This window comes from Ziziphus jujuba, chromosome 8, assembly GCF_031755915.1.
Source record: "Ziziphus jujuba cultivar Dongzao chromosome 8, ASM3175591v1".
Classification (NCBI taxonomy): Eukaryota; Viridiplantae; Streptophyta; class Magnoliopsida; order Rosales; family Rhamnaceae; genus Ziziphus; species Ziziphus jujuba.
In genome coordinates this window covers 14,810,376-14,954,554 of record NC_083386.1, presented here as the reverse complement: position 1 = coordinate 14,954,554, position 144,179 = coordinate 14,810,376, and the positions used below count along the sequence as shown (strand labels likewise).

General features: G+C 31.5%; 8 protein-coding genes, 1 long non-coding RNA gene and 1 pseudogene across 23 annotated transcripts; 4 read left to right on the top strand and 6 right to left on the bottom strand.

The window, feature by feature from the left end:
* Nucleotides 1-25,271: 25,271 nt before the first annotated feature.
* On the bottom strand, nt 25,272-26,526 carry LOC107413638 (chlorophyll a-b binding protein 6, chloroplastic). The gene is made up of 4 exons (XM_016021648.4): nt 26,243-26,526; nt 26,051-26,153; nt 25,673-25,961; nt 25,272-25,535 (listed from the first exon to the last, which is right to left on the bottom strand). Exons 1-4 carry the CDS (start codon nt 26,437-26,439, stop codon nt 25,381-25,383), a joined length of 744 nt encoding a protein of 247 aa, XP_015877134.3. The 5' UTR covers nt 26,440-26,526; the 3' UTR covers nt 25,272-25,380.
* A 40,211-nt stretch (nt 26,527-66,737) lies between these two features.
* Nucleotides 66,738-68,347, bottom strand: LOC107413639 (uncharacterized). The gene is made up of 2 exons (XM_048470469.2): nt 68,192-68,347; nt 66,738-68,046 (listed from the first exon to the last, which is right to left on the bottom strand). Exon 2 carries the CDS (start codon nt 68,014-68,016, stop codon nt 66,976-66,978), a length of 1,041 nt encoding a protein of 346 aa, XP_048326426.2. The 5' UTR covers nt 68,017-68,046; nt 68,192-68,347; the 3' UTR covers nt 66,738-66,975.
* Nucleotides 68,348-68,464: 117 nt separating this feature from the next.
* Nucleotides 68,465-73,492, top strand: LOC112490954 (uncharacterized; annotated as a pseudogene).
* A 2,971-nt stretch (nt 73,493-76,463) lies between these two features.
* LOC125421558 (uncharacterized) lies at nt 76,464-85,476 on the bottom strand. Of its 6 annotated transcripts, none has more exons than XR_009640364.1 (3): nt 85,361-85,476; nt 79,370-85,100; nt 76,464-77,098 (listed from the first exon to the last, which is right to left on the bottom strand). It is a non-coding gene; the product is annotated as an uncharacterized LOC125421558 (long non-coding RNA). The 6 variants fall into 6 exon arrangements; XR_009640366.1 differs by having other exon boundaries at nt 83,522-85,100; XR_009640361.1 differs by having other exon boundaries at nt 76,465-77,098; nt 78,483-85,100.
* LOC107413651 (uncharacterized) lies at nt 85,447-95,127 on the top strand. Its single transcript, XM_048469933.2, has 16 exons — nt 85,447-85,948; nt 86,741-86,916; nt 87,450-87,615; nt 87,763-87,815; nt 88,609-88,752; nt 88,888-88,992; nt 89,092-89,217; nt 89,423-89,623; nt 90,084-90,190; nt 90,300-90,462; nt 90,557-90,622; nt 91,474-91,567; nt 92,834-92,946; nt 93,287-93,357; nt 93,674-93,827; nt 94,297-95,127. Exons 1-16 carry the CDS (start codon nt 85,612-85,614, stop codon nt 94,735-94,737), a joined length of 2,517 nt encoding a protein of 838 aa, XP_048325890.2. The 5' UTR covers nt 85,447-85,611; the 3' UTR covers nt 94,738-95,127.
* Nucleotides 95,128-96,764: 1,637 nt separating this feature from the next.
* LOC107413654 (rhomboid-like protein 19) lies at nt 96,765-100,858 on the top strand. The gene is made up of 8 exons (XM_016021667.4): nt 96,765-97,082; nt 97,208-97,332; nt 98,435-98,495; nt 98,636-98,802; nt 99,186-99,291; nt 99,393-99,595; nt 99,678-99,815; nt 100,322-100,858. Exons 1-8 carry the CDS (start codon nt 97,059-97,061, stop codon nt 100,422-100,424), a joined length of 927 nt encoding a protein of 308 aa, XP_015877153.3. The 5' UTR covers nt 96,765-97,058; the 3' UTR covers nt 100,425-100,858.
* Nucleotides 100,859-105,365: 4,507 nt separating this feature from the next.
* Nucleotides 105,366-116,274, top strand: LOC107413668 (probable E3 ubiquitin-protein ligase ZFP1). Of its 9 annotated transcripts, none has more exons than XM_048469517.2 (9): nt 105,366-105,525; nt 109,410-109,716; nt 111,913-112,020; nt 112,258-112,296; nt 112,479-113,225; nt 113,299-113,708; nt 114,749-114,847; nt 114,929-115,066; nt 115,978-116,274. In XM_048469517.2, exons 3-9 carry the CDS (start codon nt 111,918-111,920, stop codon nt 116,125-116,127), a joined length of 1,686 nt encoding a protein of 561 aa, XP_048325474.1. In that variant the 5' UTR covers nt 105,366-105,525; nt 109,410-109,716; nt 111,913-111,917; the 3' UTR covers nt 116,128-116,274. The 9 variants fall into 9 exon arrangements, 7 of the variants coding, with proteins under 7 accessions (XP_048325474.1, XP_060675385.1, XP_048325475.1 ...); XM_060819402.1 differs by having other exon boundaries at nt 109,410-109,733; XR_007239478.2 differs by lacking the exons at nt 105,366-105,525; nt 109,410-109,716 and adding exons at nt 115,418-115,575; nt 115,692-115,798 and having other exon boundaries at nt 115,978-116,117.
* Nucleotides 116,275-117,245: 971 nt separating this feature from the next.
* LOC107413667 (uncharacterized) lies at nt 117,246-120,097 on the bottom strand. Of its 2 annotated transcripts, XM_016021678.4 has the most exons (6): nt 119,695-120,097; nt 119,494-119,521; nt 118,373-118,603; nt 117,891-117,954; nt 117,708-117,767; nt 117,246-117,620 (listed from the first exon to the last, which is right to left on the bottom strand). In XM_016021678.4, exons 1-6 carry the CDS (start codon nt 119,829-119,831, stop codon nt 117,565-117,567), a joined length of 576 nt encoding a protein of 191 aa, XP_015877164.3. In that variant the 5' UTR covers nt 119,832-120,097; the 3' UTR covers nt 117,246-117,564. The 2 variants fall into 2 exon arrangements, with proteins under 2 accessions (XP_015877164.3, XP_060676021.1); XM_060820038.1 differs by lacking the exon at nt 119,494-119,521 and having other exon boundaries at nt 119,695-119,829.
* Nucleotides 120,098-123,064: 2,967 nt separating this feature from the next.
* Nucleotides 123,065-127,665, bottom strand: LOC125418232 (MLO-like protein 6). The gene is made up of 15 exons (XM_048470067.2): nt 127,395-127,665; nt 127,039-127,096; nt 126,679-126,908; nt 126,396-126,512; nt 126,224-126,284; nt 125,600-125,688; nt 125,168-125,242; nt 124,958-125,052; nt 124,806-124,855; nt 124,572-124,612; nt 124,274-124,447; nt 124,141-124,176; nt 123,941-124,008; nt 123,781-123,841; nt 123,065-123,667 (listed from the first exon to the last, which is right to left on the bottom strand). The coding sequence occupies exons 1-15, from the start codon at nt 127,515-127,517 to the stop codon at nt 123,251-123,253; spliced, it is 1,695 nt and encodes a 564-aa protein (XP_048326024.2). The 5' UTR covers nt 127,518-127,665; the 3' UTR covers nt 123,065-123,250.
* Nucleotides 127,666-131,574: 3,909 nt separating this feature from the next.
* On the bottom strand, nt 131,575-136,576 carry LOC107413671 (MLO-like protein 6). Its single transcript, XM_048470066.2, has 15 exons — nt 136,319-136,576; nt 135,983-136,040; nt 135,623-135,852; nt 135,271-135,387; nt 135,111-135,171; nt 134,168-134,256; nt 133,734-133,808; nt 133,519-133,613; nt 133,366-133,415; nt 133,132-133,172; nt 132,834-133,007; nt 132,694-132,729; nt 132,512-132,582; nt 132,327-132,387; nt 131,575-132,213 (listed from the first exon to the last, which is right to left on the bottom strand). The coding sequence occupies exons 1-15, from the start codon at nt 136,439-136,441 to the stop codon at nt 131,797-131,799; spliced, it is 1,698 nt and encodes a 565-aa protein (XP_048326023.2). The 5' UTR covers nt 136,442-136,576; the 3' UTR covers nt 131,575-131,796.
* Nucleotides 136,577-144,179: the final 7,603 nt, after the last annotated feature.

The window sequence follows — 144,179 nt, the reverse complement described above, 5'->3', positions numbered from 1 at the left end:
ACTTTTTATGATTATGGAGCCAACACCCATTGAGAGTAACAAATAAAATGGTGAAATAGATGATGGATCTTAGCAAAACCGATTCTTGAAATTTCTTTCCATGCCATTACTAGTATGCAATACCTGTGAATCATGAGGTTAAAGGGGAAATTGTAGAATTTGCTAAGAATTGCCTTGTTTGATGGAGGTAGCAAGCACAATGTCATTAACCAGGCTGTGGTCTCGAAATTAGGCATACCAACTAACCAGGAAAGAAAATTTTAAGGTTACGATAGCGATTGGGGATCAGATAATGTGTTTAGGGAAGTGTATGAGTTTGATTTTATTTATTTAGAATTACTTAGTTCAAGTTGACTTCTATGACATTCCTGTGTGGCTTGTTAAATGGTACTAAGAATTCAGTGGTTGGAGACTTTTATTACAATTGAGACTAATTATGGAAATTTAATAATGACTTACAGATATAGAGTAAAGTCTAAAAAATTTAGGGGCTAGTAGAAAGCCCAATAGAAGCCTTGAGTGAGAAGGAACTCATTCATTAAAAGGGACTATTATCTTGCTCTAGATAACTACAATATCATCCATGTAGAACAACAACGAGATTCCAAAGGATTTAAAAGGCTTACTTAATGAGTTTCAAATAATTTTCTTTGAGCCAACTGAATTACCACCACTAAGAACACATGATTAAGCCGTTCCACTATAACCAAGTAGAGTTGTTAGGATCTACACAAGATTCTATACCGAAATCCTAGATGAGCCCTGACTGGGTAAACCCTACCGAACGTTTCTATGGAAAATCTAGTGGCATCTCTCCTAAGGGTTGGACATGCTCCAAAACTTTCCTGCATAAAAAACACACTTAATATTATATCACCTTACTCCTCTCACCTAATTATAAGATTTTTTATAAATTTTCAAGAATTTTATAACAATAGCACACAGATATGGACATAACAAAATATGACTAAATAAATATATGCATATATATATATATATATATATACGTATATATGAAAAAGATAGTTAATGCACCATAAAATATATTGGTGTCAGACAGTATTCAAGGTCCCAAACACTACTTTAGTAGGGAGGTTAAATAGAGAAATCTACAATCGGTCACCTGGGCATCCTGATATGCCGATTGGAAATAACATGCCATGGCTAAACCACTCGTCTTTTTGTCGAGGAGAGGGTGCCTAATGCTCACTGTGCAAAATACTTACCAATCCTCAGGCCTATAACTCCCATAGGATGGCTATATTACATGCGTGCTAATCCATAGTAGTCAGCGATCATGTGGCTAAAAGGGAAATGACTGATGCTAACTGTATAAAATACTTGCCAACTCTTTACTTACCACAGCTCACAAAGAACGACCATATATATAACCTATGTGCTAATCCATATAATAATCAATCATTCTGCTGCCAATGAGGGTGGTGACTGATGCTTATTGTACAAAATACTTGCCAATTCTTAGATCTATAGCTCCCACCAGATGACCATAATATAATAATCATCCATCCTGCAGCCAAGTAAAGAGGCGACTAATGCTCACTATGCAAAATACTTGCCAACCCTTAGGTTCATGACTCCCACAGGATGACTATAATATAATAACCAGTTATCTTATGGCCAAGAAAGGAGCGATTGATGCTCGCTATGCAAAATACTTGCCAACCCTCAAATCCATGGCTCCCACAAGATAACCATACATACTTGCACACTAAACAACAAATACAATATAGAACACTAGTATTATATGGTGCATCTAAAACCATAAAATTTTCCAATATCATAAATACCGGAATTTGATAAAATATAATCAAGTTTGATACACTTTTACTAAACCCATAAAATTCCATATTTCCTTTTAAACAACCCCATAGATTCAACAATTTTATAAAATATATTATTACCACAATAATTTCTTTAAAATCATAAATATAAATCTTAGATAACAATTATATTTAAATCACATAAGTTTTACACATAACAATTTTCTTAAATTTTAAAGCATACACAATAGTTTTTGGATTTTTAGATAACACAATATAAATATATATGTATGTATACATCTTTATGTACACAAGTATATATATTCATCTACATACATAACACAATCATAACACAATCTTTTTAACAAGCATATACATGCCCATATATATATGGTATACAAATATATACACCCACATATACAGTCCGTCTATGGTGCGGACGGTTTTTCATAGTATTTGTGACGATTTTCTACGAAACCGTCGTTAATACTATAAAAAACTGTCACTAATACTGCGGTCCTCATGCGGACCGTCCTCACCATAGAATTTCCGCCCACATATATATATAATCATATATGTTCACACACACAAGTATATTTATACACACACAATTCTTTAACAAGTATATAAACATATATTCAAATACTCAATATATACATCTATATACATACCAAAGGAGGAACACACACACACACATATATATATATACATATAAGAATACACATTTGTAAACATACATACATATCTATACAAGAACATGTACATATGTACACAATTTAACATAATTATCACATTAAATACAGAATTTACTCAAATAGCAACTTTTCAAATACACCACCATAATTCACAAATAAGGTACCAATAGAAAGCTAAAGACATAAGGAATGCACTACTGACTCTATTAGGCTTAACATTACCAGTGGCTGATACAAGCGTAAGCATTCCAACCTAGATTCATATAAACTAATACTTGATCGTCTAATTGATTCCGATTTTATGATTTTTAGGATTTTAATATCATTGTGTTTATTTGATTTTTAAGGTTTTAATATTATTATGTTTTAAGGAAGTTTTAGTTTTCTTATTCAATTGCAGTATCTTACTTTTAGTTTCTTTATGTTGTTAGGTGGTTTTATTATAAATAGGGGTCTTTGTAACTCTTTTAGACAAGTTGATTAATATTACAAGTATATTTCTGAGAGTTATTTATTTGGTTTTGTGTGATGCAAACCAAATTTAGGTGTGATGCTTAAGGATTTTAGAAGTGATTCCTAAAATTACTCTAGTGTGATACTAGAGCTTATCTTTTAATTAGGTTTTCTAAAATGGCATACTTAGCTTGTCATAAACAGATGATGCATCCCCATATTGTTAACTTGTTTTTCAAAAAAATTGTTAGATTGCATGGTAAACCAAGAACAATAGTTTCTGATAAAGATACTAAACTCCTAAGTTCTTTTTCATAGACTTTATGGGCTAAATTACGAATTAAGTTGTTGTTTTCTACTACTTGTCATTCTCAGACTGATGATAAAACAGAAGTAGTAAATAGGACTCTTTAAGTGTTTCCATGATGATCCTCATAAGTGGCAATCGAAAAACATCTGAGAAAATTCGACTAAAGTTCAACTCATCATATCTCCAAAACGGTAGGAAATTAAGCTGAATGGAGCTAAAATTGAATTGAGGAAGTCCAAAAATGATGGGAGGGGGGATCAATTGGCTGAAAGGTGATCGAATCACTAGAAAACCAACTTCGCCATCACCATCGATGGACGCCAAATCTAAGCATGTTTGACAATAAGTTGCCTTAACTTTCCGACTTCCGGTTGGAAATCTCATGGGCTCCATCCATGGCCAATGTATGCAGTGCATGGATGGTTGGAAAGCCCAAATCCGACGAGACCCCCAAGAAAGAGAGAGATAGTTTTTCCCTTTGTGATGGAAGAAAGAGAGGGAAGGAAAAAGAAAAAGAAAAAGAAAAAATTATTTTTTTATTCAAAGCTGACTCATGGCCCTCTACCATATTGACACATGGCAACTATCCAAACATGACACATGGCACCTTTCTAAGTGATGACATGTAGCGCAAATTGGAGACTCCTTTAAATATTTCATTACTAAATAAAGTCCGTCCTAAACAAATAGGTACAACTTTAAAGACCTGTAACGTTTTAACCGTAGGTCCAAATGATGACACATGACATAAATTAAACAGTCCTTTAATTATTCTACTACCCAGTAAAGTCGATTCCAGAAAAATAGGCACAACTTTATAGACCAATAACTTTTCAATCGTAGATCCAAATTAGGCATGCCACTAGTCTATGGAATCTTACCGACAAGCTCTATTACATAGTATATGAGTCAAAATCAAAATCCATATGGATAAAAAGTCAACTCTTGACTCATCGATTAATCCTGATCGCATATTGTTTTGACCATAACTTTTAATCTTAGCTCTGATTTTGGTGTACCACTAGTCTACAAACTTGTGTCGATGAGTATTTGCCATATTAACTCAATTAATGCAAAATTTCTCTCACAATAAAAAGTTAATTGTGGAACTTACTCGGTCAACTTTAGTCAAACTTGTTTAAAAATTCAAATTTGAGGCATTTTCTCATGTCGGAGTATTACAATCTACCCCCTTATAAAAATTTTATCCTCGGAAAAATTTAGCACACCTAACTAGGAGCAGAGTCAAGAATGACTTGCATCCATTGCTCGGACTATTTGATTACGTTATTCCTTGACTGACCATAGAGAATTCGTATCACTTTTGAGAATAATTATATGGTGATATGTAACCATTTGGATACACCACAATACCATATACCAAAAACTCCTAGGGGTAACGAAACCTAAAGCTCTAATACCACCCTGTCAAGATCCATATAAGATTTTCTACCAAAACCCTAAACGAGCCCTAACTGGATAACTTCTATTGGATATTCCTACGGAAAATCTAGCAGCATTTCCCCTAAGGGTTGGACATGCCTCAAAATTTTCCTACATAGAAAACACACTTCAATATCATACCACCTTGTTCTTCCCACCTTACAACAAGATTTTTCACAAATTTTGAGGACTTCTATAATAATAGCACATGGATATAAATGTAAGGAATAATTTAATAAAACATAAATACTTTATGACTTGAATCCACCCACACCACCCACTTAGTACAACTGTACATTATTATATCGTATCGTCAATATTTCAACCTCGTAACATAAATAGAAGATGATAAAAACAGCAACAACAATAACAATAATAATAATAAACACAATAATAATGACATTACAGCCTCTCAAAAGTTTGGATAATTGTCTGAAGGCTACAATGCATGCCCAAAGACTACAATACATGCCCGAATGTTATGATACTTGTTTGAAAACTATAATACATCCTCGAAAGCTACGATACTTGTTGGAAGGCTACAATACCTACCTGGTCGGACAAATATGATAAGTATGCAGTTGATACTAATAACGATAATAACAACAGTAACAAATAATAATATAAATATTGGTAATAACAATTATAATAATAATAGTGATGATAATATTAATAACAATAACAAATTAACAAATAATAATAATAGTAATAGTAAATAATGGTAATAATAATAATAATAATGGCTATATTAATAACAATAATAATAAGTATTATAATAAATAATAATAACAACTACAATAATAATTAACAATTGTAACAATAATAAAGAATAAAATAATAAGATATAGTAGTAATAATAATGATAACAAGTAATAATGATGATGATGATGATCCCATAATAATAATAAATAAATAAATAATAATAATAATAATAATTACATCAACAAATAATGATAATAATAGAAAATTATAATCATGAATAGATAAAATAAAATAAAATATTAAAATTTATAAATATACAATGAAATTTGCACACTTATAGTGGAAATACGTCCGATATACCATAAAACATGCTAATGCATGATATCAGCTGTCAAAAATATACTACCAATATGGTTTAGGGTGGTTGATAATACTGGCCGTCCAACCCACTGGTCATGTAAATAGTAGAGTTACAAGACTACATTATTCATGGACCGAATCGGGTCATAACCCCCGTACAGTGTGGTAGATACGGACATAATATAATATATATATATATATACATGAAACAGATACTTGATGCATCATATTATATACCAATGGTGTTAGACGCTAGTAGGCATCTTAAGCACTATTCTGACAGGGAGGTTAAAGAGAGAGAGACCCACAGTCGATCACCTTGATGTCCTAAGGCGTCGATTGCCAGTAACATGCCATGGAAAAACTAGTCGTCCTAAAGCCGATGAGAGGATGGCTAATGCTCATTGTACAAAATACTTGCCAATGTTTGGGCCCATAGCTCGTACAAGAAGGCCATATATATGTGCATGCTAATCCATAATAACCAGCCATCATGTAGCCAAATGGGAAGACGGTTGATGCTTAATGTGCATAATACTTGCCAACTCTTACTCGCCACAGCTTATAAAGGATGACCAGATATATAATCTGCGCACTAATCCATATACTTACCAGCCATCCTACGACCAAGGAGAAGGCGGCTATGGCTCACTATACAAAATACTTGCCAATCCCTAAGTTCAAAATGCTCACACGATGAGCATAATACAACCAGCCATCCTACGACCAAATAGGGTGGCGGTTGATGCTCATTGCACAAAACACTTACCAACCCACAAGTTCATGACCCCCATATGATGACCATAATATAATAACCAGTTATCTTTTGACCAATGGGGCGCGGTTGATGCTCACTATACAAAATACTTGTCAACTCTATAGTCCATGGCTCCCATGAGATAACCATATATACTTGCATGCTAAACAACAAATACAATATAGAACTCAAGTATTGTATGGTGCATCTAAAACCATAAAATTTTACAATGTCATAAATATTGAAATTTGATAAAGTACAATCGGATTTAATATACTTTTACTAAACCCATAAAATTTCATATTTCCTTTTAAACAATCCCATTAATTTAACAATTTTATAAAATTAACTATTACAACAATAATTTCTTTAAAATCATAAATATAAATTTTATATGACAATTATATTTAAATCACATAAGTTTTACACGATAAAATTAAATAACAATTTTTTTAAAATTTTCAAATGTACACAATTTTTAACAAGCACATACATGCTTAGATACATATTTGTACAGATATATGTATATATATATATATTCATATTAACTCATATATAAATATAATCACATATGTTCAGCATATATGCATATTCATATACATACAGTCCTTCAACAGGCATGTAAACATATATTCATATACTTAATATATATACATCTACACATATACCAAAGGAGCACACACACACACACACACACACACACACACACATATATATATATATATATATATATATGCATATATAAGAATACGCATTTACAAACATACATGCATATATCTATACATGAACATGTATATATGTACACAATTTAACATAATTATCATATCAAATACAGAATTTATTCAAAAATGATAAACTTTTAAATACATCACCATAATTCACAAACAATGTACCAATAGAAAGCTAAAGACATGAAGAATATGCTACTAACCGTTCAGTGGTAGTTGTAAAATGATGGAAAACTTGGCCGAAGTTTAACTCATCACATATCTAAATCGATAGGGAATTGAGCTGAATGGAGCTCAGAATCTAGCTCAAAAATTCCAACAATGGTTGGAAGGAGGATCAATTTAGCCGGTGGCTGGCCAGATCGTAAGAAAATTAGCTTTGCCATCGTTGGCTATAGACACCCAATCTGGGCTCATCTGGCGACAAGTCACCATGCCCTTTCAACTGGCAATCAAAAATCTCATGGGCTTCTTGCATGTCCACTGTATGTAGTACAAGATGGCCGGAAAGCCAAATCAAAATAGGCCCCAATAGAGATAAAAAGGGGGGTGAGAGAGAGAGAGAGAGAGTGTGTGTGTGTGTGTGTGTGTGTGTGTGTATGTGTGTTTTCCCATAAGGGAAGAGAGAGCGGTAACACTTGGCACAAATTGGAGACTCCTTTAAATATTCCACTAGCTGGTAAAGTCGGTCCTAGAAAAATAGGCACAACTTTACAGACCCATAACTATTCAATGGTAGCTCTAAGTGGTGATACGTCATACAAATTAAATACTCTTTTAAATATTTCACTACTTAGTAAAGCTGATCTAAGAAAAATAGGTACAACTTTACAAATCCATAACTTTTCAGCCATAGGTACAAATTAAGTGTGACACTAGTCTACGAATGTATATCAACGACCACTATTACATAGTACATAAGTCAACATCAAAATCCATATATGTGAAAAGTCAACTTTAAGCTCATGATTTTAACCTACTACTAGTCTATGAACTCATGTCGGTGAGTATTTTTCCATGGTAGTCAATGCGAAATTCCTCTCACGTAAAAAATTAACCATAGGATCTACTTGGTCAACCCTGACCAACCTCAATCAACTTTGGTTAAACTTGTCCAAAAATTCAAATTTAAGGCACTTTCTCATGTCGAGGTGTTACAAGAGGGCTAGTTAATGTCCAAATAGATTGTTACCCGTACTACCAAATAGTTGAATCAGAAAAAACTATGAAAGTATTTTCAACTTTCAGTTTCATTCGGTCAAAGCCATAGTTCTTTTTCTTCATCTGTTCTCTTAGTGAAAAAAGTATATGGTACTTGGCATTTATGTGTAGATTACAAGTATCTTAATAAGATCACATTCAAAGATAACTATCCAATTCCTATAATTGATGAGCTTTTAGATGAATTGTATGGATCCAAATATTTCACAAATTGGACTTATATTCTAGCTACCATCATATTAAGGTGCAAGAAGAAGATATTCATAAGATGACCTTTCGTACATATGAAAGACATTATGAGTTTATTGTTACACCTTTTGAGCTTACTAATACCCCTGCAACATTCTAAGGGCTTATGAATGATGATTTCAAATCCTATTCATAGAAATTTGTTTTGGTATTCTCAGATGATAAGCTAGGTTATCGTAAGGATTGGAAAGACCATTTATCGCACCTACGCATTGTTTTCCAAATAGCACGTACTCATCAATTATTTGCTAAGAAGTTTAAATGCCATTTTGTGGTCAACCAAATTGATTCATCTGATCTCTCAAAAAGGAGTAAGCGTTGATCCTGATCCTTCCAAAACTTAACCAATACAAGCATGGCCAACGTCAGCTACTACAAAAAGGATGCTAGGTTTTTAAGGCTTACTAGTTACTACCATAAATTTATAAATGGCTTTGTTGGGTTAGCATCTCCTTTCACTTGCCTACCATCTGAGGCAAGGTTTGAATGGACACCAGAGGTTGAAGAAGCTTTCAACTACTTTGAAAGTGATATGTGTGCTGAAAAAATTGGTGCCATACCAATTAAAAAAAGTCTTCCAATAGCTTATTTCAACGTGGTATTGAAGGACCAATCTTTGGCTTTATCTACATAAGAAAAAGGGATGCTCGCTTTCATTAACGCAGTTCATAAATAGGAACCTTATTTAGTAGGAAAACCTTACATCGTTAGAACCAATTAGAAAATTTTGAAGTTTCTCATGGAACCAAAAATCATTATACTAGCCCAATCTAGATGTTGTAAAAAATTATGGATTATTAGTATTCGATCTAGTATAAGAAAAGGAAGTATAATAATGGGGTCACTGTTATATAAAGGGCAGTAGAAATCCAGTGCTATGCAATAATTTGTGGAAGACACTACAATAGGAAGTCTTTAGGGAACTCTACTACTTTCAACTAATCAATAAAGAATCCTGATACTCTCAAACTTATGTCTTAAGTGACGGAGTTTGGTTCCCGTATGGGATGGAAAGAAAAATGATGTAACTCCTTTTGGTTAAATGAAATAGAACTCACCTAGCCTCAGATGTGCTCGATGTAAAAGACTATCTATGGAATTATACTGTGCGACAATGAAACAAATATGACTACCTCAAGCCAACAGGTCTCATTCAGCCTTTACCAATACTAGAAAGGTTTCGGTGTGATATCTCCGTGGACTTTATAGATAGCTTAACTTCCTCACACAGTTTCTTTGTTATCATTATGGTGGTTAACCATTTAACAAAGTACACACAGTTTGCTCCATTTAAGCATCCTTACACTACATCCACAGTAGCTAAAGCTTTTATAGAGAACATTATCAAGCTATATGGCATGCCAAATTCCATATTTAGTGATTAGGATAAAATTTTCATCAATACCTTCAGGAAAAATTTGTTCCAACTATAAGGTACTTCTATGAATATGAACTCACACTATCATCCACAATCCAATGGACAAACCAAAGTAGTTAATCAAACTTTAAGCAATACTTATGGTGCTTCATAAAAAAGCAACCATTGAAACGGGTGGTGAATTGGCTTTTGTGGGCCGAATATAGCTACAATACTTCTCTGCATTAAGCAATTAAGGTTTCACCCTTTGAAGCAATATATGGTGTGCCTCCTTCTCTTTTTCCCTATGTTCTTAGAACCACCAAAGTCCAAGCAGTTGACAATCATTTCCATGACCTTGATCTCATACTTAAGGATTTGCAAACAAGTTTTGTTTTAGCCCATAATTGCATGAAAACTTGCTTTGATACTCGTCGATGAAAGGTTCAATATTAGGTTGGACAATGTCTACTTGAGTTTCAACCTTACCACCAAAGTTCTATTATTCAACATCAATCATAAAAGCTCTCTTTTCAGTTTTACAAGCTTTTCCATATCATTGAATGAATAGGTCCTATTGCTTACCGACTTGAACTTTTTAAGGATGCTAAAATTTATAGTGTTTTCCATATTAGCTTACTCAAGAAGTTTAAAGGATCAATTCTAGAATTACCTCCCCATCTTCCTGCTAAAGCCAAATATACCACTGCTCTGCCCCAACATAATGAATTTTAGTCTCCAGGATCATTCGCACAAGACACTATCAACTAAAGATGGAAATCTTAATGAAATAGGCTAAAGTTGCATTGGAAGATACCATTTGGGAGAATGCGTGTTGTTTTCAAAAGTAGTGTCCAAGCTTTATACTTGAGGACAAGGATAATTCAAGGGGAAAAAACGATAAAGGCATTTAGCTATCTTATGTGCCTTTGCATGGGCCATGCATTGTGGGACCTTAATGTTTGATTGTTTAAGTAGTTAGGTTACTTTCTTTAAAATTGGTTATTTTCCATATGTAGTTACTAATTGTGAATAATGTGTAATCTATGTTGTCTACATGTGCCATGTAATGATCTATCCCAAGAAAATACATGGAATTTGAAATTTTGGACGGTTTGACAAAGATTGATCAAGCTTGATTAAATCAAATTTTTAAATGGGACTGAATTTGACTTTTCTTTCAAGATTGATTTTGTCTTTGACTTTTACACGATAAAATCAAGCTCGTCGATACAAGTTCATAGACTGATGACACGTTTAATTTTGAGTTACGGTTAGAAAGGTATTGCTCTATGAAGTTTTTAAACATCATGCTATATCAATGTCCAACCAAGTCTTGGATTTTTATCTGTTAGTAAATCAAGGCTCTATATATACATTGCAAACTATGCCTTTATTTAAAAGTTGAAAAATACCTAAAACATCTCAAGAACCCCTTCCTAAACCGGAGAAAGGCTTAACGGGTACACATAATCCATTTTCCTATCGAACCAGGTTAAGTTGATTTTGACCAAATTCTAGCAACAGCAAGCTACACGCCTTAGCAATGGTAAGATCCCACCCTGCCATGACCTTGGCTGTGAAATTTCATGGCCATTCGTTGTTGGATGTGTTGAGATTGACGGCCCAAAGTTTGTGATAGCGAGTGGGTTGCTTAAAATTCAGCCACCGGCAAGGCTTTTGGACCAAGGTGAGTATACCATTGCATTTCTTATCTTATATGCTTTCTGTTGATATAAGATTTGTAAATTTTGAATGTTGTTTGATGATTTTTTCCATTTTTGGATCAATTATTTTAAAATAGGATAAAATTAGATTGTATTTGGACACAATTCGACAAATTGGGTTAAATTAAATTTGGATTAGTATAATTAGGTGTTAATGGGAACCAATGGAAGCTTTAATTTTATTAAATTGGCTTCTAGATGAAAATTTCCAATTTTAGGTGTCAGGTATTTAGAGTTTACAATATAATTGGATTGTTCGATCTCTAATTTTAGAAATTTTGGAGTTATTAAAGTATTTTAAGATATTTGGTATACACAAATAAATTTTTTTTTTTTAATTATTGAAGCCTAAAGAATACTTTTGTTATATTACAGACACCACTACTAAGACTGAAGGTGATCCTATATAAGAGTAGGAGGGGACATCAACGGGATCCGCGAGTAAATTATGTTTTTAAATGAATTTGGGCATATTAGCGCACACACACATATATATGTATTGAATATATTATATATAGTTTGATTTCAATGTTTATCGTATAAATATATGAATAGCTGCTATTATATATATATGTATTATCATTTTATGTGAGTTTTGATAAGTATTTAAATGATTTTAAATTTTAACAAGTTTACAGTGAACTTGAAAATTTTGGTATTTAAATATCCTGGTAACTAAATTGATGTTTTAGTCTTGTTAAGAAATATTCGGTTTTAAGAAAGAAAATTGGAAATTATATATTTTTCACCGTTGGTGTTTATATTTTGGCGTAAAATGATGATTTGAAATATTCAAATGAATGGTTAGGTTTGAATATCAATTTCTGAATTTTCTTGATACTAGATTTATTTGGGAAAAATAAAAAAAAATTGATTTTGAAAGGTTGATTTTGATACTGGATTTGTTTGGGAAAAATATGATTTAAATGGATGGTCATGAAAGGATTTATTGTTTTTAAATGGTGTACAATTTAGTACCAATGGTTATGTTATATGTTATTAGTCGTATGAAAGTATAGTTATCATACCTATAGTCATGACATTAGAGAATTATAATGAGTTGTGTGTCATTATCTCAGAATAATAATGAGCTATGTGCCATTCCCTTGTGATTATAAAATGACATGTTGTCGTGAGTGATGAAAAGCTATGTGGTACTCTCTCTGGATGTTGGTTTCTTTGTATCTCTTTACTATCTAGTGGTGTTTTGTGATATTTTACTCCAATTGACAATATTGGATATATCTTATGGTACATTGTATGATTTCATGGCAAATTACGTATATTGAAGGCTTTACTAATTTTCTTTATCACTTCTATGATTATGAATATATTATTTATTGTCGAGAATTGAATTCATGTTTCAATTGGTTACTAATATTTAAAAAAAATTTAATTATTAAATGGTCATTTATGATACTAATTTGGGGTATAAATTGGGTTTTGTGAAAAGCTTTTGAATAAGATAAACTTTTTAAAAAAGTGGAAGTGAGGTCTTGAGTGAAAAGTTTTAAAAGTTTTTAAGCTTTTCATCTTTAAGGGTATTGTTTTGGAGGATATAAAAAGATTTTAAGAGGTAAGATTAATAGTTTTCAATAGTTTGAGGATCTAGCATTTAGTCTCTCAGTATTAGGTTATGATATTATAATTTAAATTTAAATTTCTTCATTGTTTAAGGAATAAATTATTGGAGTTTACTCAAAATCAAAAGAAAGTATGGTTTTCTTAAGATTGATATTTTGGATTTATGAGAGAGACTGGACTTGATCTTTTGGATGTTCGTTATCATTTGTATTATATTTTGGCGATGGTTCGTATCTTTCACTATTTATGGGTTGATACTTTTGAGGATTATATTCGGTTTAATATATTTGTAATATGGTTTTACTAGTTTGAGGTATTTTATTAGAGTAAATGCAAAAAACTTTTATTCATTGACTCCAGTAAAGCAATTAATAAGACTATGTTGGTTGAGGATTGGAGGACTAGAGAATTAATGAAGATTATACACAAGACAGGCTAGAAGTTGATAAGATGAAAGGAAAGATAAAAAAGAACGACCTTAGTTTTAATTTTGGGTCACTAGCATTTGGTTTGAGGAATTATACCAAAGTTATAAATTTTCTTTCGGGTGGCAAATGAATTGCTAAAGCTAATTATAACTTGTAAGATATGTGATTTCATAGGAATGATATTAATATTTTTAAGATATCTTTGGAATTGGTCACTGGAAGATATTAGAATTTGACTTTTTATGGATTTGTTGATAAAGTTATTAAAGTATTTTAAGACATTTGGTATTAATATATCTTAAGATATTTGGTATACACCAATATTGTGGCATTTGAATTTATGTTTTAGTCTTTTGAGAAAATATTTGAATTTAAGAAAGAAAATTGAAAATTGAAGATTTTGAGGTATATATAAGTGTTTTGTATTTCAAAATGCTTAAAGTGGTTTATGGTGTTATATTTTTCACTATTGGTACTTATGTTTTGGCATGAATTGATGATTGGGAATATTTAAACGAATGGTCAGGTTGAATATTAAATTCTGGATTATGCTATTGTATTTGCTTGAGTTAAAAATGAAAAGTATGATTTTGAAAGGTTAATTATGGACATTGAACTGTTCTTTTTAAAGGGTGCACCATATAGTACCAGAGGCTATGTTATATGTTATCAACCGTGCGCAAGCTTAGTCATCCTATATGTAGTCGCGATATAAAAAAATAATGATAAGTTGTATGCCATTCTTTTAGAGTGATGATAAGTTGTGTGTCACTTCTACATGATTATAGGATAACAAATTGGCATAATATGAGAGAATGATAATGAAATTGTATGTCATTCTCTCAAAGTGATGAAGAGTTGCGTGCCACTTGGGTTCTTTGTATCTCTTTACTGTCTAGTAGTATTTTGGGATGTCTTACACCAACTAACAATACTAGTTATATCATATGGTATATTGCATGATTTTCTAGCAAATATACATATATTGGTAGTTTTACTACGTTTTCCTTATTGATTTTATGATTATGACTGTATTATTTATTGCCTAGCATTAAATTTATGTTTTAATTTGGGGTGCAAGTTAGGTTTTGCGAAAAACATTTTAAAAATGAAAACTTTTCAAAAGAGCAAAAGTGAGATCTAAAGTGAAAAGTTTTGAAGTTTAATGACTATATTCATATTATTATTTTATTCCACTCACTGAGCTTGTCTTATAATTTTGTTTTTAAATTGTTCTCCTAGACCTTAGCTGACAGGTTACATCCATCATGTCCAGGCGTCTTTGTTGTCTACATAGCTTTCCTCTGCTAATGTATCGTTCTTTTCCTTTGACACTAATGATAATAAATATTATTTCTTTCAATGAATTCTTATGTATACTTTATATTGAGTATTTTCGATATTTTACTTTTCTTCATTTGTAATCTTTATATTACTCTGATGGATTGACTTAATATGTAGAATTATATAAAAAAATGTCTATATTATTTTATATATACCATTAGGTCATATCCAAATTATAGGGAAGTTTTACTGAATTTTTGATAGGACTTCTCTAGGTGGGACTATTTTCAGTATCTGCGAAAGACTCGGAAGTAATCTTATCATGCTAGTAATTATTGTAAGTGGGTCTTGTAAATAGCTTGTTATGAATGAAGCTATTAGGCAAGAAGTATTTTTTTTCAATCCTCTATTTTTCTGTCTGCTCTTTTTCTTTTTTTTCATTTTCTTCCTATATGATAGTTAGATTCGTAACATACACCACCATACATAATGGGCTATAAAATTCATTATAACTCAAATCTTTATTTAATTAAATTAACGGTATATAGCCTTAGGTGAGACTTCACAAGTTTGTCACTTTTATTTTATGCTCTAGACATCAGTCTTAACCCTTTCGAAGTTTGAATCACTAACCTTTCATTTAATGGTTTTGTTAAAGAATTCGCCAAAATAAGATTTGACCTCTCAAAGTCTAAGCTCACCATCCCAAACAAAAGCAATTGTTGCACAATACTATACCTCATATGAATGTGTTTGCTTTCACAATTCTACACTTTACTCTTTATTCTTACAATACCATCTTGACAATCACAACTAATGTACATAGAATAAGTTATTAACTAATGAAAAGATTTACTAAAAGCTTGTTCAACCACTCAGCCTCAAAATAAACCTTCTCTGAGGTGATCAACTTGAACTCCATAGTAGATCGAGCCATACATGCTTACTAGAATAATTTCCAACACATGACATCTTCATTAAAGGTAAATACTACTAACACCCGTTTGATTGTGTAAGAGTATTGAATAATTAGATAATCACATGCTGCATTATGTGGTTAAGCTAAGCAATATCATGTTGGGTATTGTAGAAAGAAATATTATCTTATCTATTGTTTCTTATGTATATCATAGTTAAGTATATTTGTTAGTGGTTTTGTATCAACGTTTGGTAGTGAGTTTTTTTAGGTAGACTTAAATCTGGCTATAGAAGAACTATTGACTTGACAAAGTGGTCCAGCTCTGACCTTGACTTTAAGGGCTGAGTAGCACTTTTCAAGGTGCCTCTTGCTCCAAGAATCCAAGATAACAACTCATTCATGCACCACACCTATGGTTCACTTCACTCACTGTAAAGAGAGATATTCCTAATAGTTACATTGTTCAAAGAAAGGGTAACCCACCTATCATTGTGAAATAAGAGCACTCGACCGAAGACAATGGTTCAAACGTCAAAAATTGGTGAGGTTTATTAATCATACTCTAAGAATAATGGTTGATCAACTAAATATTCAACTTCCTTAGAAGTTTGTCTGAGGAAAGGCAAAGAACGCCTCCTTCTGGGGGGCCCGAGCCATCAATGAGATACCACTTTGGAAGAGCTAGAATTTTAACATTGTGTTAGGACCTACAGGCCAAGGGACAGTACACATTCATATGAGCTTATGCTCAGAAGAAGCCACATGTTATACCATATTCTACTAAATAGAGATCCTTGCTATGACTCATAGAAAAAATTAATTAAAAAAAAAAGAACAAAGAAGAATTTATAACCCAAAATATCAGTTCTAACAAAAAAAAATGAGTTAGATGATAATTAGAATCGCTAAAAAATATTTGGCAGATATTAAAAGACGAAATGCTCGACTAATCTTAAATGTAGACCTCTACATAAAGACGTGTATAAAAGTAAACGTTGAAGATATTTCTATGTAATCTGTATATTATACTTACTCATCAACAACATTTACTTCGAGCCTATATTACTAAATATTACTAGTTTTCATGGTATTAGAGCCATAAACAAACATCATTGCAATTATTCCTTCAATTTCTTTTGAAATTCCTCAGCTTGGCACTATTAACCTGCCAAGTTTCCTTTTTCCTTTCACGCTTATGCTAGAAAACTTCTTGCTTCAGAAATTTCAGATTCCACCAGCTATAATCAAGAGTAACATATAAGGATTTATGACTAGTTCAATCAAAATTCCACCAAAAACTATTACCGAAATGTTCAAGGATATGGGTGGCAATTCAAAAATCATCGCTAAAAACTTCCTTGGGTGGAACAAATCATTAATTTGTATGAAAGTTCAAATCCCATTGACTAATACCGAAACTTGTCTGGAATTATAGAACTGTGTTAACAAGTTGTTTAGAAGCCACTCACATGCAAAACTCATGCAATTGAAGATATAGCTTCAATCTACAAAAAAGGAAGGTTTCACCATGACAGTATATTCAACCAAAATGAAAGATATAGCTGATAAAGTATCCATAGCTTATTATAAGGTGAGCAATGAATATTTTTCATGCATTTATCATGAGGCTTACCGATGGAATATGATATAATGGTAATAAACATCAATTTGCATAGTTTGCCACTATAAATTTAATATGAGTCCAAGAAATGTGCATATTGAATGTTACAACATCTATTCAACCCTTTACGAATGTGGCAAACTGAACTAAGAAGAAATAAGCCACTCACCTCTACATTGTGGAAAAGGACATGGCCAAGGAAGAGACAATGAATCTAAAAGTCAAGTTTTGTATTAATTGTGTCAACTTCAAAGCCATGTTGTTGCAGATTGCTATCACCATTTTGAGATTATTAGGTTTTAAATCGGAATAATAAAGCAATTGCTTATTACTCATCTCCAGAATTTGCTGCAATTCCAGAGTGATTGATGGACAGTGTAGCAACAAATCATGTCAGGCTAATACAACAAACTTGCAATGGTTAAGGTTTGAATATAAACCATTCTAGTTCATCTATTATTGTAACTTTTCGAAAAAAATACCAAGTTGAATCACATGTTCCTAAAATAAAAAAAAATATTTTAAGTATATAAAAACCGACTAAGGACAATATGTTATTGTTGAGTTTAATTCTCATTATGTGCTTATAAAAGAACAAGTTTCAAAGAAACTCCTACTAAAAGGAACAATTAAAGATGGATTCTATTAAATTTCATCATTTGTACTCAATAAATCACATGTTTCAGCATTTTTTGCCAACTTAAATAAAGATTTATTTTTTCTTTTTTTTATTTAGATTTTTCTAACAATAATTTGTGACGTTTACACTTTGGACATCCTTCTCTTCAAAACTATGAAAATTGTTGCCAATAATTGTAAACAATTCTCTATGACCAATAAGAATTTTGTGCTACGTGTCCTTTAGACAAATTTCATGCATTATTTGCTCCTCTATCAAACTCAAAAAAGTAATCAACCATTGAAATTAATGTTTTCTGATGTATGGGGTTTAGCCTCTTACCATCATTTAAAGGATACATATATTGCATATTTTTTTAAAATAATTTTTCAAAATTTTCTTGGATTTATCTTTTAAAATTAAAATTTGAAATATTAACAATTTTTCTGCAATTTAAAAAATTGGTAGAAAATATTTTCTAAACTAAAATAAAAATACTCCAATCAGATTGGGGAGGAGGGTGTAGATTTTTGTGTCTTAATTGAATTTGGTATTTTTTTTTTCAACATCCCTGTCCATACACACACAATCAAAATGTTTAAATAAAGTGTAAATATAGATATATTACTGAAACGACCTTATCAATTTTATCTCATAGTTCCTTACCATCAAAGGATTGGTGGAATGCTTGCTCCATAACAACCTTTTTAATAAACAAGCTACAAACTAAAGTTTTAAAAAATCAATCACCTATTTGAAAATCATTTTAGAAAAAATTTTAGTTTTTCTTTTCTTAAAAATTTTATGTGTGAATTCTTGTCATATTTAAGGTCATATCAATTCGAAAAATTTTGTAATCATTCTAAGAATTTTCTAATCATTCTGAGCTTTGTATTTTCATTAAACATAACTTAATTCATAAAAGATATGAATGTCGTGGTTTAAAAATCGGAAAGATTTTTATAGTCATAATGTCATTTTTAATGAATCTTGTTATCCCTGTAGTGAGTTACATACTCATCCTCATTCATGTGAAAATTTAATTTATACTTTTCTACCCATTAACTCTCTTGAAAATATTATTTTCTCTTGTAGTTACGTGTACAGGTAATCAACCTAATCCATCTTTAAGATTCAATGGTAAAGATCCTTCATAGTCTCCTTCTCATGCACAATTTAAGCTACCACTCAACCTTAACTTATCTCCATAGTCTTAATCAATACTGGAATTGTGACATCATGTGATAGAGCCCCTCAGATGCCTTCATGATGTAAAACCACAGACTTTAAATTTTTATCCCGAATACTATGGATTCACCTAATGCATCTACTTAGAATCCATTGATCGGTCAAGGTCTTCTCCATAAATAGAATAAACACACAACGGCACCTCCTCATGATTCTAAGACATATGTTCATCTAGTATGCAAACTACCTACAAGTCACAAACTTCTTGATGATCCATCTTTTAAGAGCCTAAATCTACCCATTGCATGCAAATTCGATCGAAGTGTAGCATATTCAAGAAAAAAGTGTTTCATGAACCATATAATCTGACCTTACCAATAATGAACCAGCTAATGTGAAGCAACCTCTCACTTATCCCATGTGAACATAAGCGATAATTGAAGAATTCTATGCTCTTTCGAAAAATTAAACCCAATTACTAATTTCATTTTATATATGAATGAATCTTATTAGGAGTAAATGAGTTTTAAGCATAAATGTAACCCAAATGGCACTATCAATTACCATGAAGCCTGATCGATTGCAAATGGATTTCCATTAGAAGCCAAGTTATAGAATATAAGGAGACTTTCAATTCTATAATCGAACCTGCAACTATGCAGATTATTTTATCTATTGTCGTAACAAGGGGATGGATCATTTGTTAAATTGATGTGCATAATACATTTTTAAATAGGTTGCTTCTTGAAGATGTGTTTTATGGCACAACTTGAAAGGTTTATTGATTCTTCCAAACTAGAGTATGTGTATAAGCTTCACAAATCAATTTATGGCTTGAAATAAGCTTTAAGAACTTGGTATGATGGCCTGCATAGCACCTCATGTCACTGGGGTTTTCGAATGTCTGCAATGGATACTTCCTTGTTTATTTGGTGCATTACTCTAGCTATTATTCGGGTTCTTATTTATGTGGATGGCATCATTATAACTGGTAAAAACCCAATCCTTATTTCTAGGTTCATTCACAAACTTAATATTAATTTTTCTTTGAAAAACCTTGGAAATTTATCTTTCTTTCCAGGCATTGAAATGTGTCGAACTACTTATGGACTATATCTTACTCAAACATGGTACATCACAAACTTATTTGTCAAAGCTTATAGGATTGAAATGTTAGTCCCACACCAACCTCTACATCTGTTTAGCTTGCCAAGCTTGTTGGTGCTTCATTCTCCAATGAGACTTTTTACAGAAGCACAATAAAAACATTGCAGTATCTTCTCCTTACCCGATCTGACCTTGCATTTATTATGAACAAGTTGAGCCAATTTATGTAACATCCAATGAAAGTTCATTGGTCAGCTTGTAAATGAGTCTTGCATTATCTTAAAGGAACTATGAATTTGAGGTTACATATTTGTCCATCTACTCATCTATCTTTTATGGTTACATTGACGCAAATTGGCTTCAAAGATTGATGATCGAATGTCTATCAGTGGGTATTGCATCTATGTAGATGCTAATATAATCCCTTGGTCTTCTAGAAAACAAATTATTATGGCTAGTTCAAGTACCGAGTTAAAATATCATGCCCTGGCGAATGGAGCTGCTAAATTTGCTTGGATACAATCCTTTTTAAGTGAGTTCAAAATCTTGTTGCCTAGAACACCTATCTTCTGGTGTGACAATACTGGTGCCAATTGCTTAGTTTCAAATCCTATTTTTCATGCCTACATAAAGAACATTGAAATTAATGTGCATTTTGTTCAAGACTGGGTAATTATGAAATGATTGCCTTGATAAACGGAAAGGATCTAAATTCTAAAAAAGAACCATGTAATCTAGTGGTTGACTTCCACCTTTTTTCTACCTTTTTTTTTTATTTTTTATTTTTTGGTGCTGAAAGATGACATCAACTTCTTATGTTATCCGATTATAGCCAATTACATATAATAAATGAAATGTTTAAGCAAAAATTGCATGCATATAATTATGCAGGAATCAAATAACATAACATAAGTTATTTGATATTATCCAATGGAATATTTCTCTCTCCCTCTCTCTCTCTCTCTTCTTTAAGAAAAAAAGCATATTTCTCTCTCTATATATATTGTAATATTAACTTGAATTTTCTTTTGGACATGCATAATGTATGTTCTTTTTTTTTTTTATGAAAAGATATCCAACATATATTAACATGATCTATCCCATTAATTTGTATATGAAGCTGTGATTTTTTGATGTCACATCGTTATAATAAAAAGTATCAAAATGAAATGGTATAAAGGGGAAATAAAGATAAAGAATATATAATTAATTTAGAATCTTTCTACATATAAAAGTAAATAGCCCTTTCTCCAAACGGTACAAATTGACATGTTAGCACAATCTTTCTATTAATTTATTATTTCGTAATTAGTCAAAAATTGAAATCTTTTTTTTCCTTTCTTTCTTTTTTGCTTCTTTGTCATCAATGGAAGGAAAAGCAATGAAGTTAATTAATGGAAAGACTGTGCCAACATTATTATTGACATGTTAGCAATGCTCTCATTATAATAAGGTAATTATTGCTGAATGTAGGAAAAATAATAATCAATTATGAGCATTCAACTATGGGTGTTGAAATTGTTTAAATGTAGGTAAAATAATAATCAAATTAATAATAATAAATACATAAATAATCATAATAAACACATTTCCTCCATGCATATTAAATGTAGGTTATAATCAAATTATATGTAATATTAAAATAAAATATATACAACGCATCATAAGTTATATATAGTTTGATGTCAATCTGTATTATAATGTACAAGCCGACACATATAATAGTGAAACTTTATATATATGGTATGTATATATATATATATATATATACTTTTTTTTTAAATCCAAATTATTGTTAATTAGGTTATAATAATAATAATAATAATAATAATAACAACAACAACAACAACAATAATAATAAATGTATTTAAATTATATTATAAGGATCTAATAAAGAAAAATTAATTATTTCCAAAGAATCAAAAAATACATTTGAATTTAAATTTCATAAATGGAAAATATTATATAAATGTATTTGATTTTGAATTAAATTATTTAAATAGATTTGAACTTAAATTTGAATTTCAATTTTATAGATGGAAAAAATCAAACAAGTTAATATTTTTCAATTTGAATTTCATAAATAATTTACCTTATAAAGTAAAAATGTGTTTATAGGATAAATAATAATAACAATAATAATAATAATAATTAAATTATATTATGAGTATTTAATATATGGAAATTAATTAATTATAAGGAATTAAAAAATACATTTGAATTTGAATTTGAATTCTATAGATGGAAAATATTATTTAAATATATTTAAATTTGAATTAAATTATATAAGTGCATTTAATTTGAATTTAAATTCTATAAATGAAAAAAATTATATAGGAAAATTCCATATATGGAAAAAATGATTTTGGTAAATATTTTTCAGTTTAAATTTCATAATTGTATAATACTATATGTAGAAATCAAATTTATTGTTCTTAACAAACTATTATGGTATAAAATAAAATAAAAATCAAAATATACTTATTAACAATAAAAATTTTAAATAAGTTTTTAATATAATTGATTATTATAGATTATTTTTAAAATCATTTATTATGGTTACACATACCATACAACATACATGGAAACAAATGGTATTTTGTATATGAAGCTGTGATTTTTTTATGTCATACGGTTATAATAAAAAGCATCAAAATAAAATGGTATAAAAGTAAAATAAAGATAACGCATCCGGTAATTAATTTAGAATCTTTTTACTTATAAAAGTAAATAGCCTTTTCTCCAAATGGCATAAATTGACATGTTAGCACAGTCTTTCCATTAATTTATTATTTCATAATAAGTCAGAAATTGGAGTATTTTTTTTTTTTCCCCTTTCTTTTTTCCATTTTGTCGTCAATGGTAGGAAGAGCAATGAAGTTGATGAGTCTGTTAGTTGCTTTGGTGATTTTTTCCTTCATGATCAGCAGGACCAAACTCTGTAAGGGAGTTGAAGTTGTCATTGAATGCTCTCAGCCAGACTGCACAAACAAGTGTAAAAAAGCTTATAAGGAAAAGCTCATCTCTGCAACATGCGAAGATGTACCATTTTTGCCAGGCAAGAAAATTTGTGTTTGTAGGCATCGAGATGGTACATCCATCTCTAAACAATTTCTGTAAACCAACCTGAACTTCACTTGGTTGGTTATCCACCAATATTTAAATAAATAAATACATAAAATATGAAATGCGATCCCCATATTTTATGATTTTTATTTTCTTATGATAAATGAGTCTTCTGTCTTTTGTACTTTCGGACATGCCCTTTGCTTGGCCTTTGGACTGAAATCTTAAATCTTTAACGAGTAATCTCTCTCTCTCACCCTCTATATATCAACTTCCTATCAAATCAATCCAGTGGTTTTACATGATGATTTTTTACATAAATTTTGAATTATTTCAATGATATAGAAATTAAAAATGGTTTCCTTAGTTCATCATTTTAATGATTCATGCATTTTACTAATCTTATATTAGTTCATTTTATATATTTTTAAATTTCAACTTTAAAAAAAAAAAAAATTTCTTTTTAGATGTCACATTATTATAGTATAATGACAATAATTATATTCTAATTCATGATTTGGATATATACAATTTTATTGGTTTCCATATACACAAATTGTAAAGATTTATCCCATATCTTTCAAATGTTTATGTGAATAACTTACCGATTAAGCCAAATTCATTTAATAATTTAAATGTATACAAATATAAATATTCATAAAAAAATACAATATACATATATATATATATATATACTATCATTAAAATATCAATAAGCTTTTAACTTACAGATACATCAACTTGACACTCTGTTCACACTGCATGTTGTTTGATATAACACACAGAAAAATTACACACACACGCGCGCGCACTCATATATATATATCCATAATGTAACATTTTTTATTATATTATAGTCTAACTAATTGAATTATTCACTAATTTACTATCATTAATTTTTTTTATTTCTCTATATATTTTTGGAGAAAATTTAAGTTCAATATTTTGATAATGATTTGGCATTATATATAAATTAATTACAAATTCATATATTTATATATTTCTTTGGAAATTAAACAACCAAAGTATATTAAATATTAGAGAAAAATAATATTTTTTTCACAAAAAAAAAAAAAAAAAACAATGTTCACATTTGCTTATGTAGCATGTTAGTTTTGTCAATCCACATTTTCATTTCAAACACTCTAGGTTTAAAAAGTTTGACTATTTATCATCAATTATGATGACCATTAATGGGGTAATTGCTAACATGATTATTATTATTTATTGATTGTATACAATTATATATTGATTTTTATTCTAAAATCTAATTTGAAAAAGTAGATATCTTTTCATAACCATTTAAATTGTCAAACAAACATATTAATGATGATAAATAGTATTTTTTAAGTTTAAAAAATAAAAAAGTTTGAATGCATATTTATCATTTTATGATATATAATCCCTTCAACTTACTCTTTCATGTTCACTAAAAATATTAAATACACATAAAAACTGCAAAGGCTGTTAATTATTTGTAAAACTATATCCTTTTTAAGTGAAAATGATACTGACTTAAGTGGTAACCATTCGCACCACACATGATAGAAAAGATTTATACAGGGCAAGAAATTATATGCAGAAACAATATATAATTTGATTTTAATTAACAGAATATTTTTAGGTAGGGATTAAAATATAAAGTCACACGCTAGAAATATACAATCACTACTAAAGAGAAACATGGAAATTTAATTATGATTCATACAGATTAATTTTGATACATGGAATTGTACAGTGGGTATAAATCAAAATTACATTTCCAAAATCAAATAAAATTTCTAATAAGGCGAAACGTTTCTGGGAATGATGATATCCCCAATGTTGTTGTGCCATGGGTCAGCAAGGTGAGTAGCCAAATTCTCCAATGGTCCAGTCCCTGGGTATGCTGATTGTTGAACCACGAACCCAACGAAAGCCAACAATGCCAGCCTCCCTGAAACAACAACAAAAAAACAAAACAAAACAAAAAAAAAAAGTATATACCAACAAAAAATTTAGACCACCAATTGTTAGAGAAAATGTCACATTCAAATTGAACTTATCATGGATAATTATATATGGCTTTCGCACCATTTTTGATCTCTTTGACTTTGTATTCCTCGAACTTCTTAGGGTCTTTGGAGTAACCCAATGGATCAAAAGCTCCACCAGGGTATTTCCTCTTCTCTGGGTCCTTTTCGATGCTGCGTTGGTGCTCTACAAAGGCAATGGCAACGAATTCAATGACCAAAATGGTAGGCAATGTGCCCCATGGAACTGGGTTTCCCAAATAGGTTGCTTGGCCACCCGGAACTGCTGCCCACTCTTGAGCTTTCACCCAGTTCCCTAATCCCAAAGCCTCTGGTACTAGGATCCCAGGCTGCAAATAAAAAAAAAAGAGTTTCGTTTTTGTTTAGTTTTTGAACCACATACAAAATCTGGCAAATTGGTTTGGGATGGATAACTTACAACAGCTAACATAGCCCATCTGCAGTGAATAAGTTCAGATTCCTTGTATCTCTCTAGGTTCTCGGGGACTTCTCCGAGCCGAAGTGGGTCGAAACCGAAGTCACTGAAACAAACAAAGCACGAAAATATAAATAACGGTCTCAAACTGTTAGGAAGTGGATTAACTTTATATATAATAAACGAGTTATGTACCCTGGTGCTGAGCCATCGAGGTAAGGAGGGCGGGGCTGTCCGGGCATCCAATCGGCGCCCGACATGGTGAATCGGGATGAGGCATTGGCACCGACACCGGGGAGCTGGACAGCAGCGGCAAATTTGGACTTAGAGGAAGAGAGGACTGAAGGAAAGGAGGTGGCGATGCCGCAGCTCATTAAGGTGTTTGTAGCCATTGTTTTTGAGGTGGAGTTCTGGGAATTTGAGAGTTGGAGAGAAAAAACAGAGTCGGATATGGAGGAGAAAAGAAGTGGAAAGGGAGAGTAGTAGTATTAGACAAGTATTTGCAATTGTTGGGATATAGGTGAATCCAATTGTGGATTGTTATTGGCTAATGTGGGTTGTTTGTGTTTTTTCATTGGGCCACGTGGATTCCTTCAATCCATTTTATGCTGACGTGTAATATCCAGTGATTCGATATGTTGAATCTTTCATTTTATGTATGGTGGAGAATGGAGCCTGTGGAAAGAAAAAATCAAAAGCTCTTTTATTTATTTATTATTATTATTTTTTTTTTTGGGGGAGAAATTATATGGTATACAAACAAAAATCAGGATGAAAACTGTTTGTAAGCCATTGGTTTGTAATTTTGATAAAGACAATGGCTTTTCTTTCATGATTATTGTGGGGCTACCGGGCAGCGTTACGAAGGTTGCTTTTTTTTCTTTTTTCTTTTTTTTCAATCATTTATAGTAAGTTGGTTTTTTTTTTTTTTTTAAATATATATGGATAAATAACTTATCTGTATCATCTTCATTTAATATGATACTTTTTTGTTTATTTATTTTTATTTTTTATTATTTTTATCTTTTAGAAAATAATAAGCCATTGGTTTATTTTACCACTCCTTGTCAAAAGGGAAAGGATGAAAGTAAAGTTTGATATTTTTCCATGTAATTTATATAAACCATTGGTCCCCATTGTGTCATTTTTGTAATATTATTTTCTAAATGGATATTCAACTTAAAAAACTTCAAAAGACATTTATTGAAAAGCAAATTACAAAAATAACAATGATTTTTTTATTAAGATTAATTGCATTAGGTGTTTTTTTAATTTGGGGTAGTTGTAGTACTTTCAAATTTTAAATTTGAAACATTGCAAATTAAACTTTCAATTTCCAATTTGTTGCAATTTAATATAATTGATTTTTTTGACGAATGACTGTTAATCAATTGAAGTATTGAAATATAGATCTCTAAAATTAGATAATCTAAATGGTAAAAAAAAAAAAAAAAATTAGAGAATGCAAATGACAATAAATTAAAACTAGAGGAGTAAGTTAAACCAAATTTCATGTACATATATATATATATAGAGAGAGAGAGAGATATATATTTTGGTAAAATTGAATTTTAATATTGGTTACTTTGTACGGAGTCCTCGATTAAGAGTTGGCCGTAAGAATTTAATCAAACCAAATTCCAAGAAAATTAAAACTGAAGGGAACATTTTAAATTTAAAAATTTAAAATGTAACTACTTCAAATTAAAGATGATAAAACAAAATCAATAATATTATAGGTATGCAAATTTTTATCAAAAACATTTATTTAATTACATGTGACATTGTATATATATATTTTTTAATTATGTCTTAGAAAAATTACGTAGTTAAGTAGTCACTTAGTTGAAAAATAACTAAAGAGTAGACACGCAACTTTCCTAGTAATTAAAAATATCTCAATAATATATTTAATTAGGACAACAATATGGGAAACTTAAGGGTGGCACGTGTTATTGAATTTTTATATTTTTCCACGTGTTATTGACTAGTTTGAGGAAAGGAAAGTGATATTCGCAAAATCGACCTTGTGGTAGAATACACACAATTTAGACTTTTCAAATAATTCTACGATAAGGCTTCTTTCCAGGTAAGATAGTTGAGAGTTGAGATTTTTTTTTGGTTATATTATTTGAGAGTTGAGATTTAATTGGGAAAGTAAAAAAAAAAAAAAAAAAAAAAAAAAGAAGCCAAAAAGTTCAAAATCTAACCAAATCCATCCAAAGAAAATGGTCCAAATTCAGCCTCAGTTGGAGCCCCCTAATCTTGTATTAGGTTAGGTTTGGGCTTTAAGTTTTAGTGTAAATTCAATCCTAATTTTGGTCCATTAGACTATTCATCAGCTTGATCTAAAGTCCAGCCCTCTGATCTAATTTTAAATTTTTTTTAATATTTTTATTCAAAATATTGTAAATATTTAATATATGTTAAATTATATTATTCACTATAAGGTAAAATAATTTATTAAAAATAATTTTAGATTCATCAAATTTATTTATTAAATATTTGATATTAAATAGCTTTATATTATTCATTAGATTTGTCTTCCATAATTTTAAAATATTTATTAATATATCAACTATTAAAAAAACAGTTCTATTATTTTTATAAAACTTTGATTAATTAATTTGGTATTTATAGCATTATCTATTTATTAATCCATTTTTTTTTATTTTTTTATTACAAAGATATTTTGAGCAAAAAAGAAAAAAGCTTTTGAATCAAATTTCAAAACTATTAACAATTAAAAAGTAAATTTTGGGCTCTAAATTTGCCCTTAAGCTAGACAAAATTTATGCCTACTACGTAGGGTGTGCATAAAACCCGTAGGGGTGTGCTATAGGAACATCGGCCCCAACTGCTAATGGCGCGAAACCGTGAACCTAAGCAACGTACTTGGCCTCTATTGCTGAGAACACTTTCTCAATATCCCCTAGCTCAAACCCACCATGATAATCCTTGTTATTCAAGAACCTGATCCCACAAATTCAAAACTCAATGGTGAGTTGGGAGGCTGCAACGGTAAGTTAGGTCTCATCTGCAACGGTAAGCTTTCTCTTTCTCTTTCTCTTGCCACTTTACTGAGTTTTGATTTTAACCAAAACCAACCTGTTGATACTTAATCAACATCAATCGGTTTTCCATAGCTAGAAAAACATTGTGGGTGAATTAACTGACTGATCGAATAAATTTGTTCACGATCGGAACCCGACTGAAACCAACCAGAACCGACCAAGGAACAGCCCTACTACTATGTAAGCCTAAAGTCCAGCTCATTAAACATAAGATTGAATAGCGGGCTTTAGATTTGGACTATTGGTTCTGTTCGAATTCTCTCTCTAGTTCTAGAAAAAAGCTCAATCCAAACCCACCTGAACTTGAATTTTTGGGTTGGACCGAGTTGGACAGTTCAAACTTACAACTCTGGATTTGACAGTGCGCCTTAGAATTTTTTTTTTCAAAAAAAAAAAAATTTGTACTTTAGATTGGTGTGAAAGGAGAGTCAAGCCAAATTTTTTTCTAAGAGAGAGAGGGGGAGAGAGAGAGAGAGAGAGAGAGAGAGAGAGAGAGAGAGAGACTAAGGTAAATAATTAATTACGTTATTTTCTATTTTGAAAAAAATTAGGTACTTATATCCTATTAATTATTAAATTTTAACATTTTAATTCCTAATTTATGTTGTGGTATTTTTAGTTCTTAAACTTCAAATTTGTAAAACGCTAGAAATAATAATAATAAACCTTTTAGGATATTGTTAATATACAACTAGAATATGCTAAACTAAAAAATTTTTAATTGACGAATCAATTAAATAATATTAAATTTCACAACTTCTATCCCATAGGCAGATTCTAACACTTAGCAATAAATCCAACTTTGCATGCAAGAGTAAAACATGTTGAAATTGATCTCCATTTTATGACAAATAAACTTATAGAGAAGTCTCTTAATGAGAGATACATTTGAACTAGAAATCAAGTTGCTATTATGTTTACTAATTCTTTGGGATTAGTAAAGTTTTTTTTTCTTCCTTACTTAAAGGTTGAATATTAAAGAAAGTAACAAAGCTAGGAAAAAAGAATAGTTTGCAGTTATTTTCTTTGTTGTTTCAAGTAAAAACCCCCAAAAAAAAAAAAAAAAAAGAAGTGACGTTTATAAAAAAGAAAATAAAAAATAACAACATTATTAACTATGCCATTTTGGACCACAAAGTGATAATTTTTTTCAATCTAAAACAAGATTAGTTTCTTCAATTTTTTTTAAAACATTAAACAAACATTTTTTTAAAACATTAAACAAATTATTTAAGTACAAAGTAAAGGAATCACTAAAAATTAAAAAATCATACTTAAATATTTTAATAATATCCTCTATATGTTATTAAATATTGCTATCATGTATCTTTGAAAGGTGGCAAGTGCATTATATGACCCTTGCCCTTACATAGATTAAACCTTTACACAAAGGTATTTATATCAATACTTTAGGACAGAAGGAACTTCGGTGAGAGTTTTTACAACCAGTAAAACAAGGAAAACGTTTTGCACAAAAAAAATTAAAACATTTTTCTTTGGACATAAAGAGAATTATAATTTTTTTTAAGGACAAAATATCAAGACCCAACCAAGTCCTATCGTGATGGTCTTTGTTACCATAATGCCATCAAGTGATCAAGCCCTCTAAAGAAAGAACCTAATATTCCATACTTTAATACCATAATGCCATAATACCATAATGCCTTCCCTTTGCACTAATTATCAAACCATCAAATTTCCATACTTTATCAAAAAATTTGATGATCCCACAATTCCATACACAACCAAAATAATACAACCCAATATTTAGATATTCAAAGTGAGCCACAAATTGAGAAATATACATAAAATTTTTACAAGTCCCAAATATAAATCAAATATATAAAAGTTTCAAGTACACCATTTCCTTTAATAAAATTTATAAGTTAACCTCAAGCCTAGGTCTCTATATTTCCCTTTCCAAACTTAGTTGCCCAACTAAACCACACTAAATACCTGTAGACATTGAGAATGAAAGACAGAGTACGTATACTCAGTGAATGAGTACTCACACCAAAATAACCATAATCCTAATATAACAAAATAATATATCAAATATATATATATATATATATATATATCTGTAGTTGTAACTATAGTATTGCTTGGCACATAGTATTATAAATCCACATCTCATATATATCCCATAACAAAAATTTCATTTCTTCCTTTTTTTAAATACCAAAACCCACACTTTCACCGTGAGCATATTAAAATTTGAAAACAATTAAAAACTTGCAAAAAATCATATGAAATGATAACTTTTATATATATATATATATATATATATATATATATATATATATATATATATTCACATGTATAAACATATATAATTATATAACTAAAAATTATATAAAATTTCATAAAACTTTAAAATCCATGAACCATTAATTCAACATGCCCTAAAAATATTTAGGAAAATAAATTCACTCATAAAGATATACAGCTCACTCCCAATATGCAGTCATATCGCCTCCAATCTCCACTGGCTTTATAACAAATAACGAATTCACCCGAATAACACTTCTTAAGCTTTCAAAAATTCAACCGAATACATTGGTGGGTATCAAATATCCAAAAATAGCTTTTACAACTTTAAGACTTCTAAAATTAGACACCAAGGGTTCAATTATACTACGAACTTTTCATTGAGTTCTATTAATATCTAATTACATAATTCCAACTTCAATTTGATCCACAATTGTCCAAGCACAGTTTAGTTTTACCCAATAATAAATTAATTGACCCAAAAACTAGAAAACTAATCAAACAACATTTAAAATTCACAAACTTTATATCGATAGAAAGCTCAAAAGATGAGGAATACAGTGATGTGCCTACCTTGATCCAAAAGTATCACCGATGAATCTATCAAATGGTAAGGAATCTTGGCAGATTGAGGTTAGAAATGGATTTAGAGGGTCCAAATTAGGAGGCAAAAACCTATGGCATAACTTGAAATGGCCAAAATTCGATGAGACCCAAGGTTGTTGGAAAATCATGCCACTGCTAAAAAATGGCTGATCAAGATGCATTCGACAGTGGTTTGGCAAGAAATTTTATAGTCCTAGTCAGAATTCCATGGGTAATTTGGATATATGGCATGTACTCCTTAATTTGGCTAGAAATGGGTTCGATTTCAGTGAAAACTCCAGTTGTACAATGAATGTACGAATTCCAACGGTCATTGGAAATCCTTTTGATCTCGGCACATAAATGGAAGATCTGGTTTGAATTTTGGCTGGTAAGGTTGCGAAGAGATGGGTCATAAGTTTAGCTGGTGCATGTAGCAAGAATCGAAGGGGGAAGAGGTCAATTTTGGTGAAACTCAATGAAGGATGGTGGTGGGTGATGGGTCTCCTATGGATAAGGTTTTGGTCAATCGTTTTTAAGGTTTTTTAAGTTTGGGCTTTAAGTTTTTAGTGTAAATTCAAGGGGACTTTGGCTCAATATCCCTTTCGGGATGAGCTTAATGATATTTGCCCCTTCATTTGCTATCATTTTTTTTCTACCCTTCTAATTTTTGTTAATCTCAAAATACCCTTATATTCAAATTAAATATTTTTACTTTTTTTTTTTTCTGTTATTTCTTTCTTTTCTTCACCCGTTCTCTCCTCTTTCATCATCCTTGTTCAAGAAGACCCCATTGTTGATAAGCTCAGAACCCATCTCCTCCATTGAATCAAAACATTGTCGGACTGTTCGTCTTCTTCTTCTTTGTTGGGGTTGCGTTTGATAAGCTTTGGACTTTCAAGAAGAAGAAGAACAAATCAGGGGTTGATGAAAATTGCTGGGAAGCTTGGCCACAGGTGCCCACGAGCTTTTCATTGTTTTTGGAGAAGGATTTGTAGAGGAAAGAGTCGATGGAATGGGTGAATATGGTGTTGGGGAAGTTATGGAAAGTGTATAGAGGTGGGATTGAGAATTGGATAATTGGGTTGCTTCAGCCCATCATTGAAAATTTGAAGAAGCCTGATTATGTTGAGAGTGTCAAAATTAAGCAATTCTCTTTGGGGGATGAGCTGTTGTGTGTTAGAAATGTTGAGAGATGGACTTCTCATCCTGCAAATGACCTGTAGTAAGTTTTAAATTTTTGCAGCTTGAATTCAAATCCAGTAGCAATTTTTGTTTTCATTTTTAGCTATTACTTGTTTTCCATTACCTTTATTATGTTTTCTTTTTGAGAAATTGGTGATTATTAGACCCCGGACTATGTATTCTTCTCTTTTGTGTCTATGTTGGTGAAGTGTGGGACCTAAGAGTTAAGTAGTATGCATAGTTTGGAGACAATAGTCTTTTGTGATATACGAGTGAAACCTGGAGCTTTTTCTTTGTTTGTATGTCAAATTGTGGTTTTCATTAGATGTTATCAGTAATTTAACATTGGCTGTGAAGAGATAATGAATAAATTTATATTTTTCTGGCAGTTTGAATTAATATTTGTTGAAGGCTGGCCATCTACTCAATGTATTGATTGAAATTGGGATTTTTTTTGCTGTTTTGGGGATTTGGGCATCCTTTAGTAAATCAGTCTATGAGATTGGATTTTGGCTCTATACAATTCATAGAGAGTAAGGGATATTACTAGGTATGAACTATTGCCTCAATTGTTAGATTTGAACCTTTATATTTCTTTATGGATACTCTAGATATTTAATTATTTTCTTTGAAACTTGTATGCTAAATATTGTAACTAACTGCAGATATTTCGTTTGATTTCATTCAAGTATCAAATCAGTCTCCGTTATAGTGGAGGTGCCCCGTATGCTTTTAATGCTATCACTAAAGTTTGGCATTATACCAATTGTGGTGCCAGTTGGTGTTCGAGATTTTGACATTGAGGGGGAACTTTGGGTCAAGTTAGGATTGATACCAACAGAACCTTTTGTAGGAGCTGTAATTTTCTCTAGTTTTTATTCATAAAACACTTGTACATTTTTCTCTTGTTAATTCAGATTTAGTTTTTAGTTTTTCTACATGATTCTCATGTCAAGATGAAGTGTAAGGACCCAATTTCATTATTAAATTCTCCATATTGTTTGAGATGTGGAAAAGCAAGAAATAAGAATGATGAGAATTTAAATGGATGGTAATTGAGTTCTCAAATATTGGCTGTCTAGTTTGGGACCATTTGAACTTGTTTGAATGGTATGCATTAAAATTTAGTTAGTTTTAGATTGGAGACTATTCCCAGCTTGAAAGCTTCTTCCAACCTCTTTTAAAATGCGACTGCATGGCAGTATGTCCAAAAGAGAGTAGTCAGGAGGGAATTAATTGTGCAATTGTGGAAAATATTTAAATAAATGGATATGAAAGTGTCGAATAAATGGAACCATCTCCCATTTCTCATCTACCCTCATTTCTAATTAACTGTCGAATAAAGTGGAAAATATTTAAACAAATTGTTTTACAATCTCCCATTTCTCATCTACCTTCATTAACTTCTATCCCTCTCTCTTCCTCTCCCTGCTACCACATTCAATGAATCATGTGTATCTCCCTCTCTCTTTCTCTTTTGTTGGTTATGTATCTTTCAGCCTTTCTTCACACTGACCAACCATTGCAGAAAATACAATACCACCTTCAGTTTAGTTCAGTCTCCCTGCATACCCCCAACCTTTTGTGATAACAAAAAGATTGAAAATCTTCATTGTGGAGCCCATAGACTTAAAAAATGTGTAATTAAAGTGTCTTTTATGCGAAGCAGAGTTAAAGATTTTCGGCATGTGTGTATATATATATATATGTACATATATGTATATATTTTTTCCTTATATTGGATTCATTGTTTGTCACTTTTTGACATGATATAAAAGTGCAAGTTCTATGTTGGTTTGATTTTATGTAAAACAATCCATAAATGGTTCAGAAATTTCCATTTGAAAATTACAACCTTTGTTTGTTGCATACGGTCCATCGGTAATTATGATAATGTTATTGTATATGAAGGACATGCTAAATGTAACTATATTTATGATCATGAACAAAATAATCCACAAAACACCACAATGTCAACATTGCATCCATTCAAGCTAATGTTATGTTATGATTTAGCACATGTGTCGTAAACTTGACATCTTATTCTACTTGATCCACTATATCTGTCAGGAGTTATTAGCTATTCTACTAGGTGTTAATATACAACATTTAAACATAATTGTTTGGCTTATTTTCTGTACTCATTTTTTGAAAATGTATTTGTATTTTTTCATTAATTTTTCTTTAGGATTATAGTTAAACCTTCCAGCAAAGATTCTACGATTGCAATTATTTTTAGTCATACGACCTCACGAATTACCACAAGCTTGTGACAAGGAAATACTTATTCTGTTTTGAATTGCTAAACCCTTTGTGCTCAATGTCACAAATTTCAGTTCTACTGTTCTATGATAGAACATGGAGTTTATGTTCTGAAGGTACTTGGAGATACCAACGTCAAAGAACGAAGATTATTCGTATCAAAAGGAATTGTACGTTGGCAGAATTGAAGATGTTGTCTACAATGCTCTCAACTTGGATTCTACACAACATCAATTAATCTTCAAGTTTATATACCATGTGTGTTTGTCATGCGAGCCATACGTTGTGGAAAATGAGGAAGACCTACGAAGTTTTATAGAAGAGATCTCCACTTATTGTTGATGTGTTATCTAGGGTTCCACAGAGTATTAATACTGCTGGATGTGTTGTGAATAGTATACCTACAAGTTCAGGATTTATGACTGTTGTCCCACTATCTGAAGTTACAGAGAAAACTATATGTACCTCTGATGCTGACATGCAGTCCCCAATGACCGAATTTCATATGCCGGAAACTCAACCTGGACTCTTCGAAAATTAAATTTGTGAAAACGATATTCAATCTATGGAACATAATCATGATAATGAGTGCTTCAACATTAATGATATGAATGAATATTGTGGCCATGATTATGATAAGATGAACAATTTGAGGTTGAGGTCAACACTGATTGTAGTGAAGATGGGTTATGTGACATTTGTTGGACCCAACATTCAGAACTTTCAGCTGGTGATAGTTGACATGGTGATTCTCCTTATGGTAATAGTACAATTGGTAATGTGAATGATGATGTGCTTGCTTCTCCTGATACCGAAAACCATTTGGATATTCATCAGGATTCTACCACATCCATGGCTGGACATAGGGTTAATCGTCGCTTCTCATCTGTCAATGACCATGAAATCATTCGAATGAACCAACCCTTTTCGAGTAAGAATGCACTACAGAAGAAGCTTAGTCTTTATGCACTAAAGAGAAATTTTGAATTCAAGGTCAAGAAGTCAGATAGGGTCCAATATGAGGTTGTATGTGTAAATGACAATTGCATGTGGTGATTGCGTGCTACCAAGCTACATGGTGAGAGTACAAAGGCCTTCATGATTAGGGCCTTCAAGGATGAGCATATTTTCTTTTTAAATATCATGAAAGGGATCATCGTCAAGCAACAAGTTCAGTTATCGGAGACATCATCTAGCCAAAGTTTGATGGGATTTCATGGCAATACAAACCCCGAGATATCGTGCATGACATTCACTTTAATTACGAAGTAAACATAAGCTACAATAAAGCATGGCCCGCTAAGGAAGTTGCACTATCAGGTTTGTGGGGCATGCCAGAAAAGTCATATGCAAAACTTCCTTTATGGAGTCATGTTTTGAAGAGCAAAAATCCGAGCACGTTTACTCGAATTGAAACTGATGATCAAAACATATTTTTATATTTTTTCATGGCACTTGGAGCTAGTATTAGAGGCTTTCAGCATATGCGGAGAGTCGTAGCTGTTGATGGAACTACGCTGAAGAATAGATACAGATGTTTGTTACATATTGCACACCAAAATAACCATAATCCTAATATAACAAAATAATATATTAAATATATATAAACATATATATATATATATATATATATATATATATATATATATATATATATATATATATATCTGTAGCTGTAACTATAGTATTGCTTGGCACATAGTATTATAAATCCACGTCTCATATATATCCCATAACAAAAATATCATTTCTTCCTCTTTTTAAATACCAAAATCCACACCGTAAGCATATTAAAATTTGAATACAATTAAAAACTTGCAATAAATTGTATAAAATGATAACTTTTATATATATATATATATATATATATATATATATTCACATATATAAACATATATAATTATATAACCAAAAATTATATAAAATTTCATAAAACTTTAAAATCCATGAACCATTAATTCAACATGCCCTAAAAATATGTAAGAAAATAAATTCACTCATAAAGATATACAGCTCACTCCCAATATGCAGTCATATCACCTCCAATCTGCACTGGCTTTATAACAAATAACGAATTCAACCGAATAACACTTCTTAAGCTTTCAAAAATTCAACCAAATACATTGGTGGGTATCAAATATCCAAAAATAGCTTTTACAACTTTAAGACTTCTAAAATTAGACACCAAGGGTCCAAACATACTAGGAACTTTTCATTGAGTTTTATTAATATCTAATTACATAATTCCAACTTCAATTTGATCCAAAATTGTCCAAGCATAGTTTAGTAATTAACTGACCCAAAAACTAGAAAACTAATCAAACAACATTTAAAATTCATAAACTTTATATCGATAGAAAGCTCCAAAAATAAGGAATACAGTGATGTGCCTACCTTGATCCAAAAGTATCACCAATGAATCTATTGAATGGTGAGGAATCTTGGCAAATTGAGTTTAGAAATGGATTTAGAGGGTCCAAATTAGGAGGCAAAAACCTATGGCATAACTTGAAATGGCCAAAATTCAGTGAGACCTAAGGTTGTTGGAAAATCATGCCACTGCCAAAAAATGGTTGATCTCGATGCGTTCGATAATGGTTTGGCAAGAAATTTTATAGTCCTGGTCAAAATTCCATGGGTAATCTAGATATATGGTGTGTGCTCCTTGATTTGGCTGGAAATGTGTTTGATTTCAATGAAAACTCCAACTGTACAATGAATGTACGAATTCCAATGGTCATTGAAAATCCTTCTGATCTCGTCACATAAATGGAAGATCTGGCTTGAATTTTAGCTAGTAAGGTTACAAAGAGATGGGTCATAAGTTTAGCTGGCGCATGTAGCAAGAATTGAAAGGGAAAGAGGTCAATTTTGGTGAAACTCAATGAAGGATGGTGGTGGGTGATGGGTCTCCGATGGATAAGGTTTTGGTCAATCGTTTTTAAGGTTTTTCAGAGGTTTTAGGGACTTATTGGGTATTTTTTGAGTTGTTTCCTCCATAGCATGTTTCATGAGATATATATAGACCTTTGGTTCCTACAAACAAAAACTTGGATTGGTTTGGGCACAAATAAAATTATCGATGTTAAAAATTTTCCAAAATCAGAACTTTTTAACCGCAGCTCAGAATTAAGCGTTCCACCATTCTATGAACTTATATCGGTGAGCTCTACACAAAGTTACAATAGCTAAATCCAAAATCCATCTCTAAAAAAAGTGAAACTTGATCCCACTTAAAAGTCTAATTTTGGTCAAATCGCTAAAAAATTTCAAATTATTAATGTTTTATTAGGATGAGTTATCACAATTATGCATATGTATATATCATATGATGTAATGATATGATACCACCTATTCTATACGAAATCTTCGCACATATATACATGCATTGTTCTAAAATTTCATAAGGCATCATAAGGCAGTGAAATCAAAACATAAGCCTTACAAGCCTAAGTGTGAAATGGTATTTCACTATGATATTATCATTTTAATTATTATAAGACTACTAAATAAACAAAATATTTCATATTTTGAATGTAAAATATATATAAGTCTACATCACTTTTATTTGTGCAGCAAATATGAATTAACATATAACGAATTATAATAACTTTATGGAAATTGATACTTTCCAAGTTTTTAACAAAAAGTTAGTTTCAAAAAATAAATACCACAAATCTACAATTACCTAATAATTCTTAGATTAATATATACTTTAGGCATTATTATAGTCTAACTCTTATCTGACTCTTTATCGGATTCTATTTTAATATCTACATTTTTATCCAACTCATCTTCCATGCCATCTAATAAAAAATCATTTTCCTTGGGCTCCCTAATTTCAACTTGAGCATTCCTAAATCCTTTTCCAGGTGTTAAGATATCATTCTTCAACTCATCATTATTTTCATCATCATCACAATCCCTAACAATCCATGATTTTCCATTACTAGCATCATTTACTAGTAAAGTCTCTAATTTATTATTCCTCCTTTTCTTGCTCATCAATCTTGAATTAAATTGAACATAGACTATATTGTTCATCTTTATGGTGTCTAATCTATTTATCTTCTTAATGTGCACCTACATAAAAAGAAGTTAGAAAATTTTAGGATACTATAATAATGATTAAACCAATACATCATAACTATAAACGAAGTAATAATTTAATATGCAGCAATATAATTAGTATTTACCCCTTCAAAGACACTCCAATTTCTTTCACACCCCAATAAACTAGTAGTTAAACCGAAGATCCTTTTTGCCATTATTTTCAAATTTGGTGTTTCATTTCCATAGAAATCCCACCAATTAACCTAGTATATATGTATATTAAAAAAAGAAGAAGAGAGAGTAAGAAAAGTTTTATATGATATATATATATACACACATGTGTGTGTGCACGCGCGCACACAAAAGAGAAAATAGAATAATGTTAACATACCCGGTATTTATCACATGATGTTGCATTTGAGCTTTAAGAAAGAACTTCTCTGCACATATTATCACATTTTTTGTTATCAATGGATCATCTTTGATGTGTGAGTTCTTGAAAAAGTAAAACGGATTCAAAATGTAAGCTGTTATGCTAAGTGAAATGGATTCAAAAAAGTAAGTTGTTGTATGAAGTGGACTATCAAGACGATCTTTGCGTTTTACCTTAATAATGTTAAAGATTGGTATATTGTCACGTTCCTTCTTCAATATCTTTTTAATGTCATCCTTTGCCTTTAGTAGCTCTCCATATATATATATATATATAAAGCCCATTGAAAGCTTTTCCTTTCCATCAACAAGTCTAAGCACTTAGTGAATACCTTCAAACACAATTCTAGTAAGTTTCAAAAATTAATGGGAACAACAATATTAAATGTTTCTTTTCTTTTTTCCTCCTTGACCATTTAGTGTTATCCAGTTCATTACTTGTCATCATATTTCTCTATTCTTGGTTTTTATTAAGCAAACTTTGCAACGTTAGGAAAGAAGTTGCAAACCTGATGACTTCTAGAAAAACAATTTCTTTTTTTCTTTTTTTTTGGGAAAACTTTCTCATCAATGCTAAAGTCTTATGATGTGCATAGATGAAAAGAGTGAAGGATTTTGCCTTATCATTTGAAGCAAGAAAAGTTAGACATTTCTTTAAGCATAAGGTTTAAGGTATGAGTAGCATATGATATCCAAAAGATGTTAGGCTTTTCCAATGCCAACAAATTTGTAGCGGCCATACTATTGGAAGCATTGTCGGTCATAATTTGAACCACATTTTCATGCCCAATATCTTTAATATTTTGATTGACATAGTCAAATATGTATTGATTAGTGTGAGCATTATCTGAAGCTTCCTTCAAAGAAAGAAATGTGGTTTACAATTTTACACACAAATTCATAGTGCTTATTCTTTTCCATCACTCCAAGCATCAATTGTGATATAGCAATCATTATTTATCCTCTCTTCTTCTTGTTTTTTGAGTATTTCATTTATTTTTTTCCATCTCTTCCTTCTAAACAGGTTCCCTTAGTTGATATAGAGAAGGAGGAGTGTAATTCGAACCATATTGATCAAGAGCTTTAATAAATTTTTTTGAAGCTATCATTGCCAATACATTAAAAAGAATCCAACTTCATATACTCATCTTACCAAATATTAATGAACTTCTAGTTAACTTTTCTTCGAATTTAACATTTTGTTGTTTCATTTTTTTACTTGCACTCATAGAAGCATCATCAACTTTGATTGACCTTGCAAATTGATTCATAAGACCTACATTAATTGGTCTTTTCTTTATCCTACACTTAATAATAGAAATTTCTTCTTTTTCTTCTTCTTCCTCACATGTAGACAAAGACATAATCACATGATCTGTTAACCTAGCATCATTCAATAGTTTCTCTACCATTTTAGACTTGTTCTCTTCAAGTACCTCACGACATTTGGCTTTTCGCTTTTCACTTGCTCAAAGGCATGTTTTCACACCCTTTCCTTTGATATCGGCTATGTGGATTTTGTGTCTATTAATTCTCGCTTTGGCTTTACCAGATATTATGCATTTTACATCATTAGCATTACTAGGACCTACAAGAACCATGATTTTCCATCCAAAATCGCTAGAGTATTTTTTTAGTTCATTGCCACTAGCATTAGATGCTACAAAAGAGTTATTTTGTTCCATTGATTCCTACAAAACTAAACAGTATATGCAATTTAAAAATTTAATTCAATAAAACAAACATTACTAAATACAAGTGTAAAATACGCATATGAAAAGGTAACTAATTATAATTGTAATAATCACAAGTGTTTTTTAAATCAAACAATGACTAAAAGATTTAAAGTACATAAATAATCTCTTATACGCAGTTTATCAAACACTTAGAAAGCAATAACACAAACTAAAAAAAAAAAAATACAACTAAACTAGCCTTTAAACCAATTATACATTCAAATAATACATAATAAAAATTGTTAGTTAATAATAATAATAAGAAGAGAAACAAGAACAAGAACAAGAACAAGAACAAGAGGATGAGAAATAAGATAAATAATAATAAGAAGAAGAAGAAAGAGAAAAGAAGAAAATAAATACCATGAATTTTGAAGCTTATGTTTCCAGGGGAGCATATATAATAGAAACTTTTGCTTTTTTATTTTGGTTTGTATTACAATATTTATTTATTATTTTTTGTTTATTTATTTGAAAATATGTTTTGTAAGTTGCAAGGAAGTGGAAACTGTCAAGCTTTTTTCTTTTTCACCCATTTGAAAATTGAAAACATAGGTTGTTGACACAAAAAGAAAGAAAAAGTGGGTGCAAGTGCAAGTGCAAGTGCAACAAATAGTATTAGTTTGTACGTCTATGGTGCCCATGCCTTTCGCTTAAAAGATGCATTATTTTATTTTCTTTTTTCCTTTTTTTCTCTCTAATTTCTTAATCCTTATGCATTATGTTTTTAGTTTATTGTCTTTCAAATTTTTTTTAAAAAAAAACTTAATCTTTAAAAAAAAAAAAAGTTTCCTTTTTTAACACTATTTTTTCATTGTTTTTTATTTTTATTTTTTTCCTTTCTACTTCTTTACCAATTATTTTTTACATTTTTTTAAAAAATAATCTTAAAAAATAAAAATAAAAATAAAAACTTTGAAAAAAAATGCTCATGTGTTTTGGCACCTAAGCGCACATTAAATAGTCAAGTTTTGTCGACCACCTGTGACAAGATCCGCCCTCAAACCATCCTAGGATCTCTCGGGTGGTCCCGCCTGGTGAAGTCCCACTAGACAATCTCTAAAGAACATCCAATGAAACCTCACCTTAAACATGGACAAACGTACATGTACATTATCAATAATACCTCAATATATATATATATATATATATATATATATATATATATATATATATAAAGCCACAACATCATAAAACTCCACAACTATGGTCCATAACCAGCCTATCCTACTACAGGCCATAACTATACATATATAAAATGGTCTTTAGTCAATAACTATATTAGAGCATTCTAAAAGTATTTATAAAATTTAGAAGAACAACTAATATAAATAAGTCTGACAAGATAAAGATAAATAGAAAAAGACAAGTACTGCTGCTGCAGTGGAAAGTATGCAATAACAAGCGAGGCGCGAGGTAGACTACCAGCTAACTGCCTGTATTTAGGAGAATATATTTAAAAACAATTAAAATATGAGTTAGAGAAATCTCAGTTAGTGATATAGTTTAAAATTTATTTCCGTAAAATTCTCTCAAAACCTCTCGTTCAACTTTTTTGAAATGTTTCTCTTTTTAAAATTATTTCACAAAAACCAAACTTATACCCCAATTCAATATCATAAATCCGATGCTCAAAGATATAAAGTGAATGATAATTATAAAAAAACTTTCTCCCAATACAACTCGTTCCACTCTTTTGAAAGGTTCCCTTTTTTAAAATCATTTCATAAAAATCCAAATTTATACCCCAATTCAATATCATAAACTTGATGCTCAAAAGTATAAAGTGAATGATCATTATAATATTATAAAATATCTTAATCAAGATATAAATATTGAGCATAAAATATTATAAACACAATTTCATAAAATAATTATGAAAGTTCAGTAATAACTACAATATTAGAAAACCAATCATATACTCGAAACACATACAATGTACCATACGATATACCAAACTGTAAACCATGGGATGCACTCACTTCACGACCTTTAATGTACGAAAGGTATCGTGGAAATAGTAAACTATTAGGATGTACCTAACCTCATGGCCCATGGCAATAATAAACTGTTGGGATGAACCCAACCTCAAGGCACGGGACAATGATAAACTGTTAGAATAAACCCAATCTCACGATCTATGGTAATAATAAACCATTGAGATGAACCCAACTTTACGGCATTGTGGCAAACTCATGCACTATAATATAATACTAATGCAAAATACTGGTATTATATGGTACATCAATTAAAAATAAACAATACAACATCCATAAAACAATCTTATGAGATCATACTTTTCCAAACAATACTGTATAATAAATTATAATTTAATATTCAAACTTAGCCGCTTATTTAAATATTTTAAAATTTTCAAACTCACCATTTTATGTTAAAACTAGAAATACCACAATGAAATATATATATCATCATAAACCAATTTTAAGCATATAAAATTATAAAATATTTGAACATGCTTAAAATCATATAATTTCCAATCTGCTTTCTTAAATCAATTATTTTCCAAAATGATTTAAAATCCTAATTCAAAATCCAAGATATTTAAATTCCACAAGTCCATTTATGAACTCATTAGAATTGGAAACCATTTAAACTATTGTCAAAATTCATATAAAATACTAACACATATATTTAGAAGCGGATATTTATATATGCATAAAACAAACATTTCAATCAAATGGTTACGCCTCCAAAAATCATATTTCTTGGAAAGTCAAGTTATCGTCAACAATATCAACCACTTTAGATCCATAAAACATCGTCAATATAAAGCCCAAAAGCATATGCCACAAAACCAACTTATGAAATTTACAGCTTAGTTTTCAATAAGTTGTCCCACACAAGATCACCAACATGCATTAACCAAACTTTGTCTATGCTAGATTCTAATATTAAGATTTTAATTTCCATGAAACAAAAATAACTACCCTTAAACATTTTACTAAATCAAATGAACCCTCTTGTGGATGCAGAAATTTCCAAGTGACATTCCAATGGAACTAAAGTCATCTGTGTAACATATTGATGTAAAACAAAAGAGCATGTGGTCCTTAAGCTAATAAAATATGTCCATCACTACCAAGCATAGATAACAACGTCCAAGTGGCTTGTGCCTCCTAACGGATCATAGCATATACCTTGTCTTTGGTAAGTGGTCATCCCCTTTAACCTCTACCTCTGGCTGCGGATGCAGACTGCTATCCATTGTTGATAAAACATCCTAAAGTTTAGCATGTCTATGTGTCCTGTACTTTGTACCCACTAGTCTACTGAAATTGTGCACCCAATCTTAATGCTCAAGCCTGACCATGTCCTCGATAGGGACAATCCTTTTTAAAGCATTCCAATTGCCTATAACGAAAGCATGATCCATTCCGCTGGAATGATCCATTATGAAACTTGCCATATGAGCTACATGCAGAGCAAAAACTACCTCAGCTTGCGGATCTCTATAAACAACCACTACCATTGCTCACTGTCCAAAGTCTTAAATCTTGAGTGTGTTATTTCTTTGGAATCTATTGTCCTTGAGGGTATGTCTGCCTCCTCTAAATCCTCTACCATCCAATGATCTTGAACTAAAGCTATTCCTTTTAGACAATCACTAGCCATGGATCTCCAAAGACATGCCATTATTTTATCGATGCTTATACCTGTGCATTGTGGTCTGCATATCTACCTTTAAGACAGCATCTCTCATAGATTGATACTTGGGGTCAACAGCACATGAGATACTCAGCATTGTAGGCTTGCTTAATTCATCAAATCTCGTTTTCTTACTAACCTCATCGACACCAAATTGGGGCAGAACTCTGATAGCTCCATGAATCTTTGTTTGTACTCAGAAACTATCATGCTACCCTAAATGAGCGTCTCAAACTTTAGTCTCTTAGTCTTAACAAATGTTGGAGGGCAGAACTCAGTATGAAAAGCAGTATTGAACTATGCCAAAGTGTGATGTCTCTTGGTCCTCTCATACGTCCACTACTTTCTTGCATTACCCTCCAGCATAAAGCCAGCAATCCTAACTCTATTCTCGTCCAAACATTGCATACCCTCATCTAATATATATATATATATATATTTTTTTTTTTTCCATGTCAACTAGCCAAGATAAAGCTGCAATAGGGTCCATGGAGCCATTAGAACCCATCGCTCCAATTTTACGAGCCTGATTAACAGAATACCTAGTAAACCAACTCTTCTCGAGTGATCAAGCTAGGCGCTCGACAAAATGCTCATCATAAGTGGACACATCTGTACTTCCAGCTGTAGGATACTAGCAACCACGTCTACCTCCTTGAGACATTAAGAAAAAGTTCTATATGAAAGAGTCAGTCAAAATATAATTAACATCAACAAAAGGGTAGGTATGGAAGGTGAAACACAAGATGAGTTGTACCGCAATGCACAACCTTGAAGAATTTAGAACCTAGAGTTCTAATACCAAGCTGATAGGACTTGCCCTCGAAACCCCTCCCAAGATCTCTCAAATGGTCTCACCTTGTGAAGTCCCACTAAACAGTCTCTAAAGAACTTCCAATGAAACCTCATCTTAAACGTGGACAAACGTACATGTGCATTGTCAATAACACCTTAATATATATATATATATATAACCACAACAGCATAAAAATTCACAACCATGGTCCACGACCAACCTATCGTATTACATGCCATAACTACATATATATAAAATGGTCACTATTATAGTCAATAACTAGATTAGAGCATTCTAAGAGTATTTGTAAAATTTAGAAGAAAAACTTATATAAATAAGTATCAAAAGATAAAGATAAATAGAGAAAGATAAGTACTATTGTTACGATGGAAAATACATAATAATAAGCGAGGCGCGATGTAGACTACCAGCTAACTGCCTAGACCTAGAGGAATGAATTTAAAAACAAATAAAACGTGAGATAAAGAAATCTCAGTGAGTGGCATAGTATAATAGAAAAGTGGAAATTTATTTCTGTAAAACTTTCTCTCAAAACCTCCCGTTCCACTCTTTTGAATAGTTTTCCTTTTTAAAATCATTTCACAAAAATCCAAACTTATATCTCAATTCAATATCATAAACCCGATGCTCAAAGATATAAAGTGAACGATCATTATAATATTATAAAATGTCTTCATCAATATATAAATATTGAGTATAAAATATTATAAACATAATTTCACAAAATAATTATGAAAGTGCAGTAATAACCACGATATGGGAGAACCAATAATATACTCAAAATATATACAATGTACCATACAATATACCAAACTGTAAACCGTGGGATCCATCCATCTCACGACCTTTAATGTACGAAAGGTATCATGGAAATAGTAAACCGTTAGGATGTACCCAACTTCACAGCCCGTGGCAATAACAAACCATTGGGATGAACCCAACCTCACAGCCCGTGGCGATAATAAATCGTTGGAATGAACCTAGCCTCATGGTCCGTGGCAATAATAAACCGTTGGGGTGAATCCAACCTCACGGTACCGTAGCAAAACCGCGCACTATAATATAATACTAATCTGAAACACTGGTACTATATGGTACATCAATTCAAAATAAACACTACCGCAATACAGCATCCGTAAAACAATCTTATGATATCATACTTTTGTAAACAATATTGTATCATAAATCATAATTTAATATTTAAACTCAGCTGCTTATTTAAATATTTTCAAATTTTCATATCATCATTTTATGCTAAAACCAGAAATACTACAGTGAAATATATATTACCATAAACTAATTTTAAATACAAAAAATTATAAAATATTTAAACATGCTTAAAATCATATAATTGTCAATCTGTTTTCTCAAATTAATTGTTTTCCAAAATGATTTAAAACCTCATTAAAATACCAAGATATTTAAATTCCACAAGTCCATTTATGAACACATTAGAATTGGAAACCATCTAAAATATTGTCAAAAGTCATATAAAATAATAACACGTTTATTTAGAAGCGGATATTTATATATGCATAAAACAAACATTTCAATCAAATGGTATATACATAAAATATTCAAATCACATGTATATTGTACTATATACCCAAAGCATTTTAGAATGATATAACCACTCACAGTACTGTAGATGCTAACTCCTGCTACCTTACAGGATTGCCTCCAAACTCAACACGAGTGCTTGTAATATAATAAAATATTTTTCATGCTTCAATAACTAAACCAAAGACATTGGTGTACACCAAATTTCTTAAAATGATTTGTACAACTATAAAATTAAGTAAATTGGACAATGACCGATCCAATTATATTGCGTACCCTTAGGACCCGGTATCTAAAATTGGGGCTTTTTATCCAAAGGCTAATTTTCGTAATTAAACCTTCTAATGGGTCCTAATAATATCGAATTTCACTAATCCAACTTCAATTTTGTCCAATTTAACCAATTTTGTTTAAACAAAATCCGAATTTATCTGATATTTAACTAATTGATCCAAAAATGGAAAATTTATCAAATAACGTTCGAAATTCAAAAATTCTATATCAACGAGAAGCCCAAGAGATAAGAAACACAATGTATACTCACCTCGATCCAAAAGTGTCACCGGTGGTTGGAAAACATGATGGAAATCTCGGTCAAAATGCCCGTTGATGTATTTATCAAACGGTGAGAAATCTTGGCAAATGGACCACGAAAATGAGTTCAGAGAATTGAAAAATGGGGGGAAGAGTGTATGGATTGGCCTGTAATGGCTGAAAAATGACCAAACGGCCGAAAAATACCAAACGATCGCAATCGGATGCAAACGGTCGATCTCGGCCAGTTGGTCAACGGTTTGTTGTGAAATTTGGCCGTTGAGGTCCTCCAAAGGTGGGTAATGGGTGGCTGGCATGTGCATCATGATGGTGGCCAGATTTGGACAAAATGGCGATGACCTGATTTGGGCGTAAAGCAGGTTCAAAACGACCCGGTTCGGATCTATGGGTCTGAAGAGAAATTTCTTGGGTTTGGGGGGGAAAATGGATATTTTAGGACTTGTTTCTTGTTGGACACACTTTCCAACATTTATATAGAGCCTTGGGTCACTAACAGATAAACATTTGGACTGGTTTGGACACTGATATAAAACTGATATTTGAAACTTTACAAAACCATAACTTTTTATCCATAACTCAAAATTTGGTGTGCTGCTAGTCTACGAACTCATATCAATGAGCTCTGCATAATAATATATTAATCAAACCAAAAATCTTAACCATAGAAAAAGTCAACTTTGGACCCACATACTATCCACTTGATCAAAACTGATCAAACTTGTACAACTGGGATATTTTGGTACAGGTTGTTATAACCTTTTCTTAAGCCTTGCTATTATGTGAAACATTATTCAAATGCATGAACTTGTTGTCGCCTTTTGATGTCTTTTAGAACATTGTATATATGTTACATCCATATAATTTAAACAATTATAAAAAACTGAATAATATGTAAGACCTAATCCATGGTTCCTAAAAAAATAAATTAGAAGCCCAACTTCATAATCTTGGTCTGTTATTCTTTCCTTTCTTCAAATATTGTATGTTTATGGGATTTAGGCCAAACTAAAACTAGTTTTCTAGGGTTTTAGGCCCAAATTACAAGACCTTAACTTGTTCGATTTTGAACCCCTCGAGTGAAAAATGTCACTGAATCACCACAACATTTACTGGCAAGTAAAGCACAATTAGAGGAAACTATTGCCAAATTTCATGACAATCCAATGGTCCACACACCTTCACATGCCCCATGAAAACAGGCGTGACATCCACTCACAGCAGTTTCTGGTGGCCCAAGCATGCACCCAGTGGCTTTTAAAAATTGTTCCATGGCTCATGGCTTCATCTCTTTATCTACTTTAAAGTCAAAGATGGTTTCCCATTGAACAGGTGTTAAGATCAGCATGAAACAGGATAAACAATGATGAATACATACTTTTTATCAAGTAAAATTAGACATATTTTACAAAAATCCAATTTTATTATAAAAATAAATTAATTGATTAAAGAGGAAAACCTAATCTTATTATTAGCCTCCTTGTTACATTGCTAATAAAAAATACAAGCATAAGTCTATCATAAATCATTTATTCATAATACCAAAATTATAAATAATATGAATATACATAAAAATAATTATGGATTCAGTCTATCATACATCGATTCAATCGATACTTTGATATCAACTACTAGAATTATATAACAACAGTCAGAATTGAACAGTTGAATAAAATATGTAATAGATATATTTGCATAACCAATTACTAATTTGGTAATAGTGCATAAAATATTTTCTTAAATCCATAGGACTTCCAAACTATTATTGTGTGACATATTTGCACATGGGCACACTTAATTGCAAAAGAAATAAGAAGTTTATCTAAGAAACCTCATGGTTTCTTTTTTTTTTTTGTTTTTTCTCTCAAGGTAGTTGATTTTCTTATTAAGATTCTAAATTTATGGAAAATAATATGTAAAACCTTATATGTGGTTGGAGACTAGAAAACAATATATTTAGAGATTGCTAACCCTAACTTTCTATGGTTTAATTAACACATTAGGCCCAATTAATGAGCTCATTCTTGTATCTAAATAAATAATTAAATGGATTCGTTCACTTATTAAGCTTGTCAGGAAATCTTATGGCCATTTTTAATAAAGATTCTGATCAATTGGTTAACTTACTTCAGGAGCATAAAGCCAACAATTATTATTTGCCTGTGGGTGAGGAATCAAGACGAAAGAATGATGATGCTAAGATTTTTCATCATTTGTAGGAGAATATTAATACCAACCTATTTGGTTGGGTGATTGGCTTTTTGATGAGAATCCGCTTGTATCCGTACAACTGACAACCTGCTGAAGTACTGATCCTATACAATTGAAGACCGGGCCAATCACTAAGGCATAAGCCAAGAGATTTAAGGACAACCTTAAGGACAACCTGACTGGCTTCATATAAGGAGTTATCAATTCTCAAAAGGGTTTGCCAATACCCGAATATTCAAAGCTTGTTTTAAGCATTCAAGTGGTGGAGGCTGATATAGACCCGGGTAGCTGTTCTAGTGCATTTGTGGACTCTAGACAGCAAGGAAGGGGTTCAACACTTCTTGAACTTAATTGATATCACTAAGAGGTCACGGAATCAAGTCAAGGCAGAAGCCAAAGCAACCAAAGAGGCCATTTACGCATGTAAGACATTTTTGGCTGAAAATGCATCTTTTGCTATTGGGATTGAAGTATCTTGATGATTAAGCTATTTCTCGTTGTTCCAATCAAGGAAAACATATGGGAATCATAATTAATCCTATTTAGAATCCTACATGGCATATTGGATCTGATTTGGAGTCTTTACAAGCTGAAAATTGGTCAAAGATAGCTTAATTATCAAACTACTCAACTAGTTTCCTAATTTGAATTTGACTTTTTGTTTTAGGAAACTATCTTTTATTTTGTTATTTAATTGTTTGCTGGACAAATTAACTTAGAAAATTTGATATTTTATTATTTTAATTGTAAATTAATTAATTCCTAATTAAAAAAAAGAAATTAATTCATCCAAATTAGTTTAGGAAAATCATGAAATTCGGCCACATCATGTTTCCTTCACTATGGCCAAATTTTACCTTTGTGTTTTAGAGTTTTTGTTTTATGACTTTAGCCTCTTTAAGAGCTTATTTTTCAATGAGAAAATGGCTTAAATATTATTCAGAAATTTATTTATGAGAAAGAATTCTCTTTGTTCTCTTTGAACACCTAAAACGCCATTAGAGAATGAGTATTTTAGTTTGACTAATCAATAGGACATCCATCACCTATTGTGGCGTCTTTGATATATCAAGGTTTCTAGTCATAGGTTGATTAGGGGTTGAGGTAACCATAAGAACTTGAACTTAATTTTTCGATCCGGACTAATATAATACAGGTTTTGGCACAAGTCGACCTAAGTTCGTATCGCTTTTACCTTGGCAATATTGTGAAAGCTCTGTTTAACTTGACTTTTGAACAATATCACCTTTAGGGTTAGTTCACTTTTGATACTCAAACTAGCATTCATCCCGTGTGATGCATGGCATGTATAACCATAATAGATAGATTTTAAAAATAATTTATAATAATTAATTATATTTAAAAACTTATTTAAAAGTTTTGTTGTTAATAAGTATATTTGGATTGTTCTTTTTCTTTTTCTTTTTTCTTTTTTCAATCTATACTATAAAGTTTTGTTAATAACTATAAATTTGATCTTTATATATAATACTATTGAATTATAGAATTCAAATTCAATAATATTTACCTATCTATTTTTTTTCCATCTATGAAATTTTCCTATCTAATTTTTTCTATCAGTGAAATTTAAATTCAATTCAAATGTATTTATATAATTTAATTTAAAGTCAAATGCTTTCTATTTATAGAATTCAAGTTCAAATTCAAATTCAAATATATTTTTTGATTCCTTGCAAATAATTAATTTCCATATATTAAATACTTATAATGTAATTTAATTATTTAATTATTTGTTTATTTATTATTTATCCTATAAACACATTTTTATCTTATAAGATAAATTATTTATGAAATTCAAATTATAAAATATTACCTATTTATTTTTTTCCATCTATAAAATTCAATATCAAATTCAAATGAATTAATAATTTGTTTTAGATATAAATCTTATTTTGCTATGTTTAACAACTATGTTTATTATATTATATTTTTTATATCCAAATAAAAATATATCTTTATTAACTTCCATATAACTGTATTTGTATATGTAAAAAAATTTAAAATATGCTTAATTAAAGAAACTATATATATGCAAATATATTTTACATATTTGACTTATTTGGTAAATAAAATATTTTGTTTATTTAAAATTTATTTTAAAACAAAAATTGATTTTATACATAATTGGGTACAAACATAAAAGGTAAGATATTAAATAAATAAATAAAATTGGTTAAATTAAAATAAAATATATAATTTTGGAGGGAATTTAGAAGAAGAGTATGTTGACACGTGACACATACTCTTCTTCTTTTATATATTATATAGATATAGATATATAAGTACATTTTAAACATTTTTTACAAAATACAGAAAAATACATTATTCATTTTAAATTTTTGATAAAAAGATCAATTTTATTATTAATTACCATATATTAGTCTTATTATTTTACAATAAAATTACATTTATTGCATATCCATATATAAATATGTATTACTATATAGAGTTTTTGTATAAAATATCTTTAATGATAAAAATATATGGATTCTAGTTTTGACACAAAAAAAAAAAAAAGGTTATAAAATTTAAAAATAATTAAAAAGTGTATGATAAAATGTATATTTTTTTAAAAGCAGGTTTACATATACCTTATATAGCACTCTACAGTTAGCTTTTAATAAACTATAAATTTGATCTCTATATATAATACTATTCAATTATAAAATTCAAATTCAAAAATATTTATTTATCTATTTTTTTTCATCTATGAAATTTTCCTATTCAATTTTTTTCCATTTGTGAAATTTAAATTTAAATTCAAATGTATTTATATAATTTAATTTTAATTTAAATGTTTTCCATTTATAGAATTCAAATTCAAATTCAAATTCAAATTTAAATTTATTTTTTAAGTCTTTACAAATAATTAATTTTCATATATTAAATAATCATAATGTAATTATTTGTTTATTTATTATTATTATTATTATTATTATTATTATTATTATTATAAATTATAGCCGACTTTGAGACAATTAAGTTTCATTGAACGGTCAAATGTATAATACGATAACTATAATTTTTCATAGAACGATAACTAATGAATCTATATAATGACCTAAAGATTTAAATTCAAACATTATTATTATTATAATGACCTCTTTTAAATTATATAATATAACATTATTATTATTATTATAATATAATACAATAATAATATATAATTTAAAAAGGGTAAAAATATATATTTGGTAAATAAGATAAAATCAAATATTTTATTTATTTCAAAATTATTAACATACGTAATTTTATCAATTGTTTGATATTTATGGATAGTTATATCAAAAATTAATTTTATATATATTTGGTTCTATCCATAACAGGTAAGATAATGAATAATAAATAATAAATAAAATAAAAATAAAAGCGCTTTTAGAGGAAATTTGGAAGAATGATATGCCAACATGTAGCACATATGCTTTTTCTTTTATATATTATATAGATTATCACTTCAGTGATTTTTCTGAAAACCCCCCTATTTGCTTTATTAATCCTTAAACAATAGATAATAGATACATGGAGACATTTTTAGACTTAAGCAATAGCTTATTAGTGATTAGTCATCAATTTTGTTTTATTTTTCTTTTCTTCAAGGTAGATAAATTTTATGATGCTTTATTTTACATCGTGGACATATGTGCATGCCATCTCAGTTTATCTTTGATAGTTGAGAGTTCTAGCTCCAGCTCAACATTTTAGTTAAAGGTTGTTAATGTCCTATCACGTGCTTGTAATTGTTTGTTAAAGAGTGAACAGTTTCTGATTTGGTTGTGTGGGGGTCCAGCTTTTCATCTTCTAAAACCCAAGCTCATTAGGGTTTCAAACCCAAGAAACCCTAAAGAGAGCATTATAAATAGATGCTCATTTTCAGTCTTGTAACATACAACACACACTATAGACTATACAAGTTTTTTAAAGAGGTTGAAAGAAGTTTTTTTGTGTATAAATTTTATAGTTATAATACATTTTTTTCTTCTCGATTTTAGTGCTTTTGTCTGTCTTTACTTTTCTGTATTAGTTTTGTGTATTTTTGGTGATCAAAGAATCACAACAAGTAGTATCACAGCCTGATTCAAGTATAGGGTTCACTGTCAAAGAGCTCAAACAAAAGATTTTAGGTAGATCTCTCTGAGACGAAGAGAACGAGCCTAACTGGACCTCCATTAGCCACCGCATGCACCTCCACTCACCGGTCAAAGTTTTGTGTAGGTTTTCATGAGACGGTCAACCAACACGCACCATCCACACGCCTTAACCGAGCCAAGCTGAGAGACGAGTAGCTAAGCCAAGCAAGCCGACATGGCATCCGCCAGCTATCTGCCATGTGGCACCACATCATCTGGTCTGCCACATCATCACCCACATCAACACCGATTTCAAATTTTTCTGGAATTGTAGAAATACCCCTATATTTTTTAGTATTTGCAGGTTTTCCCATATGTTTCAATATTTGCAGTTTGGCCCAAAACTTTTAGAAATTGCAGTTTGATCCTAAATTTTGAAGATTCAAATTTTGATCCAAAAATAGTCAAACCTAATGTTTTTTAACCGTTCCAGACGCATTGGTGAACTCTATTTTGCCAAATTCAGCTCTGATTTTTTGCAGGACAATATGTCAATGGACGAGTCATATTCTGGAGCTATGATCAAGCTTACTGCCACCAACTATGCACTTTGAAGACCTCAGATGGAAGATTTTCTGAATTGCAAGGGCTTGTTTGACCCCTTAGATGCCGAAGGAAGGAATCTCAATCCCACTAAAGAAGCAAAATGGAAGAAGATGAATAGGAAAATGATCAGTCAAATCTGACAATGGATCGACCACAGTGTCTTCTATCATATTGCATAGGAGACAGACGCATACACCCTCTGAAAGAAGCTGGAGGATATGTACAACGCCAAGACTGCTCAGAATAAAGCCTTATTGATGAGACATTTGATGAATTTGAAGTTAAAGAATGGAACTTCTATAGCTGAGCACACCAACATGTTTTAGAACTTGGTAAACCAATTGTCTGCAGTGGACTTACAACTAGAGGATGGGGATCAGGCACTTTTACTTTCTTAGCTTTCTTCCAGAAAGCTTGGAGACACTAGTCGTGATACGAACCTATGACGACCTGCTCCTAAACCCGTATTATATTAGCCCGGATCTTTAATTAAGTTCAAGTTCTAATGGAATGGACCTCAATCCCTAACCAACCTGTGGTTAGAAACCTTGGTATAATGTAGACGCCACAATAGGGGATGGAAAACCTATTGATAAGTTAAGCTAAAACAACCAATTCTCTAATGGTGTTTTAGGTGTTCTCAAAGAACAAAGAGATAATTAATCTCACAAGTATTTTCTTAATCAAATCAAAGTTGTATTAATATTGAAAAATAAGCCTTTAAATAGGCTACAAAACCATGAAATAAAACCCTAGAACATAAAGAAAACCGGCCACCACACATAAAGAAACCTAGTTGGCCGACACTATACTTCATTTCCTAATCTAAGTTTGATTAATTAATTCCTTTATATTAAATTAGGAATTAATTAATTTACAATGGAAAGAATAAAATAAAAACCTTCCTAAAGTTATTTTTCCAGAAAATAAATAAATAAAAGCCAAAAAGCAATGGTAGTTTCCTAAAACAAAAAGTATAAACAAATTAGGAAACTAAAAATGCTAATCTTTTGATCAAGTTGACTTTGATCAATCTTTGACCTCTTTGAGCTTCAAATCAGCTTCTAGATGCTTTTTAGGATGCCAAATAAGCTAAATATGAAGTCCCACACGTTGCCCATGCTTGGAAAAATAAGAAAAGGCTAATACAGTAAATACAGTAAAGCCACCAAGCAATACAGCAAATTCGGCCAAATTGTTGATGCTGTCCGTACAAGCCCTTTTTGATTGCATTTGAGGCTGCTTTAACTTGATTCCATGACCTCTTAGGCATATGTATTGAACCCATAAAGCATTGGAACCATTTCATGCTTCCCGGACTCCAAAAATGTACCAAAACTGTCACCCGGGTTCGTATCGGCTTCCACCACTTGGATGCTTAGAATAGGCTTTGTATCTTCAAGTATGGACAAGCTCTATTGAGATTGATTACCCCCTGTGTAAATACTCCCAGGTTGTCCTTAAATCTCTTAATTTAAGCTCTTGTGATTGGCCTAGTCTTCATCCGTGTCGAGTCAGCACCCCAGCGGGTTATTGGTTGAGAGGCCTCGGGCGGAATCACATCAAGTCGTCTCTGTCAGCAATTCAGTCCCGAATGGTGAACTTACCATGGCTATGGTAATGGATGCCTTATTTAATGTGGAGGCCAAGAGAAAAGACAGTGGCAATGATCAAACATATGCCCTTGTCACAGAGAAATGGGGGAGATAGCAAGAAGGCACTCATGACAGAGGGAGAGGCAGATCCACAGATGGAAGGAGGCCAACATACAAGTGTCATTATTGTGGCCAAGAAGGACACTTGAAGAAGTACTACAAGAAGATGTTGCGAGAGCAAGGGAAGAAAAGCAATCAACCGAAGAAGGATGGTGAAACTTTAGTCACTGTCAGAGGAGAAGTGGCATATTATTCCACACATGAAGAATCATACATTCACACTTCAAGCCAAGAAGTCGAGTGGGTAGTTGATACTGCAGCATCCTACCACGTTACTCCACACGTAGAGTTTTTCAAGACATACAAAGTATGAGACTTTGGCACAGTGAAGATGGAAAATAATAGTTTTGCTATGATCACTGGAACTGATGATATTCAGATAAAAACCAATGTTGGATATATGATTACTTTGAAGGAATCCGACATGTTCTAGACCTTCAGCTCAATCTGCTCTCAGGAATAGCCTTTGACCAGGAAGGCTTTGGTAACCATTTTTACGACAGCACATGAAAAATGACAAAAGGTGTTATAGTTGTCACTCAAGGATATATTTATGGAATACTTTACAAGACTCATGTGAAGATTTGTGTAGATAGCCTCAACATTACAGAAGGAGAGGTATCTCAAAATCTGTGGCACCAGAGACTCGGTCACATGAGTGAGAAATGATTGTCTACCTTGAAAAATAAGAAGTTTATTACTATTTTTGAGGATGCTGTGTTGGATCCTTATAATCATGTTTGTATGGTAAACAACACAAAGTCTCATTTAAATCCTCTTCAACGAGAAGATCAGAATTACTTCGTCTGGTGCATTCTGATGTTTGTGGACGTTTGAAAGAGGAATCTCTAGGTGGCAACAAATATTTTCTGACCTTTATAGATGATGCTTCTCAGAAGGTGTGGGTTTATTTTCTGAAGACGAAGGATCAATTTTTAGATCACTTCAAAGAGTTCCATGCCATAGTAGAGCGTAAGACAGGAAAGAAACTGAAGTGTCTTCACTCAAACAATGGAGGTGAGTATACTTCCTGAAAGTTTGATGCCTACTGTAGAGGATAGGGCATTCGGCATGAGAAAACGGTCCCTCACACCCCACAACATAATGGTGTAGCCGAGAAAATGAATCGGACGATTATGGAGAAGGTCATAGGTATGATTAGTATGGCTAAGCTGACAAAATCATTCTAGGAAGAAGCTATTCGTGCCACCTGCTATTTGATTAATAGTTCACCATCAGTACCACTGAACTTTGAAATTCCAAAGAAAGTGTGTTCTGGTAAGAATCCCTCATACTCTCATTTAAGAGTATTTGGATGTTTGGCCATTGCACATATATCCAATAAGCTTAGACAGAAGCTTGATGCAAAGACTAATCCATGCATCTATATCGAATATGGAGATGAAGAATTCGGATACAGATTATGGGACCCAAAAGCAAAGAAGGTTATCAAACGCAGGGATGTAGTATTCCAAGAAAATTAGACTATAAAAGACATTAAGGAGCCCATAAAGTCTTTAATACTAGTGCCCATGATTTTGCTCCTGATCCAGCACTAGCACAACCCGTTACAGATAATGATGAGGTGCATAGAGAATTATCAGAAACAAAACAAGAGAGAGAAGAGGATATTGAGCAGGGATATGCTCAAACACTAGAAGCTACAAGACCATTTCAATAGTCAAATGATGGTACACCTTTCTGAAGATCTGAACAAGTCCGTATTCCCTCAAAAAGATATCCAGAATCTCAATATATTTTGCTTGTTGAAGAAGGGGAGCCAGAGAATTTTTAGGAAGCTAACTCTCATCAAGACAAAGAAAATTGGCTGCATGCAATGCAAGATGAGATGGAGTCTTTGTAGAAGAACCATACGTATGAGTTGGTTGAGCTTCCAAAAGGAAAGAATGCATTGAAGAACAAATGGGCATTCAAGCTCAAGAAAGATGGCAACGAATGGGTGGTGAAACATAAAGCCCGATTGATCGTCACAGGTTTCCTTCAGAAGAAAAGAATTAATTTTGATGAGATTTTCTCATCAGTGGTGAAGATGACTTCGATACGACTTATTGTCGGTTTAATAGCCTATTTAGACCTAGAGCTTAAGCAGATGGATGTGAAAACAACATTCCTTCATGGTGATCTACATGAGGAGATTTATATGGAGCAGCCAAAAGGTTTTGAGGTTTTAGGGAAGGAGAACCTAGTTTGCAAATTAACGAAGAGCTTGTATGGCCTCAAGCAAGCACCTAGGCAGTGGTACAAGAAGTTTTACTCTTTTATGGTGAGTTAAGGATACAAGAAGACTGACGCAAACTAGTGTGTTTATATTCAAAGGTTTTCATATGGAAAGTTCATTGCACTTTTGCTGTATGTCGACAACATGCTGATCGTTAAACAAGATCAATGAAAATTAGTCAGCTGAAGAAGGAACTTTCCAAGTCATTTGATATGAAGGACTTGGGACCAGCTCAACAGATTTTAGGAATGCAAATAGCTCAAGATAGGAAAAATCATAAGTTATGGCTATCTCAAGAGAAGTATGTTGAAAGAATGATAAAGAGATTTGACATGGAGAAGGCCAAACCAATCAGCATTCCACTGGCCAACCATTTCAAGTTGAGCAAGAGTTCATGCCCTTTATCCAAAGTTGAGATAGAGGAGATGGCTTCAGAGCCTTATTCTTCAGCGGTGGGAAGTCTAATGTATGCAATGGTGTGTACTAGAATGGACATTACTCATGCAGTTGGTACCATGAGCAAATTTCTTTCAAATCCTAAAAAGGAACACTGGGAAGCAGTCAATTGGATTCTCAGGTATCTTAAGGGTACATCAAAAGTATGCTTATGTTACGAGGGACGTGATCCAGTTCTTCATGACTACACAGATGCAGATATGGCCGGAGATCTTGATAGTAGGAAATCTACTTCAAGTTATATTTACTTTTTTGCTGGAGGAGTTGTGTCATGGCAATCAAGATTGCAAAAGTGTGTAGCTTTATCCACGACAGAAGCAGAGTACATTCCCGCAGCGAAAGCCAGTAAAGAGATGATGTGGTTAAAGCGTTTACTCCATGAACTAGGCATCAAGCAGAAGGACTACAAGATACATTGTGACAGCCAGAGTGCTATAGATTTGAGCAAGAACTCAATGTATCATTCTCGGACAAAGCATATTGATATCCGCTATCATTGGATACGCGATGTAACTAAGCTGAATTGTTCAGATTGGTGAAGATTCACACAAAAAAGAATCCAGCAGATATGTTTACAAAAGTTGTCCTACCAGAGAAGTTGAAGCTGTGTAGAGACATAGCCGGTTTAGATGGTGAGTGACCATCAAGTTTTTTGAAATGTAGCTGAAGGGGGAGAATTGTGGGGGTCCAGCCTTTTATCTCCTAAAACCCAAGCCCATTAGGGTTTCAACCCTAGAAACCCTAGAGAGAATATTATAAATAGATGTTTATTTTTAGTCTTGTAACATACAACACACAGTATAAACAATACAGGTTTTTTAGAGAGGCTGAGAGAAGGTTTTTTGTGTATAAATTTTATAGTTATAATACATCTTTTTCTTCTTAATTTTTGTGCTTTTGTCTTTCTTTATTTTTCTATATTAGTTTTGTGTTTTTCTGTGATCAAAGAATCACAACAGGTTGGTGACATAAATTATGTTAGCAATAATTGCTGAGTTAATCAAAGAATCTTGCAGAAATTCTTTCTAAAATTTTCTCAGTTTCTTTCCTTTTATCTAGTTTTCTTCCATTTGTTTCTTTTTCTCGCATCTTTTTTTGCTTTCGTGGTATTAGAGCACGCCATTCATGGCTTCGCAGAAATACACACTTCTGGTTGTGTCAGTGTTCTCAAGCAATATGGTGAATCTCAAAGAAGATAACTTCATTCTTTGGATGTCACAGATTATTCTTACGCTTAAAGGTCATGATTATGATAAATTCATCCTTATTCAAAGATGAGCAACTAAGAGAGATCTCAATCTTGATGAGGATCACTCCGGATGCTCAAAGGTATTGGATGAAGAGCTTGATTATTGGGAAAAATAGGATTAGCTACTTCTCGGTTGGATTTGATATAGGTTTTTGCAACATTTGGTCGACCGGAAAACTACATTTGATGTTTGGCAAACACTTGAATCAAGATATGCCTCACATTCCTAATATTAGATTTTTCAATTTTGCACTTGATTACTAACTATTAAAAAAGGAGGCTTGAGTATTAATGAGTATCAGTTAAAGATGAAAACAACTGCTGATAATCATGAAGATATTGGTGACTATGTTCATGAAACAGACACGGCCTATTAAGAATGGTTTACCATATGAATTTGATTTTCTTTTTGAGAATCCAAATTCTTGATTAGATTCAAATAAATTGACTGAAATTCATTTCAGATTTCTTGCTTATGAAACTATACCTGAAGAGTATAACTTTGTGATCTTTATGAATATTGATGTCACTAATTATGCAAATTTGTTGAGTTCTATTAACAATATTGGGGTGAATTCTATGTCAAGTGTCAATTCTATCAATTTGCAACCAAGTCCAGTTGGTTTTTCTGTTTACTCTCTAGAACCATCAGCACCTTCTGTCTCTTGTTATGAATCCAATGACACACATGTTTTTCCTAGAACCGTTGTTCCTCTGCAATCAATCATCCATTTATTGGACATATAATGGTAGTGCTAATCATCAATATCCTCAAGAAGTTCAATTTGCTAGAGGCTATAGTAATGGCTTTCATGCACCCAATCATAACTATACTCCTCACGGAAGAGGCAATAATCGGTCTATTTGCCAAGTTTAAGGGACAATGGGGCATGCAAAAGATGCTTGTTGTTATAGTTATGCTTAGAATTTTCAACAACTAACTCAGTTTTCTCAACCAATTCAATAACTACAAGGATAAACTTCAAGAAACTTCTTTGCTAGCATACAATCTCCTTTGCAGCCAAGTATGTTCCATATTGAGTTGTATACTTAAAATATGCAATCCCCTGTATCACCAGCTATGACATTTAACTCAAATATGGGAACTTATCCTTTACAACGTTGTTTTTCAAATTCTTTTGGTTATGGCTCATCTCTCTTGCCTGGAAATCTTGTTATTGTACCACCCGTGTTTTATAATGGCCTTCAATGTCCTTCTCCTTTACTTTCTTAACAGGCTAATCTCTATACTCCACAAGGTCATAACAATGCTGGTGTGTTTGTGCCTTCCGTGTCAACTTCAATCGAGCAGCATGTTGGCAATTATACTATGGCCTCTCAATAGTCTACAAACATGAGTAATCTAAACATGAATCCAAATCTTGTTGCCAATGCAGTGTCAGCTACAATTGATCATATCCCCACTTGGTTTCTAGATAGTGGAGCTACTAATCATGTGGTAGCTGATAGTGATAGCCTTCTCAAACAAACTAAGTATCAAGGCAACAATAAGTTGGTTTTTGGTAATAGGCTGAAGGTAGACATCACTTATCTTGGTAATACTTTTATACCATCTTTGTCCATGTTGGTCAAACTCAACAATATACTTGTTGTACCTAGTATTGCTAAAAATCCTTCGAGAATCTCACAGCTCACTAAAGATAATTATTTACTTGCAGAGTTTACTAATCATTATTGTTTTATTAAGGAAAATATAGGTAAAATTCAGCTTATAGTCATTCCGGTTAATAGGGCCTTATAAGTTGGAAGTTCTTGTTTTTAAGAAGAATAAAGTTGCAGCAAAATAATGTTTTTCACAAGGCTTAGTAAAAATAAAGTGGGTTCATTTCCCAATAGTACTTTAAGATTCTGTAATAATTTTATTAGTCCTGGTGTTGTTTTGTCAGGTCCAAGTATTCTATCAGAGTATTCCTCTTTTTTCTGCCTGTGAGTCAGCTTTGGCTAGTGATGATTGTCACTACATTTACTTTGCTTCATAAGTGTTAAGGTCATCCAAAGTGACAAAGTATTACAAGAAGTTCTCAAACAATGTAGTAAACGCTTTCTAAATAAAGAACCGTTTTTTATGATGTTTGCCAGCTTGGTAAATATCATTTAAGTACTTTCATGCTTCAGTTTCTAGTACAATGCACCATTAGATATTGTTTACACTAATTTGTGAGGTCCTGCTCTAGTGAAATCCAAAGAGAGCTATAGATACCATATTTCAACGATTATTCTAATTTTTTTGGAGCTATCCTTTAACAAATAAGTCAGAAGCCTTGGCAATATTCACAAAATGGTGGAAAGACAATTTGACAGGAATGTTAAAGTGGCTCAAGATGATTAAGAAGGGGAGTTCTGGCCATTTCTTCTTTATATTTCAAAATTGCGCATAGTTTTTTGCCATCCTTGTCCATATATTCATTCTTAGAACGGTAAATTGGAGAGGAAACACAGACATCTTAACAGACATCTTGTTAAAGTGGGAATGTGCCTTTTGGCTCAAGCACATATGCTTTTGATGTTTTGGTGGGAAGCTATTCATAGTGTATCTTTTTTAATAAACAAGCTTACTACACAGGTTCTTCATCAACTCTAAACAAGCTTACTACACAGGTTCTTCATCAACTCTAACCTTATTAAAAACTTTTTCATAAAAAAACTGGTTATAATTTTTTGAGGGTGTTTGGTGATGCTTGTTTACCATATTGAGACCTTACAACAAGCATAAACTAGACTTTCACACTTCTATGTGTATTTCTAGGGGATATAGGTATTTACATTCCTCTAGAAGAATGTATATTTCCATTAGTGCAGTCTTCCATGAAACAGAATTTCCCTTTGGATAAGGATTTTCCCAAGATTTCTGTTTCTCAGGTTGATAAAAGTTCCTTTGATTGCTCTTTGGTTATAGTCCATAAATTAATTCCTTCTCAATCTAAAATTTCTGTTGTATCTTCGTTTCCTTCTTCCTTGAATCCAGTTTCTATTTCTAATTCTTATAGTTTTGCTTCCAAGTTATCAGTTTCATCTTCTTCAGTTCATGTTGATACCATAACAAACTATCATTCTTTTTCTTTGAATTCAGATTTGGTCAGTTATGTTCCTAGTATAAAATCGTTTGTTGATTTACGATAAAATGATTAAGACATTTAGTTAAAAAACTAGTTCTTAAAACAATTCAAATTGATCCAATGATCACTAGATCCAAAAATGGAATTATGAAACCCAATCTTTCAAAAGCTTTTCCAGCCACCAAACATCTTTTACTTCCTACTTCACTTACTTCTGCGGTTGAACCCAAAATAGTAAGAACAACTCTTCTTGCCCGTCCGTGGAACAATGCCATGACTTTAGAATATGACGGCGTTGTTAAAAAACAACACTCGGGACTTAGTTCCCCATATTCCAAATATGAATGTTGTTGATGACAAGTAGGTGTTTAGTGTTAAATATAATGCCATATGGAACTGTTGAACGACATAAAGATAGGCTGGGTGCAAAGGATTTTCCACAAACTCTTGACTTGGACTATTTTGAAACTTTAGCCCAATAGTGAAATCAGGTTAATATTGACTATTGCTCTCTCTAAGTATTGGCCAATTTGGCAATTAGACTTTAACAATGCCTTCTAAATAGTGAGCTACTGAGCTTCATGAAATAGTTTATATGTCCCAAACTGAGCGTTTTGTTTTAGCTCAGTTTCCAGGACATGTGTATAAACTAAAAAGGCGTTGTATAGCTTACATCAAACCCCATGAGCTTGGTTTGACAAGCTTAACGGAGTGTTGATTATAAGGGCTTTAAAAATTCATAAGCTGATACATCATTGTTTATATTCAACACAACCACAACTTGTGCTATGGTTTTGATATACGTTGATGACATCATAATGACAGGAGATCGCACATCTTTTATACAAAAGCTTATTAAAAATTTAAATTCAGAATTCTCCCTTAAGGATCTATGAGATTTGCATTTCTTTCTTGGAGTTGAAATGCATCGGTTTGGTGGTGTTATGAAGTTGACACACAACAAATATATTAGAGATTTATTGACCAAAAAGAAGATTGACTTCGCAAAAAGCTCTTAATACATATGGTGAGTGGTAAACAGTTATTTTTATATGAAGGTGATTTGTTTTAAAGCCCTAAGCTCTATAGAAGCATAGTTGGAGCTTTTCAATACTTGACACTAACTCAACTAGAAATTTCTTTTTCTGTTAATAAATTAAGTTAGTTTCTTCACTTACCTACTGCTGCTTACTGGGATGCTTGTAAAAGATTGTTCAGATATTTGAAGGCACAATATAGGTGGGACTTCAGCTTTAGGCCTCAGATCAGATGCCTTTGCTAACTCGAATTGGACTGGCAATACTGATGACAGGTAATTTACTAGTAGGTATTGCATTTTTCTGGGTGCTAGCTTTCGTTTCTTGGAGTTCCAAAAAGTAATATGTTATTGCTCAATTGAGTACAGAGGCAAAGTATTGAGCCTTGGCTCATGTTACTGCAGCTACCTGAGAATTGCAGTTTATGTTTCCAAGGCCTGTCATTTGAAGTGATAACATTGGAGCTGCATCATTAGCATTAAACCCAGTTCACCATGGTCGTGTCAAGCACATTGAAAAAGATCTACATTTTGTTTGTGATTAAGTGATCGAGAGAGAGATTGAAATATAATATGTGCGCTTTAAAGAGCAGATTGCTGACAAATTCACTAAGCCTTTAAGAACTTCAAGGTTCTAGTTTTTAAGAAACAAGTTGAAAGTGTGAGAAATTCCTTCAAACTTGAAGACTGCCTTGCTATGAGTTTTTGTTTCTGATTACTTATCAGAATTTCAAATTAAAGGTAGGAAAAAGACACGTTTAACTTCAGCGGGAGTGTTGTGGTATATTTGCTTGCCCCCTCTGCTTTTCTTTGACAGTTTATAGTTCTAACTCAGCATTTTAAGTTAGAGGTTGTGAAATCGTGTCACGTGCTAGTAATTGTTTGTTAAGGAGTGAACAATTTCCGGTTAGGCTGATCTTATAAATTCTGCTTAACGGTAATTGTTCTACTTGATTTTGGAAAGTTAATCAAAGAATCCTCCAGAAATTTTCTAAAATTTTTCAGACTTTCTTTCCTTTTCTCTCCCTTTTTTTTTTTTTTTTTCTTTTTGTCGCATATTTTTCCTTTCCTTTCATTTTATTTTTATTCTTTTTGGCTGGGCAGGTATTTTTTTTTGTATTGCTCTTACTCTCACAATGTTTCTCCAAAGTTAAAATCTATTGCATTTGTGTCAACTAACGCAGCGACTGATAATCCCGGGACTGAGTTAAAGCTAGGAATTTATCTTTTCAGGCCCGTTGATGAGATATTCTTTGATGTTTGTGACAGATATGAAACCAGTCAATGAACTTTCTTTGACAATTGCTTTAAACCAGCAATGACTTGTTTTTCAATTCTTAATGCTTTGCTTTCCTTGCCTTTATTTAACTGTTTTGCTGCTATGGTCGCACGTTTACCAACTTCCTTTTTGTTAGGTACAGAGTTATGATGCTACAACACACTTTTGAGTCCACCGTCTTGATTGTTCTCAGCATTCATACCCATATAAGTGGGAAGCTAAAGATTTTTAGTTTTGCTCAACCAAACTGATTCCTTTCCCTTTCAAGTCTTCGGCTCTTGTGCATCTCTACGTTCTTTGAAGTGTTTATAAAATATATTCTCTTTAAAGTTTAGAAGTAATGGACTGCCATTTTGAGGAGGTTCTTGACCTCAATCACCAATTGTTTAATACAATATAAATTGTATTAAATAGATATGTATATCAAATCAACATTACTTGAGAAAGTATTTGACATAAGTATCGTAGGCAAAACCAAGAAAACACAAATTTTTACTTATTGAAAACAAAAAAAAAAATTAAATAAAATAAAATAAATAAATAAATAAAAATCATCTTTATATATATATATATATATATATATATCAATGGAACAAATTCTTTCTTAACTGATCGCCAAAAGGACAAGGAAAAGGAAGCACATAAATGGGAAGAACAAGTAGTAAGAGAAATGGGAAGAACATGTGGTAACACCAAAATCTGATACAAGAGGTTTTTATAAATAACTAGCAAAAAGTTAATAGCGAAGGAGGTATGAAAGAAAATCCACAGCTGTAACTCTAAGCACCTGCACCTGCTTCTGAAGATTGAGTTTGTTTCCGCAACTCTCCCTCAGCATTCCTAAGAAATTGATCCCACCCACTTCCAGGGCTCGTATCCAAGTAATCATATGGAACCGCCGTTTTCAAGCCTGGCCTTACTCCACATTGGCTCTCCACAATCCTAAACTCCACACCACCTTCTTCTTCTTCTTCTTCTTCTTCACTCGTCACTTTCTTCTCCAATTCATCCCAACCAAACAATAATGGCAGGGTAAATCCACCCCATGGATTGAAATCCACTATCTTAACCCGCTCATCTCTCGTCACATATACATCAAATGTGTAATCTTGAGATTCAAACCTATGCTTCACGTGTTCCACAAAGAATTTCCGGATCAACACCCGAAGATTGCACTTGTTTTCAAGCAGAGGCGGATAGAAAGTTGTAACCTCACGTTGGCAAATCCCAACCAAATTCTGACCTTTGACAAAGCAGCGAAATTCCATGTCCGGTCGAAGAGATGGGTACCATTTGCGAAGTGCAAGGAAGAAACTTGGAGGTCTGGATGAAGTTTTGTCGGTGCAGGAATCATAGGCATGGCAGAGATCATGAGTGAGGGAGTCGGAGGATCGAAGCAAGAGCGCAATCTCAGTGAAGGAGGTGCATCGGAGGGTCCCAGTTGTACTCATCCAACACGAATCTTTGGGTGCGCTCCAATTGAGCTTTGGGAAAACAGCGCCTCCTAATTCTTTGATGGACTCCTTAATCTCCAATTCCAGTTCAGGGAAAGAAGGTGGTGGTAAAGATGGCTGTTCCGATTCATCTTCTGACCCTCCTTCTGAAACCTGATAGTCTTCTTCCTCATGTGGATTGTGAATTCTATTGGGTAGAGCATCTTCATTGAAGACGGAAACAGGAACAAGAAATGGCCCTGAATCATCGACGAGGTAGTGGACAAAGGATTCTGGAAGCCGATGAATTAGGGTTTTGATAGACACGGATTTGAACTTTGGGTACCATTCCTGAATCTGGCATCGGTTAACTTCTTCTTCCTTCATTTATGTTCTTCTTTATTTCTCAACTCTGGTCTACAAAAAGCAAAGTAAAAAAACATTAAAAAAAAAAAAAAAAAAAAACTTTAAAACAACCCAAACCAACCCAAAATCATGGCAACGAATTTGAAGAAATTGAAGTTCTAAGACCCGTAGCAGTGACCGGTAAGGATCAACTTACCTAAGATCCGGTGAAGAGCTTGGGTCTGGTGGGGTTCGGTGGCAATGGCTCTGGCTCTGTGTTTTCATTCAATAATAAGTTACGAAAGCAAGGAAGAAAGAAGAATCAAGGCTCTGTGGCTATGTAGTGATTTGAATACAAGTACTGTAGTGAAAGTGTATTCTTAAAAAAATTACTTTTATTTTATTATTTTTTTTTTTTAATTTCGTTTCATTTATTTTTAATTTCCCATATTTATTTATCTATATTTTTTTTTGCTAAATCCAGCAGGCAATGAAAACCCTAGACGACGCTTTGTGGCTTCGGAATTTGGAAGATCCTCATGCTCCTCCTTAACCACCTCCTCCTTGGCCTCAGCCTTGTCAACCAGGTCTTTGCTTATTAATTTCCACATTGCCTACTCATGAATTTCTAAGGATTTTGAGGTTTTTTTTATTTTTTATTTTTAAAAAGTGGAAATTTTTAGTTTAAGGTAATGGGTGTGTTGTTTATTATTGTATTAAATCATTTTTGTCATTGGGTAAGCGAATGTGGAATTAAAGTTGTTTGCTTGATTGTGGAATTTAGCTCTATTAACTGTATATGTGGAATTGAGAACAAAATTTGAGCTTTATCTGATTTACAAGGGATGTGAAATTGAGCTAGCCATGTGGAATTTTTTTTTTTTTTTTTTCATACTCAATCAGCATATATATGTGGGAATTAAAATGGCCTATGAAAATGTCTTCTTCTTTTTTTTAAATTATAAGCTCTGTGATTAGTTCCTAAATTTCTATAGGACTAGTAGCTAATACTTTCCCTGCCTACTTCGACGTTTAAACTATCATTTGCATTCCCCTTTCCTACCTTGGAAAGTTAATGAAAGTGGTTACTGTCATGATGGTTGGTGTAAATCGTCAGGTGGGCTTTTGTGGAAAACCCATTTTATCGATTTGTAAGAGATGAACTGCTGTAATAGGTCCAATTCATCGACAGTAAATGGCTTGGACGATACTCTTGAAAGATTGTCTGCATGTTGGTGTGGCTTAAATGTGTGATGACATATTCTTATATGATTCTAGTGAGAGTGCCTTTAATTGCCTTATCTTTTAGCCGGTATTCAAATTGAAAGTAACCTTCTGACAGATCCCTCCGCAATTGATCTGTTGATGGCTGATCTCAAAGCCTTGGAAGCATATGCTGCTTATTTTTATTATCTGTCAAAGATCTGGTCGAAGCCACTTCCTGAAGTCTATGATCCACAAAGTATTTCCGACTATTTTAATTGCATGCCTCATGTGGTGGCACTTAGACTTCTAGAGGTAGTTAAAACAATCTAATACATTCTCAAGTTATCATTAATAATACAATGCAATATCTTATAACTTTGCTTCTTGACTAACTAAAAGTGTTATGCTATCTAATCTCATATTTACTTTACTTGAAACTTTTCCATTAGAAACAAATTACTTTACTTGAAACTTTTCCATTATAAACAAAGTATTTGGGTTTGTCTGGTGGTGCTTGGACCGCAGTATGCCCCATCTGGTTGATTTTTTATGCAATTCCATACAACTACAATTCCCAAGGTGGCTTTTAGGCTGTAACTCTTTGCAATATTAATATTGTTTTTCTTCCTTTTCTTTTTCGTAATTCTAATCTAATATGGAAAAATTAGTTTGTGAATGGGTTAAAAATATATGCATATCTGATTTACTATATTTTTTTTCTGAAAGTGTATTTTTACTATGTTGTGTCCTGGAAGGTACTTTCCTTCTTTGCCTCTGCTGCAATCAGAATTCGAACATCAGCGATCAGAAAATCCTTAACACAAAGTACGGATAAGAATGTTGATGGGAACATATCACAATATGATTTTGGAATGGTGTTGAAAGAAACAATGCTTAACCTAGGTCCCATTTTTATTAAAGGTTAACAGTGTTATCTTATTTTACTCTGCTCTTTCCCTTTTCATTTTTGTCTATTGTTCTTTAAATTGTATACTAGAACTTTTATTTTTTTTCCACAGTCACAAGATTACCAATATGCTAGTTACATGCATTTGCTTGCTGATGCAGTTGATCAGTCCCTTGCCACAAGGCCAGACATTATTGGTACTGAAATTACCAAGGTTAGATAATAGATAATTCTCCTGATTATTTTGTAATATATTTTCATCGTTATATTTTCTGCTGGCATGGAGAGGCATAGTTTCAGTGCTAGAGCATTATATATCTTTTACACTGAAACCAAATTGCTTCTCATTTGTTCTTCTGATACTGGTACTACATATGTGGGAACCATTCAGTTCTGAAACTTATTTTCCACTGATTTTCAATAATCATATTGGTAGGAGATGAATACTATAATCCTTTGTAATGCTGTTGTGAAGCAATGTTATGGATCTATCTTCTGTTTTTCCTGTTATTTATAATTATTTTGATAATGCTTGAGACACTTGATGTGGCTTAGTGACTTTTTTGTCACCGCAAACCTCGGAAAGCTTGGTTTTTAGGGGGCAAATCCAACATTTATATCAAGACACAACACACATTTTAATACTCATGCTAATATGTGGAACTGTAACTAGGAACAAATTTGTGATTTACATGCATAATGCAACAGACAGTCTTGCCCTAATACCATGTTAAGTAACCCAACTTATCGTTAACTTTGAAAGCTTAAATTGCTCTGAAGTTGACGTAACAATGTAATCAATCCAATAGAAGGCATTTTTTTTTAAAACAGACCATAATTTTAATGACATTTTCCTTGATGCAAAGCATCTTGCATTTTATACCTGTCATGAAAGATCATGACAACTTTCTCATAAAATCAACTTCAAGATTATTTTACACTTTTCTTCTTTTGGTTTCAATTTATGATTGCAGGCATTGTCTGAGCTGCATGATCAAATTCCTCCTTTTCCCAGGGACATAGCTATGAAACTTATGGAGGAAGAATTAGGATCTCCTGTGGAATCATTCTTTAGTTGCATTTCTGAGGAACCAGTAGCTGCTGCATCTGTCGGTCAGATGGATCTTTATAGAGCTATTACAGGTGGTTTAAAATATTTTAATCTAGTATATACAAGCTTACTTATATACCTTATCTGTGTAAAATTTCTGGTCTGAAAGTAATTTCTTTTCCTCTTTTACGTGACACTCGTTCTAGGTATACCGTGGGAAGATACTTGATGGATTTAATGGCGCTGTTAAGGTTCAGCGGCCTAACATGCGCCATGTGGTTGTGCGCGATATATATATTCTTTGCCTTGGGGTTTGTTGGCTTCTATTAGCCTCGTGTCTATATATATATATATATATATGTGTGTGTGTGTGTGTATATATGGATCCAATGGATTCAATTCCTTTTTTACCTGTTTCAGCTTGGGCTATTGCAAGGATAGCAAAAAGAAAAAATGACCTGCACCTATATGCTGATGAGCTTGGGAAAGGTTTAGTTGGGAAATTAGACTATACTCTGGAGGCAGAAAATGCTTCCAAATTTCAGGTATTAATTGCAACTCTCATTGCATACTGTTCTCCTTTATTGATAAAAAATTGGCGTAGATGAATATGAGGCTTTCCTACTATTGGAATTAATATCATAAGATTTATTTTTTTCTTGCAAAGTTAATTTCCTAAATAATCTTTAGCAATAAAAGATTTCCTAAATAATGTGATTCTGCAAGTTAATAACTATTGATGTTTGTTCAGGAAGCTCATTCTTCCTTTACATTCCTGCATGTGCCAAAAGTATATCAACATTTAAGTCGAAAAAAAGGGTGCTGACATTGGAATGGATGGCTGGTGAAAGTCCAACTGATTTGCTCTCTCTGTCTACTGGAAGCTCCGTTGATTATGGCTCTGCATATTCTGAAAGGAAGAGATTTGATGCAAAAAAGGCGACTTCTTGATCTGGTATGTGACGATGTCAATCAGTAAATTTGGGATTAATAATCACATATGACAGTTATTGAAATTCTTTGATTTTACATGAATACAGAGCCAATAATGATTTTGGAGTAGGTTAGAACTGGCAAGTTTAACAATAAAAAGGATATCATTTATGTAACATGATTGTCAAAAATACAATCCTACTCATGATAACCCGATAATACCCCTTGATTATATAATAAGACAAGATCTTTGGATCCTACTTTCAATAGTGTACTTGAAGCTATGATTTCATGCTGAGTTCAATCTACAGTTAAATTTGATTCTTTGGTCAGTTAATGCTTTCAATGCCTTGATGTGCTAAATTGCTTTTATCAATGTCTGATTGTCTCAGTACTAAACTGTGATGCAGCCAGATTTTATATCATCATAAAATGTTTCTTAATTGATATTTTTTCTTTAATCTAGGTTAACAAAGGAGTGGAGGCGTCACTCGTCCAGCTCCTTAAAACAGGCTTATTGCATGCTGATCCACATCCTGGAAATCTGTGTTACACATCCTGAGGAGAAATAGGGTAGTTTTTTGCTTGCAGTTATTCTTGGATATATTTTTCCCTTTCTTTATCAGAACATCTGTCAATGTAATTGCATGTCTTTTAAATCGGGACTGGGAATCCCTTGTCCGTGCTCTGACTGAAATGGATGTTGTAAGGCCAGGAACTAACATTCTACATGTTACAATGGTATCATATATGCTCATCTAGTTTGAGTTTCGTAGCATTGTGCTAATATTGTGCAACTAAGAAAATAACTTATTTGAGCTGGAACTATAATATTTCAGGATCTGGAATCATCTTTGGGAGAAGTAGAATTCAGAGATGGGATTCCTGATGTGAAGTTCAGCAGGGTGATAAACACGTTTTTAGAATACTTGTTTTTATTTTTATGCCTGTCAGTTTCTTTTTATAATCGGTAAACTAGATTTATGCCTCTCAATTTCTATCGGGTGGGGAGATTTACTCTTCGAAGAGAAACAAATGTGCAATATAATAACAGACTCACTTTTAAGGACTCAATGGTAGTCTCTCACCCTTAAGGGTTTTTTGATACAATACATATATCTTCTCAGATGATCAGATGATCATCTTCTTAATGGAGCATCAAAAGATTATTATCATTTATCTTTCATTCTCAAAAGTGACGGTAAAATTTCTTCAGTGCTTCTCACATTATTATCATCTTCAAAATAATGCTATATGCAAGGCCGCATTTACTGTGGGGGTAGTTAAAATAATTGTCAAATAAGTATATGAAGATAGCTTTTACTGATTTATAAATTTACTAACTTCAAAGAATTATCAATAGCCATTATTCAGCTCATAGACTTAACAAGTAAATGTACTAACTTCATAGATTTTAAGAATAACCATTAAAAAAAGTAATGTGAAAATTACTATGTACTAATTTTAACTTGATTTGTATGGAAGAAACTTAGGAATAACTTTCCAAAGTTTTAAAATTAAAGTTCTTTTAATTGTCCCATTCCCCCCCTGCAAATCTACTCCTTAGCAAGCAGCTAGCCAACTGCTTCCATCTTGAGTAAATGTACAACAATGCAAAGATGATGTGAAAATCATTGTTTCATTCACTCAAAATAAATAAATAGTATTTAGGAATAAAAACTTGACATTGTCTAAACAATTTGGCATGGGCTTATGTTAACTTGTTATTGTATGCAATCACTTTTTTTCTTGTTATTTTTCTGTACCATTATGATCAAATATTTCTTTTTATAAACTTTTGGATGTTATTTTTTGAGTTGTATTGGTCAACATTTTAAAAGACATAAGACGTGATAAGGGAGTGATGCCGACGAAGTGGCCTAGCCTGGTGGTTGAGAAGCCACTATTTGCGCCAGAAATGCACAAGTTTGTGTCGCTGGGGTGGGGAGGTCAGGAAAAAAAAAAAAAAAAAAAAAAAAACAAAGATAAAGCAGTGATGCCAAACGTTAAGCTTTATAAGTCTAAACGTAATAAGGTGTTTTATTATTTTTATTATATAAAACCACTAAATTCATAAAATTATACTTATTTTAAAAGTCAAAATATATATACCACTGGATAAGAAAAATTAAAGATTGAGATGATTTGTTTAAAAGCGTTGCAAAATCCCAACCTTCTGTCTTAAAGCTAAAATCCATGTTTGACACTCAAAAATTTGGGCTTTGGATCCAACACTATCTTTAGAGAAGATACGCTCCTTTCTGTACTGGATTGTTTAACGTTCATTTCTCAGGATACAACGATTCTTCAGAAATTTTATATACAACTAAAAATTCCCACGAACTCTTTAGAAGCAAAATATATATATATATATATACCAAAAATATAGTTGATAGTAGTAAAAATTTATAATAATTTTGTAATTTGATAATAAAAATAATATAGAGGATTTGAGAGAAGAAGAAGGAATAGTTGTTTTTCAATGTTTTTGTGTGTTTCCAAATGGAAAAGAAGGCTTCTATTTATAGAGTTGTTGAACTACTTAGCAAAATTTTAGATAATAAGTTACACAATATTTGCAACCAATATAACAAGTAGACAGGTGCTAAAAGATAGGAAAATCAATTTGACTAACACTCTAACCACACTTACTATTGAATACGATTTATACGTTAATCTACGTTGCTTAAAAAGTGCAATCTAACCAAACAAGTAACTATTACCTAATTAATAGGAAAATAGTTTGACTACAACTACAATTCTTAGTCAAAAACCATCTAATGCCTAGCAAACTTTGAAGACCATCATTCACAATTACACTTGCTTCTTCATTAGTATTGCTTATCAATGACTTCTGAAGCAAGTTGAAATAGTTTAGCTCACTAGTCAACATTGAACTACACTATCCACTTATCTCAACACCTTGCTTATCGGTTATTATCTGTGATTTTGCACCTCTAGTCCACCTTTTCATGATATATTGATTTGGCAAGGAATGTTACCAAATAGTCGTAAGAATGCCAATATATGTCTATAGGGAAGTCCTTCACTCTCAAACTTTTTACATGTACAAGATGCAAAGTCCAATTCTTTATCATAAGCAATTTCCCACACTCTACCAACACCTTCTTTTGGACTACTCTTGACCACACACATTTTGTGTGTAGCATTTTCATGAACAAATTGTGGCATTGTTACTAAGCTATGCCACAACTCATCTTAAAACTTAAGAAAAATCTTGCGTGTGTAAATCTCAGCCATTTGCTTTTCCATTTCCAATGGCAATTTCCAAAATAGGCTTCTCATTAATATCAATGTGATCAGCCCCAAACTCTTCGTGACGTTGATGTGCAAGCGCCCTATTAAATTGAAGTATGAAAGCCATCAATAAGTTTCTCTTCGAAACATATTTCTTGAAAAATGCATGGGAGCTTTCCGCACGTTGGCTACTTGACATTCCAGCTGAGAATATATGGTTAATGTATGCAAGCACCCATCTTGAACGTAGCTCAAATATTGATTTTAACCAATCATTGTCATATAGGCTTGCCTTCTCGATGGTAGTCATCCATTTTCTTTAAAACTCTTTAGGGCATTCTAATTCCCAAATGCATTGTTGGAAGTCCTTATAAAAATCTCTATAGGTGATTGCATTTCAATACGTAGAAAACTTCTCAAGTATGTGCCAACTACAATACCTATGACACGTATTCGGTAAGCTCTAAGCTATAGCCTTTGTTATTGTAGGATCTTGATCGGTAATAATCATCTTTGGGTTTTAGTCGGCATGCTATCCTTTAATAACTCAAACAACCAAACAAATTATTCCATTCTTTCATCACTTAAAAAGGCACATGCAAAAAGCAGCGTCTGGGTTAAAATAATCTCCAACCCATTATGAATTTTGGCATCTTAGGTTGAAAGGCTATTTCATTTTAATAGATTAAAAAACATACTATTTTAATACATTTATATATATTCATTAGTTAAGAATGTTTAATTTTTTAAATTTTAATGACAATTAAATTTTTTTTTTTTTTAATGTGTTCAATGGATCTGGCATCTGTCTGATATTAAAAAAATAAAAAGGAAAATTTCTCATGTTTATGTTTGCACTACATAACAAAAATTAAATGCCTATTTGGAAATGATTTTGATCGGTGTTTTTTTAAAATTGTCAAATATATGATTTTTAGAGGTTTGTAATTGTGTGGCATATTTTTGAGAAGTTAAAAACAACGTTTAAAGCTTAAAAACTCCTTTCGAAAGTGTTTGACCAGGTTTTAAAAAGTATTTCAAAACTCTAAAATAAGCTTTTAATAAAAGTTAATAAGAATTGACTTTTCAAAAAAAAAAATCAGCTTTTAATAAAAGTTAATTCATTCCGCACCTTAGCTTCATGGTTATATATATCCTTCGTTGTACACCTAATATTCTTTATACCTCCAGCTTCAAATTCAAGAATGCTTATTTGTTGATGAGTTGGCACATTTCCTGCTGAAAACTACAAGGTTAGTGATTCCTTGGCTTCAGAAACACTACGATGTGACCTCGATAAATGCACTCTTCGAGGGGTTGATAATGGATGACTATGTTCTTCAACAAATATAGTGATGGAAAATTTCCCTATTTTTGACATAAACACGGCAAGTTTAACTTTACAATTTTCTCTTGTTATCCGCCAACACCTTTTTCTCTCACCATCCTTTATAGAAGATACTCCTTCCTTAAAAAACACAAATTCTTTCATGACAACTTCATTTGTACCTTTACATGTCTTAGTTGAACTGCTATGAATACTAAACCCCGCCTCTTTTGCATATTTAATGTAGAACTCATGTGCCCCATCTATCGATTCAAACTCTTGTCCAACCTTTGGTTTGTAGTTTTCGACCACTTGGGGAATGTAAATATCATCCACAGATTTTGAATGTGACAGCAAGGATATGTCTTCAACTTGTCTACAATCTGAATTTGCTTCCAACTGTTCTACACTCAAACCAGCTTCCTATTGATCAATTTGTAACCTAGTAGATAGCAAAGCAAAACCATCATGAGAGGTGGTAATCTATTGTATTTTAAGAAAGTTTAGTCTCTAAATAGAAGAGAAAAATGTTGCAAAAAATAAAGCACTTCAGCCAAAATCTGCTGAGTTTGCATTATGGTTGCTGATCCAGCACACTATATAATGAAAGAAACAAATATGCATGCATCAACAGAAAAAATAAATATATAAATCTGAATCATGGGGTTCGAAAAGGTTAATAGTACATATGAAAATGAAAAAATATAAGTTGCAAAACAATGAAATAATTACATCTTTGCTAGATAAAGGGAAAAAAAAATATTGATCCATAGCGCTTTAACCAATGAAAGGTTAACTAATCTACGCAAAGGCTATTAAAAGAATAAAAATAAAAAGCAATGACATCAATTTAATCTATTAACTCTATGTGTCATGCATATTAAGGGGATTATAATTATTCAAAATTCTTATTCTAAACTAAACTAAGCACTTTTGGAATGGAACACAACAGGATATATATACATATGTCTTTGTGTGTGTGTGTGTGTGTGTGTGTGTGTGTGGATATAGGAATTACAAAATAAAATTACTTGGTGTTCCAATTATAACAAACTTCTTTTCTCTTGTATAGCATGCATGGATTGGCCATTTGTATACCCCAAAAACAAGTGGTGCAAATATCCCTTTCGTCCATGAATGCATTGAAGTAATGGGATGCGCCTGGCCAATCCACCTTGCAGTAAAACATAGTAGTACTTCAGAAGGTTGAGTTGTCCATAAAATTCCTTTTCCATCACTTTAATTTCACTCAACTTCTTCTGGTACCCTTATTATTATTATTATTACATTTCTCAACATTTTATGTCTTTGTATTGATTTCTATACCCATGAAACCTGTATGTGAGTAAATAACACCAACACAAAATTTAGTGTATGATTCTTTATACTTGATCAAACCTTGAATCGAGTATTCAATGATTATAAACACCAGTGGTCATTACCATTTACGATGTTTCAGAGGGATAGTTGTGTATAATTATCTGGTGCTTGATGGTTAAGACTTTTTGCCTGCTATAAACTTAAAAAAGCTAGCTTCTAAATTAAACAAAAAAAAAAAACACAATCACAAAATTGAAAATGGTTCCAAACTTTCTGCGAAATGAAGAAAGGTATCATTTTCTGCAAAAATGGTTCCAAACTTTCTGCGAAAAGTATCATTTTCTAAATTTTAGAAAATCATCATGAAGATTGGCCTTCGTTCAAGTTATTTCTCAACCCAAATCACAATCCCACATTTAACAATTTCAACTATGCAAGACTACATAGAATCGCCAACATAAAAACAGAATGGAAAAACAAAAATTATAAAATATAAACTCACTCACTCACAGATATGAAGAGCTAGAATATAGACACGCATAGTAGAAGAGGTGCGAGCTGGTGGGTACAGAGAAAGGTGGCAATCGTGGTGCGAGCTGGTGCGTTTGCAAGGATGGCAATGTTGTGGCAATGGTGCTGTGATCTGGTGGGTTTGCAAGGATGACAATGTTGGTTGCTGCTGGTGTGATTGGGAATTTTGACAAAGTCCTTTCGAGTTGGTGAGAGCAGGAATGTGAGCTGCTGCGAGCAGGAAGGGCTTAGGGGAAATTTGGCCAGCCATTCTCATGTGAGAGTTGCAAAGAAGCTAAGCCATAGATGCCAGCTGTGCAAATCGAAGGGCTACCATTTTGATCACATTTTTTGTCCTCATATAACACATGCAGTCAGTCCTCAGGCTAGCCTCTATATATATATATAGATATATATTTTAAGCATTTTTTTACTATACAATGGGTGCAGGTACCTTCTAGATTTGATCTAACACTTAGCATTTATACGTTTCCATCTGAAAGAACCATAGTGAATTAAGTCTTGAACTAGCTTTTTTAACCAGATTTTTACTTACAATACACACAATATCGGTAATTCTTCTTGAGTTCTAGTCTGGTTTGCACTTTAATGGTCATGCACACATATCTTGTGTTATGAGTAATTTTAAGGAGCAGCTTGATTTCTCACGATAGCAACCACACTACGATACTCATTTAGGTGAAACCTCCAAGGGAAGTATGTGATCAACTCCCTGCAAAGGTACATACCTTGGTTTCATTCAGAGTTATACTCTTCCTATACCATCACAATTTTTAAGCATTATCACCATAGGAATGGAACTAGAAAATTCTCCTCAATTATAAAATAGTGCTTCATAGTCACATTCCTATTTCGTTCTTACCCATTGAACCTTTTTTCTTGGGATTTCCAATCACAAAGGTTGGATGTCCATTGTAATGACTATACTTATAGCCTTCAATCCCATTCTCCTTGATGATTCAATAACTCGCCCCCGCACTAAGCTTTTTGTAAGCAGGTCTACAATATTATTCTCAGATCTGAAAAATCAAGAGAAATAATACCATGTGTTAGTAATTTTTTAATAGTTTTATATATAATCCTTATATGTCTCCTCTTCTCATTATTATTTTTATTCTTTGCCTTTACAGTAGCTACTTGACTATCACAATGCAAAGGTACAGCATGACTTGGATGAGGCAAAATTGGTATGTCTGCTAGAAGACTTCTCAACTATTCAACTTCATGACTGGCAAAATCTAAACAATGAACTCAGCTTCCATGGTTGACCTTGAAATTACAATCTTCTTTGTTGACTTTTATGCTATTGCACCATCATCCAAAGTAAAAACATAACTAGTTGTGGCTTTAGTTTCATCTGAGTTTGATATCCAGTTAGCATTACAAAAATCTTCCAAGACTGCAGGAAAACCAGTATAGTTAATACCATAATCAATTGTAGCTTTAAGATATTTAAAGATCCTTTCTATAACAATCCAATGATTACTACTAGGATTACTAGTATACCTGCTTAATCTATTAACAGCATAAGAAACATCAGATTGATGCAGTTAGATAAATACATAAAGGAACCATTAATTTGAGAATATAAAAGCTGTGATACTACATCACCTTTATTTTTTGTTAATTTTAAATTAGGATAAAAAGGTGTAGACACAGGCTTCACATAAAAAAAGTTCAACTTTTTTAATAAATTTTTAGTATAATATTTGTGTGTAAAAGTAATATTTTTTAATAAATTTTCAGTATAATATTCATGTGTAAAAGTAATATCTGCATCGTACTTTATTAGTTTCATACCTAAAAAAACATTAGCAATGCCAAGATCCTTCATATCAAAATTCTTAGACAAAAACAATTTTGTATTATTAATAACATTTAAACTTGTACCGAAAATAAGAATATTATCTACATATAAACAAAGAACTACACATGCATTTTCTAACAATTTAATATAAACACATTTATCAGCATCACTAATAACAAAACCACTAGAAAGAATAATAGTATCAAACCTTTTATGCCGTTGCTTTAGTACTTATTTTAAACCATAAAGAGATTTACCTAATTTACAAACTTTCTTTTCTTGGCCAAGACTAACAAAACCTTTAGGCTAATCCATGTAAATCTTTTCATTTAATTCACCATTCAAAAAAGCAGTTTTGACATCCATTTAGTGAATTTCTAATTTATAAATGACAAACAAAGCAATTAAAACTCTAATAGTGGTGATTTTAGTAATAGGAGAATAAATATCAAAGAAATCAATACCTTCTTTTTGTTTAAAACCTCTTGCAACAAGTCTAGCTTTAAATTTTTCAATGGAGCCATCAGTTCTTAATTTTTTTTTCTAAAAATTCATTTGCACGCAATTGTTTTACAACCATGAAGAAGTTCAATTAAAATCCATGTATTATTGCTCATTATTGAATCTATTTCACTATTAATAGATTCTTTCCAAAAATGAGCATCTAGAGAACTCATGGCTTCATTAAAAGTTTTAGGATCATTTTCGATCAAAAAGGTTAAAAAAATCATTTCCAAAATTTTTCTCAACTTTATTTCTTTTACTCCTTTTAAGTTTAATTTGATCTTCGAAAGGAATAAAATTAGAAGTTGAGTTTTCTCTAACTTGTTTTGAAATTTTATCTTTCATTGGAAAAATATTTTCAAAAAAAGTAGCATCTCAAAATTCTATAATAGTATTCATAGAAAAATAAAAAATATAAGATTTTAATATAAAAAATCTATAAGTAATACTATTTAAAGAATAACCAATTAAAACACAGTCAGTAGTTTTAGAATCAAATTTTCTCTTGTTTACAGAAGTACTTACCTTTGCAAAACACCCTTACACTTTGAGAAATTTCAAATTAGGTTTCCTATTTTTCCAAAGCTCATAAGGAGTTTTATCAAAATTTTTATAAGGTATTCTATTAAGTATTAAATATGCAGAACTTCACCCCATAGACTATTAGGCAAACCAAAAGTAATAAGTATAGAATTTACCATATCAAGTAGTGTTCTATTTTTCCTTTCAGATGCATCATTTGATTGTGATAAATAAAGTACAGATACCTGATGACTAATGGCATGTGATTTACAAAATTCATTCAAATCATTAGAAGTACACTTACCACCTCTGTTAAATCTCAAAATCTTTATTTTCTTTTCAAACTAATTTTTTACTTCGGTCTTATAAACCTTGAACATATCAAATAATTTAATTTTATAATAAATTAAATAAACATAATAATATTTAGAGAAATCATCAATAAAAATAATAAAATAACATTTACCACCACAAGTCAAAATATTGTTGCAATCACATATATATATCACTATGAATTAATTGTAACAAAGTAGTTTCTTTTTCAATAGATTTAAAAAGTTTTCTAGGCTATTTTACTTGAGCACAAACATTACATTTTTCAAAAATAAAAGAAGATTTTGGAATAAGATCTAAATTCATCATTCTCTTAATAGAATGGAAATTAACATGCCCAAGCCCACCATATCAAAAAAATTAGAATATTCAACATTCGCAACAGAAGTATAAAAAATAAACAAATCATGCATATTGCAATTAATAATAGTTTAAACAAACCATCATACAAATAACCTTTATCAATGAAACAAACATTCTTCATAAATATAACTCCATTTGACTCAAATACAACTTTGTAACCATTTTGAACCAATAAAGAAATACTAACTAAATTTTTCCTAATACTTGGGACATGCTTAATACCATCTAGAATAATAAAATTGTCAGAAGAAAAGTTCAATTTTACTTGTCCTTCTCCTATTATTCGAGCTAAATTTCCATTTTCCATGCTTATGGCTTTTGCGTTTGATTCCTGATATGAAGCAAAATAATTTTTTATCAAAACAAACATGAACATTAACCCCTGAATCAATCCACCAATCATTGATTCAAAACTAAAATTTGTTTATGAGCTAGATATAAAATACGCATTAGCATGAGAGGAAGAATTTGTCAACAGGACATATGCTTGTGGTTTTGTGCCAAACGATCCATGAGTATTTTGTGTAACTCCTTTTTTGAAAAAAACAATCTTTGACCTTTTGATTTGTTTTGCCACAAACCCAACAAGAACCTATCTTTTTCTGAATAATAATTTTCTAAATTATTAGCATTTTGGTTTTTGTTAAAACTAATTTCCTTAAAATCTTTGGTTTTTGGTTTATGCAAATTTTCAATGGTATGGGCTTTGGTTTGAAATTCATTTTTGAAAGATTTTAAAGTGTCACGATGTTTGTCTTCTATCCTAAGACAAACAAACAATTTTCTAATTTTTGTTTTAGAATTCTTCAAAAATCGGACCAAGAAGAAGGAAAATTTTTAATCAAAGTTTTCATATCAAAAACAATATTTTTAAAATCATGAATTTGATCATAAATAGATTTACCATCAACCATATGAAAATCAAACCTTTTTTCAACAAAATATCTTTTAAAACTAAGCTCCTCAACCCCATATTTTTTGTTCCAATGCATCCTATAATTTAAAAGCAAATTTAGTAAAATACATTAAATATTTTCAAATAAAGCGCTCAAAATTCTACCATGGCATAGCATAGCTTTTCCATCATAATTATCAACAGTAGGAACAGTTTGAGAATTCTTACTGAAATCCTTACCAGAATCTAAAGATACAATAGATTTAGAAGAACCAATAGTTTTATAAACATTTTCTTTTGCTTTTGAAGATTTAAGAATAACATAATAAAGACCCAAAGTAGTGAGTCAAAATTTCATTTGTTATTGCCAACATTTGAAATTTTGACCATAAAAATTTCAGGTTTCCAAAAAACAGAATCAACAGATGCTATAGTAAAATAAAATGCTATGAAAACAAATATCCTAACCGAATATCTTCTCTAAGAATGTTGGAAATAAAGCAAATAGCAAAACTAAATTACACTTACAAAAACCAAATGCTAAACAACAATAATAAAATAACAAACAATTATTTAGAGTTTAGGATAACCTGTTTAGTTTGACCGAAGCAAGCAAATGTGTTGTCCATGGAGAATATACGCCTCATTCTGTATTGAGTTGTCTAACGTTTCTCTCTCAAGATAGAACGATTCTTCAGAAATCTTATGTGCAGTTAACAATTTCCACGAATGCTTAATATATATATATATATATATACCAAAAATATAGTTGATAGTAGTAAAAATTTATAATAATTTTGTAATTTGATAATAAAAAAAATGGAGGATTTAAGAGAAGAATATTTTGAGAGAAGAAGAAAGAATCGTTGTTTTTCAACGTTTTTTTGTGTTTTCAAATGGAAAAGAAGGCTTCTATTTATGGAGTTGTAAAAAATAGCCATTGAATTATTTAACAAAATTTTAAATAATAAGTCGCACAATATTTGCAACCAAATTAACTTTATATAAAAAGTAGATAGGTGCTACATGATAGGAGAATCAATTTGACCAAAACTCTAACCACATCTACTATTGAGATTTATACAGTCATCTATGTTGTTTAAAAAGTGCAACCCAAGCAAGCTAAGTAACTGTTACCTAATTAATCGGAAAATAATTTGACTACTATTACAACTCTTAATCAAAATCTAGAAGACATAAACAATATAATTTTATATAAATTCTAGCAATAATTTTTAAATCGATTATAACAATAGTTTTATAAAATTAGAGATTTACTTTTGTAAACATCAATCCCAAGTCGACTATTACCCATAATAATCAAATACATCAAAATGACCACTTAAATAGAATAGAAAAAATAAAAATAAAAAAAATTAGATCCCAGTAAAGAAACAGAAAAACCCGTCCAAAGCTTAAACATATCCGATTCCTAAGATTCTACACAAAAAAAACCAAAGAAAACAAAACCACGTATTAAATGGAAAAAGAAAAACAAAAAAATTAATTGTTCATAAATCCTCTTTTACATAAAAAAGAATTTTTTTTTATTTTCTACAACTGTGGATTTTGTGCATATGCTTTCCTTTGTTGTTTGGCTAAACAACATTAACTTGATTGAAGAAGCCATTAGCACCAGATCAACGGCCTCTTTTTTTTCTTTTTTCTTTTTTTTTTCTTTTTTTTTTTTTCTCTTCTCAAAAATGAAAGAGTTGTATTTTAAGAGGCAGCGCTCATATTTGATTGGAATATATGAATCAGCATCGAATTGTAGACGAGAAAGGGAAAGAAAAGAAAGAGGATACCAAAGGAGTAAAATTCCCCAAAAAAAGTAATAATAATAATTAAAAAGAATAATTAATTTTTTTAGAATAATGAAATATTTAATCTTATTTTATTTAGTTAAAGTACATTTAAATTTATTTATTTAGTTAAACTATATTTTCTTTTATATTCTTATTAATATATATTACATTGCACATTTTCTTATGTATATGGACAACAAATTCAGCTTTCCCCATTTTTATGGACGGTGAATTACACATTTTTCTTTTTTTGACTTTTTTAGTTAAATTTAACATAAATTGATTACTGTCATAGGTAAATTTGAAATATCTAGAATTTTTGGATATAATTTGAAATAAAGATAGTGTTTATATGAAATTAACCCTGCAAAAACAAGATAACATAATTGTTCAAAAAAAAAAAAACAAGATAACATAATAATTAATTAAAAAGGCCAAAACCGTTGGTTTGAGAGGCAATTAACGGTCAGCTTAATAACTGTCAACTGTAAAATAAATAAAATAAAAATAAAATCACGGTTAGCTCGTGAACACGTCCACACACTACCGGTTCGAAATGGCTGGATCAAACACAGCCTCACACACACACACAGCTTGTTAGAGCTCACGTACACATGAACTCACCTGATCCTCTCTCTCACTCTCTGTCTCTGCTTTTGCACTGATTCTGAGCCACCCATTGACGAAACCTTTCTCTCGCTCATTCACTCCTTCATCTTCTTCACCACCACCACACCATCACTGTCCGTAAAAAATAAAAATTTTAAAATAAAAAAAATTTTCAAATTTTTATTAATTCAAAAGTAATCTCCATTACCGTACTAAGTGGTTGCCATTTGCCATTTGCCATTTGCTATTTGCCAACACTCTCGCAGATGGCGATGGTAGCAGCGACGGCAGCATCTTTAACGACGTCGTCGTTGACGCGTGTGTCGGTTATGTGGACGGCGCGGACTTCCAAAACGACGACGTCGAAGGGAGAGCAGAAGCGGGGTTGGTCTATTGGGGATTTCGGGCATTTGGCTTGGGTGGTTCGTAAAGACGTAGAGTTTCTGAAGAAGGGGATTGGTAAAGGGATTGAGTGGGCCAACGATGCCCTTCGAATCCCGCAGGTAACGAAAACCCTAGACGACGCTTTGTGGCTTCGGAATTTGGAAGACCCTCATGCTCCTCCTGAACCACCTCCTTCTTGGCCTCAGCCTTGTTATCCAGGTCTTTGCTTATTAATTTCCACATTGCCTACTCTTGAATTTCTAAGGATTTTGAGAATTTTTTTTTCTTTTTTTTATCTTTAAAGTGCAATTTTTGGGAGTTTTAAGTTAATGGGTGTATTGTTTATTATAGTAATAAACCATTTTAGTCATTGGGTAAGCGAATGTGGAATTAAAGTTGTTCGTTTGATTGTGGAATATAGCTCTATTAACTGTATATGTGGAATTGACAACAGAATTTGAGCTCTATCTGATTTACAAGGATTTAAAATTGAGCTATCCATGTGAAATTTATTTTTTTTTCATACCCAATCAACATTTATACGTGGGAATTAAAATGGTCTACGAAAATGTCTAATTTTTTTTTTCTTTTTTTTTTCTGCTTCTTTTTTTTATTTTTATTTTTTTAAATTATAAGCTCTGTGATTAGTTCCTAAATTTCTATAGGACTAGTAGCAAATACTTTCCCTGCCTACTTCGAAGCTCCAACTATCATTTGCATTCCCCTTTCCTACCTTGGAAAGTTAATGAAAGTGGTTGCTGTCATGATAGTTGGTGTAAATCTTCAGGTGGGCTTTTGTGGAAAACCCATTTTATATATTTATAAGAGCTGGACTGCCGTAATAGGTCCAATTCATCGACAGCAAATGCTTGGATAATACTCTTGAAAGGTTGTCTGCATGTCGGTGTGGCTTAAATATGTAATAACATAATCTTATATGATTCTAGTGAGAGTATCTTTAATTGCCTTATCTTTTAGCTGGTATTCAAATTGAAAGTCACCTTCTGACAGATCTATCCGGAATCGACCTTTTGATGGCTGATCTCAAAGCCATGGAAGCATATGCTGCTTATTTTTATTATCTGTCTAAGATCTGGTCGAAGCCACTTCCTGAAGTCTATGATCCACAAAGTGTTTCCGACTATTTTAATTGCAGGCCTCATGTGGTGGCACTTAGACTTCTAGAGGTAGTTAAAACAATCTAATACATTCTCAAGTTATCATGAATAATACAATGCAATATCCTACAATTTTGCTTCTTGACTAACTAAAAGTGTTATGCTGTCTAATCTCATATTTACTTTACTTGAAACTTTTCCATTAGAAACAAATTGCTTACTTTACTTGAAACTTTTCCATTAGAAACAAAGTATTTCAATTTGTTTTGATGAAAGTCACCCTTAATGATGGCTGGTGGTGCTTAGACCACAGTCTGGGCCATCTGGTTGGTTTTTTATGCAGTTCCAAACAACTATAATTCCCAAGGCTTGTAGGCTGTAACTCTTTGCCCTTTTAACATTGTTTTCCTCCTTTTATTTTTCATAATTCTAATCTAAGGCTGTAACTCTTTGCTCTTTTAACATTGTTTTCCTCCTTTTACTTTTCCTAATTCTAATCTAACTTGGAAAAATTAGTTAGTGAATGACTTAAAAATATATGGATATCTGATTTACTATATTTTTTTCTGAAAGCGTATTTTTACTATGTTGTGTACTGGAAGGTACTGTCCTCCTTTGCCTCTGCTGCAATCAGAATTCGAACATCAGCGATCAGAAACTCCTTAACACAAAGTACTGATAAGAATGTTGATGGGAACATATCACAATATGATTTTGGAATGGTGTTGAAAGAAACAATGCTTAACCTAGGTCCCACTTTTATTAAAGGTTAACAGTGTTATCTTATTTTACTCTGCTCTTTCCCTTTTCATTTTTGTCTATTGTTCTTTAAATTGTATACTAGAGCTTTTATTTTTCTTCTGCAGTCACAAGATTACCAATATGCTAGTTACATGCATTTGCTTGCTGATGCAGTTGGTCAGTCCCTTGCCACAAGGCCAGACATTATTGGTACTGAAATTACCAAGGTTAGATAAATGATTATTCTCCTGATTATTTTGTAATATTTTTTCATCGATATATTTTCTGCTGGCATGGAGAGGCGTAGTTTCAGTGCTAGAGCATTATATATCTTTTATACTGAAACCAAATTGCTTCTCATTTGTTCTTCTAATACTGGTACTACATATGTGGGAACCATTCAGTTTTGAAACTTATTTTCCACTATTTTCAATAATTATATTGGGACGAGATGAATACTATAATCCTTTGTAATGTTGTTGTGAAGCAATATTATGGATCTATCTTCTGTTTTTCCTGTTATTTATAATTATTATCATAATGCTTGAGACACTTTATGTGGCTTAATGGCTTAGATAATAAGTTTTTGCTACCATGAACGTTGGAAAGCTTGGTTTTTAGGGGGCGAATCCAACATTTATATCAAGACACAAAACATATTTTAATAATCATGCTAATATGTGGAACTGTAACTAGGAACAAATTTGTGATTTACATGCATAATGCAACAAAGTAACAGGGAGAAAAAAAAAAAAAAAAAAAAAAAAAGCCAGACAGTCTTGCCCTAATACCATGTTAAGTAACGCAACTTATCGTTAACTTTGAAAGCTTAAATTACAATGTAATCAATCCAATAGAAGGCATTTTTTTAAAACAGACCATAATGTTAATGACAATTTCCTTGATGCAAAGCGTCTTGCATTTTATACCTGTCATGAAAGATCATGATGACTTTCTCATAAAGTCAACTTCAAGATTATTTTATATTTTTCTTCTCTTGGTTTCAATTTATGATTGCAGGCATTGTCTGAGCTGCATGATCAAATTCCTCCTTTTCCCAGGGACGTAGCTATGAAAATTATTGAGGAAGAATTAGGATATCCTGTGGAATCATTGTTTAGTTGCATTTCTGAGGAACCAGTAGCTGCTGCATCTTTTGGTCAGGTGGCTCTTTATACAGCTATTACTGGTGGTTGAAAATATTTTAATCTAGTATATACAAGCTTACTTATATACCTTATCTGTGTGCAAAATTTCTGGTCTGAAGTAATTTCTTTCGTTACGTGACACTCATTCTAGGTATACCGTGGGAAGACACTTGATGGATTTAATGTTGCTGTTAAGGTTCAGCGGCCTAAAATGCGCCATGTGGTTGTGCGCGACATATATATTCTTCGCCTTGGGGTTTGTGTTGGCTTCTATTAGCCTCGTGTCTATATATGCATGTGTATATATATATATATATGGATCCAGTGGATTCAATTCCTTTTTTACCTGTTTCAGCTTGGGCTATTACAAAAGATAGCAAAAAGAAAAAATGACCTGCGTTTATATGCTGATGAGCTTGGGAAAGGTTTAGTTGGGGAATTAGACTATACTCTGGAAGCAGAAAATGCTTCCAAATTTCAGGTATTAATTGCAACTCTCATTGCATACTGTTCTTCTTTATTGATAAAAAATTGGCATAGATGAATATGAGGCTTTCCTACTATTGGAATTAATATCATAAGATTTATTTTTTATTGCAAAGTTAATTTCCTTAAATAATCCTTAACAAAAAAGATTTCCTAAATAATGTGATCCTGCAATTTAATAACTATTGATGTTTGTTCAGGAAGCTCATTCTTCCTTTACATTCCTGCGTGTGCCAAAAGTATTTCACCATTTAAGTCGAAAAAGAGTTCTGACAATGGAATGGATGGCTGGTGAAAGTCCAACTGATTTACTCTCTCTGTCTACTGGAAGCTCCGTTGATTATGGCTCTGCATATTCTGAAAGGAAGAGATTTGATGCAAAAAGGCGACTTCTTGATCTGGTATGTGACGATGACAATCGCAATATTCTAGTAACTTTCGGATTAATAATCATATATGACAGTTGTTGAAGTTCTTTGATTTTACGTGAATACAGAGCCAATAATGAATTTGGAGTGTATTGGTTAGAACTGGCAAGTTTCAACAATAAAAAGGATATGGTTTATGTAATATGATTGTCAAAAATACAATCCTACTCATGATAACCCTGATGATACCCCTTGATTATATAATAAGACAAGATTTTTGGATCCTACTTTCAATAGTTTACTTGAAGCTATGATTTCATGTTGAGTTCATTCTACAGTTAAATTTGATTCTTTGGTCAGTTAATGCTTTCAATGCCTTTATGTGCTAAATTGCTTTTATAAATGTCTGATTGTCTCGGTACTAAACTGTGATGCAGCCAGACTTTATATCATCATAATATGTTTCTTAATTGATATTTCTTCTTTAATCTAGGTTAACAAAGGAGTGGAGGCGTCACTAGTCCAACTCCTTGAAACAGGCTTATTGCATGCTGATCCACATCCTGGAAATCTGCGTTACACATCCTCAGGAGAAATAGGGTAGCTTTTTGCTTGCAGTTATTCTTGGATACGTTTTTCCCTTTCTGTATCAGAACATCTGTCAATGCAATTGCATTTTTTTAAGTTCTCCTCATAATTTATGTTCCAGTTTTCTGGATTTTGGTTTGCTTTGTCGAATGGAAAAGAAACATCAGTTTGCCATGCTCGCATCCATAGTGCACATAGTAAATGGGGACTGGGAATCTCTTGTCCGTGCTCTGACTGAAATGGATGTTGTAAGGCCAGGAACTAACATTCTACGTGTTACAATGGTATCATATCAGCTCATCTGGTTTGAGTTTTGTAGCATTGTGCTAATATTGTGCAACTGAAAAATAACTTATTTGAGCTGAAACTATATTTCAGGATCTGGAATCATCTTTGGGAGAAGTAGAATTCAGAGATGGGATTCCTGATGTGAAGTTCAGCAGGGTGATAAACTCGTTTTTAGAATACTTGTTTTTATTTTTATGCGTGTCAGTTTCTTTTTATAATCGGTAAACTAGATTTATGCCTCTCAATTTCTATCTGGTGGGGAGATTTACTCTTCGAAGAGAAACGAATGTGCAATATAATAACTGACTCACTTTTAAGGACTCAATGGTAGTCTCTCACCCTTATGGATTTTTTAAAACTATACATATATCTTCTCAGATGATCAAATGATCATCTTCTTAATGGAGCATCAAAAGATTATTATCATTTATCTTTCATTCTCAAAAGTGACGGTAAAATTTCTTCAGTGCTTCTCACATTATTATCATCTTCAAAATAATGCTATATGCGAGGCCGCATTTACTGTGGGGGTAGTTAAAATAATTGTCAAATAAGTATATGAAGATAGCTTTTACTGATTTATAAATTTAATAACTTCAAAGAATTATCAATAGCCATTATTCAGTTCAAAGACTTAACAAGTAAATGTACTAACTTCATAGATTTTAAGAATAACCATTAAAAATGTAATGTGTTAAAATTACTATGTACGAGTGTTGATTTGTATAGAAGAAACTTAGGAGTAACTGTCCAAAGTTTTAAAATTAAAGTTCCTTTAATTGTCCCATTCCCCCCCTGCAAATCTACTCCTTAGCAAGCAGCTAGCCAAGTGTTTCCATCTTGAGTACATGTGCAACAATGCAAAGATGATGTGAAAATCATTGTTTCATTCACTCAAAATAAATAAATAGTATTTAGGAATTAAAACTTAACATTGTCTAAACAATTTGGCGTGGGCTTGTGTGAACTTGTTATTGGCTGATTATTTGTATGACTTTCTTTCAAAGGTATTGGGTAAAATCTGGTCTGTAGCCCTGAAGTATCATTTCCGCATGCCACCATACTATACGCTTCTCCTGCGTTCTCTTGCTTCATTGGAAGGTAAGTCTAGCATATTTTTCAAGTTTATAGGAGTTTTACATGTTATAAACATTGCCATGCATAGTTCTTGTATTGGTAAATACTAATATTTTATTGACTTTTTATTTTTCAATTATTTTTAGTAATGAAACCTTCTTTTGACTCTAAAATATGAAAGGTTATTTTGTACTTTCATTCTAAGATACAAAATTCAAATTTCATAGTTTGCTAAGAAAAAGCAGATTTTTTTGGAAAATAACAAGATGATCACCAGTTTTTTTCTTTCTTTAAAGTTATGCTTGTGATTTTTCTTAGTACTCTTGCTGGTCCAAATAGATGCATGTGGCATTTACTTTCGCCAGAAAATGAAATGTTTGACAGTTACATTAAGACTATCAGGGTCTCTCATTTAAATGGAAATATTGGAAAGTTTGAAATTAAAAAACATAATTGTAGTATTTTCTTTATTTTTCCCATTCATTTTCTTTTTTTTTTTTTTAATTCTTTTTACCCTTTTTTGCCAGACATATGTATGTGTACCTTTTTGTGACCCATAATGAGAGCTGGTGAAACTTTTCTGTAACATAGGAAGCTGCTGTTTTGGAATAAAATAAAAAATAGAAAATAAAAAAGAAAACTAAATTAGAAAAAGCTTCTGAAGTTTATATGATCTTATTATATGTTGGCATTCTAATTAAATATGTATATTAATCAGAGAACAATTACATTTTTCTGAACGGAAATCTTCTTTTAGTGGGAAAAGGACCTACTGAAGTTTGTAAATTTACAAAAGCAAGCAGAGGAAGGAAGTACTTTTTCTCAATGAATATTTGGCTCAAAAGTTTGATTTGTCATGCTATTAGAAATTACGCAAGACCAGAGATATCACACACGATTTATCTTTGTTGGGCCTCTGATTTGACAATTTAAAATTCATCAAAGCCCCAGCCGTTTCCTTTCTCCAGTTTCAAGGCCTTATCCTCCTTGCAGTTGCATTATGGTCATGAATTTATAGATCTGCATTTGCTTTTGGTCTCACTCTTGATGCATTAAAGGCCTAAAATGTTCCTCATTTCAGCTTTTAATGTTATTTTTAATTTTTGTTTTTTGTTCCTTTTCTCTTCTTTTTTTTTTTTTTTTTCTTACTAATTAGCTAATGAATATTTTTTATGGCACCATGCATTATATGTGGTTAGTCATTAATACCGTTATACTTCTTTTATCCAAAAAGTGCCTACTTATGACAATCTATTTAAATTACTAATTCTTTCCATTATGTTCTATCAGGTCTTGCATTAGCTGCAGATAAAAATTTCAAGACGTTTGAAGCTGCATACCCTTATGTTTGTCGGAAGCTTCTTACTGAAAATTCAGCCGAAACAAGAAAAATTCTACATTCGGTATAATTGTGTATCCATCAAGTTATTATAATGTTAAATGAGTCCTATGATGCATATTGTTGGTTATATTAGAAGTCTAAAATCCATAGCCTGTGGTTAAGATTTGGAGGATATTGGTAGCAGACAAGCATGAAATTTGAAATTCTGCTTGATGCTTGTATACCTCTTTTATAACATTAGGCAGGAATTATTATGACAATGGACATTTTTTTCACTATATTGACAAAGATTGAATTTTATTAATCACCATTCAATTCCTGAATTCTGCATGGAACATGTCTCCTGGTCCTCCTTAAGCTGATTATAATTATTTATTTGGAATATTTCTGCTCATGTTCAGGTGGTCTTAAACAAAAAGAAGGAGTTCCGGTGGCAAAGGCTTTCTCTATTCTTAAGAATAGGTGCAACCAGGTATGTTATTTTTTGTGATCTTCTTGCTCGACGATTCTTTTTCTTAAAAGAAAATTCCTCATAGAATAATAGTTCCATGTAAGTCAATGATGTGCACAAGAACACAAGGAAGTTTGGATTTGTAACTTTATGGCAATGTTGAAATTGAAAAGAAGGGAAAAAGTAATTTGTCCATCAATGTTTAACACCCTTCTATGTCTCAGCTAGCGTTGTCTACCATAAATGATCCATGCTGTTTAATGTTTTTTAATTTATAAGTCATAGCTATTTTTTTAGTGCTTTCTAGTTTAGTTTCTATTTCAACTCTTGCTTGCAGGAAAGGCTTGCTCCAGTTAACAGCACCAAAGGGTGAGAATTCCATTGATTACTTAACAAATGGGACCAGTGGTGTATATGATGTGGCAAACTTGATCTTGAGGCTTCTTCTGTCCCAAGATGGTGTTGTCCTGAGAAGACTCTTGATGACTGCTGTGAGTTTCATTTATGTGGACTTTTTCCTCCTGCATATATATCGCTTTCCTTTCCAGGATATGTTAAGTTTTATTCCAGTTTATGAATTACTGCATCTAATCCAGCTAGGACTGTGGCCTTTATTCTGCACCTTTCTTTTTTCTTCTCACCTGTCTAGAATTATTTTCTTGTGTAAATACTAGGTCCATCTCTTAATTGTGTTGAGAAAATTACTTATTACCTTAAATATTTATTTTTCATTGAGAATTATATATTTTTCTATGGCTTTGTTTGTCATCACTTCTTTCTTATCATTTATACCTGAATCAATTTGGACTTAGAATTTTCCATTAGTACCATCTCTATGAAAACAATGAGAAACACAAATGGAGGGTTAAAATTTGTGAAACTCGATGACTTTTTTACATCTCCGTTGACTATTACTCTCATTATTCGAAATTGATACTCATTTTTTATTTTAATTAACAGGATGGAGCCTCATTGGTTAAAGCAGTGGTATCCAAGGAGGCAAAATTCTTCCGCCAGCAACTTTGTGGGGTTATTGCTGACATATTATGCCAAGGGATTCTTAAAGCGTTTGGACAAGGTGTAAGAAGAACTCAATATAGTTCCCATGTGAAGTTGGAAAGTGGGACTGACACCAGAGATTTAGGTCCGTCTTCCAGATTATCGACACCAATATATGATTATCATTCCCTCTTAAGAGATCGACGGCTCAAAGTAATTTTCTCAAATATACTAAATTCTGCTAGGAGAGATCCAATGTTAATGCTGAGGTTCTTCTGGGTCTCTTTCATCATGTTTGTCACCGCATCAGCTTTAGCTTGTCATCGTGTTGTAGTATCTTTATCTGAAGCCTATTTGGGCCCAATATCCATTGCTCCCAAGCGATATGCAATAGGAGCGTGAAGTTTCAGATTGAATGCTGGCGGTGCCCCAGTCGAAGGAGATTGAACAAAGGCATCGAGTGCAAGTTTTTCTTGACAGAACATCCTAATCTAGCTAAATTTTTTAAGAGAATGTAGAATTTCCTGGGCAGATTGATACAGGATCAGATAAAGCTTCCGTTCTTGTACCCAGGATTCAGGGCCAAAACCAATTCTTCCTCAAATATTATGTAACCTCAACTACTAGGCTGCATCAACATTAGCAATCGAAATATGTTTGGGAAAAGGGTGGATTGAAGGTAAGAATTGGAAAGTTTTCAAATGTAAAGATATAGATGGCTATGTGCACTCTCAACATGTCTTACATGTATAGCTCTTTGCCTATTAAAAAACTGTCATATTTCTGAAGATATTTTTAGCATGTCCTTAATGTCCATGTCGAATTTTGTTCCATGCTTTCTAGAGAGGCAAATATAAGCTTATGTCATGAATTGGTAAAATTGCGATTTTTTGTTGGAAAATGGAGATATTTCCAAGTTGCACATAAAAGCAAATATATTTTTGGTATTTAATAATTGGTTGATAAGCCAAAAGTGATTAACTCCTTGTTGATTGATTGGGAAAAGCATTTGAATTCTGGTTCCATCTTCATCTTTCACATGCTGGGTTACATAAAATGTATTTTTCAGTTCATTTGTTGCTTATGGCATACTAGATCCATCTTGTATTTAAACATGGTATGGAAATAGGTATCCTCAATTTAATGTCTAATTACAGCATTGTTTGCTAAATTTTTGGCATGAAAGGTATTCTCAGCACGATTTTTCTCTGTGGTGTATCTCACAAAATGTTTGTGCCACATTTTCTGTTCTAGGGGAATGTTTATAATGTGAGTTGGGTAAGTAATAACTTTTAAAGCAAGTGCAGTGGGAACGTGAATTGCTATTTATGGGATACTAAAGTTGGAAGGGTTTGCAAAAAAATTAGTTTTCTAAATATCCTGTCTAAAACCAATTAATTAATAATATTGCCTATAATTTTCTTTTTTTTTTTTTTTTTTTTTTTTTGTCAGAGGATTCGTTTCTTGATAAAAGACTACCAACCTCACAATGTTATTATTATTATTATTATTTTTTTTTTTTTTTGGCACATCAGTCAAACAAAGCTCTTCCTTAAGCAATTGAATTGGAGAGTAATTTTGTAAATGGTTGTCTTTTGATGTGATTAAAAAAAAAAATTTAAAAAAAAAAAAAAAAGGTCTAGCAACCATAGTGGCATTGGAAGCATCTTCAATGAAATCTAGATTAATATATATATATATATATATATGTGTGTGTGTGTGTGTGTGTGTGTGTGATATACAGAAATTGAAATAATTTGTGGTTCTTTGCATTTGCAAAGTTAGCAGATTATATTGAAAATGTTCTTAGCATTTGCAACATTAGGATATTTTCAAGATAATGTGGAAACTATGTTTCCATCATGTATATTAAAATTAGAACAAATTTCATTAATACCTCTTTAGTTTTGTCATTATGTCATTACATTAAGTTTTTAAAAAATCATCACTAATCTTCTTTTAGTTTTCTATATCTAATAAAACAAATTTATTTATTTTTTTTCAGATTTAACTAAATAATTTTAATAGTGAAAAAACTAAAAAAAAATTAAAATTAATATTTTATGATTAAATAATATTATAAAAATATAATTTTTATTTTAAGTTGTTAAAATTAACAAGTAAAAACTAATAAAAATTGATAAATTAATCAATTTTTATAAATTTATTAAACTAATAAAGAGTACATGATAATTTTTGTGAAATAATAAAATTAAAAAAATATAAATGAAATTTTTCCATAAAATTATATCCAAAAATTGCCTTCAAAAGACATCCAAATATATATATATATATATATATATATATATATATATGTATACTAATTCTTCTATGAGTTCTATCAGAACACCTATACTTTTTTTTTCTTTTTCTTTTTTTTGAGAAAAAACACACTGAAATTTTCAATTAAGAAACCTGCAAAATAATTTGAATCTATTTATATACAGATGCCAAAAAAAAGCCCACTTCGCGTTCCAAAGCGAGGGAGACAAAAAAATAAAAATAAAAATAAAGAAAATATTTAACGAAACTCCGATCTGGTCCGAATCCACAAGCCACAGCCCACAGACTCTGGTGTCAGCTTCTCCAACCCACGACCGTACGGAAACCCCTCACTTCCAATTATATTTCTTCCTCCTGCAGAAAACTTCTCACTCCATTCTCAGATCACCGACCTTCGGATCCCCACAAATTCAACGCCCACTGTTGAATCCACCACCGCCATGAGCACTCCATCACTCTCAGGGGTAAGCCTGTTTCTGGGTTTTCTTCTTTGTTCTGAATGCCAATAGATCCACTTCCTTTCTGAGACTCACTAAGTCGGATCTTGGAAATTTTCCGTCAGAATTGACTTGGGTTTTTGTTGGCACAGGGCACCGGCGCCTTCTCTGGATTCACTAGGTTGTGCAAGGGCCTCGCTGTGGTACTCGTCGGAGGACACATTGTGGTTCAGGTTTTGCCTCAGGCCGTTGACTATCTTGCTCTCATTCCCGCCAGGTATTTTATTGTGTGAATTTGTTTAGAAATGAATGTCGGTATTGAGAGAAGATAGTAGCCCAGGATTTGAAGTTCGTGTTCGTTAATGTTAAACTTGTTGTATAAGGGGGATTAATGGGTAATTTGAATTTTGACTATAGCAGATGGTAGTTGTTGCATAGTTCTAGTTTTGCTTAATTTGTTGCAAGAAAAAATCATTTCGTGGGTTTCTTTGGAATATCTTTGTTGCATATAATTTGAAGATTTGGGAGATGGGTATATGACTTTAATTGACTGCATTTTTTTTTATCTGGAAGTGGAACGGTACAACTGATGGGATTTGATAAGAGCTCAACTCTGATTGCTGTGTATGGTTTAATGGCATTTGGGGGGATGCCATAGAGAAATTTTGTGAAATCTAAGTTCGTTTTCTGGTATTTTGTATATTGCTAATAGTATCTGTTGAGGAGACGTTTGATGTTCAATTTAGGATGTTTCTGGTTCATTTTTGCATGTATCTCTATTGTGATGCTATTGCATTTCTTTCTTTAAAAAACATAGGATATTCCAAAATCTTATATGAAGCATAATCAAGCTAAATGGAATACTTATACATATTCTGCCAGATCTGCTGTTCATTTCAACCCTGGGTGTGTTGGCATTCCCTCACAAATTTGGACAGTTGGATTTATGAAAATGGAATGCCATACACCTGTCATGGGGGGCCTCTTGAAAGTAAATAACTAACAGAATGCGGAGATTGCCCATAAAATGACTTCCTCAAAATTCATGTTGTTCAAAAACTAATGTAAAATGCTTTGTTTTAATTTTTTCATAGGTATTTAATATCGAAGCATGTGTAGTAAGACCTTTAATTTTATCCCAGGAAGTTCATTTGAAACTGAGTGCAATGTCTTTATCATGTATGGGATTCATGACTGTGTATTGGTCTGCATATTAGTATTCTTGTTCAGTGCCCTTTAATTGATGAGTGATAGTATCTAATGATTTTGAGTTTGACTTTGATTTGTTACTTAGATAACCAGGAAATTTGTTCTTTTGAGTTCAATTTGTTCCTAGATAACCAGGAAATTTGTTCTTAACTGAAACTACTATTTTGTAGGACGATTCCTTTCGGCTGGAACCTCATAACCGCTGGTTACATTGAGCAATCAGTATATGGGGTATAAACTTTTGCTCCATAATTTTTATATTTTTATTTTTTGTAATTTGTTTGGACATTTTGACTTTCATTGCCTGATTGTCTTGTTGCATGTTATTTCTAGCTTTTCTTGTATTTCTTACTTTTGCACCTGTTTGATAGGTCGTTGCCAGTACCCTTGGTCTTCTTTTCTTAGGGAAGCTTCTTGAGCCCATATGGGGTTCCAAGGAATTTTTGAAGTTCATCTTTGTCGTTAACTTTCTGACTTCTGTATGCGTTTTCATAACTGCTATTGCTTTGTACTACGTTACAAGGCAGGAAAACTACCTGTAAGTACTATGATTTTATTAAGCAATGTGCCCATGGCCTATCCCTTTTCTTTTCATTTTCTAACCAATTTCCATTGTTTTCCCCTTCTATATTCAGTTTTCGTTAGTATCAATCTTGTTTTGGGGTAAAAGGGATTGTCATCTGACATTGCTTTACTGCTTTTCTGTCAATTTGACTTTTTGGCAAGTGGCAAACATATGATGCAGTTTATAAATTTCAAATTAAGTAATAATAAATATTTGGCAAACAGCTTTCTTAGTACTTCTCTATGTTGGTGTATTTTATCATTTTAATGATTGTCGTATACATTTGACCTTGTTTGATCTTTTGTTTTTTCAAACTTTATTAAGTATAGAATTTCTCTCTGCTGTCTCTTTGCTAGTTATATGCCTCTTTCAGGCTTCCATGGGATCCTTTCAGGATTCTTGGTTGGCATCAAGCAAATCATACCTGATCAAGAATTGCCCTTAATCAAAATAAAAGCTAAGGTATGAATCTTTAATCTCAGCCTAAGAAATTTGTCAATAACAAATTCAGTGAGTTGAATAGTTTTCTCTGATGCCCTTGCAATGCGTCCAATTATTTGCAGTGGTTACCATCTCTCTCAGTGTTGCTGTCCATTGCCATAAGCTTCTTTACTGCAGAATCTGCAACATATCTTCCAACCATAATATTTGGTACGTATATGGGCTGGATTTATCTCAGATACTGGCAGAGGAAACAGGAAACAAAACTTAAGGGTGATCCAAGTGATGATTTTGCATTTTCAACATTCTTCCCTGAGTTTTTAAGGTAATTCACGGTTCTTTATTTGTTATTTTCTTATTTTTAAGGTTGTTCCATCTCTCTAAGTTTCTTGTTGATTGTTTAACAGACCAATAATTGATCCCATTGCAACTATATTCCATCGGATGCTCTGTGGAAGATCTGAAGATTCTACTGATGCCCAGGGATATACCCTTGGAGGTGCTCCATTGCCTGGTTCTGATCCTATTGAGGCTTCTAGAAGGAGGTAACCTTTTGGCTTCTGTCTGATCATGTTATTCTCATTCCATGTTCAGGTATTAGAAACTTATCCACTTTCTTTTTGCAAAATGGGTAGGAAAAAAAAAAAGCTAAAATTTTACAGCAAACTTATATAACACCAACTTCGAATATTCATTTCCTAGATGAGTGCTCTAAGTTTTAATGGTAGGAAGCTAATACAAGTTTTCATTTCATAATTGGTTATGGGGATTAAAAGAAGAGAAGAAATAGCTAATAAGAAATTTATTGAATGTGATAAACTAATGGGATTATTTATAGACAAGAACAAGCATATATGAGAACCATAGTAATAAAAGAAACTTTAAGAGTGGCAATGATTCTTGAAATAGGTCTCATATGGTCAACCCCAATCTTTTGGAGAAAGGCTTTGTTGACTAAAATGTAAGAGCAACGCTAACTAGTAAAACGGTCGAGGTACATATTGGGTGAGAAAAGTGATGGTTAGAATTCTGACTGAACTGCCCCTTGCAGGGAAAGGGGAGCTCGTGCACTGGAAGAAAGGCTGGCAGCTGACAGATTGGCTGCTGCACGGGGTGCAGAAGAGTTGGAAAGAGATGCCTCACAAAATGTTTGATTGCACAGAAAAAGTCTCATACCCAGCCATGAATCTACAGAAGTAAAGCATATTCCCCATGACAATTTAGAGCTTCTATGATATCTGGGAAAGAGCCTGTTTTTTTGCCAGTCTGGAAGATGGTGGATGGTTTTGTTTTACATTTTGCTGTGGATTATGATACTTATGATACAAAATGTCTTGTTTTCTTCTGGTTTCTTGCATGACAGATTCATCTGATTCTAGCTCAAGGTACAGACCAGTTTTTCTTTTTTCTTTTTCCTGTAAGAATTGTCACCACTGTGGTTTTCATTTACTATAATATTAGAAGTGGACATGCTCAGCTTGCAGCTTCATGTTCTTGTATAAAACATATACTTCGACACAGAATTTTTACCTTCATGGAGTAAACAGCTTTTGTAAATTACCTTCCATCAATTATTCTTTTTTTGTAATGTGCTTTCTATCCCTGTGAGAATGTAGTGTTTATGTGAGCAGATACTATCAGGTATTGTTATTATTATTATTATTTTTCACTTGCAGCTGGCAGGGATGCCTTTTGGGTGTTTTAGTTGTTCGATCTGCCCATGTTTAAATTGAAACCTACCTAAAATGTTCTGGGTGGATACCCTTCCATTGTATTTAGGCCTGCCTTCCATGTGAAGGTGATATGGTTACTCGCAGAGAGTTAATTTTCTTTTTAAGTGACCCATGTTTTAGTGCCTAGAGCTTGTTTATTTCTGAAAATTGATAATGGATTCGCTGTAGCAAACTTTGGGAGCTGGTTAGGCAAAAGGGAATGGAATCATCTCATATGGAAAATATGAATTGGAGATTTTTCTCTTCTTTTTCTGCATTGCTACATAAAGCGCGTTATAAAGTTATTGGTAGTTTTAAGATAATGAATCCTAACTCAAATCTTTTTGCTTTAAGACTTTAGGAGGGAGAGAAAGGCATGTCAAGCGAGCTGTCTTATAGAATAAAAAATTCAATAAAATTTTAAATAGTTAAATCAACCTGTAATAATAATTAATATTGGAGCTTATATAGATTTTATGAGTTGCTATTTCACAAATTAGATTTTATTTTTTATTTTATAAAATAAAATAAAATATTTAAGTAATATATCAGTGTTTAGATGGTGTATACATTGACACGTAAAAGCATCCTAAGAGACTTTTTATTTTAAAGAATTTACCTTTAAAAAGTATTTACAATACACTTTATATTATCTTCCCTACATAAAAAGGGGATTTAGTTTTTTAAATATGAAAATCAAATCTACTCTTTATTTCAAATAGCATATTCTCTACAACAATAAAAACATCTTTGACAATAGAAAGTGAAAATTTAAGAATTCTTTTATCTTAAACATTTATTGCTCCATTTATATTTTGTTTTTCTTTTTATCTAAATTCTCTTCTAAATATCATTACAATGATATGGAAATTTGTAATACATTAAATTAAAATAATATTATATTAAATCAAGAGTAAATTCGATTTTTTCAAATTTGAAAAGCTCTTTTTTCTTTTCATTTTTTTTTTTTATAAGGGTATGTATTATGTACAAAAAACCCCAAACAAAGGATTACAAAAGCTCTCTATTTGAAGAGTTAAACTCATTATTTATATTAAAAGGTTAACAAAAAAAAGCCCATTGAAGCCTTTTTTTCAAAGGTTTACTCTGTAAAATAAAAAATCTCCCTTAGGATGTTCTTATATTATATTAATTTAATACATTACAAGTTTCCATGTATTATAATATTTAAAAAAACTTATAATATTTGAAAGAAAAATTAAATATAAAAAAGAGAAAGTATAAATAGATATTTATAAATAAAAATACTAAAAAAAAGTATAAACAAAGAATATTGTTGGAACATTATTTAAATTTTCATTTTCTATTTTAAAAAATACTTTTTATTCTATAGAATATCTTTCAAAGATTCTATTAGGGATGGACATCTCTAAGAAAATTTTTAACCATCCTATATTTTTTATTTTAAAAAATGGACCTTTAAAAATGGTCTTGAAGAGGTTATTTATTTTAATATTTTAATATAAAAGAATTTTCAACTGTGCTTTTTATTTTAAAAAATATAATTTTTAAAATAAAAAGCATTTTGAAAAATCTTAAAACATAGAGTGTGCGATTTTTTTTAGTCAATCTCCAATAACCCTCTTTATAATTGCTCTTTATTTTGCATTTCATGTTAAACAATTATGATTTATATTTTCCCTCTTTTTTTCTTTTTAACTCCTCCCTATATCAAAGTTGCATTTACAAAAAATGAAATATGAAATATAATTAACGAATTTAATTGTAAGTGTGCATAGAAAATTGTATAATAATAAATGACTTTATTAAAAATTTTAAATAGAGAGTGGTTTGGCTTTCTATATTTGAAAAGTCAAGTCTAACTTTTTATTTTAATTTTTCAATTTAAAAAGTTCATTAAAATTATTAAAAAAATATATACGACTCTTTAAATTAAAGATTTTTTTTTTAAAAAAAAATCTATGGAAGATGACCTAAAAAATTGATTTCGTTTTTAAAATATAAATAGTAAAATCATTTCAATATTATATTATTTTAATTTATCGTGGTACAAGTTTACATGTTTTTACTATAGTACTTAAGATATAATTCATCAAAAAAAGATAATATAAGTAGAGTAACAAATGTTTATAAATTAAAAAAAATAAAAATAAAGAGCATAATTTTTTTACCAAGTTTTTACCATATAAAATATATGTATTAACAATTTGATATAATAAGGAAACCAATGTTTAAAATTTCAGTATCGATGGAAATATCGAATGTTCAAAATATGAAAATATTGGAAAATATCGAACATCAATAAAAATTCACAAAAAATGATAGAAATTTAATTTAAGAAATGAAAATTTTTGTTGAAACTTTAGTATTAGCTTATTTAAGCAATCAATTATCAAATTTATTATAAAAATTGAAAAAATATTGAATAGATATTAGATTCTTCTTAATCATTTTAATTTATAGTAAGCAATAATGATCATAAATAAACTATTATGGATAAAATTATGCAAAAAAAAGCATATATTTGATAAATTATTTATTAATTAAAATAAAATAATCATTAAAATTACTTGATTATATTTCATAAATATCATTTCAATATTTATACAACTCTTAGATAATTGTAAATTATTAATATCTTTCTCATTCTTATTTTAAGATATAAAATGTGAAAAGTAATTATTAAAAGATATATCTCCTTAATAATTTTTTATGTAATTATTAATATGTTAACCATAAGAATATTGTATTAAATATAGTTATCATTGATGTTCTGTATAATATATTATATCATCTTTTTATTTTTATTTGCTTTATGTTATTAATTTAAATGCTATCAATATCAGTTCTACATAATATTGTATTTTCATATTATTATTTTATGTTATTATTTTTCATTCTTATATAATCAATTATTAACTCCTAATTATGGGATTCTAATGAATCCATCTTATACAAAATGTATAGAAAGTATTTATATATATATATATATATTATCAATAAATAGTACTTATTAAGATTATTAAATTTAATTCATTTCATTTTATTTATATCATTAAATATTTAAAAAACAATTAAAATGTTAAAAAAAAAACTATCACTAAAATTAATTTGATAAAATAATTTACTAAACATCAATATTATTTTTTAATTTTTTATAAAAATTAAAAAATTTCATAGATATTTCTAAAATTTTCATGAAAATTTTTTAAATTTCAATGGATATTATGAATTTTTAAACCAAATTGTTAAATATTTGATATATATATATATTTTGACAAAAATTTCCTTGGAAAATTTTGCTGAAATTTCCTTGGAAAATTTTACTGAAATTTCCATGAATATTATGAAAATTCTACTAGTTTTTATTTGAAAATTAAATTTTATTTTAACCTCTTACAAAAATGGAAATTTTGAAATTTTTTTGAATATTTTAAACCTTGAAGGAAACCTTATAGTAAGATATTTTTATATAATAAACCATACAATTTAAATAATGACATAATATTTAAATATATTTTAATTTTTTAATGAAACACAAACAGGAAGTAACAAATCATAAGATTTGTATGAGATTGATCAAAACTTATTATGAGTGTTATTAGATATTTTTTAAAACAAAAATACTAGAGTTATCAAAAATATTTATGAATTTATTAATATAGCATATAAAATGACAGTTCGTCTATGGTGCGGACGATCTTCATGTAGACCACAGTATTGGTGACTGTTTTTCATAATATTGGTGACGATTTTCTAAAAACCTATCATTAATACTATGAAAAACTGTTACTAATACTGCGGTTCTCATACGGACCGTTTTCACCATAGAATTTTCATATAATGTGATAACTAATAAAAATAAAATAGATTGCTACGTAAAATGTCTTGTATCATGAAAATTTCTACATCATATAATTTTGTGAATCAAAAATTTCAATAAAAAATTTGTACAAGTTCAAGTTATCTACTAATAAAAAAAATTACTATTTATCATTATTTATAAAAATCAACAATAAAATTTATATATTGGATGATAATTTAAATGATTTTATTTTAAAAAATTTATTTAGCAAGACTTGCCAATAACTTGTATTGTTAGTGTATGTATGACTTTGAGTTATTGGCTGATATAAGTTGATAAGACGAATGAGTGTATGAAGAACATTAAAATGAATGGGAAGATAGAAGAAGGAAATCGGTACACGCAAACGCAGAACACAGCCAGCGTTTGTCGTTTTGATTGATGGGTTTCGGCGTTTTGTTAAGGTTTATGATATTGGCATAAGTTAAAGAGACGGTCTTTCCTTTTCTTCACCATCAAAAAAACGTTTTTCTTTATTTATTTATTTATTTTTTATATAAATTATATAATATATTTATTACATATATATATACACACACACACACACACACACACACACACACACAACACAAATACAATACTCCACCCACCCAAAATTCTCTCCTTGTATTGTAACCCACTTCTGATCTCTCTCCTTTCTCTTTGCCCTTGGATTCTTTGACCACACCGCAGTCAACATTCTATCGTACGCTTAAGGTTTGTCCTCCTTCTCCGGCTAACGCACTCTGCCGTTTTCTGATCATCCGAACCTTGTTGATAATCCTCCCTTTTTCTTTTTTTCTTCTCTGCACTTTTTTTTTCCCTTTTTTTTTTTTTTTTGTTTACTAATAGATTAATTAATCTCTTTTTATTTTTATTTTTTTGGGGGTTTGATTTTGTGCTAGGATTAAAGGTATGATGCTGATGAATTCTTATTGTTTGTACACGCTGCTGCTATATTTTTTTTATGATTTTTTTTTTTTTGATGTTTTGCTTTTTCCTGTTTGTTAAATGGATAAAATATTTCCAATATTTTGAATAAATTAATTGCTATTCAGGATATCCATTAGAGCAAAAAAATAATAAAAATGAAAAAAAAAAAAATGAAAACCATTATCTTGAAGGGGATGTGTTTTGGAGGCTGTTTTTGTTCAACCAGTTTGAGAATTTCTTTTGGGTTTATTTGGGTTTTGGTTGATTCTGATTTTTTGTTAATATTATTTTTTGGGTTTGACTAAAATGTTGCATATATGATCTTAAAGTAACTCTTCTTCAATTGTCTGAGATATATAGCTAAAGACGTTTTTTATATCCAAGATAATAGTTTGAAAAGAATTAAAAGATAATTGTGTTTTAAGATTTTATAGATATAAAAAACGTTTCTTAAACATGCCCATTTGGCCTTTTTTTTTTTTTTTTTTTTTTCCCCCTCTAAACAAAGATGATGTGTTTTTTTCATTGCTCATTTGGCTTTGGTTGTTAGCATCTACTTAAGAAAATTTATCACCTGGTTTAACTGTTTTGCATAAGACTGCTGTGCGTTTCAAGTATGACTCTCAATAAGAGGAAATAGAATCTGCTTGAGTTATGTGGTTAGGTTTTTTGAGACGACTATCATAAAGTGGTTACCATGTATAAGTTCGTTTTATTCTAACTTATTAGGTATAAATTGCTAACTTAGAATGAGAAAGTTATTAATAATTCCTGTTGCAAGTTATTTTGTTATAATAACATATAGGGGATGACAATGCTTAGAGGTTCAACTTTATGTTGGTTAAGTAATTTTTTTGCCCCCCTCCATAAGTTAGTTGATATCCTATCATAAGAAATTTATGGAAGTTTTAAGTTCATATTTTGCTGCTTCTTTTAAATTATACTTATTTTAATTTGCATTTTTCTATTCGGGAGATAACGGTCGATTCAGATGTTCAAGTACCTTTGCTATTAATTACCAAAAGACCAAAAAAAAAAAAAAAAAAGAAAAGAAGAAGCTTTTCTACTACTTATATTTTAAATTTATTTTGCTCTTTGTTTCTCTTCCAATTTCCAAGTACTTACTACTCCATTTTCTTCTAATCTCAGTCAGTCTCTCATTTTAATTATGTGAATTAATATTTTAACGTATGTGTGTATGAGTGTGTTCGTGGTGTTTATGTGTATGGAGTTTTACACAAATATAGTGCATGCAAAAGAGTCTAAAAATTTTAAATATGAATTTTCTTGGTTAAGGTTAAAATTTGAGCAATATTTTGACTTTGCCTAAATCAATTCTCTTCATGTTCTGTGAAAAATCAGAAGGCTATGTAGGAAGCAAGAGAACTGCCAAATATATCTCTGTGTGTGTGTGTGTGTGTGTGTGTGTGTGTAGATAGATAGATAGATAGAGAGAGAGAGAGAGAGAGAGAGAGAGCAAGAGTGTAAGGAATTATATTTAAAAAAGCAAAAGAAAAAAAACTGAAAGAGAGAGGAAAAGAATTAAAAGAGCTGGGGGGCACCATGGATCGTGGAAGGCTAAGGTTGTAAAGATGGAAAAGTCCCTGTAGGAAGACACTAGCTTATATATAAAGACTACTGAAAATCTTATCAAGTGCCTTGCTTATTTGGATTTTTAATTGCTAATTCGTACCTATAAAAGTTTGTCACAGGATTCTGTATACATGTAGGTACTAATTTAACAGAGGAAGTATAAATTCTTTACGCATGGATGTGCTTATTAAGATTGAGTAAAGTTGGAACTCATTCACATGTGAAGAAACAAGGGTCTTTAAATTTTTTCAATGAAGGCTCTGTTTTAGGGGAGAAAGATGAGCTTAAGAGTAAATGGGAAATTGTTCAGGGCAAACGATATTGTGTTGTACCAGTGTGGAAAAACCACTCACTTTTCCATTAAAAAGAAGCAAGGAAATGTAAAACGATGTCGAATATCAGTAATCAAAATGCCATGGTTAGGTGAGTCTAAGGAGTCAAATGAAAGGGCAGTACAGAAGGGTTTCACATTAGAAATTAATGGACTACTGTTGAAATGAGTTGGATTATGTACTTTGCAGACAGGAAGATGTTATTATAGACCAGTAAAAGTGTTATTGATGTTGTTTAGCTTGGTAACCCTTTTACTTGAATAAGCCTTGTCCTTGAAGAAAGGAATCAGCCATATCAATAAAGTAAAAAAATCATTTTATGTCTTTTTACCCCGATTGGAAGATTAGCTTGCCAGAAACAATGGTCCCATTGCTTTAACTTTGTTGGGAATTTGAATGCAAGGCTTTACTTATAATTGAATATTCATTGTTAAGATTGTAAAATGCAGAGTGCAGAGACATAGCTTTCTTATGGCTCTTGTGTTTTTGATGTTGAAAAAGGAAGACTTTTGTGCAACTTAGTTGCTAATCGTTTTGGTGAAAAAAAAAAAAAAAGGAAAAAAAGAAAAGAAAAAAACGTTGGAGGTTCTACTATTTTGATGAACAACCCAACTCTTAAAAGAAATAAATATGCCATGTCTGTGAGATGAATGATTAACACAACTTGACATTGAGTAAACAGCAGCCAGCATCAACACTAACCTCATGACTTCACTGTTATCGGAGGACTTTGAAATTACTTTTCATGGTGTATGAACTTTAGAAAGTGAACTAGGATTTAGTTATAAATTTTTGTTAGATGTTGAATATCATCCTTATGGTTTTTGACTTACACATGTCTTTGATTTAAAAGTGGGAAGTACTACTCAAAGCATTTGGTCTTTTGACTGTTAGCCTTCTTGGTTTGTTTATACAGAAGAGGAGAAGTGTCCATACAATTTTTACTTTTCTACAAGGAAAAGAAAAAAATTGTCACAGAAATTTACATTTTGGTTTTGGTTGGTAACTTGTTTATAATTTCATCGTTTGAAAAATGAAAAATCTTTGTAACAAGGTTTCTGATCTAAATGCCAATTACCCTCTCTTTTTAATGACTTCATAAAGCAGTAGCTGGAGCTAATCATGTATTGTACACTGTCAATTTCTCAATCTGTATTTAGTTTTAGATGATATCAATCATGCAGGTTTCATCAATTGATTTTTTGCTTTTTTTTTTTTTTTCCTCGCTTATGTCCATCTCCAACTAAAACAAACCAACTTTATAATTTGCTTTGGAATTGTAATTGTGTGATGTTGGCAGGAGTTGGTGGTGAGTGTAATTACTTTATGAGAATTGATGCTACTTAAGGAGCTCTCTCTCTCTCTCTCTCTCTCTCTCAAGCATCTGTATTTCATCAAGTAGTTCTTATTTTGAGAGAAATGTATGGATATTTCCTTGTTTCAGTACAGAATTTTCCTACTTTCAGTAAATGTAATTGATTATTGGCTCATTTTGATATTTCACCATTTACTCAAAAGGTCTGAAATCTCTTAAATTTAAATCAAATTTAATTAGGCCTGAGCCTTGGTCCCATTGGTGTTTTGTATCTATGCCGTCAATGGCCTATTGGTTTCAATTCATCTATGAATGTTCTCAATGGAATCTATTAGCCACTAGCATTTTAAGAGGATAGCCAAATTTAGAGCTGGTTAAATATCTCTTTATTAGCAATTGTCTGAATTTTAAATGATATTCCTTTACAGGCGCATCGTTGGTCTCACTGAGCAACAGGGGAAAGAACATTCAATTTAGAAATCCTGTGTTCTGATGAAGTCCCATTATATACGTACAGCTGCAATTCTGTGCTAGAAATCTATTGCTCTGCTGGAAGTACAAACTGTAGGATTCCTTAGACATCATATTATATGGTGTACAGGAAAGCCTTAGAATTCTCTATTGCTGAAAAAACAATCACAAATTAATGTTGCTCCAGGCTTGGATTTTCGACAATACTGCATTTATCTTGTGAAGTCCTGATGCTGCAGTTCATTCTGAGGATACCATAACCTTGTAGGATTCTGAATACAGTGAGAATTATAGGATTCTGTTAGAAATGTTGTGAAGTTTTGAACAAAATAGCATTGCCTTGTCCATGGCTATTGTTGATGTTCTAAGATGACTGGTCTCAAGTAAGATAATGTATTGTTTTGGCCTTTGCTCTGGACTTGTGCCTTTGATCACCTATGATGAAAAGTATTTATGTGGCTTTTACAAATATGGCAATTGAACTTTTTGTGCTCTTAGTTCTGATCTATTGAGAATCCTTCATACTCTTGCTGCAGAATGTTGTTTAAAGGCAGTTGCCAGTTTTTGTTTTATTGCTGTTCTGTTGTGTTGTCTATGAGTTTTGAGGATTTTTCATCCTCTATTACTCTATTGGCTTTTGTTTAAAAAAATAAATATATAAATTTCCGTTTTTATTTAAAAAAAAAAAAAAAAGTGTGAACTTTTACCAGTTGAATTAGTCAATTCATGATGCTGGCAAATGTGCTTGGTGTTTTCTGTTACATGAATATTTTAAATAAGGTTTTGAGCAATTTTTGTGGAAATTTTTATCATATGTTCTGATTGTCAAATGGCAAAGCTGTTTTGAGTCATTTTGGAAGGAGAGGAATTGTATCTATTAAAGTACAAAGTGAAACAGGTCATTGTGCTAATTATGTTGCCACTAATTAAGAGGAATTTTTTTCTTCTTAATGTTTTAAGGATTGAATATTTACATGTAAAGTGACTGATAAAATGAGTGGGATTAATGGCATTTTACTGTTGGTGAATTCATAAAAGGCTGATGCTTAACGTGACACTAGACTATGTTAGAAGTTGGGACATTTGAAGGGCGGAGCAAATGATATGTCTCTTCATGACAAGTCATTTTTTATCTCTCTAGCATAGCTGTTTTTCTGAATTCTGTTTTCTGTTACTTACCCTTAATCGGATATATATATTATCATTTACTCTTGAAGCATCATTATGCTGTAGTCACGAATTATGCTGTATGTACATTGTAGATTTGGTCCAAGAATACATCTTGATTTGTCTTTGACTTACACAAGCTCTCAATATTTACCAAAAAGCAAGCTCTCCAACTTGAACCAGTTTCATTAATATCTTGATATGTGCCAAACTGTTGCCTGGAATGTTATATTAGATACATGTTCTAATTCTCAAATAGAAGTTGGATGTAATGCTAGAAGGCAATTGACTTGATTGGAGCCTTGTACATAAGTCTTTTCTCTTAATTATACTGTGAAAAATAAAGTGGCCCTTTTGGCTTGCTGGGTGTTAAGGATCATTGGAGGAAAGTCCGTATAATAGATGGAACTAACAATATATGTTTTATATTTTTATAAAGTGTTGTCTCTATCCTGTAAAGATATAATTGTAGCAGAAGGCAATTGACTTGATTGGAGCCTTGTATATAAGTGAGGTTTGTTGTGGAATGACAATATTGGTTTACTTTTCTCTTAATTATACTGTGAAAAATAAAGTGGCCGTTATGGCATGCTGGGTGATAAGGATCATTGGAGGAAAATCCGTATAATAGATGAAACTAGCAATATATGTTTTATATTTTTAGAAAGTGTTGTCTCTATCCTTTAAAGATATTATTGTAGCAGTTATTTATTAAGTGAGGTCTTCATCTTCATCAATTTCCTCCTGTTTATGTAACTATATTTTCCTTTCAAGAAGATGCTTTCATGCTGTGAGCAAGAAAAACTTAGTCTTGGTTCAGATAAGAGGTGATAATTACTGAAATATCTTACTGTGGTAATAAAATGGTGGTTCCAAGGAAAATGATACATTAGAGAAGTGCCACTGGACATTTTCCAGCATTGTCCAAGTTAACTTTTACAGATGTAGGAATTTGCTGTCATTATTGTGAAGTATTCTACACTGTTATATTCCATCAACTACATGTAAGGTATTATTGGTATTTCTTTTCATTGTTTGGAGACAATTATTTTGCATGCTTCCTAATTTCACCAAATATGAAACCATCCCCAGTTTAAATGTTATACCGTTCAGTTCTAGGGCATTGATATATTGATTTCTATACTTGCATGGATCAATCATTCCTTTTCATTCACCTATCATATTTTTCTTTTCATCTATTATTTGTTGAATACTCTATTCTATTCTATATTGAATAGTAGAAGCTTGTTTCCTTTTTTCCCTTCTAAGTCTGGAATACATATATTTGTGTAGAGATTATGGGACATAGGCACCTGATGAATTCATCATTGCAAATGTTCGAGATGAACCAAGAACATTATGGAAGTCACGGAACTGCTGAACAGTCTCATATTCATATGGGTATTGGAGATTTGAATCTTCTTATATGCCAATGCTTTTTATGTTCTATCTATCAAATATCTATTTGATTCTGTTGACTATAAACTATGATGGTAAAAGTTGTGTATCATTGTTATGCTACAGACTTGCCGTGTACTAGAATTAACAAGGTTTGATGAAATTAGGATGAATTTTGATGGTTCAATTTAATTTTCCTTTTTCCAATTAAGGATTGATACTGAATTTTTTTTTTTTCAGATATCTTCTACGTAGAAATATCCGTCTTAATTTTTCAAAGTGAGACTAAAACCAAAATACAGGCCACCCTTGCACCCACTGTACTTGTTATTTTGTCAATAAATTGTTACTATTAACGTCCAAAAACAAATATATAAATAAATACTTGCTGTTCCATAAATATTCTATCTTCTTTTTAAGATTTTCGGATTGAGTTTCATCGCTCAAAAATTGTATTACAGGACGGGCTGTTGCTCCAGCTAATGGTTCTTTGTTTTATCCAATGGAGAATACACCAATGGGTGGAGCATACTCTGCCTCTCAGCAGGACTTAGGATCCAGGCCAGTTGAACATTCCTTATCAAATATCAGATTGGAAGGGCCTCCTCCCTCTCAGACAGTTGTGTCGGGCCCAACTTATGATCCTTCCCAGCAATTTCATTCTGTTGGAAGTTTTTATCCGGCTCCGGTGAATAACACTGATCATGCTCATACAAGCTACTACAACAGGAATTCTATCCATAATATTGATAATGGTTTAACAACTCATACATCAGGCAATGATAGAGGTCCATTTGAAAGAAAAAGGCCCAGAATTCCTGTAGCCAGTGAGATCAGTGGCAGCACAAGCACATTCAGTGCTGCTGGAAGTTCCTCAACTTCCTCTGGATATCAGCTGGAGAAACCTACTCCAGACCATCAAAATTATAGTTCAAGTTCTGTTGGCTTGCCTCACTACCATGCTGACAGCCTCCCAATTGGCGGTGAAGGTTTTCCAAGGAATGTCAGAAGCCGATTAAGACTTGATTTGGAACCTACCCCAAGGAGAACTTATATGCCAAACTGTTCTTCTCATTACTGCCACCCAAATGCATATTTAACGAACCATTCTGGGCCAGATGACATTCCTAATTCAAATGTTGGGACAACTGCCCATGAGCAGAACCATATTCCATTGTTTGCTGCAAATGGAAGGTCTTCAACCTCAGGTGAGTTGAAGATAGACTGTTTTCTATTCGTTCTTTTTTTACCATGCTAAGTTTGTGGTCCATTAAATTGCAGAAAACAATGGCATAAGCCATCAGATGAACCAGTTTCTCATTGAAGGAAGTACTGCTGAGAATAACGGGTATCGCCGTGATCCCATTTCAAGCAGAAACCCTATTTTGCCACCGCAACATCATCATAGGTTCCAAACTCACTTGGCAACAGATGGCCGCATTAGTTATCCTCAAAGGTCTATACCCCCATACCAAGCTAGTTCAAGTGCTCCCCGGTGGCGACATGAAGCAGGTCCCTTGGGAAATGGTCCAGAGTTCCTCTCTGAAACATATACCTCCAGATATATGAGGCCTCCATCTGCTGGAGGCAGGCGTCACAGTCACAGGGATGGAAGGTCGAGAACAACCATTGAGAGATCCGAGTCTTTTTACGATGCTGCTGCAGATAGCCATGATGGAATGAGTTCTGAGGTGCGTTATTGTAATTATGATGCTTTAACTGTGCTGATAAGAGGACAAGGTCTCATACATACGATTAATAACCTACAAAATTTGGGATGTTTTGCCCTATAACAGGTGCTACAATACGAATAGTAGATTGGTTTCTATCTTGTTAAGTAACATTCAATGCCAAGAGCTTAAACTATTTGGAAATGAACCCAATTAAGTATGTTAAGCTAGCAAAATAGACAGTTAACATTAGTATTTACTTGCTATGTTGATTAGAACAAAGCCATTTGATATGGCTTTGTCCTGTCTGTATCTTTGTCTTAGGGAATTTATTGACACTGTGACCTCCTTGTTATTTGATTGTTACCATGCTGACCATTATCTGAAATTAATATAAGTTGATGCATGTCAATGTGGCTTCGAAAAAGGGTATGGAAGACAAGTGTTTATCATATAAATTAAAAAGTAAGCTGAAGGGAAATAAGGGAAAAATTAAGTTATCAAGACTTATTTGATTCATTCTCTTTTTGTTGAATTTTTTTGGGGAAGCATTTAGATGACATTTCTGGATGACCCTTTAGGTATTTTTGATATTACCATATTTTATTTATTTATTTATTTTATTATTCTTGTTTTCCATTTGATAAAGCATATGCTTTAGTGTCTATGGATATAATTAAAGGAGTTGAAAAATATGAACTTCACTTCACTTAAAGCAATTTGAGAGTTTTGTTTCTAGAAATTGAAATGAAGGATTGGATATTATTGCCACCGCTTGTATTTCCTTAAGTATCCACTCAAACTAATGCTTATTATGGTTACGCGAGAACTTTTGCACCTGTTTTACTACTTCTTCCAGTTCTTTGGACCCATCTTGCTTGTATAAGTCCTTAAGGGGTTGGATTCAAACGGAACCAGTTATACTTCTAATGGCTTCTAGCACACTGACATCTTTTCTTGGCACTACAAGCTATATTAATTTTGCTAAAGTACTTGTCCTAAAGAAAACTGGTAGTAGCTCCATGCTATTCTATTAGCTGATTGAATTAATGTTTTTGCAGGCTTTCATGATGGTTGATCGCTCATCTTTCTATGGTTCCAGACATTTGTTTGATCACTATGGCGACATGAGGCTTGATGTAGACAACATGACTTATGAGGTTTGTTGCAATTTAATTGATCCTTGTGTGTTTTCATTTGGCCAGTTCCAGCTAAAGTTGACAGAAAATTTCTGTGTACAGGAACTACTTGCTTTAGGTGAAAGGATAGGAAATGTCAACACCGGTTTGTCTGAAGGCATGATTTCAAATTGTTTGGTAGAGAAAACAAGCTCTTCAACAGACCATGACCTAGAGGAAGCAAGCTGTCCTATCTGCCTTGTAAGAAAATACAACCTTTGCCACATTAATTAGAAAATGCTAATTGCTTCTTAGATTTGATATCTTAGCTTTGCTTAATACCATGACTTGCAGTTGTATGTGGGGATTGGTGAGGCACTCATCACTAAATAGACCCATTAATCCTAGTTGAACAATAGTAGTTAAAAATTTGAAGTATTTTTCCTCTGGTAGTTTTCCATGTTTTATTGGCCCAAGTGAGGGAGGGAGACTAACAGGCCTGCTGATAAGCTGGGATAAATCGGCCAAGATACTTCATTTTATTTTGACTTAACGTATTAGCTATTTTATATTAGATAAGGTTCAGTAAAGCATTGACTTGTTGATTGGCAGGATTCTTTAGGTGGCTTCTTACTTTTTTGCTTCCAGATATTCTACCTGAAATTCCCTTTTAGATGTTTTTATGGTACTCAGAGTCATGTTCAGTTCAATACTACCCTGAGTGGCCCGTTTGGGATGCAGGACTGAGTGCTTGAGTGCATTGCATCTAGGTTAGTTTGTGATCTTCAAAAGCTCGAAGGAATAAGAAAAGTCTAAAGGCTGTTTTAGTGTTTTTACAATTCTTCCTAACGATTGGTTACTAAAAGACATCCTGATCCTGGAATAGAATCAAGCCTGATCCTGGAATAGAATCAAGTGGTCTGAAGCACCTCTTCTTATTATGTTTTTATGAACGAGGGTGTGAAGCACCTCTTAGGATGAGTTTTTGTATCGGTATGTGGGCTTCCATGTTCTTAGTCTTGAATTGTTGATGGATAAAAATAAAGCATCTTTCTGTCTCTCTCTCACACACAAACCATGTTAGTGCATGCACACTCAGCATAAATTCCCTGTTCTCTCCTTCCAATAGATTCTTGGCTGTTTCTGCATTTTTACGCAAATTTAATTTACAGGAAGGGTACAAGAGCAAGGATGAAGTTGGGACTATAAAGAACTGTGGTCACGATTACCATGTCAGCTGCATCAAGAAATGGTTGCTGATGAAGAATGCCTGCCCAATCTGCAAAGCCCCTGCTTTGTCAGATAGTTTGAAGAAGCAATGACATGCTTCAATATTTTATGTGATAAGCTCATTCGTGTAATTATATTTATCGAGATATGTCAAAAAGAAAAAAAAAAGAAGAAAATGGAAATGCATGGATTCATGTAAAAAACTTGGATTAATCTATGTCAATTCTATCAATTTAGTATATTGGTTCTTGTACTTGAGCTTTTGAACAAGAAAATTTTATTTGTTACTCTGGTTGACCATCATTGTTGGGATTCATGCTAATATGTTAATTATTAATTGGCTTATTTTATGGTTCACTTTTTCAATAGGATTTTAACTTTAAAGGAAAAAATTATTTAAATGTGGTCAATTGATGATTAACACATCAGTATGAGTTATATTGGTGATGGACATCAATGCTCGGTGCTTTTTGAACAAATCAATGTTTCAGATGGTTATCAAGACAAAGGAAATAAAACTCTATCCAAAAGGTTTGGAACATTGTAATGACCAAACAATCTTAAAGAAGAAAAGAAATCGTTTGCCCTTCTAAACGTTCAATAGTGAGCACATATGTTTGTCAGACAAATGCTTTATCAGTCAATTACCCAAAAAAGAAGAAAAGGACAAATGCTTTAACAGTCATAGGATATGACTTCTTGTATGGATTAACATAGAAGATGAAGGTGACTGACGGAAAAAAAATACCCCTCATGCTCAGCGGTCGTATAACCGGGCCACCAGGCATGCCTCTTGTTTGTTTCCCGGGAATTCATTGACATAAAAAAAACAGATCTGATTTTTCCATGGCTCTTTTGCCACGTAAGCTTCACCAAAATGCAATTATATGGAAAGTTGCCCACTACTTGGTGAGAGATAGCTATTAGACATCGTGCAAATCTAACAGCTACTGACTGTTATCCATAATGTGGTTATCAACTTCACCTACAGTACTCTTACTTCCACCGTCAATTGGTAAATCACTAGCACTTTTGACTTATTGTGTGATTAAGAAATTTATAAAAAGGGACAAGTATAAAGTCAACCCTCAACTTTATCATGGATTAAAATTAGATAGTTTAACTTCTTAAATTTATTATTTTTACTTAACCATATCATCCCAAAAATAAGTTTTACATATTAATAAACAATTAAAGGCAAGGTGGAAAATGCAAAATCAACCATGTAGAAGTAGAAATTAAGTTTGGCAATGACTTCTACAGTCGGAAGGAGATCAAATTTACAACTTGACAAGACTTTTATTTCTCAGTTACATGAGAACAACATCAATGCATTTGTCCAGATAGGAGGATCCAGTCAGTCTCCTTGGACTTTTTCGAAGGTGCTCAAACTGACAAAATTCTACAGTATGTCGATGAACGGTAGTGTTAAGAGAGAAACTGTATCTGGAAATTGCGAACTCTTCCCCCAGAACTATACAGAAGTTGTATAAGACCACTTTTTTCATATGCACAGAGATTTTTACGCATCAGCTCTCAGATGCTTCTCCAGCGAAGTACTGTCTGTGTACCATTTTCTTATAATCTGCAACATAAACATAAGTTGAAACTTGAAAGCAAACTGACAGAGGGAGAGGAAAAAACTAAAATAAAATAAAATAAGAATTCCTACCTTCCCTGTTATTCCACAATGTTGCAGCATAGCTGTTGAGAGGACTCTCTGGGTTGGGCTCTGCATTTGAAACAGTGTAGTCAAGCAAACAAGATAAAATCTAACCAGAAAAAGTAAATAAAAATTAAATCCAAGCCTTAATAAAGTGAGAGTAAGATCTCAAATTGGGAACAGCTTGCAAACCTCCTAAAAGACTTTGAATGGACAGAAGAATGGTCCTGCAATCATAAGCCGAAGACCACTTGTCCTGAGGCAACACAAAGCAAAGATTGCATCAGCCAAAGGTCATATATAAAATTAAAAATAAACAAATCTAGTTTCTCCTTTACAAGTTAATTATGCAACTTCAGAGTCATTTGACCTTGCAAAAAGTCATAGATATGTCAATAGCTTCTTCAGGGTACTCCCAAAATGTCTAAATCTATTTCTACACGGACTTTAAGCCAATTCACAAAGTTTGAGTGTTTCTTCAATTTTTTAACACCATGTTGCTATCTTAATGAATCATTTGAAGACCAAAATCAGACATGGAACAGTATCCTTGCCATTAAAATGAGTCCACATGTATATGCAGATTATCTATGCAAGTGGAATGACTGTTTCCCATTTTAACTTCATGGAGTTAGTGGCACAGGGTTATGTTGAATTTCTTTCACCAAAAATACCTGCAGTATGTCCAGACATATGTTGCCAAACTGATCAACATTAGGATGGAAGCACATGGTCTCGAACTTGACTTGTGGTGGCTTGAAAGGATAGTCCAGGGGGAAACGTAAAGAAAGTTTATAAGATAAACCTTCATACATAGTTCCTTTTCCACCCTCAATTGTGCCAATCCATGTAAAAATGCTTTGGCCTTCAGGAAAGGCTGATACTCCAAGATCTCCTGCACTCATCTGCCAGAAACAACCACTGTTAGCCATTGGATTAATTTTTTAAATTAACAATAAATCTTTTTAGAAAAATTGTATAGTTTGTATTGATGACTCAAACCAATTGAAATGATAACCAAAAAAAGATGACAGGTCCCTTATTTAAGAACTGAATAAAGAAGGACAAGAAAACATACTCAACAATCAAGGAAAATCATTTTCCCAAATCTAAACCTTTTGAATAACAATCCCAATAGCTCTTTCGTTTTATTGATTCTGAAGGATGAAATATAACAAGTTTGAAGGAGAGCATGTTTTTCCTAACTAATTAATGCACTATAAATACATATATTTAGTCGCTAAAGCTCAATCTGTACATTTAACTTACTATTATTAGTTACTGTTAGTAACTTAATTCAGACCGACTGCTTAGCAGTCATAAAACACCAGCTCAGAGCAGGAATCTAAAGACTATAATTTTATGCTTTTTAACATATTTATTCAGAGTTATCATCTTTATCATCCAAGATGCAATTTTCTACGAGTGGGTATTATTATTATTATTATTTTGAAATATACAAGTGGGGTATTATTAGTATGCTTCGAATTCCTTAACAATCACAGACACAGTTCTAAATTGAACATGAAACACCCGAAAGTGTTCGAGATGAAAGAAACTAAACCAACTGCACTTAAAAGCTATCATTTTTTCCTTTGGGAAAAAAAAAGAAAGAAGAACCAAAAAAATTATCAAGAACCAAGAAAGTCCCTTATCATTTCATGGTCCAACAGCAAACACCCACTTCGGGGGCAAAAAAAAAAAAAAAAAATTGACAATAAATAATAAATAAGAGAGAAAGAGAGAGAGGAAATGAAAAGAGCAACTGGGATTTCAGTAGAAAAAAGCAACATACCATGAGGGACATCAATTCTTTCTGAAGCCTGCAACAGGAAGTTACCCAGATACAAAAAAGAAAAAAAAAAAAAAAAAACAGTGAAACCCATATTCCAAAATCCAAATTTTTTTCTTTTCCTGAAATTTTCTAACGAACCAAACAAGGAACTGGAAAAAAAAAAAAAAAAAAAAGAAGTAAAAGATGTAGAGGGGAATTGACCTCTGAGAGACAGAGGTAGTATCGACGGTGTTGAGAGAAGCCGCCGGCTGCTTGGCCAGAGCGGCAGGAGTAAAACGCTGATGGTGGTCCTGCGTGATCGACGAGTTGTCGGACGTCGTATTGGGTCGGACCTCCATTTGCTCACGACGATCAAGAGAGGACCCAATCCGATCAAGAGATAAAGCTAGTCAACGGCCCTGATTCAATCAAATCAATCTTCCGAAAACACGGTGGGCTGTGGTGGTGGACTTTGGTGGTGGTGGACTTTGGTGGTGGTGGGGATGAAGGCGGGCTTGTCTTTCTCTTTTTCTATTACTTTCTTTTATTTTATTTAATTTTTTGGGTGCTCATTGAGATTGTAATGCTTCCATCATTTGAGTTGGGTTTTGGATTGCGATGCCCCCTTATAATTATATTCATTCTTAATTATTAATTTATCAGTTATTACAATAATTATCTCATTATATTCTCTCTCTTTTCTCTTTTTTTTTTTCTTTTTTTTTTTTTGGGTTTGGTGAAAAGTGATATAATATTGTTTTTATTACTTTAAAAAAATATATTTAATAAAATCATGGATATATTATAAAGAGGGGACTTGAGTTTTTTTTTTTTTTGTTTTTTTAATTGAAAGAATTTGTCTTAAATTAATTAAAAGTATTAATAGCTTGGCTTTTCAATTGGAAAAAAAAACAAAGAAAAAAAAAAGTTTTGGTATTGATTAAAATGGCATCTTTAAAATAGTGTCAATATGTCTATTGGGGATCTCTTTTTTTTTTTTTTTTTTTTAAGGGGATAAGCTTATCAAAGTTCCAATCTACCATCATGTATACTTTAAAAATATACAATGAGTGTATGTTAAACTTATCACAAAATTATATATCTATATATATATATATATATATATATATTAAATATCTTGAATTTTTTAAAATTATTGTAGTTAAACTAATTGAATTTTTTTCTAAAAAAATAAAAAATGAAAATTGCATGGTTTTTTTTAAAGAAAAAATAAAATTACATTTATATTAATTTTGTTTTTAAATATGGCTTTAATCATAAAGTATTAATTCCTAATTAATAATTAAAATAATCTCAAGATTTCTACAAAACTATATATTGAAGAAAAAAATAATAAGCAAAAAATATATATATATCTAATGACTAAAATGTAATATTTAAAAACTCAATTATCCGAACCAAAAGTAGAATAACCAATTTTTTTTAATTAAAAAGAATAACGACTACTAACCATATCTAAGTGGGGTAAAATATGATTATAAAAGATATTAACTTGAGTTTTTTATTCTATTTTTTTAAATATTAAATTAATATTACATAGAAAAATGAAATTCAAAAACCTTGGGGCTACGCCTCAACATGGTTCCGTATTGAATTGCATGCAACTTAGCATTGCGAGGATTCCATATTGCAGAAACTATTAACATATTTTTCAATCCAAAAATTTGATAAGTAACTATACTATAAATCTTATAAACTCCACATATATAATCATTGCCCATTACTTTTGTGTTCCTGTAATACCCATTCAAAGTTTATTTTATTTTATTACATGGGTCTATTTTATTTTATTTTCATATTTCAATGAATGGATTCAATTTCTAGAATGGGTTTGGAGCGGAGTTAAAAAAGGGGGGAAAAAAAAAAGCAAAAAAGAAAAAAGAAGAAGATTATGTGGGAAGGGTCACCTATGTGTTTAGGTGTTTAGATTAAAAATGTGTGCCTTCAATCTCCACCACTCAGTATCAATGGCAAAATCAGCTTCAGCTAAACATCGAATCTTCTTGTCATCTGTTGAACAAAGAAAAAGAAAAAGGAAGGGGGGGGGGGGGGGGGGGGGGGGGGGGGGGGGGGGGCGGTGGCGGGGGAAGAACAATTTCCAAGCTCTTCATGTTTTGCCATGAATGGGGTTCTTTCCAAATGCTCATAGCACTTTCTACATGAAAACTAATTGAAAGTAACAATACACACCCTAAGTAGAGTGGTGAGCTGAAGATGTGGCTAGGTGGTGAGAAATTGTGTTGGCCACATTTTGATTATAGGTTTGATTGCAAACAAGTATACAAAAAAGATGAAATAATTAGTGGAAATGGAAGTTTTAATTGGTATTCATAATGATTTTAATAGTAGATAAATGTAAAACAAATTATGCTTAGATGGTAGACTCCTACTATATATAAGATTAAAAGGAAATATCAATTTTAACAAATGAAGTTTATACCAATATAAAGATAATTACACAGTATAGGTCACAACTGAATTGGCAAGTGCCATGTTTTTTTTATCTTTTCTTGTTCAGGTTTAATTTTATAACAAAACGACAATATCAATAATTATGAATAAAAAAAAAAAAACAACACAAAAATAATTACCATCTAGATCTTTTTTTTTTCCTTGTAAAAGGTAAAAACAAAAATAAAAACAATAGAAAAGAAAAGTAGAGTTACTTTCATAGCATTTATAGTTGAGGTTAGAGTTACTTTGAAACCAAGCATTAATAGTTTGAGGTTATTTTGGTGTGCTTTGGGCTTTCTGAACACAGTCAAAATTGTGTGCTTTTTTTTTGGGGTGAATAAGTTTTCTGCCGTTTATCCTCCCTAATATAGATATTAACTTGCAACTTAGTAACTAATTTCAAAACAATTGGCACTTCATGTTGTGTTTGGAAGATAAATTAAACCCAAAAAGAAGCAATAAAAACAAGCACCTTTACTCTGCAACTTGTAAACAAACTTGAATATTTTTTATAAAGGAAACACATATATGGCAAAAAAAGGCACACAATGTCACGTAAGCAAACTACTATTGAGTAAAAAAATAGCGAAGGAATAATAATATTTTTTCTTTATATAGTATTTTTTATGTATTAGAGTACAAGCTTTAGTCCCATATATTTATGTATATATCGTTTCTCAGTTTACTTCTGGACCCAGGACTCCACCAGAGAGGACCATCAAAAACACTATTTTATAGAAGTCTGCTTTTCTGTTTTTGTTCTTCAGCACTTGGAACTGTTCCACATCTTTCTAGACAATAGGCTGCCAATCACTTTACAAACATCAATTTCTCCCAAAATTATCCTCATATATATATATATATATATATACACATATATTATAATTTGCAAAGGAAAGCAAAGATAATATTGGAATATGGAATTTGCCTAAATAGATCAATGCAGCTTCACTGGGAATATTTTCCGATGAAAGGTTAATGAGGGTATTTCATTTTTGTTAAACACAAGAAAAATGTTTCTTCAAAAAAAAAAAAAAAAAAAAAAAAAAAGAAAAAAGAAAAAAGAAAAAAAGTAACTTAATAAAAATGTAGATCACAATATATCAGATATGTAGTAGAGAAAAAATCGTTTGAAATCCTGCTCACCATTGTTGCTGACATATATATACTATTTGTCTCAACCATGTATCATGTACAAAAGAATTTACACCAAAAAATAAAATAAAAGAAAATAAAAGAAAATATATAAGGTAGCTAGCAACAATTGCTCCAACTTTTTATTATTATTATTATTATTTTTTCCCTACTTTCCAAACGAAAATTCAGACATATTAAGGCTAATTTCTTGGCTGGCACCACTACTAGCAGGTTGTGGTGCTGAGGTTGGTTCATGGAACTGCATCCCTTCATCGTCACTGCCATTGTTTCCACGGTTGCTCCGGGATGGTGTTTGATCTTCATTGTTGAAGTAATCGTAATTCTCAAAGGCTGGGTTTCTTGGTGATGCATTCAAGCTATCCGCGGTGCTGCTTCGATAATTGCGCAACAGATGGACAGGGGACATGCCATGGGTTGGGGTTGCAGGCCTACTTGAGAATGGGGTGTTTGCTTCTGAAACTCTGTTGCCTGTCTTGTAATTCTTTTTTGCTGTTTTGTGCCAGTGTCTCAGTGCTGCTGCTACTCTCTCATTGAAAATGGTTGGTTTCATGTTGGTTCCCATCTGTGAAAATAAAAGAAAACCCTTTTTGTTTTGAGTAAAGAATAACTGTGATTTTCTCTTTGGGATTGGTTTAGTGGGGTGGAAAGAAAATAAAGAGTTTTTTGGATGATCACCTGGGTTACTAGAGCATAGAGGGGCAAAGTCACATAACTGCATAAAATTTGAATGATGACCCTGAGGAAATTTTCCCAATGTTGTTTTTGTTTGAGTTAGCAAAAATTCTTCATGAAAAATATGGGTTTTTGATGAGTTTCTTAAATTGATATGACTCACCCCATTGAGATTCTGATTGCAATATCTTCAGTTCGCTTGTGGAAGCATGAATGTATGGTAAATTCATACTGAAGGAGACAAAAAGAATGAATTAGGATTACACACTTCAGCACATAAACATATACATGCATACATACATACATACATGCATGCATGCACACATACATCATAAAATTAGCTAACTGAGTAGAAACACTTACAGTACTCCATGCAAAGAACGCTAGTTGAAATGCATTCTGCAATGACCAAAAAGAAATCACAGAGAAATGAGAATAATTAGACGCCAAAAAAAAAAATCCACAAAAGGATATGCATAGTAATATAAATAAGTACCTGAAAAAGAACAAAGTGAATGAGAAAGAGCATGAAACGAGGGTTTCCGAACCAGAAGAGGTCATCACCTGGCTTAACCAATGGTGCACCCTTCACCACATCCCCTGTTTCCAGAATCCTGACTCCCATCTTTGTTATGATCACTTGTAGTTTAGCTCCCACCAATAAGATTATCTGCAAAATGTTCATTACCAATGACCATCTGTGGTACTTCCAATACCCAAGATTTATGCAACAGAGGAATCGATCTCTCAGAAACATGCTAATATTTGAATTTTGTATGTTGTATTGGGCTTACAATTAAAGGGATAAATGGCAGCCATAGATAAGAGTAGATTCCTGTCCAAATACAGTAATTTATTGGTCAATGAATGATATGGGAGTTCATCAAAACATTTCCAAATGAGCAAGCACAATCTAGCTAAGTCATTTTTAATAAACTTTTTTCTCTCCAAATTTCTAAGGAGTCTAGCAAGACAAAGATAAGAATTATGCTATAAGAATAATAGTAGCACTAACAGAGTTGGCTTACCATATGTGTTAGACAGCAGGAACAACACTGCAGAGAACCATATGATTGGACTGCAAACATCGATGAAGTAAGTTTAGGATGTATAAAAAAGGCGGTTCATTCATTGATTAAGGAAAACTAATGCCTTCATAAATCTTATTAAGAGCACCAACCTAATTGCAACAACAACTTTGAAATCCTCTTCAAGTGATCTGCTAATGTATTTACGAAAATCGAATACGCGTTCGTTATCTGGAGCCAAATGTGCCTGAAATTAGAAATCAACAATTTTTTTGCCCCAGTTATTTAGTGTAAGCTTTCAGCCTTTTACCATGTTTATTAAAATAAAAAAACAAAAAACTGGACCTCTTATTTGAACATACCATGATAAATCCATGTCTCAGCGTCAGGTAATCAGTCTTAGTGACTGAACCAAAGAATTGTCTGAAGAAACATACCTGAAGAAATAAATCATCTTTTATAAGACTTACCAAACTTAGGCTCCCAGAAAACAATATAGGTATACTTTTCTGCATACTCAAACTCAAAACACATGAAATGCAGAAACCAAATTGATAATGAAACCATCGGAGAGATAACAAATTCCAGATTCTCATTTGGAAAGTTTCCTTCCCTTTATACTCAGAATTATAACCCACAAAAAATATAATGGTTATGCAACATGCTAGGTTATTCCAATCCCAGATAGTTCTAGCAAGTACCAACTTCAAGTACTTTTGCTATGGAATTGTGGCAGTGTAATGTTGTCAAAGTAAAAAAAGTGACAATATTTAACATATTATTGTTGTGCTTACAATCCAAAGGGAAACAGTTGACTTGCTCCAAGCGTGTAAATGCCTGCGACCAAAAGATGTATCCCTTGCAAACCTAAACCTCTCTGGGTCTGCAACACAAAATTGCTTTCGTTACAGCATAAAACATTATAAATGTTTTTCATTAATTATATATTCCATGAAGTGCATTTGAATATGATTTCAAAATTAAAATTTTTTTAGGAAGCAACATCATTATGAGGCATGAAAAAAGGGGTCAACGTTACAGATGAAAAGTCTAATCCTGTGTGGACAGAATATAATAAATTAATTCAGAAAACTGTGCTCTTGAAAAGGCAAGTTCCTTGTGACCCCTTTTTCAACATGTCCTAATACTCTGGAAGTCAAATAACATATTTTCACAAAACTAGAAAGATGGGTTAATATAGGTAAAATAAATTTTATATGAATCTAAGGAACCATATAGAGTTAATCTGATATAAAATTAATTGTGTAAATGTATACACAAATAAAAAAATAAAAATAAAAGAAATAACTATGAGCCAATATTACATGACTCAAAAACTAAAACTCTTGTAAAGCGGAAAAATAGCTAATTAGACAGATGGACCCCATCCAGCTTTAAAGAGGAGGAAAAATAGGTACCATTCTGGTATTTGTATTCTAATGTACTTGTTTCTTCCTCCCAACCCTTCCATTTTCTCATCTGCAAATGCAGATCCACTAAGCTGTAATAAGTAAACAGAGAGAGAAAGAGCACCAAACATACATAATATATATATATATATATATATATATGTATTCTGAATTAATTTACCTTAGTTCTTCCCAAAGCCAAGGTAGCAATGCAGTAGAGAACATGAGAAACTGCTAACACAAAGATGAATATATGGAGCTGGTGAATCCCATAGGCAGTCACAAAGGCCACTTGTCCCTACACCAACAACATTAATATATTGTTATTCCAACTTTGTACTTAATTTCCAACTATATATACACCTTTCAAAAATTATCTTATTGAGTTTTTTTTCTTTTTTTTGGTCCAGAATTGTCTGGAAAAACGTCACACATAATTTAAAACTTTTTTGTTCATTCCTTACCTTTTCAGCACATTTATCATATCCTTTGGTAGCCAAGCTTCTCCGAGCACCGAAACCAGAGCCTAAAAACTCATTAAGTTTTCGGCCTTCGTGGTCATCACTACTAGTCTCTTCGCCACTCTTATCGCAGGGAAGCCAAGTGGCAGCAACACTCTTTGATATACATATACCAGAAATCAGATCTTGTCCCACTGTTAGGAGCAAGGAGATGAATCCCAACAGCATAAGCTCTTCAAAAAAAATAAATAAATAAACCCAAGTCAGGCTTTGAACCAGCAATAACGAAAACAAAAACAAAAATATAGAGGAAAAAAAAAAAAAAGAAGATAAATTGTAAAGATAAGGCACTTAAAGTTTTACCTGCTTTGATCTTTTCAAGTGCTTCATAAAGAGCTTTCTTCCTTTTTTTTGTTAGCCACTGAAAATGGTACGAAAGAAGAAACAAATTGCTTAGAAAGAAAATTCTGAAAACAAGTTTCATCATTTTTATTTTTTTTTTTTGGGGTCCGGCATTAAAAGAAAAAGGAAAAAAAGAAAAAAAAAATCACGTTTTTTCTGTTTTTGGGTTTTGAAAACAAACATTTCTTCAAGACCAACAAAACAAGTCCATACTTGTTACCGAAAAGGAACTAGATTTAGCTGCGAAATTGATGATAATAAATTATATATCTTTATATATATATATATATATATATAAAATTATATACATATATTACCTTCCCAACAAGATGAATTAGATGTTCAATGAAGATGGATATAACAAGTATCACAAAGCAGACCACAGCAACCGCCCATGTTGATGTTTCCTCCAATGTACGCTCTTTCACTTCCTCTGCCATTATCAAAGCTTTTTTTTTTTTTTCTTCTCTTCTCTAAATGATCAAAAATAGAACTACAATAAACAAAAAAATGAATTGCAAATTCTTTAATAGATATTGCAGTGATATATTATATGATCCTAGAAATATAAATTTGTATGTATATATATAACTATATATTTGAGTACAAAGTTGTAGGTCTTATATTGCTTAAAACTGAAAGCCGACTGCCAAGAAACAACCGGTCGACCAAGTGGCAGAATTCAAGACTTTGACTTTTCAAAGTAGTTGTCACTCTCAAGAAGAAAAATATTCAAGCATGTCAAGCTTTCTTGGAAGACTTTCTTTCGAAAAAAGATCAATTTAGAATAAAAATATATATATCTATAAAAGCTGCTCATGATGAGCCTACCCTGTATAATTAATGAGTTGTGTGATATTTAGATTCATAGAGAAAAAAATAAAAATAAAAAAAACAAATAAAGAAATAAAAGCCGTGTCATAATTAGAAACGACTTTTATACGTAATTTAATCAACCGAACAATATCTTTTTTTATTCCAGACAAATAAGCAATTTTTCTTAAACATAACATGCAATATTCTAAACTGTCATATGTTGAAAATTACATATTAATATTTTTTCCATTGGAAAGAAGTTGATGACACATTGTTTGTTAAATACAGAATTAATTCCGGGTCAATTTTGACTTGAGCAAAGATATATTATATTTAAATATAACTAATAATATATATGTTTTAATGTTTATATAACTTTAGAATACATCTTCTTGGTCCACGTTTTAAAATTTAGTTTTCATTGTCTTTTTATAGATTTTATTACTTAAATATAATAAATTATCTACATATATATGTATGTATATATGCGTTCGTCATAAAAAATTTTTACTCATCATAAATATTTTTTTTATCAAGAAAATTATCTGAAAATCCATCCCACCAATATTTATGGTAAATAATACATTCCGCCAACATCAACATTGATGTGATGTGTCACTGGCCAATCTGGAACAAACGTATTAGAATTATTTTATACATTATTTAATATGTATGCATGACTATAGACTATAGTTTAACCATCAATTTTTCTTTTTTTTTTTTGGCCCAAAATTATTGTACTGTTTAGAAGGTTGATTTGTTAATTAACCCTTTCTTTACTCAGTTTACTTCAAGTCATAAAAATGGTTTCTAGATTTTCTTTTTATATACATGGAAATTTCATTATCCTAACCAAATTAACAATATAATGTAAAAAAATTCTTTAGTTTACGAAGAAAAAAATAGAAAGTTCTTCTCAGCCACAAAATTCAACCTACAAATAAAAAATTTATAACCTTCAAGATTAATATTTTTGTCCTCAAGTGGTAGCAATTACCGGCCGGTGATTTAGCTACGACGACCTAACAATAATATATACTAAATTGTTTGTCATAAATGTGTTTCAAAGACAAAATGGTTTCAATCTACAGAGACAAAATTTATACCACTATTTGTTTTTTTTTTTTTTTTTTTTTTTTTGGGGACTTTTAGAAGGTTTTCGACAAATGTTATATCAATGAAATATGTAGATTTTTCCTTCCAAAAATAACACTTTTTTTTTTCCAAATTTTATTCTTATTATTTCCTAATAGTAATAATATCAAAACTATAAGACTGTTATAACGTTGAATTTGCAAGTGACCCAATAGTCTCTGAAAATTCCTCAAGAAGGACACATCACCAGACGCCACTATTGAATAGCCATATGTCCCTATACCAAGTCGTCCACCTATATATAAAGGGTAATGAAAAGTCCCTTCAATTAACGTTCAAGTTTTAGACCACCCACGCAATTTTTTCTTTTGCATTTTCAGCAGGGTAAGTTCCTATCTAAACACGTTTGGAAGTTATTGGTTCAGTGGATATATATGGTTATGGTAGACCATGCCAAAGGCAGTTCTAGCTACCATGTCTTTTTTATTAATTAAACCAAGAAAATAATTAAAATGGATATTATATATTTTTTGATGGGTAAAAAAGGGACATATATGATTAGGTAATTAAACTCGATAGGGAACTAATCTGGTCCACATATCTAAGTGATTTATAAGTTTTGAATGCCTATAAAAAAGACTTCTCAAATTGACTGCAGTCTGCGGTTAAGATGGACAACTTAAGTTTGTCTGTTGGTTTATAAGTTCAACATATATTTATATATGAAAATTCTGTTTATGCAAGATTTCGGAATAAAATTAAAGTTTTGGAACATTTTATTATACTATTCTATTTTTTTTTATTATTGGAATATTTTAAAAATTGAAGTTTAAAAATTGCATCTATGGTATGTATATCTCTTTTACTAAATTTTACCTTGCTAGATTTAAACATATATGTGTAAATATAATTTTAATGATTTACTATTAAACGAAGTTTAAAAATATAAACAATTTAATAGCCAATAATAAAGATTTTTTTATGGAAAAGTCAAACAAATCCTAATAGTAAATGATTCTATATATATATATATATATATAAACAATTATATGTTGACCTTATTGATGTAAAAAGTGTTAAAAAACTATTACTTATCCAAGCAGATTTTTAATTTTAAATTATTTATGAGAGGTATCACCTATATAACACATGTTATGTTAGCACCGATCTTAACTTATGTTAGAAACATGTTCACAAGGGTGATCATATATAATTCTATTCTAGAAAAAAAGTAGGATATAAAATTACCGAAAATTTCATATATTTCTTTTCTTTGCCTCATTTAGTATTCGATTATATAAGTGTATAATTTATTATAATAACAAATGTGTGGATCAAAAAGTAACTTCAGAAAGAGATATATGTCTTTGACCAAAATAATAATAATAACAATAATAATAATAGTAATAATAAAGAGATATATGTCTAGGAAAAAAATAATAATAATAAGGATGTATGCAAGAAGGGCCCTATTGCTTAATTTGAGAACTGCCATTTCCAAGTTGCATCTTGCCAATTGAACAGGTAGTAGTAGCACATAGGGACTGACGCGGATCCAGGGGGATCAATATGGCCATGCGCCTCCCAATTTTTTTAAAAGGTCCTTACTATATTATATACACACTTTATTACTTTTTTGAAGACACTCTTACAATTAAATATGATTTTTGACTTTTTCTAAATAAACCTTTACTCTCATATATATTTTACAATTATATAACAATTCACTTATCGATTTTTTTGTATCTACAAATAAGTTTAACAAAATTAGCACTAAAATATTTCTTCTTCTTCTTTTTTTTTTTTTTTAAATTTTTGTTCTAAGAACAATAATAATAACAAATATATATATATAGTTCTTTAATGATTAGGTCTGAAATGATCAACATGGTACAGTCCAAAAATATAAAAAAAAAAAAAATCAACTATTGGATTTTAAAGAATCACACAAACGGTTCAGATTCTTCATTGTCACAAGTGGAAAAAAATTTGCTTGACAAAAAACATTCCTTTAACATTTTCAGTATTCCTTTTCTTCCTCTCACACCACTGTTGCACCTAGACCTCACCATTTAAAATATATATATATATATATATATATATATATAAAGAAGTTTACTTGAATATTATTTATAAAGGATACACATATATGACTAAAAAAGACGCACAATGTCATGTAAGCAAACCTACTATTGAGTGAAAAAATAGCAAAGGGATGATAATATTTTTTTTCTTTATAGTATTTTTTTATGTATTAGAATACAAGCATTAGTCCCATATATGTATGCATATATCGTTTCTTTGTTTACTTCTGGACCCAGGACTCCACCAGAGAGGACTATCAAAAACAGTATTTTATAGAATTCTGCTCTTCTGCTTTTGTTCTTCAGCACTTGGAATTATTCCACATCTTTCTAGACAAAAGGGAAGCAAAGATCATATATGGAATATGGAATTTGCCGAGAAAGATCATTGCAGCGTCACTAGGAATATTTTCCTGTGAAAGGTTAATGAGTGCATTTCATTTTTGTTAAACACAAGAAAAATGTTTCTTCAACAAAAAAAGAAAAAGAAAAAGGAAGGAACTTATTAAAAATGTAGATCACAATATATCAAATATGTACTAGAAAAAAAATCATTTGAAATCCTGCTCACCATTGTTGCTTACATATATGTACATATGTATATGTGTCTCAACCATGTATGATGTACAAAAGAATATACACCAAAAAATAAAATAAAAGAAAAAATATAAGGTAGCTAGCAACACTTGCTCCAACTTCTTTTTATTATTATTATTTTTTTTTCCTACTTTCCAAACGAAAATTCAGACATACTAATGCTAATTTCTTGGCTGGCATGATTACTAGCAGGCTGTGGTGCTGAGGTTGGTTCATGGAACTGCATCCCTTCATCGTCACTGCCATTGTTTCCACGGTTGCTCGGGGATAGTGTTTGATCTTCATTCTTCAAGTAATTATAGTTCTCCAAGTTTGAGTTTCTTGGTGATGCATTCAAGCTATCCGCGGTGCTGCTTCGATAATTGTGCAACAGATGAACAGGGGACATGCCATGGGTTGGAGTTGCAGGCCTACTTGAGAATGGTGTGTTTGCTTCTGAAACTCTGTTGCTTTCCTTGTAATTCTTTTTTGCTGTTTTTTTCCAGTTTTTCAGTGCCGCTGCTATTTTTTCATTGAAAATGGTTGGTTTCATGTTGGTTCCCATCTGTGAAAATCAAAGAAAACCCTTTTTGTTTTGAGTAAATAATAACTGGGATTTTCTCTCTAGGATTGGTTTAGTGGAGTGGAACGAAAATAAAGAGTTTTTTGGATGATCACCTGGGTTACTAGAGCATAGAGGGGCAAAGTCACATAACTGCATAAAATTTGAATGATGACCCTGAGGAAATTTTCCCAATGTTGTTTTCGTTTGAGTTAGCAAAAATTCTTCATGAAATCATTTGAATATGAAAAATTCTCAAAATATGGGTTTTTGATGAGTTTCTTAAATTGATATGACTCACCCCATTGAGATTCTGATTACAATATCTTCAGTTCGCTTGTGGAAGCATGAAAATATGCTTTTAGATGCATACTGAAGGAGACAAAAAGAATGAATTAGGATTACACACTTCAGCAATAAACATGTACATGCATGCATGCACACATACATCATAAAATTAGCTAACTGAGTAGAAACACTTACAGTACTCCATGCAAAGAAGGCTAGTTGAAATGCATTCTGCAATGACCAAAGAGAAATCACAGAGAAATGAGAATAATCAGGCACCAAAAAAAAAAAAATTATTTCCACAAAAGTATATGCATAGTAATATAAATAAGTACCTGAAAAAGAACAAAGTGAATGAGAAAGAGCATGAAACGAGGGCTTCCGAACCAGAAGAGGTCATCACCTGGCTTAACCAAAGGTTCACCCTTCACCACATCCCCTGTTTCCAGAATCCTGACTCCCATCTTTGTTATGATCACTTGTAGTTTAGCTCCCACCAATAAGATTATCTGCAAAATGTTCATTACCAATGACCATCTGTGGTACTTCCAATACCCAAGATTTATGCAACAGAGGAATCGATCTCTCAGAAACATGCCAATATTTGAATTTTGTATGTTGTATTGGGCTTACAATTAAAGGGATAAATGGCAGCCATAGATAAGAGTAGATTCCTGTCCAAATACAGTAATTTATTGGTCAATGAATGATATGAGAGTACATCAAAACATTTCCAAATGAGCAAGCACAATCTAGCTAAGTCATTTTTAATAAACTTTTTTCTCTTCAAATTTCTAAGGAGTCTAGCAAGACAAAGATAAGAATTATGCTATTAGAATAATAGTAGCACTAACAGAGTTGGCTTACCATATGTGTTAGACAGCAGGAACAACACTGCAGAGAACCATATGATTGGACTGCAAACATCGATGAAGTAAAGTTTAGGATGTATAAAAAAGGCAGTTCATTCATTGATTAAGGAAAACTAATGTCTTTATACATCTTATTAAGAGCACCGACCTAATTGTAACAACAACTTTGAATTCCTCTTCAAGTGATCTGCTAATGTATTTACGAAAATCAAATCTGCCTTCATTTTCTGGAGCCAAATGTGCCTGAAATTAGAAATCAATAATTTTTTAGCCCCAATTATTTAGTGTAAGCTTTGAATTCAGCCTTATACCATGTTTATTAAAATAAAAAAACAAAAAACTGGACTTCTTATTTGAACATACCATGATAAATCCATGTCTCAGCGTCAGGTAATCAGTCTTAGTGACTGAACCAAAGAATTGTCTGAAGAAACATACCTGAAGAAATAAATCATCTTTTATTAGACTTACCAAACTTAGGCTCCCAGAAAACAATATAGGTATACTTTTCTGCCATGTACTCAAACTCAAATACATGAAATGCAGAAACCAAATTGATAATGAAACCATCGGAGAGATAACAAATTCTAGATTCTCATTTGGAAAGTTTCCTTCCCTTTATACTCAGAATTATAACCCACAAAAAATATAATGGTTATGCAACATGCTAGGTTATTCCAATCCCAGATAGTTCTAGCAAGTACCAACTTCAAGTACTTTTGTTATGGAATTGTGGCAGTGAAATGTTGTCAAAGTAAAAAAAGTGACAATATTTAACATATTATTGTTGTGCTTACAATCCAAAGGGAAACAGTTGACTTGCTCCAAGCGTGCAAATGCCTGCGACCAAAAGATGTATCCCTTGCAAACCTAAACCTCTCTGGGTCTGCAACACAAAATTGCTTTCGTTTCAGCATAAAACATTATAAATGGTTTGCATTAATTATATATTCCATGAAGTGCATTTGAATATGATTTCAAAATTAAAATTTTTTTAGGAAGCAACATCATTATGAGGCATGAAAAAAGGGGTCAACGTTACAGATGAAAAGGCTAATCCTGTGTGGGCAGAATATAATAAATTAATTCAGAAAATTGTACTCTAAAAAAGAAAAGTTCCTCGTGACCTTTTTTCAACATGTCCTAATACTGTCGAAGTCAAATAACATGTCCTTACAAAACTAGATAGATGGGTTGATACACAGACACACATATAAATATATATATATATATATATACACACATAGCTAAGCTTAAATAAGTTTTTTAATATGAAAACTGACATGAGATTTTTTTTTTTTATTCTTTGAATGGCATTAAGTGTTAAAATTTAAAAGTATATTTATTATTAATCAAATTTCAATATAACATATTTTTCTAAATATGATTTTAATATGTTATTAAATTTATATTTAATTATTTTTTGAATTTTAAAACTTAATTTTTAATATGATTCAATAGTTATCAAGGATAAATCTTAATTTAATAAAGTATGATGGATTTTACTTGAGACTGATTATATATAAAGAGTAAAACTTTATATGGGCAAAATAAATTTTATATAAATCTAATGAACTATATAGAATATATATACACTTATAGAAAATAAAAATAAAAATAGAAGAAATAACTATGAGCCAATATTACATGACTCAAAAACTAAAACTCTTGTAAAGCGGAAAAATAGCTAATTAGACGGATGGACCCCATTCAGATTTAAAGAGGAGGAAAAATAGGTACCATTCTGGTATTTGTATTCTAATGTCTTTGTTTCTTCCTCCCAACCCTTCCATCTTTTCATCTGCAAATGCAGATCCACAAAGCTGTAATAAATAAACAGAGAGAGAAAGAGAACACCATACATATTATATATATATATATATATTCTGAATTAATTTACCTTAGTTCTTCCCAAAGCCAACGTAGCAATGCAGTAGAGAACATGAAAAACTGCTAACACAAAGATGAAAATATGGAGCTGGTGAATCGCATAGGCAGTCACAAAGGCCACTTGTCCCTACACCAACAACATCAATATATTATTCCAACGATATATACCCCTTTCAAAACCAAACCCGATTTATTTATTTATATATTTATTATCATTTTTTTCTAAATCCAGCATACTTAACATAGCAAATCTAGAGTGTACATGCACAAAATTCTCTTATTGATTTTTTTTTTTTTTTGGGGTCCAGAATTGTCCGGAAAAACGTCACACATAATTTAAAACTTTTTTGTTCACTCCTTACATTTTCAGCACATTTATCATATCCTTTGGTAGCCAAGCTTCTCCGAGCACCGAAACCAGAGCCTAAAAACTCATTAAGTTTTCGGCCTTTCTTGACATCACTACTAGTCTCTTCGCCACTCTTATCGCAGGGAAGCCAAGTGGTAGCAACACTCTTTGATATACATATACCAGAAATCAGATCTTGTCCCACTGTTAGGAGCAAGGAGATGAATCCCAACAGCATAAGCTCTTCAAAAACAAAAGAAAAAATAAACCCAAGTCAGGCTTTGAACTAGCAATAACGAAACCAAAAACAAAAATAAAGAGAAAGTTAAAAAAGAAAATATAAATTGTAAAGATAAGGTACTTAAAGTTTTACCTGCTTTGATCTTTTCAAGTGCTTCATAAAGAGCTTTCTTCTTTTTTTTTGTTAACCACTGAAAATGGTACAAAAGAAGAAACAAATTGCTTAGAAATAAAATTCTGAAAATAAGTTTCAGCTTCTGTTTTTTTGGGTCTGGCATTAAAAGAACAAGGAAAAAAAAAAAATCACGTTTTTTTCTGTTTTGGGTTTTGAAAACAAACATTTCTTTAAGACCAACAAAATAAGTCCATAAATTTGTGACCCAAAAAGAACTAGATTTAGGTGCGAAATTGATAATAATAAATTATATATCTTTATATATATATATATATATATCTATATATATATTACCTCCCCAACAAGGTGAATTAGATGTTCAATGAAGATGGATATAACAAGTATCACAAAGCAGACCACAGCAACTGCCCATGTTGATGTTTCCTCCAATGTACGCTCTTTCACTTTCTCATCCATTATCAAAGCTTTTTTTTGGCTTTTCTCTAAATGAGCAAAAGTAAAACTACGATAAACAAAAAATGAATTGCAAATTCTTTAATAGATATTGCAGTGATATATTATATGGTCCTAGAACTATAAATTTGTATGTGTATATATAACTAGCACAAAGTTGTAGGTCTTTTATTGCTGAAAAGTGAAAGCCTACAACCAAGGAACAACTGGTCGATCAAGTGGAAGAATTCAAGACTTTGACTTTTCAAAGTAGTTGTCACTCTCAAGAAGAAAGAAATTCAAGCATATCAAGCTTTTTTGGAAGACTTTACTTCGAGAAAAGATTGATGGTGAAATAAAAATATATAATATTAAATATATATATATATATATATATAAAAGCTTCTCATGAGCCTACCCTATATATATATATATATATATATATATGTATGATAAATTGATTAGTTGTTTGATACTTAGATTCTTGAGAAAATAATAAATAAATAATGAAAAGCCGTGTCATAATTAGAAAGGACTTTATACGTAATTTAACCAACCGAGCAACATCCTTTTGTTCCAGACTAATAAGCAACTTTGCTTAAACATAACACGTAATTATTCTAAACTGCATATGTTTAAAATTATATACTAATATTTTTTTTTTCATTTGAAAGAACTTCATGACACATTGTTTGCTGGATACCGGATGAATTCCTAGTCAATTTTGACTTGAGCACAAATATATTATATTTAAATATAACTAATAATATATATGTTTTGATATTTATATAACTTTGGTAATTGGTACACGTTTTAAGATTTAGCTTTCATTATCTTCTCATAAATTTTATTACTTAAATATAATAAATTATCTACTTATATATATGTACATATGCATTCATCATAATTTTATTTTTTTTAATCAAGAAAATTATGTGGGAATACATCCCACCAAAATTTATGGTATATAATACATTCCCTGAACGGCAACATTGATGTGGTATGTTACTGGACAATCCCAAACAAACATATTCTTGTTAAGAAGAGAATTATTTTATACATTTTTTAATATGTATGCATGGCTATAGTTTAACCATCAACTCTTTTTTTTTTTTTTCCTCTGCATTAATCATGCCAAGGGAGGCCCAAAATTACAGTACTGTTTAGAAGGTTGATTTGTTGATTAACCCTTTCTTTACTCTGTTTACTTCAAGTCATAAAATGGTTTCTAGATTTTCTTTTCATATACATGGAAATTTTATTATCCCAACCAAATTAACGATATAATATAAAGAAATTCTTTAGTTTACGAATAAAAAAATAAAAAGTTCTTCTCAGCTACAAAATTCAACAGACAAATCAAAAATTTACAACCTTCAAGATTTAGCAACAGACAAATAAAAAATTTACAACCTTCAAGATTTAGCAACAGACAAATCAAAAATTTATGACAAACTCATCATAGATGAGTTTCAAAGACAAAATGGTTTCAATCTACAGAGAGAAAATTTATAATACTTTTTCTTTTTGGACTTTAGCAAAACTATAAGGACTATTATGACGTTGAATTTGAAAGTCACCCAGCAATAATCTCTGAAAATTCCTCAAGAGGGACTCATTCATCATACGCCACTATTGAACAGCCATACGTGCCATATACGAAGTCCTACACCTATACATAAAGGGTCATGAAAAGTCCCTTCACTTCAATTAACATCCAAGTTTTAGGACCACTCACGCATTCTTTTCTTTTGCGTTTTCAGCGGTGCAAGTTCCTATCTAAGCACATCTTTGACATTATTGGCATAGTGGATATATATGGTTAAGGCAGAACATGCCAAAGGCGGTTCTAGCTACCATATCTTTTTTATTAATTAAACCAAGAAAATAATTAAAACGGATATTATATATTTTTTTATGGGAAAAAAAAAAAAGGATATATATGATTAGGTAATTAAACTCGTTGGGAACTAATCTGGTCCATATATGCTGTTGTTTATAAGTTTTGAATGCCGAAAGACTTCTCAAATTGACTGCAGTCGGCAGATAAGATGGACAAACTAAGTTTGTCTGTTGGTTTATAAGTTCAACATATATATTTATATATGAAAATTCTGTTATGCAAGATTTTCCAATAAAATTAAAGCTTTGGAACATTTTATTATACTCTTCTATTTTTATTTTTTTATTTTTATCATTGGATTACTTTAAAAATTGAAGTTTAAAATTTACATTTACAGTATGTATGTCTTGTTTACTTAAATTTTATCTTGTTGAGATTTAAATCTATATCTGTAAATATATTTTTAATAATTTATTATTAAACAAAATTTAAAAATGTAAACAATTTAATAGTTAATAATAAATATTTTTATGGAAACCATCGAAACAATCCTAATAGTAAATCCTAATAGTAAATGATTCTATATATATATATATATATATATATGTAAACAATTATATGTTGGGAGCATATCTTTATTGATGTAAAAAATATTAAAATATTATTATTTATTTAATTAAATTTTTAATTTTAAATTATTTATGAGAGGTATCACCTATATAATATATCTTATGTTAGCACCAATCTTAACTTATGTTAGAACATGTTCACAACAGGGTCATATATAATTCTATTCTAGAAAAAAGTAGGATATAAAATAACCGAAAATTTCATATATTTCTTTTCTTTGCCCCCATTTAGTATTCAATTATATAATAATAATAGGGATGTGCAACTGCCAGTTCCAAGTTGCATGTTGCCAATTGAACAAGTAGTAGTAGCACAGAGGGACTGACGCGGACCCAGGGGGACCAAGATGGCAATGCGGCTCCCAAATTTTTTAAAAGGTCCTTACCAAATTATATTGTGGCTCCCACAATTTTGTTGATGACGCTCTTACAATTAAATATGATTTTTCACTTTTTCTAAATAAACCTTTTACTCTCAAATATATTAATATATTTTACAATTATAAAACAATTCACTTGTCGATCTTTTTGTATCTACAAGTAAGTTTAACAAAATTAGCACTAAAATATCTCTTCTTTTTTTTTCTCTTTTTTTTTCTTTTTTTCTAATAGCTAAGAACAATAATAATAACAAACATATATATACATATATATATATATACATCTAAAAGTGAAAAAGGAAAGATAAACAAGAAAAATTGTGACAAAACCCCAAAAAAATATTGGTTAATTTCTATTTCTCTTTTTCTTGTCTTTGTCCATTACAAAATACAAATATATGCATACATATATATATAGTAAGATTATTTCTTGTACTAAACTTTTTGATAAGTATTTTTTATTAGTAATCTTTATCATCGAAATGGTTTTTATCCAAAGGAATTTCATATTCATTAGTATTTTTAATTTTCAATATATCTTTAATTTGTGCACCGTTGATTAAGTCATTTCAATTATTAGTGTGATCTGTAAAATTCCTGGTATATAGAAATACTCTCTATATATACACTATATAATGTATATATTTAAGTGTTTTCTTTAAGCCATACGATTCTAGCAAAAAAATTAAAATTTGTTGCAAATTGTTGACATAATATTATTTTTTGTCACTCAAAGTAGCAACATTTTGTGGGTAGATCAAGCTCTTTTGCTGGGATGTGCCTATTACCTAGCCATGTTGAATTTTTAGCACAATTAAGTTTTATTAATACATGACATAATTTAAAATATATATACATATATTTATATATATATATATATGTAATATATTTTCTTATCAATTAATTTATAATAGTTGTTGGCATGATTTGTTGCAAGTAAAGTTGACTCAATTGGTGTACCATTACACCTATATTTAAAAGGTTAAGAACTTTAAATGTCGAAAAAGAAAAAATTTGCTGTAACTTCTATTAGATTTTCACATATCTCTCCTGAGGTTTAAGTTAAATACAAATTAATCTGTTCAATTTCAAAAATATCATAACTTCTCTTTAGGCTCTAAGAAATTATCACCTTCTTTAATAGTTATTTGATCCATATTTTTTAAAATAATATTATCCGTATTTCTTTAAAAATGCTAATTAAAATTTTTAAAATTTAAAAAATTAAATTGTAATTAATATAAACTTTCGAACGTCCATACATAATATTTTGTAAGAAAAAAAAATTTAAAAACACAAGTACGAAATTAATTAATTAGTTTTATTAACTTTGTTCTAAAAGAGCTCATTCATTAGGACTAATAATAATACTACATGGCTCATGAATGCTTACACAACAAGCAGAGATGAGATATGGCCTCCAAAAACACATATGAAATCTTATCTTCTTATCAGATTCTTTTAATTCTCATATAAAAATCTTTGAGATATTTTTTCCTTCACAGTAGATATGGACCTAATAAGTATAGCACGGGAAGTGGGAACCACCTTAGTTTTGGATAAATTTTGCTAACTTGTCAAAGCTGTTTGATCAGATGGTTCAGGAACAATCGACAAACCAATATCCATTTTTTTTTTTTTTTTTGGGTGAATAACAATATAGGTCAACTTGGTGTAGTTGAAGCTGACCCCACAAAATAAAAATATATACATAAAAAAATAAAAACTCATCAAGGGATGGTGGTTGTGGTTTCATTTATAGTCCATAAATTTTCTATATTTATTGTGGATTGAATTCCTTCTGCAGTGAATTATAATGTCATGGTCAGTCTTGTTCCCTGATAACACGTAAGAACTTCTTATGAGGAAAAGAAATGGGTGAAAATTTATAAAGTAGTGGGAGTTTATATAACTAATATAAAATCATGGTCAAACTTTTTTTTTTTTTTTTTTTGTTTTTTGGCTTTCGCAGTTGGGGTTTTGGGTAAACTCCTTTCTTTGCATTGGGGTTAGGGACAAATTTTTTTTTTTTTTTTCCTTAATCAATTTTTCCATTACCGAAAGAGCATCATGCACATTGCCTTGAAGGAAATTAGAAAATGACTCAAATTTTGGATGCTAGCTTGGCTGAGTAATTAAGAAAGTTGGTGGTCATTAATGCCTCTATACACACACATAAATATATATAGTTCAGTGTGACATCCCGCTTACTATTTTACTTGTGTGTATTCTTCTCAAGTGTTTTTTTAGTTCATACTTTGTTTGAATTTTATCCCTTGGACTTAAATTTTTCCTTAGAAAATAATGGTGAGAAATTTCTTAAATTGATTTTTGGTGTTTACAAATTTTTTTCTTTAAAAGAAAACTATTTTCTTATATGTATATATATATATAATTATATGCGTATACATATACCAGGTTATTTCATTTAGTAGACTAATAATAAGTGTGTTAGCCAAAAAAAAAAAAAAAAACTAATATATTATATTTGAAAAACTGTGCAAATTATGTGATATATGTGCACACACACACACACTATATATATATATATATATATATATAATTTAAAAATTATTATCCTTGAGGGTAGTTTTGGGAAAAAGATTTTTAATGGGAGCTCATGCCAAATTTTACCATCACATGTAAGGGCACATGCGTCCTTACACAATGAGAAGAGGCACATGAGTCCTTTGTCAATCTCAAACAAGTGTACATGCATAAATTGGCATGTGTGGACTCAAAGGAAATTCTAGTTTTACCCTCATTCTTTCATTTTTATTCAAACCACCACCACCACCACCGACTTTCATTTTATTTTTCTTCTTCTCCTCCTTTGCAAAATCGATTTCCTCCACCATCATTTCTTCCATCTTTGTTTTCTCTTATTCAGCTCATCACCACCATTGTTTTTTTTTTTTTTTTTTTTCCCCCCTCTCTTTGAAACCGGAAGCACCACTCTACCACCATCTCATTTTCTTGTATTTTATTTTCTTCTTAAAATACATCATTCGTCATCACTTCCTTATTTTCTTCTCAAGGCTAAACCAATACCAGTATTACTATTTTCAAAAAATTTTCATCTTTAAACTGAAAGCTAGAGTGAGAAAGAGAGTGGTGAATTTGAAAGTCCTTCTTTTAGAAATTTTGCTAGGATCGGTTTCAGCATAAGGAAATTCCATTAAAAGTTGAGTTTAAAGCTTGGATTTCACTTTGCGTGTAAAGGATTTGTTGAGATCCTTGAGTAAGTCTCCTAGGTCTTTTGGTTTTAAGTGTTGCATGTTGAATCTAAGTTGGGCTATGAAGTTTTGGAAGCAGGACTTTTGGTTTTGCTTGCATGCATGCCGTGGATTGAAGTTTCATCATTGCATGTGATCAATTTTTGGTTTTAGGAATTGTTTATCATGAGGTTTGTTGGTTTTGAAGTCTTGAATTTATAAATACTGGATTTGGAAACTTGGTTATTCCATTGGTGAAGTAATTGGATGATGGAGATGATGCTTTACCTTTTTCTTGATAAAATTGTAAGTTGGATACTTGTAAGCTGAGAATTTTTGCTTGAGAAATATTGGATTCGGAAATAATGTTGATACTTGATTTTCTTTGTGTAGTTTTGAAATGTTTTTAAGGTTGGGTAAGCATGCATTTTGAGTATTTGAGATCTTGATGTAAGTACATTGAAATTTTGTTTGGGGAATGTTGAATTTGACGAGCATGGGCTGCTGATGGTAAATATTATTATTGTTGTTAGTTTGGAGATGAATTTTTGGAAGTTTAATTGCACACTAGCATTCGGATTTGAACGTATTGAGGATAAGATTATTCAGTTTATTGAGGAATTATTTGAAAATAATGGATTTAAATTTTGTTTTGGAAAATGATTGGATGCTTGATCTTGGATTTGATAATATGGACAAGTATGAGTTTGGTTCTTTTGATTTGGAATTTACAATTTGTTTGGAAGAGATTACTAATATATTTGATGCTTGTAAGATTGATGTTGAATTTGAGGTATGATCATGAATTCCTGGTAGACCTGGCAATTCGTGTTCGTGAGTCGTGTTCATCTCAACCCATTTATTAATTGTGTCAAGTATCCAAAATACTAACCCGATCTGTTTATAAATAGGTCAATATGACACGATCCGTTTAACACGATTACTTTAACGGGTCGTGTTGACCTATTAATCCGTTAATCTGAAATTGACCTATTAATGCGAAAATTAACCTATTAATCCGTTAACCTGAAATTGACTTGGTAGCCCGAAAACTAACCTATTTATTGAAATAACTTGTTTAAAATGCTAAAAATTATAATTCACAGTACATAAGTCTTAATATGTGCTAAAAAAGACAAATTCAATACACCAACATAAAATTTAATGTCCTAATAATAGTAAAACACTAATACAAAATAAAATAAATGGTATCACAACCATATAAATAGTCTCAAATTGTTACCATAATATATTTAAAACCAAAGGAAAAAGGACATAACTATCATTATGCTCCAAATTTATTTGTTGATGTACAAATTCCAAACCAAATATGTCAATTTTTGGTGCTCAACAATCCAACCTGGGATCATAATATCCAAGTAAATAAAAAAAATTAATTAAATATAATACAAAAAGTAAAATGTTAAAATAGAATAAAATAAATTAAATAAATTTTAACATTGATATTACCTTATGCTTGAGTATTGGCATAATTAGAGCATTGACTTGAAGATTCTTCTTTATTGATATCACAGCTCAAAACATTTTCAGTAAGATCATCAAGTTGTGCCTGAAATTTTTCTTGCATTCCATAAATTAGTGAAACAAAGAAATTATTAATAAAATAAATTAGTGAAACAAAAAAATTATTAATAAATGCAAATGAAATAAAGAAAACATTAATAAAAATAATTA

Bases quoted from the DNA above. Each gene is read 5' to 3' on its own strand.
- LOC107413639 (XM_048470469.2), bottom strand. From the start codon at position 68,016: ATGAAGGAAGAAGAAGTTAACCGATGCCAGATTCAGGAATGGTACCCA.
- LOC107413638 (XM_016021648.4), bottom strand. From the start codon at position 26,439: ATGGCTACAAACACCTTAATGAGCTGCGGCATCGCCACCTCCTTTCCT. The intron at 26,154-26,242 runs GTACATAACTCG...TGTTTGTTTCAG, and splicing joins CTCGATGGCTCAGCACCAGG to TGACTTCGGTTTCGACCCAC. The intron at 25,536-25,672 runs GTGCGAAAGCCA...TTGTTGTTTCAG, and splicing joins AGTCAAAGAGATCAAAAATG to GGAGGCTGGCATTGTTGGCT.
- LOC107413671 (XM_048470066.2), bottom strand. From the start codon at position 136,441: ATGGATGAGAAAGTGAAAGAGCGTACATTGGAGGAAACATCAACATGG. The intron at 132,388-132,511 runs GTGAGTCATATC...AAATTTCCTCAG, and splicing joins GTAATCAGAATCTCAATGGG to GGTCATCATTCAAATTTTAT. The intron at 132,214-132,326 runs GTGATCATCCAA...TGATTTTCACAG, and splicing joins TCTATGCTCTAGTAACCCAG to ATGGGAACCAACATGAAACC.
- LOC107413651 (XM_048469933.2), top strand. From the start codon at position 85,612: ATGGCGATGGTAGCAGCGACGGCAGCATCTTTAACGACGTCGTCGTTG. The intron at 87,816-88,608 runs GTTAGATAAATG...TTATGATTGCAG, and splicing joins TTGGTACTGAAATTACCAAG to GCATTGTCTGAGCTGCATGA. The intron at 92,947-93,286 runs GTATAATTGTGT...GCTCATGTTCAG, and splicing joins CAAGAAAAATTCTACATTCG to GTGGTCTTAAACAAAAAGAA.
- LOC107413668 (XM_048469518.2), top strand. From the start codon at position 111,918: ATGGGACATAGGCACCTGATGAATTCATCATTGCAAATGTTCGAGATG. The intron at 112,021-112,257 runs GTATTGGAGATT...TTTTTTTTTCAG, and splicing joins ACAGTCTCATATTCATATGG to ATATCTTCTACGTAGAAATA. The intron at 113,226-113,298 runs GTGAGTTGAAGA...ATTAAATTGCAG, and splicing joins TGGAAGGTCTTCAACCTCAG to AAAACAATGGCATAAGCCAT.
- LOC107413667 (XM_016021678.4), bottom strand. From the start codon at position 119,831: ATGGAGGTCCGACCCAATACGACGTCCGACAACTCGTCGATCACGCAG. The intron at 119,522-119,694 runs GTCAATTCCCCT...TTCCTGTTGCAG, and splicing joins ACTACCTCTGTCTCTCAGAG to GCTTCAGAAAGAATTGATGT. The intron at 118,604-119,493 runs GTATGTTGCTTT...TGTTTCTGGCAG, and splicing joins AAGAATTGATGTCCCTCATG to ATGAGTGCAGGAGATCTTGG.
- LOC125418232 (XM_048470067.2), bottom strand. From the start codon at position 127,517: ATGGCAGAGGAAGTGAAAGAGCGTACATTGGAGGAAACATCAACATGG. The intron at 126,909-127,038 runs GTAAAACTTTAA...TTTTTTTTGAAG, and splicing joins ACTTGAAAAGATCAAAGCAG to AGCTTATGCTGTTGGGATTC. The intron at 123,668-123,780 runs GTGATCATCCAA...TTATTTTCACAG, and splicing joins TCTATGCTCTAGTAACCCAG to ATGGGAACCAACATGAAACC.
- LOC107413654 (XM_016021667.4), top strand. From the start codon at position 97,059: ATGAGCACTCCATCACTCTCAGGG. The intron at 99,292-99,392 runs GTATGAATCTTT...AATTATTTGCAG, and splicing joins TAATCAAAATAAAAGCTAAG to TGGTTACCATCTCTCTCAGT. The intron at 99,596-99,677 runs GTAATTCACGGT...ATTGTTTAACAG, and splicing joins TTCTTCCCTGAGTTTTTAAG to ACCAATAATTGATCCCATTG.